General features: G+C 38.8%; 3 protein-coding genes and 1 pseudogene across 5 annotated transcripts; 2 read left to right on the top strand and 2 right to left on the bottom strand.

Moving 5' to 3' along the window:
- Positions 1 to 3,901: 3,901 nt before the first annotated feature.
- On the bottom strand, positions 3,902 to 19,124 carry NDUFB5 (NADH:ubiquinone oxidoreductase subunit B5). Of its 2 annotated transcripts, XM_047786995.1 has the most exons (6): positions 18,952 to 19,119; positions 12,780 to 12,868; positions 11,394 to 11,460; positions 10,242 to 10,303; positions 9,076 to 9,182; positions 3,902 to 4,135 (listed from the first exon to the last, which is right to left on the bottom strand). In XM_047786995.1, exons 1-6 carry the CDS (start codon positions 19,073 to 19,075, stop codon positions 4,015 to 4,017), a joined length of 570 nt encoding a protein of 189 aa, XP_047642951.1. In that variant the 5' UTR covers positions 19,076 to 19,119; the 3' UTR covers positions 3,902 to 4,014. The 2 variants fall into 2 exon arrangements, with proteins under 2 accessions (XP_047642951.1, XP_047642962.1); XM_047787006.1 differs by lacking the exon at positions 9,076 to 9,182 and having other exon boundaries at positions 18,952 to 19,124.
- Positions 19,125 to 19,217: 93 nt separating this feature from the next.
- Positions 19,218 to 49,214, top strand: MRPL47 (mitochondrial ribosomal protein L47). Of its 2 annotated transcripts, none has more exons than XM_047786974.1 (7): positions 19,218 to 19,372; positions 26,488 to 26,639; positions 27,179 to 27,239; positions 32,005 to 32,101; positions 39,177 to 39,307; positions 41,681 to 41,776; positions 48,893 to 49,214. In XM_047786974.1, the coding sequence occupies exons 1-7, from the start codon at positions 19,245 to 19,247 to the stop codon at positions 49,014 to 49,016; spliced, it is 789 nt and encodes a 262-aa protein (XP_047642930.1). In that variant the 5' UTR covers positions 19,218 to 19,244; the 3' UTR covers positions 49,017 to 49,214. The 2 variants fall into 2 exon arrangements, with proteins under 2 accessions (XP_047642930.1, XP_047642939.1); XM_047786983.1 differs by lacking the exon at positions 19,218 to 19,372 and adding an exon at positions 19,390 to 19,525.
- A 244-nt stretch (positions 49,215 to 49,458) lies between these two features.
- ACTL6A (actin like 6A) lies at positions 49,459 to 78,603 on the bottom strand. Its single transcript, XM_047786963.1, has 14 exons — positions 78,408 to 78,603; positions 69,618 to 69,694; positions 69,279 to 69,453; positions 65,704 to 65,804; positions 64,455 to 64,552; positions 59,075 to 59,169; positions 58,678 to 58,784; positions 58,493 to 58,582; positions 56,243 to 56,304; positions 55,733 to 55,847; positions 55,506 to 55,586; positions 53,187 to 53,282; positions 51,347 to 51,433; positions 49,459 to 49,923 (listed from the first exon to the last, which is right to left on the bottom strand). The coding sequence occupies exons 1-14, from the start codon at positions 78,430 to 78,432 to the stop codon at positions 49,843 to 49,845; spliced, it is 1,290 nt and encodes a 429-aa protein (XP_047642919.1). The 5' UTR covers positions 78,433 to 78,603; the 3' UTR covers positions 49,459 to 49,842.
- A 22,042-nt stretch (positions 78,604 to 100,645) lies between these two features.
- LOC125110938 (60S ribosomal protein L11-like) lies at positions 100,646 to 101,115 on the top strand (annotated as a pseudogene).
- The last annotated feature ends 24,131 nt before the right edge of the window (positions 101,116 to 125,246 follow it).

Genomic DNA, 125,246 nt, shown 5'->3' with positions numbered 1-125,246 from the left:
ATATGGAAGTTCCCAGGCTAGGGGTCTAATCGGAGCTGTTGCTGCCAGCCTACGCCAGAGCCACAGCAACGCGGGATCTGAGCCATGTCTGCAACCCACACCACAGCTCACAGCAATGCCAGATCCTTAACCCACTGAGCAAGGCCAGGGATTGAACCCGCAACCTCATGGTTCGTAGTCAGATTCATTAACCACTGAGCCATGACGGGATCTCCACAGCAGTATCTTTTTGAATCTAACTCCTAGAGTAATTAAAATAAAAATAGGAGTTCCCATTGTGGCCCAGCAGGTTAAGAACCTGACTGGTATTCATAAGGATGCGGGTTCAATCCTTGACCTTCCTCAATGGTTAAAGATCTGGTGTTGCCATGAGCTGTGGTGTAGGTTGCAGACATGGCTTGGATTTGGTGCTGCTGTGGCCATGGCATAGGCCAGCAGCTGCAGCTCTGATTCAACTCCTAGCCTGGGAACTTCCATATGCCGAAGATGTGGTCCTAAAAAAATAAAATAAAAATAAAAATAAACAGACGGATCTAATTAAACTTAAAAGCTTTTGCACAGCAAAGGAAACCATAAACAAAATGAAAAGACAACTCACAGAATGGGAGAAAATATTTGCAAACAAAGTGACCAACAAGGGATTAATCTCCAAAATATACAAACAGATCGTGTAGCTCCATATCAAAAAAAAAAAAGACTAACCCAATAAAAAATGTGCAGATCTAAACAGAAACTTCTCCAAAGAAAGCAAATGGCCAAAAAGCACAAGAGAAGATGCTCAACATCACTAATTATTTGAGAAATGCAAATCAAAACTGAGGTATCACCTCACACCAGTCAGAATGACTATCATTAAAAGTCTAAACACAGTAAATGCTGGAGACACTAGGGAGAAAAAGGAACCCTCTTACACTATTGGTGGGAATGTAAATTGGTACATCCCCTGTGAAGAATAGTATGAAGATTCCTTAAAAAACTAAAGATAAAAAAAAAAGATTAAAAAAACCAAAATACAAAACTAAAGACAGAAGTACATTATGATCCAGCAAGCCTACTCCTGGGCACATATCTGGAGAAAACCATAATCTGAAAAGATACATGCACCTCAACTTTTATTGCAGTGGTATTAACAATAGCCAGGACAGGAGTTCCCATTGTGGCTCAGTGGTAACAAACCCAACTAGTTTCCGTGAGGATGTGGGTTTGATCCTTGGCCTCGCTCAGAGGGTTAGGAATCCAGCGTTGCCATGAGCTGTGGTGTAGGCCAGCAGCGACAGCTCCAATTCGACCCCTAGCCTGGGAACTTACATATGCAATGGGTGTGGCCCTTTAAAAAAAAGCAAAAAAAATCCAAGACATGGAAGCAACCTAAATGCCCATCAACAGAGGAATGCACAAAGATATGGGACGATGGAATATTATTCAGCCATAAAAAAGACCAAAAATGCCATCTGCAGAAATATGGATGGACCTAGAGATTATCATACTAACTGAAGTAAGCCAGATAAAGACAAATATTATTATCATTTATATGTGGAACCTTAAAAGAAATGATATAAAAGAACTAATTTACAAAACATAAATAGACTCACAGATTTTGAAAGCAAACCTATGGTTATCAAAGGCATAGGTGGGGGTAGGGATAAATTAAGAGTGTGAGATTAATATATACACACTATTACATATAAAATAGATAATCAACAAAGACCTACTGTATACACAGGGAACTCAGTATTCTGTAATAACCTATACGGGAAAAGAATCTGAAAAAGAATAGATATATGCATATGTATCACTGAATCACTTTGCTGTATGACACTGTAAATCAACTATACTTTAATAAAAAATAGGAGTTCCCATCGTGGCACAGCAGAAAGAACCCGACTAGGAACCATGAGGTTGCAGGTTTGATCCCTGGCCTCGCTCAGTGGGTTAAGGATCCAGCATTGCCCTGAGCTGTGGTGCAGGCCGCAGACACAGCTCGGATTTGGCATTGCTATGGCTGTGGCATAGGCTGGAGCTGTAGCTCCAATTTGACTCCTAGCCTGGGAACCTCCATGTCACAGGTGCGGCCCTAAAAAGCAAATAATAATAATAATAATGATAATAAACCACTTCTCCTTTACATATATATATGTATATATATATATATACATATATATATATATATATATATGATTCCAGCTATGCTATAAAAAAGGTATAAGGAAATCTTCAGATTTCTTTATGCGCGGCGGATGAACAATATTTCTGGAAACACTTTCATATTTTCTAAGTTTTTCTATATAATAAGGGATAAAATAAAGTAAAACCTACCAGTGTCAAAAAAATGAATGAATTCTAAAAATACTGGATGTTGGAGTCCCTGCTGTGACACAACCCAATGAGCAGCATCTCTGCTACATCAGGATGTAGTTTGGATCCTGGCTGTGCAGTGGGTTAAAGGATATGGATGTTGCTGCAGCTGCCATGGAGGTATCTGATCCCTGGTCCCAGAAACTCCACATGCCATGAGGTGGCCAAGAATGAAAAAAACAAACCCAAAGCCTGGATATAAATGTATATAGATGTACCATCATTTACAACTTAACACTGACAAGAACTACCTGCTTCCATTTTCCTTATTCTATCCTATAAAACTGGTTTCTGCAGGGACTCAGGGACAGCATGTCTTTATTGCAAATACTTTGGCAGAATTATGAGGTGGTAATTACACTGCATGGGGAAATCCTCAGAACAAAATCTGGAAGTAGCTGGGTGAGGTAGCCCTCTTCTGGGGAAATAAGAAAATGCAACCACCCCAAAGATGTTGGCGGAATTGTCAAGGACACAAGGACACTCAAAAGATATTTACTGAAAATAATGAATTTTTGAAGCTAAAAGGTCATGTTGGAAGTTGAAGGGTAAATGCTTATTTTTGTAAATACTGTGTATGTGTGTAAAATCTCTGAGCCTCAATTTCTCATCTGTAAAATGGAGAAAGTGATAGTACTTCATAAGGTCATTTTCAAAATAATGTGAAAAAAATGCAGTTATTCAGCACAGTGCTTAATAAATGACCACTATTTACTTTAGCTTTTACTCATTTCATGTTTGCAATAATCATTTTACCTTGTGGAACTTCTCCAGCATTTACAAAGAGGGATTCTAAGGAGTCTTAGGTATTAAACCTAAGAAAAATACACATGTATACACATTTAAAAAGAATGATTATAGCTAAAAAATATGAAAACATTAAACTTTCATATTTGTTCACTGAAAAATTAAGGTATTAATGTTTTGTAGTGTTGGTTCAATATTTGTGTAATTCAAAATTCTGAGTTGCCCCTGAATAATCTAGATGTCTACAATACTCACATGTATGCAAACTACCATATTTCCTGATATTTAACATTAGACTTCTCTAACTTCCATTTACCAAATAACACATTAATCTTTCAAAACTATATCTTTATGAGTTAACAAATTCCTATTTCTCCAAGTTTCTTTCCTAAATATTTTTAACTTATTTATTTATTTATGCATGCTGCGTCTGCAGCATGCAGAAGTTCTAGGGCCAGGGATTGAACTTAGGCTACACCAATGACCCAAGCCACAGCTGTGACAACCCGATTCTTAACCAGTTGAGCCACTAGGGAACTTTCTATATATATATATGTATATATATACTCTATTAACTTTCTTAAAAAAGAAAGTTCAAACCCCCAAATCAAAAGGCTCTGCCTTTCACAATGTATACATATAAACCCCCAAATCAAAAGGCTCTGCCTTTCACAATGTATACATATATAAAATCATCATAATGTACACTTAAAACATCTTACAATTTTGTCAATTATACCTCAATAAGGCTGGGGAAAAAACTCTGAAATCATACACAAAGCCTCAATCTAAACCAAAGTTGAGAAGCAATGAAGAGGATCTTTTATTCATCACACAGAAAAAAATACAGAATACATTTAGTAATTTATTTTTCCTGAAAGAGAATATATTTATATTTAGAGAAATAAAAGATTAGTTGTCAGGAGTTGTTTTTGGAGAATGATCAATAAGTGCCTTATCAATGGTTGGATACTGATACCACGGACCATCGCCTCTTGCACGCATTAATCTTCGAACTTCTAGCTCCTTTAACCTGTAATGAGTGGAATAGTGACATTGTAATGACCGCATTTCCAACTATAAATTTAATGAATTCTATCTATAAAGAATAACCACTTGGGAACTTCCATATGCTGCAGGCGTGGCTCTAAAAACCAAAAAAAAAAAAAAAAAAAAAAAAAAAGAAAAAAAGAAAAACATTCTCTAATTCTAAGACCTATTTATCTGTCCTCATCCTTCTTCCCAAACCGGGTAATTTCTACTCTAGAAAGATAGTTTGCTTCTTCCACAGCCAAGCCTTTGTACAAACTACCATATATTCCTGAAATAGTCCCTCTCTATCAAGACTTTTACTTTCCATTTTTATAGACTACATACTAACCTTTTTTTTGGCTTTTTAGGACCATACCTCTGGCATATGGAAGTTCCCAGGCTAAGGGTGGAATCAGAATTGCAGCTGCCAGCCTATACCACAGCCACAGCAACACAGAATCTGAGCTGCATCTGCAACCTACACCACAGCTCACGGCAATGCTGGATACTTAACCCACTGAGCATCCTCATGGATATTAGTCAGGTTCATTTCTGCTGCACCACAAAGGGAACTCCCATACTAACTTTTCGCATGATTGGAAATATATCGCAGTAAAATTGTTTTTATTAACCCTAACCAGCTTATCAACCCTATCTGTGATAATGTATATAAGATAATATACTTATCTTTTTTTAGGATTAAATATCATCTTTTTTCTTTTGTACTCTTTAGAATGTAATTATCCAAAATCCAAGTAATGAAAATATTCATCAAAGTGCACTAGTTAAGTAAATTATGCTTCATCCATTTAACGAATACCCTACGTACTTGTTAAAAAGAATGAGGGAGGAGTTCCCATTGTGGCTTGTGGATTAGGAACTTGACACAGTATCCATGAGGATGCAGGTTTGATTCCTGGCTTCACTCAGTGGGCTAAGGATCTGTTGTTGCCGTAAGCTGCAGCATAGGTTGCAGATTCAGCTCAAATCTGGCATTGCTGTGGCACAGGCCGGCAGATGCAGTTACAATTCGATCTCTAGCTAGGGAATTTCTATATGCCATGGAACTTTCATATGCTGCAGGTGAGGCTGTAAAAAGAAAAAAAAATTATGGATGTGTTGATTTTGGATTCTTTTTTATCATATAAATCCTCAGTGTACATTATTACAATACTTTTGACAAACTCATCCTATGACCCCAGTTTTAATAACTTCAAGAAATTATTAATCTATGTGTTGTGACTGAGAAATACTATAACAAACCTATAATACTATAACAAACCTATAATAATAAAATAATAAATTTAAGTCAAAAAAAATAGAGGGAATTACAATACTTTTGACAAACTCATCCTATGACCCCAGTTTTAATAACTTCAAGAAATTATTAATCTATGTGTTGTGACTGAGAAATACTATAACAAACCTATAATAATAAAATAATAAATTTAAATAAAAAAAAAATAGAGGGAAACCTCTACAGTAACATGGAAGGACAGGACAGATATACTGTTAGGTTAAAAGTGCAAGGTATAAAACGAGTACATGTAGCATCTTCCCATTTCATTAAAAAACAGAAAAAAATCACCTTCTATATATATACACACACACACATGCAAAGTATTAAAATTCTGGAAGACTAGGAGTTCCTGTCGTAGCTCAGCAGAAATGAATCTGACTAGCATCCAGGAGGACACAGGTTCGATCCCTGGCCCCACTCAGTAGGTTAAGAATCCAGCGTTGCTGTGAGCTGTGGTGTAGGTTGAAGATGCGGCTTGGATCTCACGTTGCTGTGACTGTGGCTGTAGCATAGGCCAGCAGCTGTAACTTCGATTCAACCCCTACTCTGGGAACCTCCATGTGCCACGGGTGCAGCCCTAAGACAAAAAAAGAAAAAATTCTGGAAGACCAAAATAATGGTTATTTCTGTAATAATCAATTATGGAAGATAGTCCCTTTTAATTTTATATTTTTCTTTTAAGCTTCAGTTTTCCAAATACTCAAACATATATATTTTTTTAAAACTGTAGATATTCCCATTCCATGCTCACACTGGCATCTTTTAGAGGTAAAAGTCAGTGTCCTGTTTTTTGTTTTCACTTTCGCTTTGTTTTGAAACTGTTTAGGATCTCTAAATTCCTTGGAAATTTTGGGATCTGGTGTTTTATTTGGAACTTAAAGGTACATGTCTGAAGTTCAAAAATGTCGAAAGTTAACTAAGTATGAGGCATAATGCTATTCCAAGCTTAATGACAGTTCTAGATGGTAACTACATACACATGTAATTACTTATCTAGAAAACAAGCCAATCATATATTCATTTAATCATTTAAATATCTTTAAGTATCACAGTAATTTTTGTAAACTTAAAAATTTAAAACAGGGAGGTCCCGCCGTGGCGCAGCAAAAACGAACCCTACTAGGAAACACGAGCTTGTGGGTTCCATCCCTGGCCTCACTCAGTGGGTTAAGGATCTAGTGTTGTAGTGAGCTGTGGTGTAGGTCACAGATGTGGCTTGGATCTGGCATTGCTGTGGCTGTGGTATAGGCCGGCGGCTATAGCTCCGATTGGACTCCTAGCCTGGGAACCTCCATATGCCGCAGAGTGGCCCTAAAGAAAAAAAAAAAAATTTAAAACAGGAAGAACTGAAAGATCAATGGTAGCCTGAGGCTAAGAGTAGGAGATGGGGACCGACTGAAAGGGACAGGAAAGAGACTCATTAGGTGATCGAAATGACCTTGATTGTGGTGGTTAGATATATATTTTTGTCAAAACTCACTGAACTTACTGGGTACATTTGATTGTATGTCAACCTCACTCCAAATACCAAAATAAATTTCAGATAAGATTGTATTTAAACAATCCTTAGCAAAAGGAAATATGAGGAACAATAAAACAAATAATTTTGGACTTGTATACTTACTTATTTTATTACTACCAGAGACCTATGCATTACACAAAATTCCAAAAGCTAAAGACTGACAAACCTGACAATTCAAGGAGTAAACACATATAAAGTAATTAAACCATCAGTACACAGTAAGTGTTCAAAAACATATTAGCTACTATTGCATTTTAGTTATCTGAAACATAAAAACACTATGTTGCAAAAAAATTCTACACTGTCAGAAGACAAATTGACAATCTAGGAAACATTTTAATTAATGCACAAATTAGCAGAAAAATGAGCAATTTATGAAAAAGAAATACATATGATCAATGGATATGTGAAAAAATACTCAATTTTGCCAAAAAATACAAAATTGAAATAACATTTTTCTATCTTATCAGCAAAAATGTTTAGGTTTTTTTGTTGTTGTTTTGTTGTTTTTTTTGTCTTTTTGCCTTTTCTAGGGCCACTCCTGCGGCATATGGAGGTTCCCAGGCTAGGGGTTGAATTGGAGCTGTAGCTGCCGGCCCACGCCAGAGCCATAGCAACGCCAGATCCAAGCCGAGTCTGTGACCTACACCACAGCTCACGGCTACACCAGATCCTTAAACCACGGAGCAAGTCCAGGGATCGAACCCACGACCTCATGGTTCCTAGTCGGATTCATTAACCCTTGAGCCATGACGGGAACTCTTAAAAATGTTTAGGTTTGATAAATCCCATTACTGGGATAGGTATGGAGAAAGAGAATTATCACATACTGGTGACAGAAAAGACTAGTGCAACTTTTTAAAGAAGAGTTCAACAATAGCTTCCTAGAATTTAAAACAGAATATTTTGTTTACTAGTGTCACTGCTAGGAATTATATTCCAATTACACTGAATAAATATACAAAAATATACATATGAGGATATTCACTGCAGCACAATGTATATCAAATAACTTGGAAAGAGCCTAAGTACCAATAATAACAATAAAAAAATTAAGCACATCCTCCAGTGTAGCCATTAAAAAGAATGAAGTATATGCTATTACAGAAAGATAACCAAGATACAGTTGGTTCTCCTTATCCTTGGATACAAAACCCTCGGACATAGAAAGCCACTGTACTGTGTCATTTAATTAATTAATTAATTATTTCAGGGGAGGGGGGAGAGCATGTCCACAGCATGTGGAAGTTCCCAGGCCAGGGACCAAACCCAAGCCACAACAATGACCCAAGCCACTGCAGGGACAATGCTGGATCCTTAACCTGCTGCATCACATGGGAACTCCTATACTGTGTCATTTTATATATGGGACTTGAACATCCTTGGATTTTGCTATCTGCTGGAGGTATCCTTCTCAGATACCAAGACATAACTGTATATTTAAGAGCAAGGTCAGGACAAGGTACAGAACAGTGTTGATAACGGGACTCCATTTGTATTAATATATTTTTTAATGCATAAAAATTTTTATAGGAACATATATAAGAAATCATTAAATAGTGGTCACCTCTAAGGATGAACTGGGTGTAGAAGAAAAGAAACTTTAGGGGGAGAGAGAGGGAAGGGCTGCCTTGCACTTAAAGAGTCAGAACATTTTAAAATAGCTGATTTTTAGGGCCACAGCTGCAGCATATGGAAGTTCCCAGGCTCTGGGTCGAATTGGAGCTGTAGCTGGTTGGCCTATGCCACAGCCACAGCAATGTGGGATCCGAGCCTCATCTTCGAACTACACCACAGCTCAGGGCAATGCCAGATCCTTAACCCACTGAGCAAGGTCAGGGATCAAACCCTCATGCTCATGGATACTAGTCGGGCTTGTTACTACTGAGCCACAATGGGAACTTCCTAAAAAAGAATTCTTTTTAATCTGACAGATATTATCTCCTAATAGTCACCAATTCATTCTCTACTCTAAACAGGCTAATTCTCCCCCAATCTTCACCCTTTGACATAGAGCATCCTACAGTGTTGAAACAGTTTTATTAAATTTCTTCTTGTGGTTTGCAACTGAAGGAAAGGACTTTGTTCCCTGCACACACACCCCCCTTTTTTCTTTTACCGTAAGTCAGCCTTTTCAGCTTCAATTTGAAGGATGGCCATCGTTTTTTCATAATTCTTTTCAGGACCATCATAGAAAGTTCGAGCAATCCATCTTGATATAGGATGCTACAGAAAAAAATTTGTTTAAAATTAGTGTTTATAAAGTACTTTTGCTTTCCCAGTTTACTATTCTTCTAAAATGACCATCTCAGGTAAATCAGTAACACTTACTATGTGTCAACCACTTTATATACATTTTAAATAATTTTAATTCATTAGGTAGATACTTCCTTTGTCCTCATTTATAGATTAGCAAATTCCACAAGGTTATACAGTTACCAGGTTGCAGCATCTGGACTCAGGCCAGGTCTGTCTGATTCTAAAACCTGTGCTCTTTCCTATTACACTAGGCCCTGAGTATCTTCAACTGCAAATCCAGGATTTGGTGATCCAAAAATGGAGTTCTTTCCATTAGTCAGTGATAAACCAATTGTATGGTTTACCTTAAGACTTAATAATATGGTATTTCTTTTCTTAAATATAATTCATTCAGATAATAAAACATGATTAAGATACACTATAATTAAGGTCATCTCACTAAAACACTTATAAAGACAAATAACAGAATTAATTTGGGGTTTAAGTAGACAGTATGATAAAATGACTAATTAATACTACAGGTTCTGCACTGGTTCTGGAGTCAAGACTGCCTGCTTTCACATACTGGTCCTATCCCTTGGACAGGTTACTTAACATCTTTTAAGCTTCAGCTTCTTCATCTCTAAAGTTGAAATAATAATAGTACCCTTAATGGAATGAGATAATATGTGCAAAACACTTATCATAGTGCCTGCTACAGAGTGCTACAGATGCTCAATAAATAAAAGCTTGCATTAGTATTGATACAATCTTTCCTCTGGTGTTGAACGTAGGATAAATTCTGCTTGTTATTCTGCTAGGTTGAGAATATAGTGTAGAATCAGTCTTTAAAAAAACCATAAAGCTTAAGGCAATAATACAATGCAGAATGTTACCAAAAGAAGTTTCCTGTGAAAAGTGAGCACAAATATATCATTTACATCATGTCAAAAATTGAATACAGATCTGTATCACAATTGCTAAATTAAGACATTAACTAGTACATTGACCAGTACACTGAAATAAATTTTAGTGACCTACACCAACCTTGAAATATTCCCAGTGTTCTGGGACATAGCCTTCTGGAATATCTGCCAACTCAGCTTCACCTAATAAGAGAAAACAATGATGTTCAACTTTAGTATCAGAAATTTATAACATTAATTCTTCACTATTTAAGTAAGAAGCCAACTTTCTGGGATTTTAAAGAAATCTTTTGTTTTGTACCAATGAAGATATCTAATATTTTAAATTCATTTCAATCTGGTGGAAAATTAATTCATTCATTAGATAGTTTTTAGCTGTCTTCCATGTGTAAGGCATTATACATAGGCATTATATGAGAGTTCCCGTTTTGTTTTCATAGTGTAACAAGATACAATAAAAGACACATTATTCCTTCTGAGTTTCCCTAAACCTCCTAGAAAACATTTTAGGATTCAAGAAGCTAGAAGCACAGAACTTTCTCAGGAAAATCTAATATTTACTGTCATTCACAAATCCATTCTTTTTTGGAATATTATCATTTTATATGTTCCAGGATGGATTAAAAAAAACTCGTCCATCCCTCACCTTCTCTTCCACCTCTCTATTTTCCTTATTCAGACTTGTCAAAGCTTGTTTTGAGAAATGAGAAGGAGAAAGAAGAAAAGGTCTTTTATATGGCCTAGAGGGTCAGTGACCTTAAAGGGTTTTGGGGGGGAAAAAACGATTAAAATAAAAAGCCACTGAGCACATTATAAATTTATTTAAAAACAAAACACACTGAACACAACTGACCAAGATCTGGTTATTTTAAAGGGGAGTTCCTATCATGGCTCAGTGGTTAATGAACCCAACTAGTACCATGAGGACGCAGGTTCAATTCCTTGCCTTGCTCAGTGGGTTAAAGATCCAGCATTGCCATGAGCTGTGGTGTAGGTCACAGACACAGCTCAGATCTGGTGTTGTTGTGGTTGTGGTGTAAGCTGGAGGCTACAGCTCCGATTCGACGCCTAGCCTGGGAACTTCCATATGCTGGGGGTACAGACCTAAATAGACAAAAAAAAAAAAAAAAGATTTGGTTACTTTAAGATAAATTCCCATGCTTATGTTTATTATTTAAAGAACTTGTCCTTATAATATCCATAATTTCTTTTTTATATTAATGTACACAGGTTTTAAAAATTTATCAATTTAGTTGGTGGGGGAGATACTTACCAATGAATACATTCACCAGAGTTATGCCAACTGCTACTGGAATTCCAGTCAACAAAATATAGAATCTCTGTTAAGATTGAAAAAAAAAAAGTTTTCACATAAACATTTTCTACCTCTCTTTCCCCACTCTCAAACTGTCCTCATTATGTGATTTACTTATAGTTCTTATAAAATAAACTTGTCAAATTGGAGATGTGATATCAAATTATTTATTTCTGTAATCTTCTTTTCCTCCAGCTTTTAGATGTTTATAGTTAGCATCATTAATGGAAAAAAGGCAAGACTAATTATACAAGTGTAATACAATATATATTTAAATGATTTTTCATTTTTTGGTTAAAACAATGTAATGAAAGAAATTTCTATATTACAAATTAAAGCATAATAACATTACGCTGATTTCTAAAGTTTGAGTTGGTTGTCAAAGGAAAAATGGGGTCTCAACCATGGGGAGGAAGAAGGGCATTAAGCACAATGGGCAGGCAAGAGGGGTTCTAGAGGGGAGCCAGTGCTCAGATGCTGGGCAACAGCCTGAGGACCAGCAGCAAAGAGTCCAGACAATCTTCCACCATCTAAGTCTCTACTTTTCCTTAGAGTCCTGAGATACAAACATATGATCAATACCCTGCTTCACTCTCTGAAATCAAGGTTCTTAAACAACAAAGAAATAAAAAATCATATCCCCAAATAATGGAGTTACTTGTTTAAAGAAGTCCTTCAAAGAGTTCTTCAGTAATTTAAAGAATATTTTAGTAATATGACTAATAATCCCCAATGAATACTTTTTTTTTCAGGGAACACAGATGATATTTCAAAACCCCATGAGAAGAAAGGAATAGTTCAATTTTTACCTCTAATAAGTATGAATTTTTTTTTGAAAAAGGAAAGTTTCACTAATTTAAAAATAAATTCAATAACAAATCAGATCTTACCATACAATCTCAGTATTTTTTGAGAAAAGGAATATAATTTTATAAAATGAAATCTGTTATGAAATGAAAAATGTTTTCTAAATAGGAAAAAATTCCTATTGGTATGTAAAGAGTTTAATTCAACAAAAATTTCAACTCACAAGTGGGTGGGAGAGATGGACTAGTGGTTTGAGATTGACACATGCACACTAAGGTATATGAAATGACTGGCCAGCGGGCACCTGCTGTACAGCACAGAGAACTCTACCCAACATTTTGTGATCATCTATGTAGGAAAGCAATCTCAAAGAGAATGGATGTGTATATTTGTATAAATGAATCATTGTGTTGTATAGCAGAAATTAGAAAAACCTTGTAAATCAATTGTATGTCAATAAAAACTTGAAAAAATGAAAAAAAATTATGCACAAAAAGTAACTAAAAAATAAAAAACTCAAAAAAAATTTCAACTTACCATTAATTTCAAAAACCGCCTGTCATAGAATCCAGAAGGCTTGATGATAAACAGCCTTTTCCCATGGTCTCCACTGTGTCGCACGGGAGCTAGACATATTAAATTACCCTGTTATTTATAAGGTCTAAATGATGTAGTTCAATTTTGAGATAAAAATCAGATTATAAGAAAATGTACATGCATAAATGTTTACTAGGAATTAAGATAAAGCATCCCTGCTCTGCCAAAAACAGATACATATGATAAATATTTTTTAAAAACGCATGCTTCTTTATTTGAGTACTAAAGGCAGGGCAGATAGGATATCTTCAAAAAGAGACTGATGTACTGTTCTAAACTATAGCTCTCCTTATTTTTACTCAGTGTTGAAGAAATATCTAAATAATTATTTCAATTTACTCCAATAGCCCTCCCCTCTTCTGAAATTTATTCTTTAGGTCCAGATGACATCTTATCCTCCAGAAGCCAACATACTTCCCAACCAGATGAGAGCTTGTCTGCCTTTGAACAGCAATAAATTCTACTGATGTACATACTGGCTTTCACTGCCCCCACTGAAACATAAATGTCTTAAAGGCAGAAACAGTCTTTTTAATTTTGATAATAACAGAAATAGCTTGCAATGAATTTAGGAGGTTAATTCACAGAAGGATAGAGGCTGGTATGAATTTACTAAGTATAAATCATACTACTAAGGCTTCTAAAATAACAAGAGAATTTGACAAGGTAAATATATATTTCAGCAAATTATTTGAAAGATATAATAATTTTCCTGGATTAGATTTTTTTAAAAAAAATGGGCTGGATAACAGTACAAACCACTCTTTAATTCAATAAATACTTAAGTGTCTATTATGCACAGCTCTTACACTAGGCCTACAGTATAAGAGGCATATAGATCGTGCTGGGAGGAAAAAAAAAATAGATAACATAACTACAAATCTATAAGGACAAGAAAGAAAGAAACAGGATGCTGTGTCAGAAAAGCACAGGCTCAGAAGTACAGTTCTTCTTTAGACAGGATGGTGGAGTTAGGGATATGAGGAAGCACATTGTAAGCCGACAGAAATAGCTAGTTAGATGAAATCTGTAACACATAGTTGGTTGATTGCTTATACTCAAAAGATGTCAGTTACTTAATGCAGTAACCCGCCAAAGTGCTCTCTCAAGATTTCTATGAATAGCCTGGATGAGGTGGAGACGGCGCTCCTGAAGATACAGAGCTACTGCTATCATCAGTGACTACTTACTGATGAACTGGATTCCCTCTCAAAGTCTTCCTACATATTTACAAAAAGCTGAATCTGAAAGGATTATGTATAAGTGGAAAGGCCCTCCAGAAGTTTAGTTGCTCACAAACTTAAGAAAAGTCATTGGAAAAAAAAAAGTCATTGGTGTCACGTGGTTACCAAAAAATCCCAAAGGTAATCCAATCTTAATCTGATGTACCAGAAATACAGGGTCAAAACAGGAGCCCCTGCCTTCACCTCTTAATACGCCCTGCAGAAGTGTGTCCATCCCATAGCACACTGATTTAGAGGGACAATCTGGAGCACATCTCAAGTTAAGCCACCAGGATGGCCAACAACCTGGAAACTGACCTACAGAAACAGAAAGAACTGAGGCTGACAGGCTGAGAAAAAACAAATCAGGATAGAGACCAGGTAAGTGTCTTTAAATAGCTGAAGGCTGTCCAATGACAAGGGCTTACACTATTCTGTGTTGACCTGAAAGGAAGAACCAGGATCAATAGGCAGAAGAGAATTTTTTTTAGCTTAGTATGGGAAGAAATTTCTAACAATTTAAGTAGTTGAAAATAAAATGGACTGCCTCAATTCCCTTTAAGGAGTTATTCAAGTATCAGTAATAGGCTGTAACAAGGATTAACATACTATAAGGATTGGCCCAGAAGATTTCTCGGGTCCTTTCCCTCAAAGAATCTAAATAGATGGCCTCTCTTAGAGTAAAAAGACATCCCTTTTCTACTCATCCATCTCAAAGATTTCTTTCTGACACCAAGAACTTTTTCCTGCTTTCAGGTTTTTCCACTTACTTTCTCCTTTGCCTGGAAGTTTTTCCTTCAGGCTCTTTTGAACAGCTTCCTGCTCACCCCATCCTTTAGGGCTAAGATCAAATGTCACCTCCTCAAAGAAGTCTTCTCTGACCATCCTACCCAAAGCTGGTCGCCCACCTCTTCTCCTTAATATCATTTGGTTATTTCCTTTAGAACAATAAGCACTAAGCCAAATTATTTTGTTAAAGTCATCAGGTCAGGGTGACTTTTTTTTTACTCAGCACTGTTCCTCCAATGCCTTTAGTGTCTGCTATATGGTAGGAGTTCCATAAATACTGTTGAATTTATTTATTTATTTATTTTTAATCTTATGGCCACACTCACAGCATATGTAAGTTCCCAGGCCAGGGATTGAATCCAAGCCACAGCTGCAATCTGAACCACAGCTGCAGCAACAGCAGATCCTTTAAGCTACTGAGTTGGGTTAGGGAGTGAACTCTGCACCTCTGCAGTGAACCCAGCCACTGCAGTCTATAATCTCAAATTCCCTTTCAATCAGGCAGACACACACACACACACACACAGAAACACATAAGAATTAAACTCTATGTGGGGTTTAAGGACAGTCGATTACAAACGACACTATTAACAGATATGGAAATTGTAACAAACTATGGAAGAAAGTTTGGGCTGGCAGCAGTCTAGCAATATTAAACAGTAATGTAAACTTTCTTTACATATCACTATCCTATTGTTAAACAACAATTACTCAGGTAGTTAAATTTGCTAGATAACTGTTATAAATGTTCTAAAGCTTATTTCATAACACTAACTTTTTTTCAAATATTCTGAGCCTTCATGATTTATTGTTGGAGTAGGGCCATCTGCTTACAATCCAGAAATATTAGGGTGAACATTGCTTACAACTGGGTGGCTGCCAGGATTTCTGGAACTTAGATCTTTTTGTCACAAAAATAGGCATTTTCCATGACTCTCTAAAGCCTGGAATTTCTCAATTAGGTGTTCAGTAATTATGTGGAACTAAGATTCTTCAATGATCAATTCTTTTTAATGCAAATAACCTCAAGAAAGTTATGTTTTGGAAACTGTGGCACATGTGAGGATCAAATAAGACAATACAAGATTTTTTGTATGTCTCCACCAAGAGGTGGTCATTTTCTTTCCCTCATTCTCAGATTATTCCCAGTTCATGGCACTGCCAACTCGATTACCCAGGCTAAAAATCTAGTCACTTTCCTATGTCTCATTTGTCAATTGTCGGGGACTTCTGATTCTAAAATTCAAACTTTCTATTTCTTTCCTTGCCCTCTGCACCTCACCATCTCTGATAAGCAATTCAGTATCCACAAGCATACTACTGATGTTGCTTTTCTGCTGAAACACTCTTGGCTGCCTACAAAATCATTAAGATACTTTAGCTTGGTATTTAGTCTTTCCCCTAATTTGGTCGTAACTTCCCTCTTTTTAGACTTCTCTCTCAATACCTATCTATCCCAAGATCCCCATATTCAGATATATCAGAAAACACATCTTTGTTTTTTCTTTTTATGGCCACACCTACAGCATTTGGAAGTTCCCAGGCTAGGGGTCTAATTGGAGCTGCAGCTGAGGCCTATGCCACAGCCACAGCCACACCAGATCTGAGCCGAATCTGCAACCTACACTGCAGCTTGTGGCAACGCTCAATCCTTAACCCACTGAGCAAGGCCAGGGATTAAATCTGCATCCTCACCAAGACAACGTCGGGTCCTTAACTCAGCCAAAACAGGAACTCCAGAAAACACATCCTTTACTTTTCCGCCAACTTCACCTTTTAAGACTACCCCAGAATCCAATTAACATGCCCCATTCCCCATTTCTCAATTAAGTCCACACTACTTTGTTTATAAAATCATTTTAATACTCTTCAATTTTTAAGCCATAATATGTGCATGTCAGTCTTCAACATAAATTCTCTGCATCTGAGAGAACTTAAGCTCATTTCCAGAATTCCTTGATGTCTGACATTTAATAAATAATTTACTTTTATCTGCTCATTTTCTAAGAAAGTATTTCACTATGACTGATACCATGACAATACTAGATGTTTAAGAAAGGTGTGGCCACAGGGCTCTGCAGAAGGTGCTATAGACTTTTCGCACACACTTTTCACCACTACCGTTGAGGTAAGTTAAAATTATCACCCTTTTTAAAAACAAAAAACAGTTCTTATGGTAAGAAACAAGTTCACTTCAAAACAGCATTTCTAGAAAGATGCAAAATTAGGCAGAAACACATTTTAGGATTATAAACACTTGTCAACACAAAGGAGATTAATTTCCCCATCAAGTCAACAGAATATAAGCATGCTTGTAATAAAATCTTGTTTTTCACACATGAAGATATGCAAGTTCAGGGCAATTAAGTGCCTTCCACTAGCTTCCAGGTTGTGATGACCCAAGCTCACACAGCTACTAAACTTCAGAGCCAGAATTGGAACGTAGGCAGTCTATCTCCAGGGGAAACAAAACCAGACAAGGTTTTCCACTCTGATGGATCTTACATTCTCATAGGGGCAGACATAAATGATAATATAAAGCAGATTACAACCTTTCATTCCACAGTGGCAGAGTAGGCTTCACACATAAAATACCTTTGAAAACAGGTACACAGCTGAAACACAATAACATTCAGCATAACAATCAAATCCTTTCCGGATCCTGCTCCCAGTGGAAAGGTGCAAATTACCTGCAAGGATCATTCCAAAACTCCAAGAAAGGGGAGTAGTGTATATATAAAGAGGATCTAGGGGTGAAATTTTACCTCAGTTTATCTTCAATTAGGCATGATAAGAATTTTTTGGCTTTAAATTTCACCTCCTCTATAACTACGTATTGAATGCTTACAATGTATTTTTTTTTCAAGAGGAATTAAATGAATACCTTTAATATCTTAGAGTGGTGTCCAGCACATAAGTGCTCAATAAATGTTAGCTGATTATTCAATTTAATACAGGAATACACTTTTTTTTTTTTTGGTCTTTTTGCCATTTCTTGGGCTGCTCCTGCAGCATGTGGAGGTTCCCAGGCTAGGGGTCAAACCGGAGCCATAGCCACCGGCCTATGCCAGAGCCACAGCAACACGGGATCCGAGGGGCATCTGCAACCTACACCACAGCTCATAGCAACGCCGGATCCTCAACCCACTGAGCAAGGCCAGGGAGGGAACCAGCAACCTCATGGTTCCTGGTCGGATTCGTTAACCACTAAGCCACCACGGGAACTCCAGGAGTACACTGTTTTTATAAAAATTGAGTCACAGTTTTCTCATCTGTAAAGTGGGGGTAATATTATATACTCCCTTTATAGAATCCAAGAGGAAATAAAATATACTGAATACAAAGTATTTGATGTTTCCCCGCTATGATTATTCATTCTCCTAGAATTCAACTCACAGTGTCCAAGAGGATCTAAATAACCCCATCCCCCCGCAAGAAGGCAATGACTTTTCTAAGACCTAGGAACTTTTTCCTTATGGGTCCCTTCCTAAGATATTAAAAATAATTATTTTATGATTACATTCTATAAAACCATTACGATCCAGGCTGGATTCATCATCACATAATGCATTAACATTCTGGTCCTTTTCTTTCTGATTTTAAAATAAACTTAAGTTAAAACATTTTCGTAGACACCTAAAAATATCATCATGAAGGTACTGTGCCTACCAGATGAGTTAGCCCAGAGCCTCGTCACCTGTCTATATATTATTACTTAGCATGGGTGGGCTCCTCAGCAACGTGATTTCCCACCTTGTGAGACTGAAATCTAGCCCAGGTGGAACATATAAAGAATCTGGTGCCTGAGAAACATGGGTCTCAGCCCTGTGCCTTTCTAACCGCAGCTTCATCCTCAAATTAGCACCAACAGATCAGGTGAATGACAAAGTGTCTCACAAATTCTAATTAATAACTTTGACATGATCGATCTAATTCAGGAAATTCTCAGTCTCCTCACACAGCCCATGCTCCTTCTCTCAAGCCGCAAGTCCTCAATTTCTCCCCGCTCCCTCCGGATTCCACCAAGGTGACCCGGGAAAAGTCCTCTGTCTCTCCTGCCGCATTCCCTGACCGCGCTTTCTCCCAAAGCCAGCACTCACCGCCAGTCTTAGGAAAGCCATGGGTGAGGAAACCCCCGAATCCAAACCGTGTGCCAAGGCGGCTGCGGGACAGAGTGGCCACAGCAGTGACTGAAGCCCGCTGCAACAAACTCATTGCCGCCATGGTTACTATGGGCGAGAGAAGGGCGGGGAGGAGTAACGGGAGCCGAGAGTGTCAATTTCCTAACAAGGGCGAAGCCGGAAAACGGCCATGTTGACTGAGGGCAAAGCCAATTTCAGTGCTCGTTATCAGTCCGCGTGAGACACAGGAAGTGACGCCATTGTTGGCGGAAATGCGGTTTCCTTACCGATACGAAAAAAAAATGGCTGCAGCCGGTTTGGCTGTGTTCTGTAGAAGAGTCTCGGCCGCCCTGAAGGCGTGTAGGTTGTTAATAAGTCCTCAGGCCCCTCCTAGCACAAGGTAAGCGATGTGAGTAGTCTGTCCACATCTCTAACTTTGGATCATGTTTGGTTGCTGAGATGCTGAGAATGCTCAAGGATGGAAAGGCCGTTGGGATGGCTGGGCCCAAACCCACCTCTGTGAAGAGTAAGTGACCTTGGAGAAGTCTCCCACGTAAGATATTGCCGTCTTTCTCACACATTTTGTTCCACTTACTGTGGGGGGGGGGGGTCTGTAAAAACCCAGTATTTTTAAAATTAAACCTAGAGGTACAGAAGCATTCTGTTTGGCTGGGAGAGGTGGGAAAAACTTCACTGAAGAGCTTTTGGTTATGGAACTGAAAGCTCTGTCACGTTCGGGTGGATTTAAAAAAAAAGGCGAGTCGGGATGGTGAGGAGTTTGTACTCCCAGAGTCTGTCATAAAGAGATTATTCAGTAAATATTGAATGAATACATGAAAGTAGCCAAATGAATGGAAAGTCACCCTGCAGGTATTAGAAAAGAATATCCTACATGTGGCGCTCATTTCTAGAAAGACCGCTGTCTTCTGGACAGACCAATCATTTTTAGCGTTAAGGTATATCGTTTCCTCCTTTTTATTAACTTTTTTTTTTTTTGCCTCAACCTCTGCACGTAGAATATCCCTGGCCAGGGATGGTACCCGAGCTGCAGTTGTGGTCTGTTCCCCTGTGATCTTTAACCCCTTGAGCCCAAAGGGAACAACTTTTGTTTTTAATGAATTGAATTTTATAAATAGTTGGGCATGTTATTTTTTTTTTTAAAGGAAGTAATGTATGTGCTTTTTTTTATAGAGAGAGTCTTAAAGTTTATTTGGGTAGACTTGCATTTATAGTCATTGGTTTAAAGTAGTTACTTTTCAGAGACAATTCTTTGAAGAACTAAAGATGCAAAGATTTCACCCTTTATTTTCAAATATGCATAGTAGTGCCCCAGGAATAAGGACTCTCCATCTTTGCCGGAGAGCAAACAGATCTATAGAATGTAAGCCTAAAATGACTCTTTTATGCATTCTGAAACTGCCAGGTGAGGCTGGCTTCTCTCCTGGTTCTCAGACTCAAGGGTGAGGGCTGACCATGTGGTAGTCCTCCGGCATGTATGGGGCAGGGGAGGCTGCAAGCAGCCCCTGTCTGGGCCTTGCACCCACCCCTCCTTGGGCTACTTGATCCCATGTTAGGCGTCAGTGTGCTGCAGCAGCGAACCCCACGGGACACAATTACTTCTGACTTTGCTCCCTGCACTGTACATGCTGCTAGGAAGACGAGCGCCAAGGAGCACTGACCCAGCATGGCACTTAAGGAAGCCCTGCTACTGCTGTGTCCTATTTTAGGGCATTCGTCCTCAAGAATTACTCTGAAATTTGCCACCAGCCCAGAGGGAAGGGTGTCTTGCCTTTTACATAACTTGGTAGATGCTCAATGCACAGCCTCTAAACTCAGGCACAATTCAAATATCCTGAAAGCACAGGCTAGTCCTGAGGTTAAATGCCAATGCTGTGTCTTTAAAGATTAAGAAGAAAATGCAAAGTTCCCGTTAAGACGTTGAAGCTCCTTGAGATCACAGATTACTGGGTGCACCACTGCCCCAAATGGATGAGTGCAGTGTAGCAAGTAGATAAGTTTCCTTAATGCTAAGAGCTACCAGTCAAATGCCTTTATCCAGCTGTTCTTCTATAGGAAGCAGAATTTCAAAAGTCTTTGGTTCATCTGAGGCAAAATCAGGTTTATGTAAAAACACTGCTCCAAGTATTTTCATATCTGTGCCAAGTCTGTTTCGTCTCCCTCAAAACAAATGGGTGTCAACCCAAGCAAGACGAGTCTTAGAAGCACAGAGGCAAAGCGTATATGCCCAGAATGTCTCCATCTGCTCCTATGTGGCCACACTTCATTAGTTTTAATTTACCAAAAGGAAATTAAATGATAACCTTTAAGCAGACTGTCTAGAATAGGACTTCAGCTTAAGGCAAATCATAGCATGTTTTTCATTAAATAATCCCCCAAAGAAATCCAAAAAGTCAAGATGGCAGCTCTGAGAGATGACTGGCCTTATATTACAAAGTTTGAGAAATGAAACTTGCAACATTAGTCTGAGATCTTTGTTCTTGGTGATATTTTGTAGATGTCCTCTCAGGGGTGATTTTGTAATTCTGGGGTGCTGTGGACTTTTCTTTAGACTTGGGCATTTAGGAGAGAGCAGTCTGTTTTTTAAGAAAAATAATTCTAATTGAAGCTTTATTTGTAAAAACTACTCCTGAAGTTAAAGTTACATTTCCGAAACACACATATTGGATTGGTGTACTTAACTAAATGTGTTGTTACTTTCCTTCCTATGGCGGGCTACCTGTGCCTGGCTAAAGGTAGACAGATTTTATACTGCAAACCACAAGTTTCTGGAGTTAGCCTGACTGGGTAAAGATGGTGCTAGGGTACCATAAGGGGATTTTGTTCAAAGCTGAGAGCCTCATCAAATTTTCTTTCCACTAATTTCAGTTGGGATTGGCAGGAAGAGAGAAAAACAGACCCCAAAATGGCCTTTTCAGGCTGAAAAGTAATGCGTATAATTCTCAAGTTCAAGAGAGAGAGGAGTTACATGGAAAAAGCATGGAATACATCTGGAAATAGCAAATGTATATCAAAAGGCTCCATTTCTTTTGATCTTCCATGGAGACTCTTAGGGCATCAGGTTTGGAACATCTTTTAAAGCTACACACACACACACCCCCCTTAAGTGAGGGTACCGCTATTCAGTATCAATAACATTTTCTTTTTGGCAATATAAGAAAAAGGCGGCAAAAAATATGACTTTCAAATGAAAGGCCATGTATTTCTTTTTTTGTTGGTTCTTTTGGGTTGTTTTGTTTTGTCTTTTTGCCATTTCTTGGGCCGGTCCTGCAGCATATGGAGGTTCCCAGGCTAGGGGTTGAATCGGAGCTGTAGCCACCGGCCTACGCCAAAGCACAGCAACGCGGATCCAAGATGCATCTGCGACCTACACCACAGCTCATGGCAGTGCCGGATCCTTAACCCACTGAGTAAGGCCAGGGATCGAACTCACAACCTCATGGTTCCTAGTCGGATTCGTTAACCACTGAACCACGACAGGAACTCCAGAAAGGCTATGTATTTCTATATTCTGTGTACTGCACAGTCCTGCATGAATGCTCCACATTTCAAAGCAAGCCTGAAACAGGCTTAAAAGCTCCAGATCCTCCTTTGAGTGTGGTATGAGAGTAAGACTTCATCTCCAGCTGTTAGAGCCAAATCATCTTCCCTTACAGCCCAGCAATTGCCTAATCAATGTTTTAAGGATCTTCAACTTGATCCCATCACTTCAGAATATGCAATAAATGTAAACTCATGAAAGGAGAGCTCATTAATTGATGTCAAAATAATTGCAAAGTAAAGTTAAAGGTCATTGCAATCATACCAGCTAGATGTGCTTCTATAGCCATTTAGACATCATGACTGGGCCACAAACCCACCAGGCTGAGAGTCACTCTTGGACATCTACCCTCTCTTTTTCTTCATTAACAAAAAACCAAAATGATGACCAAGTGCCAACATATGTTCTGTAGGAAAACACCTCACTTGTAAACTGTTACCATGACTCTAACTCACCAACAGCCTGGGCCCAAATTTGTTTTTAATGGTCTAGGGGTAAAGCTCTCCACTACAGGGAAAACATTTATTCCATTGCTGTTTTCATGTAAAAACTTTTTTTTTTTTTTTTTGGTGAATTAGCATACACCCAATTCCAGGAGGGAAGAACAGTTTCACACCTGTGGCAGGGCTTTCACCTGAACTAAATCTTCACCCAAACATCTTCAAACACCAAATAAGATGACGGGAGAATAAAATTAAAGAAGTCATAGGTTAACCGGAGGGAGAAAAACTTCGCCTACAGCTCAGAGTTAGTTTCGCAATCCATAGGCAAGGACAGGGGCAGAAATCCAGCTGGAAGGCATCTGCAGTGCACTCGTATCGGGCCTGACTCATCAGAGCGGTATGGGGCCCAGCCTCTTCCTTGGGTACTAAGGCCGCTTGGGCACAGTGAGGTTTCTCAGCATGTCGAAGGAGTTGCCATCAGGATGCACAGTGACCGCTTCGCCGTTCTCCTGGTGAACCAGAAGGAACCCAGAATCATCGAGGCCAATTATCCACACCTTTGGTCCCTCGGCGCCTCCCAGGTGGAATTGCTGAGCATTGTGTACCCAATATTTATAATACAGAGGGAGAACGCCATTGCACCCCTCCTCCTGAAGTGTGTCGATCAGTTTCTCCAGCACAGTCACAGTTCAAGCAATGAGATAATCAGCTCTTAAGGGCCTCAGTCCTGCACTGTGTTTCTTCTTGTATCCTGTGATGAGGTCGTTGATGCATATGGTAGGGTTACTGTTAGTCACGTTAAAGCCACAGCCAATAAGTATATAAAATATTTCTCCCATAAGTGTCGAGTTAACCAGAATGCCACTGAGATTCATGAGGTCACTGTAATAAATATCATTGGGCCACTTCACCCATAAGTTGATGTCCTAGTACTGCGCATAATGTATGTGCTTTTAAATCTACCACAATTATTGAGCATGTATTACCTACAGTGTTACTGCTTACTTTAATCTCAGAGATATGCAGTGCCTTTTTTTTTTTTAATTTTGCAGAAGTTCAGGGGTTGTAATTTGATCAAGATGGTAACTTGAATCAGTTATCTCTTCTATCTCATCCTTTTTCCTTAAGTAATTTTAGATTTTTATCATTACTGTTAAGTGAATATCTATTCATTTGCAGACACTTTGGAAAATAGGGTAAAGTATTTTGAAGAAGAAAGAAAAAGTCAGCTATAATTCTACCATTCAGAGATAAACAGATTTCGTTCTATTCTTTATAACTTTGCATATGTACACATACAGGTAATTTAAAAATAAAATCAGTAGTATATTTACATATCTGCATTTTTGTGTTCTACCAGTGTTCTCCCAACTTTTTATTTAAAAAAATTTTAACCCAACAGAAAAGTTGTAAGAGTAGAATGGATAACCATATACTCTTCACCTATATTAAGCAACCCGCAACATTCTGTCACTTCTTTTTAATACTTTTTATATCCATGGCTTTTTTTTTCTGAATTGTTTGGGGCATGCCGGAATTGCAAACATCACGACACTAATATCTCCTAACAACAAGAAAACTGTTTTCTCCCTGATCAGGGATTGAACCCAGGCCACAGCAGGTGAAAAGGGAAGAGTCCTAACCACTAGACCACAGGATACTCCCAAGAACAGTGTCTTTAAAAACCACAGTACTACAATGATCACACGGGAGATTTTTTTTTTCTTTCTTAATTTTAATATTCAGGATCCAATAAGTGATGATTTATTGCATTAATTGTCATGTCTTTTTCTTTCTTTTTTTTTTGTCTTTTGTCTTTTGTCTTTTTAGGGCCGCACCTGCGGTATATGGAGGTTCTCAAGCTAGGGGTCGAATTGGATCTGTTGCTGCCGGCCTACACCACAGCCCCAGCATCACCATATCCGAGCCGCATCTGTGACCTACGCAACAGCTCATGGCAATGCTGGATCCTTAACCCACTGAGCGAGGCCAGGGATGGAACCTGGAATCCCATGGTTCCTAGTCAGAGTTGTTTCCGCTGAGCCACAATGGGAACTCTTGTCATGTCTTTTTAGTTGTCTTTAATCCAAAATGGTTCTTTTTTTTTCTCTTTGATGATGTTGACATTTTTAATTATAAGGTTAACCTTTTTAGAATATCCCTTCTTTTGGATTTGTCTGATTGTTTTCTCATGATTAGATTCTGGTTAAATTTTTTTTGGTAGGAATACAAAACTTTGTAATACACGTCATTATTGTGTTTTAAATTATTTGCCCAGGTCACTAAATATTCTTTATAAACATGACTTTCAGATTACTGTGTAATAGATCATATGGATGCTTGATACAGTTAATTTTTTAAGCTATTCCCTAGCTGAATATTACATTATTATCAGCTTTTTGATATCATATATAATCCTTTAATAGACTTTTTTAGAAAGTATAATTGATTTACAATATTATATTAGTTTCAGGTGCACAGTATAGTGATTCAGTGTTTTTATACATTGCAAAATAGTCACCTCAATAGACATTTTAATTTATTAATTCCCACTATAATATATTTAATTGAAATTTCTAGATGTGGAATTACTGGGTTAAAGGAGGAAGCATTGGGACCTCTGATACTTGTTACAAAATTAACCTTTAGGTTGTTTTTAATCTGCTTATATACCCACTGGTGGCATATGAAAGACCTAAAAATGTTACCTTAAAATAGAAATTGTGTCAATATATTACCTTGAAATTATTTGAATATATTAAGCTCTCCAATTACGGGATAGCAGATATATAATGGAATGTTAAAAAAACAATTTCCTTTTTTATTTTTGGCTAAGGAGAAAAAATAGCTTTATTGCTTTGCCAGCTTTATTTGTAATGCTTTAAAGACTGTGTCCCCCTTAGGAGAGATTAGGAAGTGGCTTTGTAATTTTGAGAGTGAAAATTAAGGCTGCAGATAAGAATCAGGGTAAAGGCCAGTTTGCATTGTTTTCAAAGCTTGTGTTCAGTGGTCTGGTGGTCTTCTTTCCAGAATAAAGAATGCTTCAGTAACATCTTCCATTTGTTGGGGGGCTTACTTCCGGTATCTGGACTCACCGGGGTTCAGGTTCTTCATTCCTCTTCATAGAAGGAATTCAGTGAGAGACAAAGTGATAGGCAAGAAATAGATTTATCAAGATAGGACACTTGTGAGAGATGCAAGCAGGCAGGCAAGGAGGCTCTGCCAAAAAAATAATTTCTAAGAGTTCTTTGGTGGCTTAGTGGGTTAAGAATCCAACATTGTCACTGTGTTTCTGGTTACCTCTGTGGCAAGAGTTTGATCCCTGGCATGGGAACTTCTGCGTGCTGTGGATGCAGCCAAAAAAATTGTTTTTTCTAAAGAATTTTTTGGGCTTATTGTCTCTTATGCAGAAACCTAAGTTGATTTTTTGACATTGTAGATGAAGTGATTCTGTTTATTGCCTATAAAATCCAAATGTTGTAAAATTTTAATCACTTGTTTATATATGTTCAGTTGCAGGTTTTCTCCTAGTCTATTGCCTAAGAATACACCAAATGTCACATCTTTTCACCAATTTAGGATATTTCATACCACATTCTCAAGGAGAGGTCTGGAAGAATTTTTTGATGACCCAAAGAACTGGGGGGAAGAAAAAGTGAAATCTGGTGAGATATTTGACTTAATCAATATTAAATGTATTGAACCCTCTATCATTTTGGTTTTACTTACCCAGTTTGGGAATTATGTAGGTGTTTCCTTTTTTATTCCCTTTGGAAATATCTATTAGAGAAAATTAGGAGGACAATATAATAGAGAGTTAACTCTTCCTTGGCAGATTGGCAAAAGTTTTAGAAGAGTAATAGGTTGAAATTATTAACTAAAGTGAGGTTTGGGCTTGTTTTAGGTTTCATTTTTTTTTTTATTTAGAGAAAATCGAAAATTAACTTATGATATTAAATATTTTGACATTAGATTGTGAAAATACATTCTATACTAATATTCTTTGAATGTTGTTGCCAGTCACTTTACTAATATTTTCATATGTTAACTAATTTAATCACAATTTAATCCTAATTATATATTACAATAAAGCTATTATATATTTTTTATAGATAAGGAAGCAGATTTAGAGAGGTTAATTTGCTAGAGGGCAAGTAGCTAGAAAGTAATTTCATGTTATGAATTTATCATTTTAATTTAAAAGGAGCTTCATGGACCTGTCAGCAATTAAGGAACAAAAGTAATGAAGATTTGCATAAACTTTGGTAAGTATACTGAGCATATTAACATCTAAGTGTTTGAAGCAGTTATAATATAATAATAAGGTATAAAACATATATACCTAGTGTAAGAAATTAAATGATTTATAGTACTGTGGATGATATATAAGATCATTAAAATTTTTATATATGTGACAGGTTAAAGTATATTAAGATAGGTTTATCAGAATTCTCAAAAAGTTGGGAGTTTAGAAATTTTACTGTAACTGCTACCAGTCATACTACCGCCTTTATAGCTAATAATTTCAGGAAACTAATAAAAACAGAATGAGGATGAGTTAGTCACATTTAGGCCTTCTTCCTTTTTATTACTCTTTTCATGATCTGGAAGCTTTAGCTTATTGCTTTGGGGAAGTGTGTTGGAAGGTACCCTTAATTAAAAGATATAACTGGGTTTTTTGACAGCTTCTCCTGATGAATTAGAGAGGGTTGAGAGGATTTAAGACAGGGTGTTACTTTAATTGACTATGTATATAAATTGAGGTATAATTGACATAATTATATTAGTTTCAAGTATACAACATAGTGACAAAATAATGGCTCAATTTGCATATATATTGCAAAATGATCACAGTAAATCCAGTTAGTATTCATCACCATACATAATTACAAAAAAATTTTTGCCTTGTGATGAGAATTTTCAAGATCCATTCTCTGAGGAACTTTCGAGTATGCATTACAGTCTTACTAACTTTAATCACCATGGTGTACATTATATCCCCCTGACTTTCTCCTTTTGTAACTGGGGAATTTGTACATTTTGACCCCCACCCCCTGCATTAATTGACTGTATTTAGCTTAAAGATATGTTTGTTTGAACTGTACTGTTTTTTTTAAAATTTGGTAATTTCACACATAAATAAGCATTTCTGGCTCCTCTTGAATAATCGGACCTGTGATAAGATAACACCTGCATTCCTACATGGTAACAGTTGGCTAGTCTAAATGGAGCAGTGTGCACCACTTCTTACCCATCTTGTTCTTTCACCAAGCCCACTTCACTTATAATTGTTAATTGTCTAGGCACTGTAGTAGGCATTTAGAGTTTTAGACCCTGATTTAAAGGGTTGTTTATCTTTCATAACAGATTAAAGAATTGTAAAATGGTTATAAAACCACTAACATTACAGACTTATTCATGTGATACAGTAAGAAATACATATTTTGTCTTTGTCTCTGATTGCTTAATACACAGCTCCTAAATCCCTTGGAATTGCCTGAGTGATAGGAGTGTCTTTTGTTCTAATTAGGCAACTCTTGGAAGGGGGGTGTTGGTGCACAGTTTCAGGATAAAGGCTGATCACCTAGAAGACCAGAAGTGATTAGACGGTGGAGTGTTCAGCCTCACCACTACCTACCCCTCTGGGGAGGGAGAAGGACTGGAGGTTGAATTCAGTCACCTGTGGCCAGTGATTTAAATCAGTCATGCCTGCATAATGAGACCTCCATGATAAACCTTAAACAACCAAATTTGGAGAGCTTCCAAGTTGGTGAATGCATGGAGTTTCTGGAAGGGTGGTGTGCCTTTAGAAGGCATGGAAGCTCTGCACCCCCTCCTCATACCTAGTCCTTTGCATCTCTTTCATCTAGCTGTTCCTGAGTTGTATTCTTTATGATAAACCAGTGATAAGGAGTAAAGTGCTTCCTGAATTCTGTGAGCGATTCTATTCACTTATCTAACCCAAGGAGAGGGTTGTTGGCACCCCTGATTTATAGTTGGTCAGTCAGATATATGGGAGGCCTGGGAGATGCTGATGGCCTCTAAAGTGGGGAGCAGTCTTATAGGACTAAACCCTTAAATCTGTGGAATCTGGCACTAACTCCAGGTGGTTAGGGTCAGAGAGTTAGAAAAATTGTATTGGAAACAAACCAAAACAAAACACATTATTTGGTGTCAGGAGGGAAGAATCTCTCATTTGTTGTCAGAAGTGTTATGTGTAAAACAGCACAGATTTGGAGTTCCCTTTGTGGCTCAGCGGAAACGAATCTGACTAGGAACCATGAGGTTGCGGGTTCAATCCCTGGCCTCGCTCAATGGGTTCAGGATCCGGTGTTGCCGTGAGCTGTGGTATAGATCGCAGACGCGGCTCAGATCCAGTGTTGGCTGTGGCTGTGGTGTAGGCCCGCAGTTACAGCTTCGATTGTATACCTAGCCTGAGAACCTCCATATGCTGCAGGTGAGGCCCTAAAAAGCAAAAAAAAAAAAAAAATTAAGAAAATTAAAACAGCACAGATTCTCTATAGAAAAATTAGTTGTGTTAAAAGCCCTATTACTGTGGATTATGGGTAATAATCCTAAAGGAATAGCTAAGGCAGTTTCAAAATTCACCCTGGCTAAAACCAAATAATTTATCTTCCTCCACTCCTTTCTCCCCAAGTTATCTTCTTCCATCTCCAAAAATACTCCAGGAGCTTTGTTTCATTTTCAGTGCCATTTTCATATTTATTTCCTTTCCTTTTTTCCAGCTCTAATTCTTAATCAGACATATTCACATAACCTTCCCACTTGAGGTTTGCCACTTAGTGTTTTTATTTCAGTGATTTGATTGTGTTTGCTTTGGTTTCTTTTCTATCCTAATAAATTGCATCTCTACGAAACTTTTCTTGATCATCTTAGCTAGAAGAAATGTCTCATCTCTCACACTTAATTCTCCTGGTTCTTGTCTATATCACTTAGTACATTCACCACATTACAGTTTTGGAGGGAGCACAGTGGACTAAAAATAGAATGGGTTTTAGAGGAAAGTTCGTAGCAATACAAGCCCACCTCAGGAAACAAGAAAAAGCCCAAATAAACAAGCTAACTTTACATCTAAAGCAGCTCGAGAGAGAAGAACAGACAAGACCTAAAGTTAGTAGAAGGAAAGAAATCATAAAGATCAGAGCAAAAATCTGGAGTTCCCGTCGTGGCGCAGTGGTTAATGAATCCGACTAGGAACCATGAGGTTGCGGGTTCGGTCCCTGCCCTTGCTCAGTGGGTTAAAGATCCGGCATTGCCGTGAGCTGTGGTGTAGGTTGCAGACGCGGCTCGGATCCCGCGTTGCTGTGGCTCTGGCGTAGGCCGGCGGCTACAGCTCCTATTCGACCCCTAGCCTGGGAACCTCCATATGCTGCAGGAGCGGCCCAAGAAATAGCAACAGCAACAACAAAAGACAAAAACAAAAAAAAAAGATCAGAGCAAAAATCAATGAAATAGAAACAAAGAAAACCACAGAAAAGATCAATGAAACGAAAAGCTGGTTCTTTGAAAAGATCAACAAAATTGATAAACCCCTAGCCAGACTTATCAAGCAAAAAAGAGAGAGGACTCAAATCAATAAAATTAGAAATGAAAAAGGAGAAGTAACAACAGACATCACAGAAATACAAAGGATCATAAGAGACTACTATATGCAACTATACACCAATAAAATGGAAAACCTAGAAGAAATGGACAAATTCTTAGAAAAGTACAATCTTCCAAGACTAAACCAAGATGAAGTAGAAAAGATGAATGGACCCATCACAAGAACTGAAATTGAAACTGTGATTAAAAAACTTCTGACAAGCAAAAGTCTAGGACCAGATGGCTTCACAGGCGAATTCTATCAAACATTTAGCGAAGAGCTAACACCTCTCCTTCTGTAACTATTTCAAAAAATTGCAGAAGAAGGGATACTCCCAAACTCATTCTATGAGGCCACCCTCACCCTGGTACCAAAACCAGACAAAGACTCCACCAAAAAAGAAAACTACAGGCCAATATCACTGATGAACATCGATGCAAAAATCCTCAACAAAATACTAGCAAACCGCATCCAACAATACATTAAAAGGATTGTACATCATGATCAAGTGGGATTTATCCCAGGGATGCAAGGGTTCTTCAATATCCGGAAATCCATCAGTGTGATACACCACATTAACAAACTGAAGAATCAAAACCATATGATCCTCTCAATAGACGAGGAAAAAGCCTTTGACAAAATCCAACACCCATTTCTGATAAAAACCCTTCAGAAAGTGGGCACAGTGGGAACCTACCTCAACATGATAAAGGCCATAGCCAATCAATAGCAAGTATGTGAACCTTTAAGTATAACACTAGTTTTAGTCCTAGATCCACTTTATGTCTATACATTTGTTTCAATTTTCTCACTCACTTTGTTTTTGAGATACATATACATGTTCTCAAGGTTCATCCATGTTACAGCATCTATCAATAGTTCTATTTTTTGCTGAAAAATATCCCATTGTATGGAAATTTTTATTTCACCAGCTGATGTATATTTGAACAAAAAAAAAAAAGAATGGGTTTTACCCACAGGAAAGTTAGGAATTGAATCTTGAATTATCCATGTGCCTTCAAATACCTTATTTTTCTCAGCCTTAGTTACTTCATTTAGAAAGTGGCAAAGAGAATTGTTGTGAGAATTCAATGAAATAAATGTATATAATGTCATGGCACGTTTCCTTGCATGTAACAGGAACTGAATAAGTGTTATTTTTATCCTGATATGTAGGGACTGTGTTTTATGTTTTTTGTAACTCTTTTGGTATTTAATACAGTACATGACACCTGGGAAATTTATTGAACAAATGAATAGAATTAGATACAGCTCTGTTTAAAGAATTATTCTTTGTCATGCATTCTGTATGGTTGAGATTTCTAAAGAACTTGAGTACAGACCATTAATTTTGATCAAAAATCACAACTTTATTAATACAACCACAGAATAGCATTACAAGCTTTGTGTTTTTTTTTATATAGGTATGTTCTACTGAAAGAAAGAAACATGCTCCTAACTCTAGAACAGGAGGCTAAGCGACAGAGGTTGCCAATGCCAAGTCCAGAGCGGTTAGAAAAGGTGAGATTTGTGAGAGGCTGGAGACTGCTGAGTGGGAAAAAAAGCTGAAAGGTGTAAGTGTATGGTTCCTGTAATTCTTTGCAGGTAGATCCCTTTCTTTCTATTTCTGCTTGATTTTTATGAAGTTTACAGAGTTGTGCAACTATCACTACTATCTAATTTACAGCATTTCCATCACTCCAAAAAGACACCTCATACCCATCTCCAGTCACTCCCATTCCTACCTACAACTCCCAGCATATGCCTGGGCATATGTTTTTATTTATCTTGGGTAGATACCTAGGAGTAAAATTGTTGTGTGGTAAATCTGTGTTTAACATTTTAGGAAGCAGCCTAACCATTTTCTGAAGTACCTACACCATTTTACATTTATAGTTCTGGTTTAGCTACTTTTGCATCAAATAGGTCAAAAAAAAAATGTTAATGCTTTTTTTTTTTTGAGGTTAAAAAAAACACGTAACTGAAAATTTATCATCGTAACCAGTTTTTAACTGTATAGTTTATTGACAAAGATTGCGTATATTTAAGGTGTACAGTGTGCTTTCATGTAAATATACATTGTGAAATGATCACCACAATCAAACTAATTAGCATTCATTACCTCACATAGGTCCCCCTTTTTCCCTTTCATCCCCCAACCCCCTCATTGTGGGGTTTCTTCTTCTTTTCTTTTTTTGTCTTTTTAGGGCCTCACCCACAGCATATGGAGGTTCTCAGACTAGGGGTTGACTTGGAGCTCTAGCCACTGGCCTATGCCACAGCCATAGCCATAGCAACACCAGATCCAAGCAACATCTGTGACCTACACCGAAGCTCACAGCAACACTGGATCCTTAACCCACTGATCGATGCCAGGGATTAAACCTGCATCCTCATGGATACTAGTCAGATTCGTTTCTGCTGAGCCATGATGGAAACCCCTTTTTCTTTTTTCACTTTCAAGTGGCTTTAAAATTTATTTAAAAAATTTTTTAAATTGAAGAATAGTTGAATTACAATGTTGTGTTAATTTTTGCTGTACAGCAAAGTGATTCAGACATATATAGAGACACTTTTTTTTTAATTCTTCTGCATTATGATTTATCACAGGCCACTGAATATGGTTCTCTGTGCTATACAGTTTATCTTCTCTCTGCCATGTATAATAGCTTACATTGCCTCACTCTAAACTCCTACCCATCCCTTCACTAACCTTCTCCCACTTGGCAACCGAAAGTTTCTTCTCCTTGTCCATGAGTCTTTTTCTGTTTTGTAGATAGGTTCATTTGTGTCTTATTTTAGATTCTACTTATCATGTAAGCGATATCATATGGTATCTGTCTTTCTCTTTCTGACTGACTTTGCTTAGTATGAGTCTCTCATTACATCCGTGTTGCTGAGAATGGTATTGTTTTGTTCTTTTTTATGGCTGAGTTGTATTCCGTTGTATATATGTACCACATCTTTATCCACTCATCTATTGATGGACATTTAGGTTGTTTCCATGTCTTGGCTATTGTGAATAGTTCTGCTATGAACATAGGGGTGCATATATCGTTTTGAGTTACGGTTTTGTCTGGATATATGCTCAGGAGTGGGATTTATGGATCATTTGGTAGTTGTATATTTAGTTTTCTGAGGAACCTCCATACTGTTTTGCATAGTGGCTATACCAATTTACATTCCCACCAGAAGTGTACAAGGGTTCCCTTTTCCTCACACCCTCTCCAGCATTTATTATTTGTAGCCTTTATGATGGCCATTCTGACCAGTTTGAGGTGGTACCTCATTGTGGTTTTGATTTGCATTTCTCCAATAATTAGTGATGTTGAGCATCTTTTCATGTGGCTGTTGGCCATATGTATGTCTTCTTTGTAGAAATATCTATTTAGGTCTTCTGCTCATTTTCCAGTTGGGTTGTTTGTTGTTATTTTTTTTTGTCTTTTTTTTTTTGCTATTTCTCGGGCCGCTCCTGCGGGATATGGAGGTTCCCAGGCTAGGGGTCTAATCGGAGCTGTGGCCGCCAGCCTACGCCAGGGCCACAGCAACGCAGGATCTGAGCCGCGTCTGCAACCTACACCACAGCTCACGGCAACGCCGGATCGTTAACCCACTGAGCAAGGGCAGGGACGGAACCCGCAACCTCATGGTTCCTAGTCAGATTCGTTAACCACTGCACCACGACAGGAACTCCATTTGTTGTTATTGAGTTGTAGAGCTGTTTATATATTTTGAAAATTAAGCCCTTGTTGGTTGCATCATTTGCAAATATTTTCTCCCATTTTATGTCCTTTCATTTTGTTGATGGTTTCCTTTGCTATTCAAAAGCTTTTATATTTGATTAGGTCCCATTTGTTTAATTTTGCTTTTATTTCCTTTGTCTTGAGAGACCTATCTAAGAAAATATTGCTATGACTTATGTCTGAGAATATTTTGCCTGTGTTCTCTTCTAAAAGTTTTATGATGTCATGTATTATATTTAGGTCTTTAAACCATTTTGAGTTTATTTTTGTATGTGATTTAAGAGAGTTTTCTAATTTAATTGATTTACATGTAACTGTCCAGCTTTCCCATGTCACTTGCTAAAGAGACCATCTTTTCACCACTGTATATTCTTGCTTCCTTTGCTGTAGATTAATTGGCCATAGGTGTGTGGGTTTATTTCTGGGCTTAGTATTCCGTGCCATTGATCTGTCTGTTTTTGTGCCTATACCAGGCTGTTTTGATTATTGTAGCTCTGTAGTATAGTCTAAAGTCTGGAAGGGTTAGGCCTCCAGCTTGTTCTTTTTTTCCAATTGCTTTGGTGATTCTGGGTCTTGTGTTTTCATATAAATTTTAGGATTATTTATTCTAGTTCTGTGAAAAATGTATTTTGATAGGGATTGCATTAAATCTGTAGGTTGCATTAAATCTTTAGATTGCTTTGAGTAGTATGGCCATCTTAACAGTATTAAGTTTTCCAATCCAAAAGCATAAGATATCACCATTCCTTTGAATCATCTTCAATTTCCTTTATCAGTGTTTTATAGTTTTCACATATAAGTCTTTCAGCTTGGTTAAGTTTTATTCCTAGGTTCGAAGTTTTTTGTTTGTTTGTTTTTGTTTTTTTGTCTTTTGTCTTTTTAGGGCCATACCCGTTACATATGGAGGTTCCCAGGCTAGGGGTCTAATCGGAGCTGTTGCCGCCAGCCCACTCCAGAGCCACAGCAACACCAGATCTAACTTGTGTCTACAACCTATACCATGGCTCACAGTAGTGCTGGATCCTTAACCCACTGAGCAAGGCCACGGACTGAACCTGCAACCTCGTGGTTCCTGGTTGGATTTGTTTCTGCTGCACCATGATGGGAACTCCAAGGTTTGAGGATTTTTTCACAAAATTTTAAACAGGATTTTTTTTTTCTTACTTTCTGATATTTCTTTGTTAATGTAAAGAAATGCAACAGATTCGGTATATTAATCTTGTATCCTGCTACCTTGCTGAATTCATGTATTCTAATAGTTTTTTGTGTGGAGACTTGAGGGTTCTCTATATAGAATATCATGTCATCTGCAAATACTGATAGTTTTTTCCTTCCTCTTTGGATATCTTTCATTTCTTTTTCTTGCCTGATTGCTGACACCTTAACTTCCAATACTATGTTGAATAGAAATGGTGAGAGTGGGCCTCCTTGTCCTGAATTCTTTCAGCTTTTTACCATTGAGTATTACTTGGCTGTGGGTTTGTTGTAAATGGCTTTAATTATGTTGAGATAGGTTCCTTCTTTACCCACTTTGGTGAGAGTTTTTAACATGAATAGATGCTAATTTTGTCAAATGCTTTTTCTGCATCTATTGATATGCTTGTGTGGTTTCTGTCTTTCCTTTTGTAAATGGTGATGTATCACATTGATTGATTTGTGTGTGTTGAACCATCCTTATGATCCTGGAATAAATCCAACTTGGCCATAGTGTATGATCCTTTTTATATAGTTGAATTCAGTTTGATAGTATTTTATTGAGGATTTTTGCATTTATATTAATCAAAAATATTGACCTGTCATTTTCTTTTTTTTTGTAATGTCATTGTCTGATTTTGGTATCCAGATGATGGTAGCTTTATAGAATGAGTTTGGATAGTATGAGAAGGATTGGTGTAAGTACGTAAATTCTTTGTATGTTTGGTGGAATTCTACAGTGGAACAGTCCAGGCCCAGACTCTTATTTACAGGGAGTTTTTAAATTACATAATGTCTCACTTCTAAGGATAAGTCTGTTCAAATAATACATTTCTTCTTGACTCAATTTTGGTAGGCTATATGTTTCTAGAAACTTGTCCATTTCTTCTTTGTTTTCCAATTTTTTGCCATATAGCTATTCATTGTATTTTCATGATTTTTTTAAAAAATTGCTGTGGTTTTTGTTGTTACTTCAATTTCATTTCTTACTCTGTTTATTTTTCTAACTTTTTTTCTTTTAGGTGGTAGTTTAGGTTTATTTAAGATTTTTGTTTGTTTCATGAAGAAGGCCTGTATTGCTTATGAACTTCCCTCTTAGAACTGCTTTTGTTACATCCCGTAGGTTTCTAAGGTTGGTTTTCATTGTCATTTGTCTCAAGGTATTTTCTGGTTTCTTGGATTTTATTGTTGAGTCATTGGGGGTTTTTTTGGTAGTATATTATTTAGTTTCCATGAGTTTGTTCTTTTCCTGTTTTTCTCTCTGTGATTAATTTCTAGTTTCATACCATTGTGGTCAAAAAAGATGTGTGAAATATTTTGGTGCTCCTATATTGAATGCATGTATATTAATGAGTATAATATCCTTTTCTTGTATTGATCCCTTTATCATTATATAATGTCCTTCTTTTTCTTTATGGCTTTTGTTTTAAAGTCTATTTTGTCCAATAGAAGTATTGCTACCCCCACTTTCTTGTTTCCATTTGCGTGAGATATCTTTTCCATCTGTTCATTTTCAGTCTGTGTGTGTCTTTCACCCTGAAGTGAATCTCTTGTGGGCAGCATACTATAGGTTTTTGTTTTGTTTTTCTTTATCCAATCTGCTACTCTTTCTCTTTTGATTGGAGCATTTAGTCAGTTGATCTCCCCTCCCCTTCCCTTCCCTTCCTTCTTGATTTATGCATTCCAGTTTTATTCAGTAAATTATAATCCTTTAATATCATCCCAGATTTGCCCAGTATGGGTTCCTTCAAGCTGGCCCCTGTATCCTAATCATTCTTTGCTGGTTTTATCTTGTTCTGGTTTTATCTCGTACTTTTCCTCCCCAACCCTGAAATCAGAAATTTTACAGAGGAACTCTCGTTCCTTTGAATGGAGCGTGGTATATTTAGAAACTAAGATCTGGATGGTATGTGTTTTCATTACTACAAACATTTGTAAGGTAATGTGATTTAATTTTTAGGTATGCTTGCCAACTCTACTGTTAAGGAAAGTTATGCTTTAGAGACTCCAAGTGGATTAGCTGTTTATAAATAGCACATTGTTTATTTGATGAAAAAGCTTTTGCTTGAATGGTGCTATTCTAAGGCTTTTAAACTTCAATAATAGATTATTCTCTCTCCCTGCTTTAAAAAATATATTTTAGAGGTGAACTTTAGCCCAAGAGATCATATGTACTATACTTTCTGAATTAGAATCCACAATAAGAGTCTTCTCCAGATAAACTGACCATAATTTTTTTAACTTCAAATATGTGTAGGTTTCTCAGTGTGTTGTGACATACTACTAACAAAAATTTATCAAGAAAAAATGTTGAAAGAATTATTCTGAATTTAAGATATAAACAGAAGCTTTGGAACTCTATAAAGACACTTTTGGCTCTATCTTTGTAAGATAACATTAGATTTTAGTTTAAAAGCCTCAGCCCAGAGCAAACTAATGTAGTCAGTCAACAGCCAGGTTTACTGATTCCTAAGGGTCAGAGAGCTTTGGATTGGGCCCTGAACAATGTGGTCCCTTCACTCTTCTAAGTTTGTCTTCAAAATAGAATTTGTCATTCTTACCCATCTTTTATTTCTCACGGATTTTGTAGAAATTCGTAGAGTTGAGAGGAGATAAGTTGGATTTAGCTACTTACTCAGTGTGGCCTTGAGTTCAAGTAGTGGGTAGAAATGCTGAGTGTGAGCTGCATATTCAGGTTATGAAATAGTTAGAAGTGTGTGGCTTTCACCTTTCAGGTTCCACAGCTACCTGGGGGATATCTTTATAGTCAAATCTATATTCCCCACCCCCACCTTAAGGGTTCTAATAAGGAAAAGTGTGTATATGCAGGGCTTCCTGTCTGTTATGTTGCTTAGGATGATAGGCAGAATCACAAAAAAAAACCTGTTAGTATTTAGAACTACGAAAATATTTAGCTCATTTGTCATTAAATCCCCAATGTATGAATATTTATTTATGAATAAATACATTGCTCAGCCAGTATATTATTATGTACATTGTAAAATAGAGCAGAAATGTTCAAAAAAGGAGATAAAAAGAAATAGAAGTTCTAATATTCTTCATGTATCTTGACGGACCTTTGGGAATTAGTATCAGGATAGATTGATATTCCATTCCCTATAATAGCAACAGCTGCCAAGCAGGTCAAAATATCAGCATCTGAGTGTTAGGGACACACTGATTTATTAAGGCTAAAATACGGATTTTAATATTAAAAAGTAGCAGATTGTTACCACTTTTTTTTTCTTATGGCTAAACACACAGCATAAGGAAGTTCCTGGGCCAGAGATTGAATCTGAGCTTCAGATGCACCACACAGGAACTACTGCTATCACTTCTTAATAGCTCACTGAGTTTTGAAATTGGGTCTCCAGAAGGAATTTATGTAAGCGTATCATACTCCAAACAAAAGTAATAAATGGAAATTTGAGCTAAATAGATTTTCATGTAAACTAAACTTTAGAAAAGTTACAAAAAATATTACAGACACCTATGTATATGCATAGCCACACCAAAAAGACTTTTAGGAAATATTTGACAGAATGGTTCTTTGACAGAAATATTTATCATAGGTTTTCTGTAACATAGTCGTTATATGTTCTCTTTCTTTGGAATTCTGTCATAGGTGATTGTTGAAATTATTTCTATTTTCTTCTCAGGTAGTAGATTCCATGGATGCATTAGATAAAGTTGTCCAAGAAAGGGAAGATGCCCTTAGACTTCTTCAGACTGGTCAAGAAAAAGCTAGACCTGGTGCTTGGAGAAGAGATATCTTTGGAAGAATCATCTGGTAGGTGGCTCTTCTAAGATGAGAGTGGAAGTCCCATGCCTCATTGCCCTTTTCAGTATCTTTTAAGAATATGAGATGTATTAGAGATGTGTCTAATATAAACAGAGGTCCCCAAAACTCCAGGATATGAATGAAGATTGCTTTATCTGGTAGCCCAGACATCTCATTCCTGTGATTCAATTATTTATAGGTTCTTTATAACAGTGGTTCTTAATCTTATGTGGATCATATGACCTTTTGAGAATTGGATGAGAGTTATAGATCTGTTTGCCAGAGAAATGTACATGTGCACATGTAATTTCTGAGGGCTATAAACCCACAAAGCTAATTTTAGGACATGCCTATCTTTGCCCATTAAGAACCTGGAACTATTAAAAAAAAGAAGTTCTTGAAGATGAAGGCCACAAAACCAGTCTCAGCTTGCTTCCATTGCCATTAAAATAAGCCCTAGTCCAAATTTTGAAACAATTTCATTGTATTTTTCCACTTTTTGTGACATCTTGGCCTCCATGTCCAGTTCCAAAGTCCTGTCAGGTGTTGGGAAAGGATCTGATAATAAACATACTCAATTACATATTCTGAGGTATCAGTAACTGAGAGGGTCCAATCTCTTCCAGGGCATTTGGGTTAAGCTGCCAAAAGGAAGCATCGTTAGTAGAATTTTAAACACTGGTCAGCAAGATCAAGAAGGCATTTTGAATGGTTGGAGAACTTCCCTATGCTCTTGAAATTATACCACATAATGGTGCTTACCCATTTGATAGATTCTTTTCATGGAGTTTGTGGTAATGGGGCTGCTTGGAGCCAAATTTAGGGGAGTGGCTATAACCGTGTAATCCAATACAGAGAAGAGAGGAATTGCCAAAACATCTGCGTAAGAACTTTGATGTGTTTTATTTTCTACTAAAATTTATTAGGATTAATCCAGTTGAGGTCAGTCTCTGTCAGTTTTAGAATCCATTAGAGTGCTGTTCTCATTAAGGATTTTAAATTTCTGCTTTTTGGGGGGCTGTGGCTTGATACAGGAATCTGTTTCCAGACCAGAGATTGAACCCAGGCCACAGTGGTGAAAGCACCAAATCCTAACCACTAGGCCACCAGGGAACTCCCTAAAATTTTACTTTTTAACTTTCTTAGAGTTAAAGTAGTGAACAAAGCAGTTATATCATCTTTCAGTGCCTTTTCCCTAATTTTCTATTGCATGTTAAAGATATTTAAAGTAGCCTTTTAAATGCAGAGCTCTTTCTTAAAAACATTGCATCTACTTTTTAATTTTTTTCTGACCAAAAAATTATGTGGCAGTAATGTCAGAAACTACTTTTTGGATATGTCTTGCCCTTGGCTGTTGAGAAATAATGATAGACTATCATCCTGATGAACTGATGGAATTCAGTATCATCTATTCTGCTTAAAGCAGTGTGGTCCAGTGTTGCCATTGTACTGCCTGTCAAATTGTACACTAAATGCCAAAACTGCAAAGAGATTAGAACTTAAACTTCTAATATTACAGATTAATTCTGGATTTTTAATAAAGATTGGTTAAAAACCCTGAAATTAATCCCTCTGTAAAAATCCTACTTTTTAAATTGAAATACTTTAAAATAAAATGTGTGAATAGTATGAATTCACAGTTTCATTTTTCCCACTGAACATTATGTTTTTTTAGGTTTTGTTATATTGAGGTATAGATATAGATAGATATCTATACCAGTTAGTGCAGCTTATTTACATTTTAAAAACATAAAACATATGTATGTAAATATCCATGTTTCAAATGATACATGTGTATGTATACATATATAAAATTAGTTCATACATATATATGTGTGTAGTAAAAGTACAAAATATATTTGGTAATGATATACTTCAGTTGATGGCTCAGCTCTTGCCAAAGTAAAGAACTTAAGCTGTACCTTTACACTTTTAAATACATATATATTTTAAAAGAGTGATCTGAAGCAAACATTGCAAAATATTAACGTCTGCAGTTTTTCAGTGAGTTCATGAGTGTCTTATTATATTATCTATAATTCTCTGGAAGTTTAGAATACTTCATTGTTTAAACCATGGAATTTTTAAATGTTTATAAGTCAATTACATCTCATTTTATTGAAAATAGTTGAAAGAAGGCTAAAACTATAAAGTGAAAAATATATATTAAATGTTTTCCTTTTTAAATTTAATTGTATTGGAGTATAGTTGACTTAAAATGTTGTATTAGTTTCATATGTAGAGCAAAGTGAATCAATCTAAATATATCCATTCTTTTTTCCCATATAGGTTATTACAAACTATTGAGTAGATTTTCCAAAATAGAGGATCTACTGTATTAAATGTTTTCTGCAATGTGATACCTTTTTGTTTTCTTGGCAGGCACAAGTTCAAGCAGTGGCCTATACCTTGGTACCTAAATAAAAAATACAATAGAAAACGGTTCTTTGCAATGCCCTACGTGGAACGTTTTGTCCGGTGAGCATAAGTGCCCCTAGTAATAAAACATCTTTACATAAGATGACGTATATTAAAATAGCTTTGCATAACTATTACATGTTCACTGTGGGAAAACTAAAAAACTCAGGTTAAAAAAGAAATTAAAGTCTTGTGTAATCTCACCATCCAGAAATAGTTACTGTTAGCATTTTAGTGTATATCCTTTCAAAACTTTTCTTGCCTCTCTGTTCATTAATCTATATGTAGGTAGATGGCCAGATTTTTCTGTGATGTTGAAAGAAAGGCCCGGACTCTTCAGCTGCATAGAACGTGAGCTTGAGCTTGTATAATTGTAGGGCTGATGAAATGAACAGGGGGTAAGGTGAGGAGAGGAGCCTGTTGCATAATATCTGAATTCATGTTATCCTGTGGAATGGTGATTTCCAGATATTTTCTGTGACAACTTTTTTTTTTCCTGCACTATTAATAAATAGAACACAGGGCTTCTATTATAGTAGAGAAGTGGTCACATGAACCCCCAAGCTAATAATTACAAGAACAAAAAACGTTTTTTAGAAACAGCTATTTTAAAAGCACTGAATTCACATCCAAAGGCAGACAGAAGAGCCCAACGAGAATTTAGTCCCCCAAACTACAATTGAAATGGAAAAAAAAAAAAAATTTGCTATTTTGTAGTTACTGGGGCAGGAGTGATGCTCAATTCCCAAGACTGGCTACAGAAACAAGGTGAGGGAACTGCCTGGTTCCTGGCTAAAGATGCTGCAGATCAGAATTCAAGGCAGGAAAGCATGCTGGAAATTTAAAGGGGACATCCCGGCAGCAGAAGAACCACAGCTTTTAACAACTGCCTTAGATAGTATGACCACCTTTCAGCAAGAGTTCTTTAAAACTGATTTCCTCCTGTAAAAGCTTATTTCCATATCAAAAAACCAAAACCTTTTTCTTTTTAGGGCAGCACTCATAGCATATGGAAGTTCCCAACGCTAGGGGCCAAATCAGAGCTACAGCTGCTGACCTGCCACAGCCAGCAACGCCGATCTGAGCCTTGTCTGTGACCTACATACACCACAGCTCACGGCAATGCCTGATCTTTAATCCACTGAGTGAGGTCAGGGATCATACCTGAATCCACATCTTGATCCATTCATCTATCATGTTTCCATGTCTTGGCTATTGTGAATAGTGTTGCAAGGTGCATGTACGTAGGGGTGCATTTATCTGTTTCAATGAAAGTGTTGTCTGGGTATATGCCCAGGAGTGGGATTGCTGGGTCATATGGTAGTTCTATATTTAGTTTTCTGAGTTACCTCCATACTGTTTTCCATAGTGGGTTGTATCAGTTTACATTCCCACAACAGTGTAGGAGAGTTCCCTTTTCTCTACACCCTCTCCAGCATTTATTTGTAGACTTACTAATGATGGCCATTCTGACCGGTGTGAGGTGGTACTTCATTGTAATTTTGATTTGCATTTCTCTAATCATCAGTGATGTTGAGCACTTTCTCATGTGCTTATTGGCCATCTGTATATCTTCCTTGGAGAAATGTCTACTCAGGTCTTCTGACCATTTTTCAACTGGGTTTTTTTGTTTGTTTGTTTGTTGCTGTTGAGTTGTATGAGTTGTTTGTAATATTTAGAGATTAAGCCCTTGTTAGTTGCATCATTTGAAATTATTTTCTCCCATTCCATGGGTTGTCTTTTTGTTATTTTTATGGTTTCCTTTGCTGTGCAAAAGCTTGTCAGTTTGATTAGGTCCCATTGGTTTGTTTTTGTTTTTATTTCTGTTGCTTTGGGAGATTGACTTAAGAAAACATTTGTATGGTTGAGGTCAGAGAATGTTGTGCCTCTCTTCTCTTCCACGAGTTTTATGGTATCTTGTCTTAAGTCTTTAAGCCATTTTTTTTTAATTTTATAATTTTTATTTTTTCCATTATAGCTGGTTTACAGTGTTCTGTCAATTTCCTACTGTACAGGGTGACCTAGTTACATATACATGTATACATTCTTTTTTCTCACATTATCATGCTCCATCATAAGTGATTAGATGTAGTTGCCAGTGGCATACAGCAGGATCTCATTGCTTATCCACTCCAAAGGCAGTAGTTTGCATCTGTTAACCCCAAATTCCCAATCCATCCCACTCCCTCCACCTCCCGCCTGGCAATCACAAGTCTGTTCTCCAAGTCCATGATTTTCTTTTCTGTGGAAAGGTTCATTTGTGCCATATTTTAGATTCCAGATATAATTGAAATCATACGGTATTTGTCTTTCTCTTTCTGACTTACATTACTCAGTATGAGAGTCTCTAGTTCCATCCATGTTGTTGCAAATGGCATTATTTTGTGGGTTTTTTTATGGCTCAGTAGTATTCCATTGTGTATATATATCACATCTTCCTAATCCAATCATCTGTCAATGGACATTTAGGTTGTTTCCGTGTCTTGGCTCTTGTGAATAGTGCTGCAGTGAACATGCAAGTGCGTGTCTTTTTCAAGGAAAGTTTTGTCTGGATATATGCCCAAGAGTAGGATTGCTGGGTCATGTGGTAGTTCTATATTTAGTTTTCTAAGGTACCTCAATACTGTTTTCCATAGTGGTTGTACCAGCTTACATTCCCACCACCAGTGCAGGAGGGTTCCCTTTTCTCCACACCCTCTCCAGCATTTGTTATCTGTGGACTTAGGGTTGATGGCCATTCTGACTGGTGTGAGGTGGTACCTTGCATTTCTCTAATAATCAGTGATGTTGAGCATATTTACATGTTCTTGTTGGCCATCTGTATATCTTCTTTAGAGAACTGTCTATTCAGGTCTTTTGCCCATTTTTCCACTGGGTTGTTGGCTTCTTTGCTGTTGAGTTGTATAAGTTGTTTGTATATTTTAGAGGCTAAGCCCTTGTTAGTTGCATCATTTGAAACTATTTTCTCCCATTCTGTAAGTTGTATTTTTGTTATTTTTATGGTTTCCTTTGCTGTGCAAAAGCTTGTCAATTTGATTAGGTCCCATTGGTTTATTTTTGCTTCTATTTCTGTTGCTTTGGGAGACTGACCTAAGAAAACATTTGTATGGTTAATGTCAGAAAATGTTTTGCCTAAGTTCTCTTCCAGGAGTTTTATGGTATCTTGTCTTACATTTAAGTCTTTAAGCCATTTTGAGTTTATTTTTGTGCATGGCGTGAGGGTGCGTTCCCATTTCATTAATTTACATACTGTTGTCCAGTTTTCCCCAGCACTACTTGCTGAAAAGACTGTATTTTTCACATTTTATATTCTTGCCTTCTTTGTCGAAGATTAATTGACCATAGGTATCTGGGTTTATTTCTGGGTTCTCTGTTCTGTTCCATTGATCTGTTTTTGTACCATTACCACACTCTCTTGATTACTGTAGCTTTGTAATATTGTCTGAGGTCTGGGAGAGTTATGCCTCCTGCTTGGTTTTGGTTCCTCAGGATTGCTCTGGCAATTCTGGGTCTTTTATGGTTCCATATAAATTTTGGGGTGGATTGTTGTAGTTCTGTGAAAAATATCATGGGAATTTGATAGGAATCACATTGAATCAATCTGTAGATTACTTTGGGTAGTATGGCCATTTTAATGATATTAATTCTTCCAGTCCAGGAGTATGGAATATCTTTCCATTTCTTTGAATTCTCTTAAATTTCCTTGATTAATGTTTTATAGTTCTCAGTATGTAAGTCTTCCACCTCTTTGGTCAGGTTTATTCCTAAGTATTTAATTTTTAGGGGTGTGATTTTATTTTAGTCTTTTTGCCTTCTCTAGGGCCACTCCCACATTTGGAGGTTCCCAGGCTAGGGGTCTAATCAGAGCTATAGCTGCCGGCCACAGCCACAGCCACAGCAATGCCAGATCCAAGCTGCGTCTGCAGCCTACACCACAGCTCACGGTAATGCCAAATCCTTAACCCACTAAGCAAAGCCAGGGATTAAACCCACAACCTCATGGTTCCTAGTCGGATTCGTTAACCACTGAGCCATGACGGGAACTCCAGGGGTGTGATTTCAAAAGGTATTATATTTTTGTATTCCTTTTCTAATATTTCATTGTCAGTATACAAAGATGCAACCGATTTTTGAATATTAATCTTTTTTTTTGTCTTTTTGCCATTTTTTTCTTGGGCCGCTCCCATGGCATATGGAGGTTCCCAGGCTAGGGGTCTAATCCGAGCTGTAGCTGTCAGCCTATGCCAGAGCCACAGCAACTCGGGATCCAAGCGCATCTTTGACTTACATCACAGCCCACGGCAACACCGGATCCTTAACCCACTGAGCAAGGCCAGGGATCGAACCCACAAGCTCATGGTTCCTAGTTGGATTTGTTAGCCACTGAGCCACCACGGGAACTCCTGCATATTAATCTTATATCCTGCTACTTTGCTGAATTCGTTGATCAGTTGTAGTAGTTTTTGTGTGGAGTCCTTAGTGCTTCTTATATATAGTATCATGTCATCTACATAGAGTAACAGTTTTACCTCTTCTATTCCAATTTGGATACCTGTTATTTTTTTGTTTGTCTGCTGTGGCTAGGACTTCCAATTCTATGTTGAATAAAGTGGTGAGAGTAGGTATCCTTGTCTTGTTATAGATTTTAGCGGGAAGGCTTTCAGGTTCTCTTGAGTATTATATTGGCTCTGGGTTTGGGAACTAACTTTAAATGGCCTGTTGGAACTTTCAGCCCCATCCCTGATTTTTGGGGAGAGGAGTTTGGGTCAGTTGCCAGTGGCCAATAATTCAATCAGTTGTGTCTTTGTAACAAAGCCTCCATAAAACTCTAAGAAGGTGTTTGGCAAGTTCATGAACATATGGCAATTTGGGGAGATTGATGGGTCTGAGAGAGCATGGAAGCTTCTTATCCTTTCCCCATGCCTTTCCCTCTTTCCTCTGGTTGTTCCTGAGTTATATTCTTTTATAATAAACTGGTCATCTAATGAGTAAACAGGTTTCCGGAGTTTTGTAAGCTGCTCTAGCAAATTAAACCCAAGGGGTCATGGGAACCTCTGATTTATACCGAGCCATTCAGAAGTACAGTTAATAACCTGGACTTGTGATTAGCATCTGAAGTCCAAGGAGAGGTTGTGGGAATCTCCGGTCAGTAGCAGGTCAGTCAAAAACACAGGTGACAAGCTCTCATGCTATATATAGACCATGTGAAAAATTTAGTTGAATTCTTGAACACCTTCTTGGTGTCTTAATTGCTTGATGGTCATGTAGGAACACCCCCACCCCCAGTGGAATTGGGTCTAGAACCCCTTTCTCTATAATATATCCATTCTATGTGGGCACCAGAATGTTCGTCTTTTTCATCATTAGTGCTGTATATTGTCAGTCCTTGATTTAATTCTTCCTGCAAAATGTCTCCAGGATCTGTCCTTCCTACTCCCATTGTTTCTGCCAAGTGCAATCCCTCTTCACCAAATTGAACTATTGAACATCTTCCTCATGCCACTCATTCAAATGTTGCTTCCTGGCTAATTTTCCTCAAACTTTTTAATCATATCAGTATTGTTCAAAAACAGTTAGCCATCTACAACTGGAAGGACAAAATCCAAACTCCTTCCCACCCAGTGTTATCACAGTTTCGACTTAGCTACTTCATCAAAGTCAGACCTGTTTCCCAAACCTAATTTGATCATTTTCCCTTTTTGCTACTCCTGTTCCTACAGCTTTGAACTTTTTCTAAATTCACATTTTATTTATTTATTTTGTTTTTTCTAGGGGCCACTCCCATGGCATATGGAGTTCCCAAGGCTAGGAGTCGAATCTGAGCTGTAGCCGCTGGCCTACACCAGAGCCTCAGCAACGCCAGATCCAGCTGCGTCTGCGACCTACACCACAGCTCACGGCAACACCGGATCCTTAACCCACTGAGCAAAGCCAGTGACCAAACCCGAAACCTCATGGTTCCTAGTCGTATTCGTTAACCACTGTGCCACAACAGGAACTCCTGAATTCACATTTTAAGGCCCAGTGCAGATGCTAAGCAATCAAAGAAATTAACTGCATTGGCTTTCCCTCCTCACTTTTTCCAAACCTAATGTGTAATTTGATCCCTTGTCCCCTAATCATAATAGGTGAAGCTATAAATAACATGACTTTAAAGTGTGAGAATTTATGAATCCAGTGTCACTTTTAAGGCTTAAACATACTTAGTTTTTAAAACTACCCTTTTTAGCCTTATCTTCAGAGCATGCAGCATTATCTTTTGATTTTTGTTTTTTTCTGCCCCACCTGTGGGCAAATGGAAATTCCTAGGCCAGGAATAGAATTTGAGCAGGAGCTGTGACCCACACCATAGCTGTGGCAATACTGGATCCTTAACCCATTGCACCAGGCCAGGAATCCAACCACAGAGACAAGCTAGATCATTAACCCACTGTGCCCCAGTGGGAACTCCTGACTATTCTCAAAAACAGCCAACTTTTATTCTTTCACATGGGCTTATTTTTTTATAAATGGCCAAAATTTGGTCGAAGCAAAGACTGATGAAAAGAATAGGTAATCTGATTTCAACTTTGTTTAGTCTTACTTTATACTTAATTTACAAAGTAGTTTATATATTTTGTATATATACATATTTTTGTCTTTATACAAATATAACCCTTATCTCAGATTTTGTGACCACCATAGCACTAGCATATTGTAATTATTCAGTACCTATCTCTTTATTGTTGCATTTTATATAAACATATGACTAATTAACAAACTATCCTGTAAAATATCAATTTAAGTACAGTAGCAGCTTTCCCAAAAGTCTCAGGTTTTATCTCAGGATGTAAAAAATCTAATGTAGTAGGTACAATTACAGTGTTTGTGAAACAAAGGAGAAAGCCCAGTCTGTTACAGGCTCGCAAGATCTGTTTTTTTTTTTTTTTTTTTTACAAGATCTGTTCTTTCTTTCAAGTCAAGAAATAGAAAAGAGAATCCATGTAGGGTTACAGATGCTTTTGATTTTGTGTTTATCATTGATTTGTTCACAGTGATTATTAAGTTTAATAATATACACAACAATACAGATACTGGCATGATTGGAGCCTTTAAGTAATTGATTTGGATACATGTTGGTAGTACTAATGTGAAAATAATTTTGTGTAAATTGCTGTTATGCTTTTATTATTCTAGAATGAGAATTGAGAAACAAGCCCGCATCAAAGCAAGGAAGAGAAGTTTGGAAAGAAAGAAAGAAAAATTCCTTCAGGAAAAGTTCCCACATCTTTCTGAAACTCAGAAGTCAAGTCATGTCTAAGCTATGTGAACTCTTAATTTACCATTTTGTTTTTGTTGGATTACAGTCTATATACAGAAGTAAACACATATTGAGTGGTTTATAAATAGTATTTTTAGTCAAATAACTATCAGCTATTTCAAGTGTTACAGTACACGTTAATTTTGGAAGCTGTCAAAATCAGGTATAAAGTTCAAATTAAATTCCCATTTTTGTAAATTCTGACATCTAAGCAGACTTTCATTAATCACTTGTGTCTTGGAGTAGGAAAGTGATATCAACTGCTATAGCAAAGGCAATAACATATCATCTTTGGAATTCGGGTAACATTTTTACTACTATTGTTAATAGATATGAAGAGGCTGTGGATTCTCCTGTTAATAAACAGTGAGTACTTTCATTCAAAATAATGATAAACACATTTAGTACTTAAAGTAGCAAGTTACAACACAGAGTCAAAAAATTATTTCTGGAATGGCTAGTAATTTTTATTTAATTTTGCAAGCCTAAGGTAAAAAGCATAGGCATCAATAAAAAGCAATTCTACCAATCCACTGGTAATATACTAAACAGAGTTGGAAAGCATTTTACTGAAAGCAAAATATTTAGAGAAAATAGACATTTATACAAAATTATAAAATGCTTGTAATAAGAATAAGTGCATTTCAAGGAAAGCACAAACTTATTTTAATTTATAGAGCCAGTTAAAGCCTTAAAAAATTTAAGTGGAAATTGAAATATGCAAAAATGTATAAACATTCTACAAAAGATGGTTGTTCTTTTCCTGAGTATACTAAAGCTATGAAACTTAAGGTGACACAAAGGTGTAGACGTTTGGGAACTCTTCTCAAGGGCATTTCCTTTCTACACACTGCTTCCCTCCTTCTTCATATTCTTGTTTAGAAATCCACATCTGCTGAAAGGTACCCTGTGAAATGGAAAGAGAAAAAGGTAAGTTACTATATATTAAGTACCTTTTCTCTTTTTTTTCCTTTTTTTTTTCTTTTTTCTTTTTTTGCCATGCCTGTGGTATGTGGAAGTTCCTGGGCCAGGGATCAAATCTGCACCACAGAAGGGACCCAAACCACTACAGTAACACCACTAGATCCTTAATCCACTGAGCCACAAGGGAACTCCTATGTGCCTTTTTATTAGAAAGACTTTTCTTTCAGTATTTTCATTTTCACACCTTTTTATCTTTGAAGAACTCTTAAACCCCCTCCCCAAACAGTACTCAAATTATACCTTTTTCAGTTCTGCCCTACAGAACACCCAGAGACACTGTTTAGTTTTGCCTAAGGTTATAGGGAATATTAAATCTTTCTATATCTGTTACACTGTTATGAAGATTTAGAAAATGCTGGAAAAAGAAGATGGAGGGTTTAGCTGTGATGGCTTAGTTAAGGCAATAATAGGAATTGTTGGAAGGCTACGTACGTCCTAGTACAGCACTGATGAAATATACTAGCATTTGATTAATGGTAAACAATTAAAACTCAAACTAGGATAAAGTTTTGCAGATACACAGACAGTAGTCACACGCACTATACAATATAAATAGAAGCTGAAAGAAGGAAAACAACCAAAGGAGGAAGGAACCTGGACTCTGTTACTATTTCTCCTGCTTAAGACATGTAAGCAGGAGAAATCCATTCTCTGTGATACACGTGGATTCATCTATCTACCCAGTTCTGAACTAAATTCTATTAAAAAACTAGAAACAGAACATTGGCAAGAAATACATAAATGTACAGTTACAGACATTTAGTAACTTTAAAATGTTCTGCATAATTACCTAGTGACATTTACTTTTGGCTCTCTGAGGTGAAGGGGAAATTCTCCAAACCTAGGGTTCAGGTAAGTACAAGGACTTCTTCCTGATTCAAGGTAGCACCAATCCAAGCAACATGCAAAACCAACAAGACTTCACCATTTGTCTCAAGAACCAATTCCTGACTTCCTCTACCTCAGCAATAGATACAAGGAGCAATCAGAACCACAGAAGGAATGATGTAATTTTAAATGTGCTGCAGATAAGTCCCAACCAGTGGCAATGGGAGTACTATTAGAAGAGGCATGGATAAGTTAACATTCCCACCTCTGTTTGAGTGAGGGGGGATATTGAAATTAAGCCGACAATACCCACCAACAAAACAATGAAGCATCCTGTGTCATATTACAACATGTAGACCTGCTATCAGGTCTGCCACTCATTTGATAGTTGTAAAATGCAAAGATAAATGATGCCCTGGAATTATTTTTAGTCTTTTTATGAAATTTAGCATCTTTAGCAATACATTTAAGTTAAACAAAAATCTTAAACTACTTTGCAAAGTAGTTTATCTACCAACCAAAGAAGCTAGAATGGAGCCACCGATCCATGAGCTAAACCTCCGTTCCACTGTCGTGTTATTTGCAATCAGTTTCAACCGCATACTCTTAAAAAAAAAAAAAAAAGGAAAAATATTAGTATGTACAAATAAAACAGGTGACTCAAATTAGGAAATTTAATTTTGATGACTTAGTGGCTCTGGTTCAAACTCGAATTATATATGATTATTCTGCAAAAGCTAGGCTAAGAGTAGACATAGGTTGAACTACTGCATAGAAAAATATTTTAAATTTTGATTATTATGTCTTATAATGGGTAATTTAATAATTATGTAAACCTTAGAAAACTGCATACTAGAGAGTATAGCATTCACAGTTTAATCCCACAACAGCAAATATGTACTTAATGCTTACTATAAATCAGGTATGATGCTAAGGGCTTCATGCTAATATTCATTTCCTCCAATATCAACTATAATTATTATGCCAACCTTCTGTCCTTTCTGCAGTCCTCATCAACTTTCTAACTTACTTTTTAGGTTTTCATCCTATCCTAATCCCTATTATTAGTTCACCTCTCCCCATTCCTCCCTGCCCCTATCCAAATCAAGATGCAGACATCAGGTCTCAGGAAAGTTCATTGGTACTGCTTTCTTCCCAATGAGTGTTTCTGTTCTGCTTGAGCACTCTCTCAATAAACATGGTTTTCCTAGCTCAGCACTATCCCTATCTCACTTTCTATATCCAGATTCCACCCCCGCCCCCAGTAAGTTGCTTCCGAGGATAGTTCTCAATTGTTGATACTTACCAGTTATTCTATACAAGAACACACAGTTTGAGTCTTTTTGACAGTGAACTAAATGTGTGTGTAGCAGGGATGGAGTAAGTGGAATAGGTGGGAGAGGGTGCTGGGAGCAGGAGGGATGAACACAACTGGGTGACAGCTATTACAATGGATTTTTTCCCGTTATTGCATTAAACTTTAATTGCCTCCTAATATATAAGGATAGTATCTAAATGGTCTTGACAATACCTTGGATAGCCCATGTCTATATTCATTATTCTGGAACTTTCTGTGAAATTGATGATCAGCACTATAATTAAGGTATATTTCATATTAGACTATATATCTCCAAGAATGTAAGTCAATCTTGTGCCTATATCAGTACTTAAATTAACAATTATAAAAATGGCACATGTAAAACATTCATTATGAGAAACCAAAGGCTATCAAATACACAAATCCTATAAGTACTATTACAGCCTATGTACCCTTAATAAGTTAGTTTTTTTGTTGTTGTTTTGCTCTTTTTGTCTTTTTAAGGCCGCACCTGTGGCATATGGAGGTTCCCAGGCTAGGAGTCTAATCAGAGCTACAGCTGCCGGTCTATGCCACAGCCACAGCAACACCAGACCCAAGCCTACATCACAGCTCACGGCAATGCCAGATCCTAAACCCACTGAGCAAGGCCAGGGATCGAACCCACAACCTCATGGTTCCTAGCTGGATTAGTTTACGCCGTAACACCACAGGAACTTCTGGCCTCACTCAGTGGGTCAGGAATCTGGCATTGCTGTGAGCTCTGGTGTAGGTCACAGATGGGGCTCAGGGCTCAGATCCTACATTGCTGTGGCTGTGGTATAAGCCAGCAGCTGTAGCTCTGATTTGACCCTAGCCTGGGAATTTCTGTATGCCATGGGTGTGGCCCTAAAATGCAAAAAAATGGGGGAGGGGAGGTATTATACCAGGCACACATGAAATATATCAATCTATTGAAAAATGAACTATAAAGTTCCAGTTCCATCAGCAATGTGGCTACAAATGACTGAAACCACTACTAAAGAACAAACAAAACTTACTGGTGGAGTTTTCTGAGAGAGTTCTCTGTTCAACCTGTCAGTAAAGCTCTGTATTAGGGTGTTTCCTCCTGCCACTATAACGCTGCCATAGAGACCCTGGGATGAAAACAAAAATAAATTAGTTCCAAATGTTGCCAACAGTTTTTTAAAAAAACTACAAACAGAACCATGTATTCCACTACAATCTTCCCTTTTTAAGTTTTTTACTTGTATGTTGACCTAGCGGCTTAATCACGTGGTTCTCAATCCTGGCTGCACAGTCAACTTACTTAGGAAGTTTTTAGAACACCAATGCCTAGCGGCCATTAAATAAAAATCTCTGGTGATGGGGTCCAGGCAATGCTTTTATTAGTTTTTTGTTTTTTGGTTTTTTTAAGGACCGCACCCACAGCATATGGAGTTTCCCAGGCTAGAGGTCCAATTGGAGCTATAGCCACCAGCCACCAGACACAGCCATAGCAACTCGGGATCCGAACCGTGTGCTGCAACCTACACCACAGCTCACGGCAACACCAGATCCTTAACCCACTGAGCAAGGCCAGAGATCAGACTTTCATAATCATGGGTACTAGCTGGGTTTGTTAACCACTGAGCCACGACGGGAACTGCAAGTTTTTGTTAGTTTGTTTAAAACTCTCCAAATGATTCTACTGTGTATTAACGTTTAAGAATCAATCATTTAAAGCAATTATTCTAAAACTCAATCATAATTTTTTGGCAGATAGCTACCAGTATTTAGAGGTATATTTCATAATTTTATGATTTTAGAAGGCTCATCTAGAAGTTGTGATATTTAAAATTAGTTAAGATTTAATGATTATGATGGACAATACATACAACAGTGCTGGCCAAAATAACTACTACCTTTCTCTTCTGCAGGGATGAGCTTTTTCTTTTTCAAAATCCTCCTGCTGAGGCCTCCCCAAATAAAAATAAATTCCTAATAATAAGGAGTATATTTACCTCTAATTTGCATGTATGCATCAGAAAGTTAAATATCAGTTTGCTTTTTTAGTGGCTAAGTTCATATTTGAAAAATTCATTCCAAATGTCTAAATGATCTAACTTTTGAAAGAGAAAATGGAATGTAGAAGCATTTCCTCTACAATCGACACTGGTTAAAAGGAGAAATTTCACTAAAAAACAGAGTTATCAATCTTTTACATTAAATCTACTTTAAATCAATTGCCTTCCCCTTGAGTTTATATTAAACTTATAACCCTGTTGTCCTAGAAGTAGCACAACTGGCTAATTAAGTAGTTGAAATAAGGAATATTTTTCATAACTACCCAAGTTTTTTTTTGAACATGACTTTTTATACACCCTTAGTTTTAGCACTACGCTCCATGCAAATAAATTAACTCAAAAAGAATTCTGAGGCAGTACACTGGCTAAAAATTAAATCTAGGGTTTAAGTAATATGTAATCTAATAATTATATGGTATAAAATATGGAATTTGTCCTTAAAATTTGTCAAAGCACAAAAAATACGAAGGTAAGAAGATCTAAACTAAACTCCATGTCGGAAGTTCCCTTGTGGCACAGTGCAGCCAAAAACAAACAAACAAAACCCCACTAAACTCCATGTAAAAGTTACAGAATTTAAACCACACCTTCCTGAAAAATAAAACTGAACTACACACATGAAAAATCACCAATAACATATATTTTGGCTTGCCACATTTTAGGAAGTCTCTGGAACAGCACTGTCCAAAAGAATTTTCTGTGATGAGAGAAACGTTCTCTAGCAAGTAGCTATACTTATGACGTGGCTAGTGCAACTAAAGAAGTGAAACTTAAACTATTTATTTTATTTGAACTTGCTACATGTGTCCAATAGTTACCACACTGGACACCACAGCTTTAAAATTACACATTTTTGGGACTTCCTGTCATGGCTCAGTGGTAACGAACTCAACTAGTATCCATGAGGATGCAGGGTTGATCCCTGACCCTACACAGTGGTTTAAGGATCCAGTGTTGCCATGAGCTATGGTGTAAGTCACAGATGTGGTTCAGGTCCCGAGTTGCTGTGGCTATGGTGTAGGCTGGTGGCTACAGCTCCAGTTCAACCCCTAGCCTGGGAACTTTCACATGCTGCGTGTGCAGCCCTAAAAAGACAAAAAAAAAGAAAAGAAAAAAAGAAAATTACACATTTTTCCTTTGCTAGGGACTTCATTTTTTTACATATTCTATTATAAAATGGACTTCAAAGTCAATGGCCAAAGTTGCCAACTTAAATGATGGCAATTAGAAATAACGGGGACACTGGTTTGCCCTGAAAGACAGCTTTATGCCATAAATAAAACTGGCACTTACTGGTCTGATATCAATATCGCACATTCCAACACTTGTAGTGACCACATGACTGACACCCAGCATTGTATTTCCTGATAATCCCTATGACAAAACAGAAACGAATAGTCACAAAGAAGAACTTCAAACAATAAAGCACATCCAAAAAAATTTAGCCTTATTTAGGATTTATAATTACATAGAGATTTTTACAGGAAAAACCAAGCTAATTATGAAATAAGCTTTTATACCTTTACATTGGAAGGGTCAAATAATCCTTCAGGAATCTTTAACCTTTCTGCTCCAAAATCACAGTTGTAGCCATTGGGGAATTCATAATGAACAGTTGGCATCTGTGCAGCTACTCTAAAACATCAAACAATATTAAACAAAAGACAAAAGCAATCCTCTTAAGAATTATAAACTACTAAGGAATCAACAACTTGTAAGAAAGCAGAGTGAGAATCTTCTTTTAAAATGTTATTTAGTACTTCTTAACTTTTTACCTTTAGACCAGTTAAGCATACTCTACAATTTTTTAACTAAACGAATCAATTTCTGTCCTAATTTATAAAGTATGCAGTTTTTTTTTTAATTGGAGTATAGCTGATTTACAATGCTGTGTTAATTTCTGGTGTATTAGAAAAGTAATTCAATTATATATACACACAAACATATTATACAATTTTTAAAAAGATTAGTATGAAGGTTTTAATGAGCTCTTAAATTATAAGCCTCATAGAAAAAATAAGAAAACATACTGTTCATCATAAGTTGAATCTGATACTTGAAGTACTGAGGCTTGAAAATCTTGGATAACACACTAAGGATTAAACAAAAAAAAGAGTTAAGACACAAGGTTATTGAAATTTGTCTTTGCAATCTATATTTTTATAAACTTTTTTTTTTCTGCTCATGTCTGCAGAATGCAGAAGTTCCCAAGTCAGGAATTGAACCTATGCCACAGCAGCAACTCAAGCCACAGAAGTGACAACACCAGATCTTTAAGCCACTGAGCCACCAGGGAACTCTGAAAAATATTATTTAAAAAAATACTTTTCTTAATGAAACTGAACCACATACCTGGATGGCTAAATCATTTTGAGGGTATAAATCTACCCAGCAAGGACTCTGAGCCTCAAGAAACCCAATTCTAAACACTCACATTACAAGCTATATTGTATAACATTTAAATTGTAACCATCATCAGAGTTCCCGTTGTGGCACAGCGGAAACGAAATCCAACTAGTATCCATGAGGATATGGGTTCGATCCCTGGTCCTGGCTCAGTGGTAGGCAATCCAGCACTGCCATGAGCTGTCATGTAGGTTGCAGACGGGGCTTGAAACCTGCATTGCTGTGGCTCTGGTGTAGGCCAGCAGCTGTAGCTCTGATTTGACCCCTAGCCTGGGAACTTCCTTATGCTGCGGGTGTGGCGCTAAAAAGCAAAAATAAATAACCATCAGGGAAAAATGATGAGATAAAAACAAGTGGGAATACTTGTACCATAGTCCTACATAACAACATTGGCTTTAGAACAGTTTTATCCTTTAAAATAAGCTTAGGGAGTTCCCATCGTGGCTCAGTGGCTAAGGAACCCGACTAATATCCATGAGGATGTGGGTTCAATCCCCAGCCTCTCTCAGTGGGTTAAGGATTCAGCATTGCTGTGAGCTGTGGTGTAGGTTACAGATGCGGCTGGGATCCGGCGTTGCTGTGGCTGTGGCGTAGACCAGCAAGCTACAACTCCAATTCAACCCCTAGCCTGGGAACCTCCAAATGCTGAGGATGCGGCCCTAAAAAGCAAAAATAAATAAATTAATTAAATTAAATAAGCTTAGACTTAGCAAGATTTCATTAGCTGAATATATTTTAAAATGTATATATATATATATATATTGCATCTTCCGTAATTTTTTGACTGACATAGTATAAAACAGTTTAAAAGTTGTGAAATACATATGACCTCTGAGTTGCTAAGGAAAAATCTCGTTGATATTTAGGTAAAATTATTATTATTTTTTTTCTTCTTTTTAGGGCCGCATCTTGCAGTATACAGAGGTTCCTGGGCTAGGGGTCAAATAGGAGCTGCAGCTGCCATCTGCAACCTACATCACAGCTTATGGCAACACCGGATCCTTTGACCCACTGAGTGAGGCTAGGGATCAAACCCACATCCTCATGGATACTAACTGGGTTCTTAACCCACTGAGCCATGATGGGAACTCCTAGGGAAATTATTAATAAGCTTCAAAATTTTTCCTTGTACCAACCCCCCCCCCAAAAAAATACTTATCCTTAGGTGTAAAAAACTGTCAAATAGGATACATCCCTGCCATAGAAAATTATGACTTTCATCTTTTACTGTTAGAAATGAATATATAGGAGTTCCTGCTGTGGTGCAGCAGGTTTTAAGGATCCAGCATTGCCACATCTAGTGTAGGTTGCAGCTGCAAAGAGGATTCAATCCCTGACCTGAGAACTTCCATACGCTGCAGGTGCAGCCCCCACAAAAGAAAATAAATTAAAAAAAAGAAATTAATACATATTGTGATGTGAGAGTCCAATTTACTAACATGACTCCCCTATCAGTAAGTCATGATCAGAGATGGATTTTCAGTAAAGAAAGTCTCCCATTGAGAAACTTGCTATGAACAATAGCACATTTTTTAATATTGCTGACTCATGTTAGGAAAGAGAACATAACTAAGCCACACTAGCAGAGCAGCTCTACACACTAAAAACATTGCCTTAGCCAAAAAATGTACAGAATAGCGTATTTGTTTTTAACCCCCAAAACAATGCTCCTTTCAGGTCTCACAATAGTAATTCAAATGAATATAGAGTTGTTTGTTGAGATATTGACAAGTATGAAAAAACCCACCCCCAAAAGCTATTAATTTTGTTTGTAAAACATCATCAGAGATATAAAGTTTGAAAATATAAAGTACTCATAGTCTGTTCAAACTCACAGCCTATAATGCTTTCATAAAGAGAAAAGGGTTACTTACATTACACATGTAATTGTGCCAAGACCTGGTAACCTGTGGCAACTTCTCTTTTCTTTTCCAGTTTGCTGGAGATCCTTCTCGAACAGGTTCCTGAGTGCCAAGAGCACGTGCTTGGTTAAGAGTTCAAAATATGGACGTAGGGAGTTGGAGATAAATCCCAGAAATAAAATTCAATTATCACTTACTTTTGATGCAATCATATATGGAGGAATCAGTTCTATATTCATTTCTTGGAAGAGTTCTCTGCACTGCATTGTAATAAAGTCTCCAGCAAGAGGGGATTTCACAATGCCTATGAAACAGATTAAACAAGGCTAAGAAAGCATTAAATCCAAATTCCTTGGGACAAATTTCCCCTGTGTATTTATAAATGAGTAATTTCTTTCAAGTAGAATTAACACAACTACCCCTCAAAGCATGAATGAAGCAGTGCTGTCAGTTTTCAATATACACTATACACTAGAGGTTTTTTTAAAAAACACTCTTAAAAAAGATATTTGGAAACTGATAAACTTTGATAGTCCAATTCATTGCTTTATTTCATGACCTGCGTCCTCAGTGCACCCTGTTAAATACAGTTACCTTGCTGAAGGACATAGCCATCGTGAACTGGAATCGCAGTGGTATGAGTGGCTCCACTGTCCAAAATAAGCCCAGTAGAACGACCATTGGCAAATCTGGTTTACAGAATTAAGGAAATGAAAGTATCAAGTTTCTAAAATAATGTTTATTGTAAAGGGAAGGTTTTGTTAAGGCATTTTAAAAACATGTGCATTGTGACTTAAAATGTGTTAAAATATAGGGATGAAAGTTGGTATCTAATAACAACTCTGGTTTAAAAACATGACAACAGCAGGCTGGACTTCCAGAATGGTGGTGTGAGGAAGTCAGAGAAACATTTATTCCAGAGATGTCTATTAAGCTGGTCAAAATTAGCACAGTTATTCAAAGTACCTGGCATAGATCAAAGGGCTTACAACAAACTTAACTGAGAAGCATTTAACAAAATCTAAAAGAACGTGGTAAGAACAGTGGAAGGCTGACACTTGAGCTAAGAACCAAAACCATTCTCACATAGGATTAATTAGAACCATTTCAGCAGAATGGCAGCTGAGTGGCAGCTATCCTCTCCCCCAACTCAATAGGAAGAGCACTTCCAGAAAGATTCAACAGCCAATGAATACAGCAGATTTCATTTATCCAATTTTCCACAGCTGCAGAGGCCTACATCACATGAACATTGTAAACCTACATTGAGAAGTAGAGCCATTCACTGCGTCATCAAATGTTTACTGAGCATCTATTATGTGCCTAGTGATGAGTCCAGTGCTCACTAAAGAAGGGAAGGAAAAAGGAGGTCAGTCTCTCACTGTCATTCCTTAAGCACAGAAGATACACAGAGCTGAACCAAAACTGTCTCTGCCCTGAAGGATATCCTCTTTAGTGAAGTAGAGATCAATAAAGCTATAAAAAGAACAGCTATAAAAGATGCCCTAGAGAGTATAATGGAGACCACCTAACCAATCCCTGGGAAATCCAAATGTAAACTGGGGCAGGGGACATGGAGAAGAGTAGGAACACGTGGTTAGACCAGGAGGCAAGACAGCATGGTGAGGTCAGGGAAGTGCAAAGTAGTTCAGGAGACTGAAAGATGGAAGGAAGGAAGGGAACGATGTGGAAGATAATTCTGGCTCAAAATAGCAGGCTGGCAATTAAAGATTATTAGAACTGCAGTGTAAAGAATGGGCAAGATAGGAAAGGCTGTGATAATTGGGAAATAGCTTGCACCTTATGCAGTGGCGGCTGACAGAAATAAATGAATTTGAGAGTTTGGACTTGGGTGGGATGGCTTGGAGAATACACAGGTTTTGATAACTACTAAATTTAAAGGGCTAATGAGAAGGATTTCTGATCTGGATAACTGAGAGTAAGATGACACATGAAGGAGAAGGAATAAATTTCAGGGGAGGGAAGATAAATTCAACTTTGGACATAATGAATTTAAAGTGCTTAAACCAGATAACCAATAGAAAAAATTACAGTAGGCAGCTGGACATGGGCCTGGAGCTCACAAGAAAAATCTGGGATATGTACATGGATTGGGAATTTGTCAGTGTATAACTAGTATCTGAAGCCAAGGAAATGGATAGTTAAACCAGAAAGAACATATAGGGGTGGGGGGCAGTGGGGGTGGCTAAGAGCAGAAAATGAAGCAGGAGCAGGAATGATCAGAGGAAAGAGATCTGAGAATAAATGGCCAGAAAGGTAATTTTATCTTAACTCATGGTTACCAAAATAGACAGGTAGGGGGATGAGAGGGAGATGGACTTGGGGTTTGGGATTGGCATATGCACAATGAGGTTGATGGAATGACTGGCCAATGGAAACCTGCTGTACAGCACTGAAAACTCTACCCAATATTCTGTGATAATCTATGAGGGAACAGAATCTGAAAGAGAGTAGATGTGTGTACATGTATAACTGAATCACTATGTTGTACAGCAGAAATTACCAGAACATTGTAAATCAACTATAATTAAACTTAAAAAATGACAAAACAAGATAATTTATCTTCGCTATTAGTGGTACACTACTGATCTCTGGTCAACTATATACATAAACACTAATTTTATCTCTATTAGTACAAAGTGATACAGCTAATGCCGGACTAAAAAGCAGCAAAATGGTATGTAAGCCCTCCTATAGATAACAGTTATAAAATCTGGACAAATTATTTTAAGTGATCATTTAAAGATACTTGAAAATATTCAAAAGTACCCAAAATTCAGCCAAAACTTATTCTCATGAAAATGCAACTGGAAGGGGTAATAAGAACTGCAAGTTTGCAGTTTCCTTGCCTGAAAGTGCTTCCCAGCTCCATAGCTCAGGAAAGCACTGGTTTAAAATCACAACTATACCACCCTGAGTGAACAGAAAGAAAGGAGTTCAGGGCTAGAAAAAAGCTGGACATTTAAGGTAGAAACTCTGAAAGCAAGAGACACACAGAAGGGGTAAAATCCAAAATCTGATTATAAAATCTACCCACATCTCTGGCTGATGACTCAACTATTCAAGATCAGGACTTCAGGGTAACCAGAAGAGTTAATGCGCTCTGAAAAAATGAAGGGGCACCAGTGAGTTCACACAATTTTCTACCTTTTTAACTAAATGAGTTCTCCAACAGTATACAACTTGAAAAGCAGAAAGCTGAGGCCTGCCAACTTGAGGTGACAAGACGACAGAGCCTGAGGCTGGCAGATATAAGAGCCTGGCTATCACTTAAGTCATAAAAAGACACTACTCTTCTCACTAATATTTTTGTTTTGGAAACAGAGTTATCTTTTTCATAAAACTTATTTTTATTGACATTAATGTGTCTATTTTTGCTATTTTTAAGTAAATGTCAAAAGTCTTAGTTTTATATTCTCAAACAGTAATTGACAGTTGTAACTCACATAAACAAAAGCTCTGTGGCATCCTCAGTAATTTTTGAAAGTGTAAAGGAATCCAAGGCCACATTTGAGAAATTAAAACAGTTTTTAGAATAATACTAGGATGTTATTTGCCTTTTTCACTGTCATTCTCTCCCAAATGTACAGGAGAGTTTTCTAGAGGCTATGTCATGTGTGATAGACACACAAAAGACTGAAAAAGCTAGATATGAGCATCCAACTTCTGCTATTAAGCCCAATGTTAAAGAAATTTGAAAAACTGTAAAATGAAGCCACTCATTAATATTTTTGGTTTCAGAAAAGTTATTTTTTATTAAAATACTTTATGCTGGGGGGTGGGGGAGATGCACTGAGGGTTTGGGATGAAAATGCTATAAAATCTGATGGTGACGATCATTGTACAACTATAAATGTAATAAAATTCACTGAATAATAAATAAAATAAATACTTTATGCTTATTATTAATTTACTTAAAATAATAAGCAAATATAATTTTTAACTTTCTGTTTTAATTTCTTTCTCTTTTTTTTTTGGCCTTGACACAGTATATGGAATTCCCTGGCCAGGGATGATCAGATCCAAGCCTCAGCTGTGACTTATGTCACAACTATGGCAACGTGGGACCCTTAACCCACTGTGCAGGGCTGGGAATTGAACCTGCATCCCAGCGCTCCAGAGATGCCGCCAAGCCTGTTATGTCACAGTGGGAACTCCCCTGTTTTAATTTCTAATATGGCAAATACTGCCTGATATGATCCATGTAAATAAAAGCTGGAGGAATTAAAAGTTTGAGAACTGCTGGGCTAGAAGAATGCAGTAAAAATCGCCAGCCAGAGCCAGAAATGTTACAAATTGTACAGGATAAACCATCTACTGCCCTAAAATAAATTACAAGAGAAAAAAAGGAGGGGTAGAATCTACAGAACACAAGACCTAAGAGACATACTGAACAAATACAATACATGATCTTTTTTGTTTGGATCCTGATTCAAATACACTACACTGTTTTATTTTGTTAAGAAAATAAATTCTGGTTATATCCTTATTTTTTGAGAGAGAGAGACTTATATGGTAAAATCTTTTAGAAATACATGCTTAATATCTGGGATTTACTTCAAAACCATGGTGGGAGGGGAAAGAAGGTAAGGTTTTAACTAATACAACTTAGTTCTGTGCTAAAAACTATTGAACCCTGGGTGATGGGCCCATGAAGGTTCAATATACACTTCTATCTTCTTTTGTGTTAGAAAATTTCTCTAATAATTTAAAGTTAAAAAATAAAACAATGCCAATTCTGTTTATATACCCTTGTAAGGAAACAGCCAAACAGAACCTACATTCAAATTCAGAACTGCCATTTTCAAGTTGTGGCCTGGGACCAGTTTGCTTACTTTGACTCCAATTCCTGACAGGGTTATTATGAAAATGATAATGCCCATGATGAATCCGCTGGTAGTCTTTCTCCTCTACTCAAAACTTGCAATGGTTCTCTAGAGTCTAAAGTTCACATTTTTTAATATCTAACATGCAAGGCCTCTACAGTCTGATCTAAACCTATTTTTACAACCCCTTTTGAAGCCAAACATAAATCTTCAACTATAAATTAAGTAACTGTTCAGAATGCTTACACTTTCCACCTCCATACTTTTGCTAAAGTCATCTCCAAGGCACAGCATGACAGATAAATGTTAGACTGCAGTTACAGTCTAACATATACATAAAATGATTCTCACATATACATAAAATGTACTTGAATATCACAGCAATCCAGAGAGGTACCCAGGGTAAATGAGCAAAAAGCAAAGCTCAGGTTTTAGGTACTTAATTCCAGATCAGTTTATAAGCACTGAAACTTGAATTCTAAATATACAGCTCTTTCCCCCACATTATACAACTAAATTCTCTTTTCTTTAAAAAGGTTTGTCAGGCTACAATATTCCTCCACTGAACTACAACTGCTATTTGAAAAATTCAAATTAATCATGGACTTCTTTATGACTTTGGCCACTAATAAAAGTACTATCTAAATCTGCTATTTAGCTTTCAACAAAAATATTACATATTTTTTGAGATTAGGATTAATTATTCCCTTCTCTGTCCCTTAATATGCTTGTAAAAAATATTAGTGATTAAGTTTCAAATGAATTTATAGCCAATTTCCACTTTTCTACAGTATGGGAGAAGAGAAAGGAAATGGAAGTCCTTGAACTTACCTAGGCCAACTGACTTAAACACTGCCCTCTATTTATATTCTCGTTCTAAAAAAAAAATTTTTTTTAAACTTTGTTAACAAGAAGGATTTGAGTGTTTCTTTCCTATCTCCTTCTCACACTTTCATGCACATCAGTTTCAGTAAGAAATACTAAAAGATATCTAAAAAGCAAGAGAGAAAAACTCCTTAACTTCTGGACCAGCAAGAATTGGCCTCTGCCTTCCTGCTGTGGCATCACCTTTAGCAGTACCAAAATTACTCCTAAAGAAAAGCTAAGTATCACTCTTTCAAGGATACGCTGTCAAAACTGCAGTTTTACAAAGGAAGAATGCAGGGATGTTGTAGTGTTCAAACATTAATTCTGTCAGCTTCTCTCTCTTGGCTCTGGTATTCCACTACAGAAGAGGGAAAAAGAAATGCAAGTTATTTATTGTTTATAAAAACTAAAATGATTTATCTTGAGACTCATTATAGCACTATATTAAAGATATGACATTAAAAACAGAGTAATGTACTATGGAAAATTTTCCTCATAATAACATCTTTATAACATTTATTTCTATACATTTGTAACTAAATATAAAATAAATGTAAAGTTTATTAATTAGTAAAATTGTCTGCTGCTGTGAATTCTAGAAATTAGAGTTTTCAAAGTATAGGGAAATCAGAATTCTTATAAACATGAAATATTATTAAATCTTAAAATCAGACTTAGTCAACAAAATCTTAAATATGTATTGTAAACCATCAAATCCTTCCACTTATACCCAGTACTCATAAAAGAAACAAGGTTAGAAAACAATAACAAAATATTGATAATTTATAGTAATTATGCTAGTCTTCTGGGCCCTTTTGACTCTGTACCAAATGTCTTTCACAAGAGACTTTGGTCTATCGACTTCTTTTTTTTTTTGTCTTTTTGCCATTTCTTGGGCTGCTCCCGCAGCATATGGAGGTTCCTGGGCTAGGGTCGGATCAGAGCTGTAGCCGCCAGCCTATGCCAGAGCCAAGGCAATGCGAGATCCGAGCCACGTCTGCGACCTACACCACAGCTCAAGGCAATTCTGGATCCTTAACCCACTGAGCAAGGCCAGGGACCGAACTCCGAACCCGCAACCTCATGGTTCCTAGTCGGATTCGTTAACCACTGAACCATGACGGGAACTCCGGTCTAACAACTTCTAACCCTAGTTTAACACTGACCTCTCTCCTGGAGACTGGAGTACAAAAGCAGATATACACTGCCCTTGAGCGATAAGGGATAATTCATGAACCAAAATGGGAAGCAGCGCAAGGAAATCATATGTTAAATTCACAGAAAAAAAACAGATAAATAACCCTACTAGGGTACTTCATAATTCTTTTTCAAGTATTTTAGTTAGTGAAATAATAAAAGTTATATAAGAGTATTTAGAAATTAATCCCCCTTTCCCTAATTTCCAAAATTTAAAATATGGACGTCTCCATCTCTTTAAAGAAAAAGGAAACAGTCTTCAAATGAGTAGAAAACAACCCAGAGAAACTTGAGAAAGAGTCTTTGTCTTACCGGTGCTTCTGACATTAGAACAGGATGCAGGCTGGCTTCTGACTTGACATGCATTTTGTAGGTATGATCCAAAATAGCCTGGAAACTATCCCAATCTTCAACTAGAATATAAGAGTAATACCTTGAAAACAATGCTAGTTGAAGAATACAGCATATTTTGAGAGATTGTTTCTAATGATTTAGCTTCTAATACTTTTAATATACAGAACCTACTTATTTTACAGATCTTCTTCATAGAACAGTACTTTATATTGACATTATCTTTGTTTTCTAGATATGGTTTCTCCAGCCCCCAAAGTATTACAATCCCCAGACTTGTCCCAGATGTAATTAATGTATTAAATAGACATAAAATACCAGATAAATATTACTCAGTAAGTACTTATTAGAAGCCCAATATGCAATTGGAATGGTAAGGGAAACAAAGAACTGTTATGATCTAGACCTGACATTCAAAAAGTATACTCTACAAAAAAAAAAGATGAAAAGACATTTTAAAAATTTAGAAAATAGTATGTTTTCAATTTGGACTCCACTTAAACATTCCATTGAAACTGCTTGCGTAAACTGCTAATAAACTGCTAATAAGCTTCTAACGGCAAATCCAGTGGATTCTTCACATTTGTAATCTCATCTGACCTCTTTAAATTAACTGACACTATTGATTCCAGAGTTTACACTTTTCTTGCCACAGAACATTGAAGAAATGTCATTACTTGTACAACATACTTCTACAAGTCTATCAGGATGGGGTTTTTTGGTAAATGGAATTCCTTAGTAGTTTTAACTTCTCTTTCCCTTTAGTGTAAAACTCAACGGCATAGCAGAGAACAATGAGAATCACTGCACTTCTTTCTATACTTCTAGAACATTTTCTTCTCTTGGCCTTCTCCTGAATTTTTTCCTACTTCACTAACCGATCCTTTTCATTCTCCTTCACAGGCAGCTCTATTGGTTAAATATATAATAAGTTTTCAGAAAGAATCCCACCCTTAATTCTCTTCTCATATCCCAAACTCTTTTCTGGATAACACAATCCATGTCTTAAAATCTTTCTCACCTGCTTACTAGAATAGCACTTATGTTCAAACACTTGGAACTAACAACAAACTCATTTACTTGCTGTTAACTTAGCAGACCTGAGTAAGGCCTGCTTGCAAGGCTGACCCTTGGCTGCCCCCTAGGAATTTGGCTGGTAAACAGTTCCCTACATTGATATAAATGTTCCCTAAATAAGAGTAGCTCACTCTGCCTAAACTATTTATACAAACAATATGAACACCTTATTTCCTTCTGGGAGTCTGGGATTTTGGTACATGTTAGGTACAGACAGATACCTATATGACCAAACCCAAATAAAAACCATAGATACTGAGTCTTTTATTTTTAATAGAAAAGAATCATTTATTCCAAGTATCAAGATGATATAAGAAAAAGTATTTGCAACAATGTCCTTACACCTTTTTTTTTAAACAGCCCTATAGAAGTATAATTTACCATGACATGGATACATTATAAGCTTTACAATTAAATGATTTTCTTTTGTAAATCTACAAAGTTGTGTGAATATTACTACCATCCAATATTAGAATATTTCCATCCCTCCCAAACTTCATGCCCTTTTGCAGTCACTTCCCACTCTATCCACAGCCCCAAGCAACCACTACTCTGTCTATAGAGATTAGCTTTTTCTGATTTTTTTTTTGTCTTTTTGCCATTTCTTGGGCCGCTCCTGAGGCATATGGAGGTTCCCAGGCTGGGGGTCCAATCGGAGCTATAGCCACGGGCCTATGCCAGAGCCATAACAACGCGGGATCCGAGCCGCATCTGCAACCTACACCACAGCTCACGGCAACGCCGGATGCTTAACCCACTGAGCAAGGTCAGGGATCGAACCTGCAACCTCATGGTTCCTAGTCAGATCGTTAACCACTGAGCCACGACGGGAACTCCTCTGATCATTTCTTATTACATTACATTATTTCATTCTGATCATTTATTACATTACATTATTTCATTATGTGGAGTTTTATTTTAGCTTACATCAGTTATTTCATTTTTTTTTATTGCCAAACAGTACTTCATCTTATGGATATACCACATCTTACATATTTGGGCTATTTTCACTTTTTGTCTGCTGATATGGATAATGCTGTATGAACATTTGCATACAAGTATTGGTACAGAGATATGTTTTAATTTCTCTTGTATTGGTACCTAGGAGTGGAACTGTTTAACCCATTAAGAAACTGTCAAAATTATTTTCCAAAGCCACAGCCACTACACCATTTTATGTTTTCTCTTGGAAACAGATACGGAGTTTTAGTTTCTCTATAACTTCATCACACTTGCTATTGTCTGTCTTTATAATATGGCCATCTTTGTGAGTGTGAAATAGGGTACTGAGCCTTTTTTTAAGCTCCTCTAATAGACCACACACACACGTTTCTGGTAGCTGAAGGAATTAAGCACATCCTTTATGACTTCACTGTAAGCTCCTGGAAGCCTGCACTAGTTTCTTCTGGACTTCACTACATGCCTCTTTTTTTTCCCTTTGTCAATTTTGCTTTGTATCCTTTCAGCATAATAAACCTTAGCCATGAATACAATTATATGCTGAGTTCTGTGAGTCCTTCTCGTGAATAAGGAACCTGAGAGTGATCTTGAGTCTTTTTAAGACCATAAACTTGTTCCTTTCCCTTCTATTCCTATCTCAATGCATGATACCCTCTATTTAGTCACTCCAATAACAAATTTAGGAAAATTTCTCAACTCTTCTCTTTTCACCCCTTCAATCACTTAGTACCATGTATCCTTGCTATCTCTGAGAGCCACCTCAAGATCTCTGCCACCAGTGTTAAAATTTAAACCTTCTTCATTTCTCATCTGGACTCACTTCCCTAACTGATTTTCCTGTCTCTAGTTCTCCCTCCAATTTAGCCTACTTACTGCTGTTAGAATCTTTCCAGCTGGCATATATGAGCATTTCACATCTCTAGTTAAAATTCCTTTGGGGTTACCTTTAAGTTACCAGCTTAATACACTCCTGGCATTCTAAGCCCTTTTATGATTGCTCTCTGCCTACCCTTCCTAAAATTGGCCCCTATACACCCAATGTTACAGCCATACTTAATTGATGACATTTCTAAACACACCATCTCTTCACATATGCTGGTTGCTCTGCTTTACCAGTCTTGTCAGTCAGGCTAATTCTTATTCGGTGATCAAGATTCAGTATAAAAGTTACTTCCTCTGTGAAAATCATCACTGATGCCCAAAGACAGAGTTAAATACTTCCCCTCTCTAGTCCCACAGCTGATCAAACATACTTATACCATAGCTCTTATCCCACATATAAGTGCTATTTGTGTGTGAGCAGTCCTACCTGTGAGTTTCTTGAGGAAAAGGAGCGTATTTTATGCATCTTTGTATTCGCAGAGCTTGGGACATCAGTTTGTGGAATAAAAACAACAACAACAACAAACTGCAAATATTCAACTTATAAGAAACCATTGCTTTACATCCAAAATATACTATGTATACTCTAATAAAATCCATAGCAAAAAGCATCATACCCATCCCATTTTTCAGTGGTGAAATGGCCTCTGTATTCTCCCTCGGAACACGCAAAGCATTCGTATCTATGTAGTAGGTGGGACCGCCTTGTTTGCCTTTATCCCCATCTATTTCCATCAATGTACTTCCATCATCTCTTTCTACCACCATACCAATTGCAGTAGGGAAATCCACCTGTAAGAGTCAAAAACATGATTTACAAATTTTACCTGCTTTGACCAAGGAGTCATTTTCCCCGAACTAATATCTTTTACCATATTTGAGTAAGAATTTCTGTATGAATTTCACTCTACAAGAATGGCCCTTGTATATCCAATTAACTCTAACATCACACTTACCTTGGGACAGTCCTCACCAGCATAACCAGCTCTCACAGTATAGGATCCAATGTCAAAAACAAGGGCTCCAACTTCATCTGAAAAGATGAAAAGATAATTAACATTAACAACTTTCTAGTATCATATAAAAATTAAAGAGTTCTTATGCTTAAAATGAGAACATATGTGAAAGCTCTATTAAAATCAAAGCAGGCATTACATTCATATTACCAGCTTGAACCTAGTTTTAAATATATCTTAAGCTAAAGATTTCACTTAATTAAAATATAAAAAGTCAAACACGGTATATCAGTAGCGATTCAATCAGGAAAGAGATGGCACACTAGAATTAGATAATTTAAGGCGAGTTTACTTATTAAAGGGATTATTTACAAAGATATAGGCACAATATAGAAAAACGTGAAAGGACACTATGGTCCCCTAGGACTAGTAATAACAGAAATCTGTTGATACCCTTAGAATTGAAGAAACACAGAAAAGGAACTGTTACCAGAACCCAGAAAGAGTTGTGTCATGAGGGCACCTGATGAGCTGTGACCTCTTGACCCCAAGAGAAAGGAATCAGACTAGTACATATGCTGACTTCTCTCCCTACTGGCCAGGGTGATCTTGCTATTTCTCATCTGAACTGACCCACTTCTGAATGTGATAGGAGTCCCTATTAACAATTATACCAAGACAAGAGGCACAAAGCAGGAAGTACAGTTACCCTACTAATGGCCAAACCAGAGGTCAAGAGAGTCCTCTGATGTAGTCTATAAGGGTCAGCCTTTAAGGGCACAGAGTAAAAATGAGTAGAAAGTGGATCTGCAAGTTCCCATCATGGCTCAGCAGAAACGAATCTGACTAGCATCCCTAAGGACACAGGTTCGATCCCTGGCCTCACTCAGTGGATTAAGGATCCAGCATTGCCATTTAGCTGTGTAGGTTGCAGCCACATAGGATCCTGAGTTGCTGTGGCTGTGGTGTAGGCCAGTGGCTACAGCTCTGATTCAACCCCTAGCCTAGGAACCTCCATATGCCGCTGGTGTGGCCCTGAAAAAAAAAAGACCAAAAAAAAAAAAAAAAGAAAAGAAAAAAGTAGATTTGGGGGTAAAGGAAAGGTATTCAGTACACTTAAGCATACTTTTTTTTCATACATTAAAGAAAACTGTATTTCATCCACTTAGAGAAGAAACTTAGCAAAACCTCAAGAAAAATAGGGAATCTGAAGAATAAGAGCATAAGGTATAATAACACAGGCCAGGTAAAAATCATTATAATGAAGGCATTATCAAAGTTTGCACATTTCACAGATTTCTGAGATAAATGTTCAATGTTGACAGAGAAAGCTGGTATTTTTTTTGATATTCAAATTCAAAGAAAAGCCTCTAATTATACTTTAAAAATACTTCATTCACCTAAAATAGTATACCTCATAAAACAAAGCACTTCGGTTTTCTAAGGCACTGATTTTTCAAAGGATTTTCTTCAGTTAATCATTAAAAACAATAAGGAATTACTACTTAGCTCTGTCAAATTGACAAAAATTAGTCTGATAAGACCAAGTGTTCTCAAAGATGTAGAAAAAAAGGAGCTCTTACTCATTTGCTAGTAAAAGTTGTAAACTGCTACAATTACTATGGGCAATCAGTCATATCTACTAAAGTTGAAAATGTGCATACACAGAACTTAACTCTTACATCTTCTCTAGAGAAACTCTCATATATATCACAAGGACAGATGTACAAGAATATTCACTAGCTTTATGACCTCAGGTGATTTACTAACCTCTCTGCTTTGGTTTCCTCTTGTGAATACTAGTTCCTATCTCAAAGAGCTATAAGTATATAAGCACTCGGAACAGTACCTGGCATATAATAAGCACTGGAAGTGCTAGCTGCCATTATAATTATTATCATTATACTGCTTGCCACAGGAAAAGGCAGATTAGATGGTTTCTCAGGATGGAAATAGATAAACTATGGTTTATTCATACAGTGAAATACTACTCAGAAGTTAAAAATGAATTGTCTAGGAGCTCCTTTTATGGCACAACGGGATCCACAGTGTCTCAGGAGTGCCGGGACATGAGTTCGATCCCTGGCCCAGCACAGTAGGTAACAGATCCAGCATTGCTGTAGCTGTGGCTTAGTTTGTGGCTTGGCTTGGATCTGGATCTAATCCCTGTCCCAGGCCATATGCCAAAGGGTGGACCAAAAAAAAAAAAAAAAGAATGGTCTAGATCTACATTTATCAACATGGATAAGTCTCCAAATAATTAGTTTAAAAGGTTACTATGCATATATATTTTAATACTATTTAATTCATTATGGATCCACACACACTTAATGAAAGTATAAAAACATGCATAGGGTTGGGGAATATTACATACCAACTTCAGCTAATTAGTTACCTCTAAGGAGGCAGAGAGAAGGAATCTGTATTAACATTTTATTTCATAAAATATGTGAAGCAAATATGACAAACATTAATTTAATTTCGACAGTAGAGAAATATCACAAACTTACATTTTATTTTTTAATGTTTTAAGTATTTCAAAAACAAAAAAAATTTTTTTTGTCTTTTTTTGTTGTTGTTGTTGCTATTTCTTGGGCCGCTCCCGCAGCATATGGAGGTTCCCAGGCTAGGGGTTGAATCGGAGCTGTAGCCACCGGCCTACGCCAGAGCCACAGCAACTCGGGATCCGAGCCGCGTCTGCAACCTACACCACAGCTCACGGCAACGCCGAATCGTTAACCCACTGAGCAAGGGCAGGGACCGAACCCACAACCTCATGGTTCCTAGTCGGATTCGTTAACCACTGCGCCACGACGGGAACTCCACAAAAAATTTTTAAATAAAGAAAAATCAATTATTACAACTAAGAGATAGTGTCTTTACAGAATAGTGATCTCAGTTTTATTTAAATAAAATGAAAAACCACCTATGTTTATTTCTAATTTGAGAGGAATTTTCTGTATGTGTTATATTTCCCAAAGCAACCAACCTTTCTCTGTATAATTTCTGATTCAAATTATTTTATCCGAAAGGAGGGGTCCTTAAAGCAAAACACTTCACTTGTTTAAACCATAGCATGTAAACTCAAGTATAAACAGTAAGTCTTTTTTTTTTTTTTTGGAGGGGGGGCTGTATTTGCGGCATATGGAGGTTCCCAGGCTAGGATTCTAATCAGAGGTACAGCTGATGGCCTACACCACAGCCACAGCAATGCTAGATCTGAGCTGTGTCTGTGACCCACACTGCAACTCATGGCAATGCCGGATCCTTAGCCCACTGAGCAAGACCAGGGATCGAACTGGCAACCTCATGGTTCCTAGTTGGATTCGTTTCTGCTACACCAGTACAGGAACTCCTAAACTGCAAGTTTTAAAGTAGTATACCAATGAACATGTATTAGTAAAATCTAACACTTTGATTAACTAGAATGCTGGGTGAAGAATATCCTAACCCAAATAAATTAACTGCCTGGTTAACCAAAATTTTCAAATCCTATTCGCAAGGATTACTAAGTTACCATCGTGGTTCAGCGGTTAAGAAACTAACTAGTATCCATGAGGATGAGGTTCAATCCCTGGCCTCGCTCAGTGGGTTCAGAATCCAGTGTTGTCATGAGCTGTGGTGTACGTTGAAGATGCGGCTTGGATCTGGCATTGCTGTGGCTATGGTGTAGGCTGGCAGCTGCAGCTTCGATTTGACCCCTAGCCCGAGAACTGCGATATGCCACAGGTGCAGCCCTAAAAGACAAACAAAACAAAACAAAACAAACTTTTGCCCTGCACCAGGGCTTTTAACCTTTTCTGTGTCATGGATCTCTGTGACAATGTTTAAGGCTGAATTATTTCCTCCTAAAATTCTTATATTGAAGTCCTTAACCCCTAGTAACTTCAAATGTGATTGTATTTAGAGATCAGGTCTTTAGAGTGATGATTAAATTAAAATGAGATCATTAGGGTGGGCCCTAATCCAATATGACTGATGTCCTTACGTGAAAGAAATCTGGACACAAATATGTACAGAGGGAAGGCCATGTGTCACAAAGGGAGAGAAGACGGCCACTGAAAGCCAAGGAGAAAGGCCTCTGAAGAAAACAACCCTGCCAACACCTGATCTCAGACTTCTAGCCACCAAAATTGTGAGAACATTAATTTCTGTTGTTTAAGCCACCCAGTCTGTGGTACTTTGTTATGATAGCCTGGGCAAACTAATACAGACAGCTTAGGACACTCATGAATGCCTTCTTATAATATTTTCAAGTAGACTATAAAAGAAACCAATTGGAATAAAATATTTATATCCATGGACTCTTTGAGGAAGCCAAGGACCCCATGTCAGGAGCCCCTCCTCTAACTTAGCCTTTCTTGTGTAATCTGCTCCATTCCTACAACTCAACTTCTACCTAAACAGTGTTACTTCCAATCTGAAACCTCTCTCTCACGCCCTCACCTTCATCTACATCCATATCTTAAATTTCTATCACTTCCACCTGATGTCCCATGGGTACCTCAAATTCAATGAACTCAAATTCAAATTCAAATTTTCCCATCCTGCCTAATCCAATCTCAGCAGTGCTTATCACAGTTAGTGGCCTCATCATCAGAGACAAAAACCTTTGGAACACTTTCAAATTTGATACCCCTCAAGTTCTAGCAAATATTTCTGCTAAAAAAATTTTGAATCCCTTCCTCTTTAATGCTGCTGCCACTGTCTTGGGTCTGAGTTCTTATCTCAACCAGGAAATACCACAATTCCCTATAGGTATTGTGCTTCCATCTTCGCCTTCTTAATCCACCTTTAAAACTGCTGCACTGTGACCTTTCAAGACTAACTCTCAACATTTTGGTACATAAATCCTTCAATGAAAAGAAAGGGGAGGATTATAAGGTGGTTTTTCATCATCTGCATGATAAAATTCAAATCACTCTACCCAGATGATACTCAGACCTAACATAATCTGCAGCAGTCTCACCTCCCACCTCACACACTAGCATTATTGAATATCATGTTGTCTGCATATGCAGTCCCTCTTTTCCTCTCTCATTATCCCCATAACCTCTCTTGTAAAGTCCCTGTACTCCCTCACGCTGACTTAATTTTTTTGTCTGTGCTACCTTTGTACCTTCCATATATTGTCATTACTGAACATACTTCACTGAATTAGTCAATACCCTTTATCATCAATATAAGATACTACATGAGATGCACCACTATTTTACATACCACTAAGAAAAAAACATGCTGTCAATTAAACTCTGCCATGCCATCAATAGTATTCCAACTTCAGTTCTTTAAATGTGGGCGAAAAATGTACAACTAAAAATAAGTTTTTTTGTGCAGGTTAGGGACCCAGAGTTGTCACTGCAGCAGCTTGGGTCATTGCTGTGGCTTGGGTTCTATTCCTGGCCCACGAACTTCCACATGCTGCTGCTGTGGGAAAGAGAGAGAGGAGGAGGAGGGAGAGAGGGAGAGAGGGAGAGAGGGAGAGAGGGAGAGAGGGAGAGAGGGAGGGAGGGAGGAAGGAAGGGAGGAAGGGAGGAAGGGAGGAATATTATGTCTACTTATTTAATTGACTCACCTGAAAGACTGTGAGCTTTTTTTTTTTTTTTTGTCTTTTTAGGGCCACACCAGCAGCATATGGAGGTTCCCAGGCTAGGGGTCAAATCGCAGCTGTAGCTGCTGGCCTACACCACAGCCACAGCAATACAGGATCCAAGCCCAGTCTGCAACCCACACCACAGCTAATGGCAACGCCAGATTCTTAACCCACTGAGCGAGGCCAGGGATCAAAGCTGCAACCTCATGGTTCCTAGATGGATTCGTTTCCTCTGGGCCACAATGGGAAATCCCCAATATGCAATTTCTAATGGATAAAAATCCTTAAGGGTTGAATCCCTTTTCCACTAAAAATGTTATTTTCACTTTTTTGAAGATTTTGATACTTTCCCCAGAATAAATGACTTCCAAGTTTAGAGGTGATGTGATTTTCCTGAGAAAACACAGAACAATGAGGGCAATTTACTAACCTGGTCTTAAAACATTCCGATACAGAAAGCTAAAGACTCTGTGAGGAGATGGAAAGACTGTTTTGTTGTTGTTGTTGTTGTTTGTTTGTTTGTTTGTTTGTTTGGATGAGAGAGCTCCAATTCATGGGGAAGATGATTTTGAGAAACTTTTAAGATTAGAGATTGGGGGTGAGGGGAGCCCAAGAGTGATAAAATTTATCAAAGATGGGCTGGTAGTATACCTATTTATTTTTGACACACAAAGGAGTATGAAGCAAAAGAGTACCATAAAAGGTGATCACAGGAGCAATGAGGAGGCCCAAAAACGAATTACAGAAAGTATGGCAATCCAGATGAATTACGCATTATACCTAAAGCTAAAGATTAAGTGTCAGTCCTGATTGGAAATAACTACTGGAATAAGACAACTACAAAACTTAAAACAAACTACAAATATCTTTTTAATAAGCAAGCTAAGTTAAAAAATACAGTTTACTGGAGTTCTTGTTGTGGTTCAGCAGGTTAAGATTCAGACTACTATCCATGAGGATGTGGGTTCAATCCCTGGCCTTGCTCAGTGGGTTAAGATTCGGCATTGCTGCAAGCTGCAAAGCAGGTCACGGATATGGCTCAGATCTGACATTGCTGTGGCTGTAGAGCAGGCTGGCAGCTGCAGCTTAGATTCATCCCCTAGGGAACTTCCATATATCATAGATGTGGCCCTAGAAAGACCAAAAAAAAAAAAATATATATATATATACACTTTATTAAGTTAATTACATAAAACTTGGGTGGGAGGTTTGGTTGCCTTTCAGAGTAAACCCTTTGGAAAATGTGACTGACTATAAATACTCGCCATACAGTAGCAGCTCAAACACAAAACCATGCACTTTTGTGAGTTTTAAATACTTTATAACCATGCATTTTTGTGAGTTTTAAATACTTTATATATGAAGTAGGCTTTAAGATATATTCCTCTACATAAGCAAATGAGACATAGGATATTTATTGTGAATATCTAAATCATATATGAATATGCTGTGGTTATATACTTGAAGAACGGCTTATGGAGAAACAACCAAAAACCTTTTTTTTTTTTTTTAAGTGGGAAAAGGTTTTACTGTAATGCCTTTTCTTTATCCCAGAGGTTCCTATTTCCCATTTACTAGAAAGTTAGGTAACTCTAGGCTAGCTACTTAATCTTTCCTAAACCTCATTTTCCTCTTTAATAATACAGGGATAAGCAGTACCATCCCCCACGGTTGTTGTTGATTAACTGAGTTCATGCATGTGTTAAATGCAACAGCAAGCCTCTGGAACAGTTCTTGGTACACAGCACGCACTCAATAAATGTTAACGTTCACATTATTGGTATCTATTTCTACCTTAATCACATTAAACAATGCCTTGTAAGGAATTACTCAGTGGGTAGCCTTTAGGTCCTTGGATCAGTGAACCTGAAAGTCAATACAGTCAGTAGCCTTCATGAGGCAAAGGCACATAGATCCAGTTTTTCTGTCAGGACTGCATCTTCAGATGGGAGAGAAGTAAATCATGAAGATCCACTAGGCTTTCTTCAAAGTAAAAATGGGAAACTACTAACTCTCACATTTGAGAAATTAAAACTAAGAACATATACAGGGAAGGAGGGGGTGAGGGTCAGTGTGTCACCTGAGACTCAAGCTTCATTTCAAAACTACTAAGAACTTTAAAAACCTTATTTTCATATCCTACCTATAAAATGCCAACCTCTTCAGAAACAATATCCTTACTAAACACAATAACAAGACCAACATTTTGGGTTAGGAAATCATATAACTCAGTGCTTCACCTAGGTATCTTGCAAAAAAACGAGGCTCTGATTCAGTATTTTCTAAAGAGCTTACAAGTGAAGCTGATGCTATTGATCCTTGGCTCATACTTTGAGTAGCAAGTGTAGCATTACCCCCACTTAACCTTCACAATCATCCCAATGGGTAGGCATTTTCATTCCACAAACGAATCGTCTGAAGTTGGGAAAAGTTAAACAACTTGCCCAAGGCAAAGAGTTTAATAAAAAGTGAGGCTGATATTACAACCCAGGTGGATGTAAGCCCCAGCCCGCGGAAATCTTTCACTATACCGCGCACCCCACTCATTCTTAAATTACCCATGTCTCTATACTAACCCTGAGCAGACCCGCCCACGAATAACTCTGGAGAATCCACAGTCAACAAATATGCAGGAGTTACTGAAAGGTGAGGCAGCATGAGTGCGGAGCGCGGACGGAGAGGAGGCTGCGTCCGGAGTGGCCGCCACTCCTCCAATCAGTTCCAACCCTCGCGGCTCGCTTTGCCATCCCCCCGACGCCGCGAAAACCCGCGGTCCACACTAGCGAACTGCCGGGACCTCCCAAGTTTAAACACGCGAGCACGCACACCCCAACAGAGCCGACTGCCGGAGAGGAGCCCCTGAGCCGCCCAATCCAGTCGCGGCTCGCCGGGCCGGGCCCCCGAGGGGAGCTGTCCGCCCAGCCCCGGGGCGGCGTGCACCCCCAAAAACCGGTTCCCCGGCGGGCGGAAACTGGAAGAGGCCCCAGGGGGCGGCGACTCCCGGCGCCGGGGGCGATCGTGGAGCCGGGTGGGCTCCGGGGGCGGGCAAAGCGCGGGGCGGGGATGGGGCGGGGAGGCCGGGGTCCCGATAGGGGGAGACCGGAAGGGCCGCCGGGGAGGGGAGGGGAGGGCTGGGGGAGGCGGTTACGAACCCCACACGCTAAAAAGGCGCGCTCTCGAGAGCCGCACTCACTCACCTCCCCCGTACACTCCGCCGCTCATGGCTGCTGTTGACGCGACTCCTACGCTAAAGGACACCAGGCGAAGTGACCGCAACCGCCGCGACTACAGATCCGGAGACGCTCTAGCCCCCGACCCTCTTAACTTCCACCGCCACCCCCCTCAGGCAACAAAGCGGCGTCCACACACCCCGGAGCGCAGTCACACTTGCTGGCTCCCCTTAGCAGCCAATCAAAAGAGGCCCGGCTATACTTCAACCAATCAGAACGAGGCCCTGCCGCAGCTCCCCGTCGCGGCACAGCCAGTTTAGCCAATTGAAAACAGCCATGGGGGCGGGGAGAATGGAAAGCGACGGAAGGAGAGGAGTTGAGTTGCGGAACTGGGGGGGGCGGAGCTTCCCGAATGGGCCCGAGAGTGGGGCGGAGGGAGCGGGAGAGGGCGGAGGCAGGCTGTCGGCAACAGTATGGGGCGGGCCCAGGGGGTTAGGCTGCGCGTGGAGGAGCGGTGGGAATCCGGCAAATCCAGATAACCCTCTAGAAAGGGGTCTGGAATCCTCTCCATGCGATAGTTCCGACGGCTTTGGATATTGGTGAATGAAGAATTTTTTTAAAGCTATTTTCAACGAATTTATGTTGAAAATATTAACGTGCCATGCGCCAGTTTGGGGTAGGGAGAATCAGTAAATCGGACAAACCGATAGGATCGTGAAGTTTTTTTAAATGGTTATGAATAGTTGAAAGAAGGGAATGATACAGTATCCCGCTAAATTTAGGTAGCACTTTACAAGTTGTTTTTCAAAGTGTCATAAATTTCGTTTATCCTCTGAGCCTGGTGTAAAGCAATATAGTCAATCCTCCTCCAAGCGATCACCTAATCCTAAATACATCTCCAACCTGTCTATTTCTACTGGTCCAGATCACCGTTGTCGCTCCTCTGGATTACTACAATAACTTGTCGCCTTGCCCTTTGGTCATTTTGCAGGCGGCTTGATTTATGAAAATACCCAAAGCATGGTCATGTCGCTCCATTCTTAAGATCAGTTGTATGTCTTCATGGTTCTTAAGTTGGTCTGCCTAGAGTCTAGACATATAGGTACCTCTTATCTTAAGAACAGTTGAATAAAGCCGCATCAGTCTCAGTGCCAGCAGCAAGGCTGAAAGTGATAGTAGGGTGGGGAACAAGGTTAGGGAGAAAACCCTTGCCTATTTACTTAGTGTAATGGCAGTATACCTGATCACTTAGAAACTCCCGTTTACCCAATGAGACAATGCAGAAGTCAGCAAACTATGGCCCCAGGGCCAAATCCAGACTACTTTGTTTTTGTGTGGCTGTTGAGCTAATTAATGACTGTTCCTGTTTAAAAAAAAAATTAATAATTTTAAGAAAAATATTTCGTGACGTGAAAATTATGTAAAATTCACATTTATCTAATGATAAGCTGTTTTACTGGAATACGTTTGTGGCTGCTTTTTTGTCTGTAAGGGCAGTGTTGAGTTTTAGTACAGAGGCCATAGCTGGAGGCTATATTTGCTATTGGATCCCTTATAGGGAGAGTTTCCTGACCCCAGTGACAATGCATGTAACACATCTAACACATCTAGTACCATGCACAAAGTACTCTGGATTAACTGTGGCCCCATGATTACAGTTCTCACTGCAGATACATACATACACACTGTAAATAAAATTCTGTCTCCACTCTGTTTTTATGTTGTGTTTAATAAAGCCGATGAGTTATAAAATAAGATATATGGAATTCTCGTCGTGGCTCAGCAGAAATGAACCTGACTAGTATTCATGAGGATGCAGGTTTGAACCCTGGCTTCACTCAGTGGGTTAAGGATCTGGCGTTGCCATGAGCTATAGTGTAGGTCACTGACACAGCTCTGATCTGGTGTTGCTGTGGCTGTGGCATGGGCCAGAAGCTACAGCTCGGATTCAACCTCTAGCCTGGGAACCTCCATATGCCCTGGATGTGACCCTAAAAAGACCAATAAATAAATATCAAAATATTTGGTAATAGCTAAATATTGAAGAGAAAACTAGTTGTGTGTATAATACACAATAATCCATTTCTATCAATTTCCCATTTAAATTCCATGTAATTCTTATATAGGAATTTAAATTGATTATATATAATGATATCTCTTGTCAGTACTCTCACTAATATCTTCCGTGGAAATAAGATACCATCTGGGTTGAATCAAAGAGTGAGGTATTTTGTCCCACTAGTTCAGTTTATCAGAAAACAAAACAGGTTAGATGGGCTATGAAGGAGGACCACACCCCTAGCCCCCAGAGTGGTCTGAGATGCTGTGACTGTCTCCTTCCACCAAGAACAAACTGGAGGGGAGGGACTCATCAATCTGAAAGCACAAAGGGACAGCTTGAGAAAAAGAGGAAAGTCACACTTAGATGTTTTTACCTAAAGTAAGGTTTCTTCATTTGCTAATTTGGAAAGATATTAGAAAATAGATCAACACATCAACATTTTAATTTGATAATAACTTTAAATGGACTATAAGCTATAAATTTTGAATCACTATGTTGTACACCTGAAATTATTATAATATTGTAAATCAACTATACCTCAATTAAAATAAAAAACAGATAATTTGTAATTTCAGGTCAGCTTGTTTTCTTGATGTATCATTGGGCACATTGCTTTATAAACCACTGAAATACACTTCAAATGAGATGAGCTTCAGAGTACATTTGATATGTTGGGACTAATCACGTGTTAATGAAGATAACAGGGTACACATAAAGACTTTCACAAATTTTAATCAGCAAAAAAAGTAATAGGGCAATAAAATTATTGGCCCCAGTGTATTAAATTGCTGGAAGGGACTGTTGAGAAAGGAAACACTCCTTATCCTAAGAGAACAATTTGGGGGGACTGTGCATCCTTAGTAATAATGACATTGTTTCCTTTGAGGCAAGACTTATTCTACCGCAGCTTGTTTTCTTCTATTCTTCTTATTAGGAAACCTGGTAGAAAATACATTAAAAGAAAAATACTGATCCAGCAGAATCTACTTTACAAAATATAAAATCTCTGAGTGTTTTTTAATTACTATCACTCCTCTACAGCCTAACATTTTCTCTAAAGTCTTCTTATTGTTATTGATAGCTAGTCAGATTAAACAACAACATCAACTCAAGGTTATTGTCTGTGTGTCAGTTCTTAAGGGCATAAGATACCAATACAATCAATGCTTGCAATTTTCCTGCCTGAGCCAGCATATTCTGTGTGTCAGCCTAAAAGCTATAGAAGTAACATATATGTAAACTTATCTAGCTCACAGTAGATGCACAGTGGTTGACTCTGAACACAGATCTATAAAAATAAGTGCCCTTTCAGAAATTTTTTGTAATCTCCAACCATCAAGTTTCCTGTGTCTTTGGTGTAACACTTGGTTTTGCCTCACTGGGTCGCTGGTCTTCCATTATTGTAATGCTGCACCAGAACGTGTCGGATATTGCATCCTGGTTCCTTTTTTTTCCCCCAAGAGCTCTGTTAGAATTCAAAGTGTGGAATCACAGCAATCATTACAAAATGTTACTGATCTTGTCCTCTGTCTCAGCCTTTATCTAATTCAGAGTTGAAAAACAGAATTTCAACTGTTATTCATGCAAGCTAGGAAACACATTCAAGGGATTATCATCTGTTAAGAATAACACAAAAATGTGTGTATATTTAGAATTATTTCATGCTGGAAAATATATGACATTTAGCAATTTTCAAAAACAAATTTCAGTGTAAACATTTTTGTGTAGCTATGTGCATGTATAAAAGAGTCATAAGTACCCTCCTCTCTTTATGGAAATTCTAAAAATAAAATACTCATGCAAGCACTACTGAGATAAAGGATAAATATCTGGAGTCTGGAATTTTTTACCAATAGACACATGATCAGTCAGATTCATACATGTTTGCCGTTAGAATAGTAAGAGATCTGCTAACCATTTCAAATACTATGAGCTAGATATACAAAGAAGCAACTGAAATTATACTTGATCATGAGTGATAACTTTATAACACACCAATAGGTTTGTTATAGTATTAGCAATGTGATCCTGAAAAGACAAAAAAGGATAGCAGATGAAATGCTAGATGCTTTGGATTTTATAAGTCCTCACTATTTCATTATTACCCTAAAAATCTCTTTGTTCATTGATATTGCTCTTGTGAGTAAACGATGTCAGCATTTAATTGGTGCCATAAAGGGGTACTATACCTCCTTGTGTTGCTTTGGGGCAAGTCATGGGCGTCCCATTGACCTAGGTCAGTGTCAGCATTGTGTTATGGGACTGATACACAGCCCAAGGAGCAACACTGAACCGAATACAAAGTCTATGCTCTTGTGTTGCCTCTTTAGGACAATTGAAAACATTTTCGAACAGGCAGAATTTCACCTGCCATATGATAATAATGACTACAAGTAACTGACCTCCTAACAGGTGCTATCATAGGACATGTTCTTTATATATAATACTTGCCATGTATTCCACAAACACCCGCATGAGGGTTTTATATAAGAGGCTCACAGATTCAGCAAGTTGCCCAACATCAGACAGCTATTTAAAGAGTCAGGATTTGAAACTACTGAATATGCTGTTCCTACTTCCTAAGATACCTTTTCCTTTCTATTTCCTCTACACTTTCATTAAACTTTAAAAACAATGTTAATTTTATTATATATACATGTATTTTTTAACCAAAAGATTCAAAAAGAAATGTCTCCCTCCTACCTATGTCCCCAGCTGCCAATTCTCCTCTTCAAAGATGTTCTATGCTTCTACAAGTAATTATGTAGATAAATCCCCGCCACCACCATTTTTCTGATATAAATGGTAATTCACACACTAGTGAGTTTTTCCACATTCATAGCAAGTGGAAGCTCAAAGGCGAGGGATCAAACCCACGCCACAGCAGTGACAACGTCGGATCCTTAACCCATTGAGCCGCACAGTAACTCCAGAAAGTAATTTTAATGTTTACCTTTGAACTTTTTTTTTTTTTTTTTAAGGCTGCACTGCGGCCTATAGAAGTTCCCAGACTAGGGGTCAGATCAGAGTTGCAGCTGTTGGCCTACATCACAGCCACAGCAACGCAGGATCTAAGCGATATCTGTGACCTACACTACACATAGCTCAAGGCAGCACCAGATCCTTAACCTGCTGAGCCACAACGGAAATTCCTTAAATATTTTTATTTTAAAAAATTTACTAGATAGTCAACACACATGGTTAGAAACAGGAACAATACAAAAGAGTGAAAAGCAAATCCAGCCAGTCTGAAACATTGTTAACAGTTTCTTTTGTAACCTTCCAGAGATTATCTTTTCAAGTAAAAGCATATATTTGTATCCCTTCCCCTCACTATATTTTATTTACATAAGCAATAGCATTCTGAACACACTGTTTTGCACTTATCTTCTCCCACCAAACTATAATATCTTGAAGATCATTCCATGTTAGTTTGTCTAATTCTATCTTATTCATTTGCAACATCAGACAAAATTCCATTCTATGTATACCCCGTACTTTATTTCACCAGTTCTCTACACATGGACATTTAGGTTATTTCTAGTTTTTGCTAGTATAAATACTATAGTGACTATCCTTTCCTGTCAGCACTTGTGAGAGCGTTTTTATGCAGGATGAATTCTCCGAAGGGAAACTGTTGAGTCTAAATGTATATGGATTTATTTCAATGGTCACTGACAAATTACAGAAGTTGTACAATTTACATTTCCTTCCCACACTAATGTATTTGGAATTTTCATCCAAACCCTAACAACATAGAAGCCTATCAAACCTCTATCAAGACAAAGTTTTTATAAAAGATGTTCCATTCCGGAGTTCCTGTTGTGGCACAGTGGAAACGAATCTGACTAGAAACCATGAGGTTGAGTATTTGATCCCTGGCTTCGCTCAGTGGGTTAAGGATCCAGCTTTGCTGTGAGCTATGGTGTAGGTCCCAGACATAGCTCAGATCTCGAGTTGCTATGGCTGAGGCATAGGCCAGCAGCTGCAGCTCCAATTGGACCCCTAGCCTGGGAGCCTCCATATGCTCCAAGTGCGGCCCTAAAAAGCAAAAAAAAAAAAAAAAAAGATGTTCCATTCATTCATCAGCTGTTTAGGTAGAGCCCTGGTTTTATTGATTGTACCATTGGTGGCGTACCAGACCCAGGAGTACATTCTGGGGGCTCTAACCTCTGGATGACAAAAGCAAGGTGAACGTTTGATCTAATTTAATACAACATTTGAACTAACTTATGGAATACCTTCTCCAGGCCAGGCACCAGGAATACAAGGAGAAATGAGTTCTGGTTCCACTCAGGGACAATAACCATGCCCATGTTTGGTGAAAAGTGCTGCTAACACATTCCAGTTGCTACTTGCAGAATGGATCCCAAATGTTCACTTAGACTTCCATCAAAGCTTGAGAAGATGTGGGTGGTAGTTGTGCAATCCTTCCACTTAAAGTCTTTTGTCTTCACTCTGGCATATGAATAAGACAGTTGTAAACAAAAGAGAAGGCATTTTGGCATACCTAATAGGTGGTACTTACATTTTAATTACAGTGTGCTCTGTATCTCTAGCCAGGGAAAAGGATATAAGGTTTGTCTTATTTTGTTGGTAGGTGGGCGAAGGTGTTTCATTCTTTTGGGGGGAGTAGGGGGAGGATATCAAAACTTTTTAATATATAAGAAACAGGAATTATTAATTATAAAGCCGTAAGTATTTGCAGATGATTTGAATAACAGCCATCTTCCAGCTCTACCTAAACTGACTACAAGAGAGCCTGCATTTATTTATTTATTTATTTATTTATTTACTTAATTTTTAAAGATTTTTTTTTCTATTATAGTTGATTTACAATGTTCTGTCAATTTCTATTGTAAGGAGAGATTATATTTAAACTTACCATTATGTTTGTCAGAGTTCCCATTGTGGCTTAGTGGGTTAGGAACCCAACTAATATCCATGAGGATGCAGGTTCGATCCCTGGCCTTGCTCAATGGGTTCAGGATCCAGCCTTGCCCCAAGCTGTGATTTAGGTTGCAGACACGACTCAGATCTGCCATTGCTGTGGCTGTGGCATAGGTTGGATATGTGGCTCTGATTCAACCCCTAGCCTGGGAACTTCCATATGCTGTGGATGTAGCCCTAAAAAGACAAAATAAATAAATCAACTTACCATTATGTTTGTTGATATCTGATAGAAACATCAAAAAGTGCCCATAATCCAGATGGAAACACCCAATCACTGAAGAATTTGAATATTAAATTACCGTCATAATTACCTATTATACATCATCGATAATATGAAGTATGATTTTTGAGTCCAGCCTCTCTTTCCTAGCCTTCCTATTACCTCATACAGCTTATATAGAATCACATTATGCTACTCTAAGATAACTCGTCTTGGTCATCAACTGTCAGACTTTGATAAACTCACACAGGGATTAAAAAGCCTCTGATTTTACTGCTTGTACCTTTGGTATTGCACCAAATCCACAAATATGTTTTTGGGGCTCTAGACTGGGTGACAAAAGCAAGCAGAATGATTTACAAGCTGAAACTTTGATCACTTCATAATTTTTCTGTCAGCTGTTAGGAGCATCCAAGGGATTCCCACTGTGCCAGCCAGGCTATAGTAAGAACCAAGACAGCAGTGCTCCCAGAATTTTTTTGGTATTTATCGCCTGAAATGCATGAACAAAGAGATTTTGAAGGGTTCAACACAATATCCCCTCTGAAATGTTCTTGAGTAACATTTTACAGTAAGAGTTTTGATCGCAATTGCTAGTTTGAAGCCTTATTTTAAAAACTTTAGCAAAAATGATTCTACTTTGTGTCATTAGCACTATGATCATAATCACAACTATTAACTAATATTTACTGAGCTGTGTTTATTGTAAACTGCCAACCCTGAGGGTACAATAGGGATAAGGCAAGGGAAATCAGGAAAATATATATACCTTGACAAACATATGGTACAGATAAGGATTGAATGGGAACACAGAAAAATAAAAATGGTTGTACATAACTAGCAGAGCTATGTGTATTGTTGTTGTTGGCCATGCCCACAACATGTGGAAGTTCTCCTGCCAGAAGTTGCACCCTTGCCAGAGCAGTGACCCACTGCAGTGACAATGCTAGATCCTGAACTTGCTACACCACAAGAGAACTTCATGTATAATTTTTTTTTTCTTTTTATGTTGAATCAGAGCTGCAGCTGCAAACCTATGCCATAGCCATGGTAACACCAGATCTAAGCTGCATCTGAGACCCATGCCACAGCTTGTAGCAATGCTGGATACCTGTGAGGCCAGGGATTGAACCTCATCCTCACAGACACAAGTTCTTAACCTGCTGAGCTGCAACAAAAACTCCTATGTGTACATTTTAAAATATAGGATTGTAAAATTATTTTCTGTGTGTTAAATTTTAAATGTTTTCAAATGTTTTATGTTATAAATTTGTTTTAAACATCATTGCTTTTTTAAAAACACATTTTTGTTTCTTTTTTGGCCACCCCACAGAGATACCACCCCCATTGTGCCATAGGAAGAACTCCTGAAAACACATTTAAAATTAAAAAAAAATTTTTTAGGCCCATACTTGCTTGAGGAATATGGAAGTTCCTGGGCTAGGGGTCGAATTGGAGCTGCAGCTGCAGCTGCCAGCCTACACCACAGTCACAGCAATATCGTATCCGAGCCATATCTGCAAACTATGCCGCAGTTTTTGGCAATGCCACATCCTTAACCCAATGAGCAAGACCAGAGATTGAATCTACATCATCATGGATACTAGTCGGGTTCTTAATCTGTTGAGCTATAATGGGAATTCCAACATATTTAAAATTTAACACTAGGAAAATTATTTTATAATCCTAAATTGAGGTTTTAATCTCCAGGTTAATACTTTGGTGCATATTATTTCAGGCTTTTTCCTTTGCTTATACTATCTCCTTATCTATATAAAGACATAGATATAATTGCAATATTTTAGTATAATTATATAGTTACCCAACTTTATATAATTTGACATATATATAATATTTAATAAAGAAAAAACATACTAGATAAGTTACACATTCTGTTGTGAAAGATACATTTTTCACTTAATATAAATATTTGGGTAGGTTTCCACAATATTACATATAGACGTACACATAATTTTAAAAAATTATTAGTTAGAACAAGGGTCAGCAAACTATGACATGCAGGCCACCCACCTATTATTTTTTTTTTGTCCTTTTTTTTGCCTTTTCTAGGGCCACTCCCATGGCATATGGAGGTTCCCAGGCTAGCGGTCTAATCGGAGCTGTAGCCACCGGCCTATGACAGAGCCACGGCAACTCAGGATCCGAGCCGCATCTGCGACCTACACCACAGCTCATGGCAACGCCGGATCCTTAACCCACTGAGCAAGGCCATGGATCGAACCTGCAATCTCATGGTTCCTAGTCAGATTCGTTAACCACTGTGCCACTACAGGAACTCCCACCCACCTATTCTTAAAAATAAAGTTTTACTAGAACACTCCATGTTTTTTTGTTTCTGTATTTTCTATGGATGTTTTTGTGCCACAATTACAGACTGAATAGCTGCAAAAGAGACATTATAGCCCACAGCCCTAACTATTTATTACCTGGAATTTTACAAAAGAAGAAATCCTTCAAATTGCACTGTAGGGATATTCTATAATTTCTTTGAGTAATTGTCTATTGACTGACATTTCAATCATTTCTAATGCTCTGCTGTTTATATAGATTAAACTATCATTTAAACTATTAAATGATAGTTTTGTTTTGTTTTGTTTTTGTCTTTTTGTCATTTCTAGGGCCCCTCCTGTGGCCTATGGAGATTCCCAAGCTAGGGGTCCAATCGGAGCTGTAGCTGCCAGGCTATGCCACAGCCACAGCAACGCCAGATCCGAGCCACATCTGTGACCTACACCACAGTTCACGGCAACACTGGATCCTTAACCCACTGAGCAAGGCCAGGGATCTAACTCGCAACCTCATGGTTCCTAGTCGGATTCATTATCCACTGAGCCACGACGGGAACTCCTTAAATGATAGTTTTATCTTGTATTCTAAATATCTTGTATGTCTATCTGCATATTTAGGAATATCGATTATACAAGTTCAAAATTTTTTTACGTTAACATCAATATTAACACATCAATACTTTTTTTTAGATAATTTGTGTCTTTAGTATTAGGCATAGAAAGGTGGGTTGCTACTTTTGTTAAAATATCCAACCCAGAGGTACCTGGGGTTTTGTGGTTGTTTTGTTTGTTTTCTCAGAGAATCTAGTCCTTAGCTAAATTCTCCAATATGTATTTGAATGGCCCTGATCATCCTTTTTCCATTTATATCAGGAATACTGCTCAAAACCAACCAGGCAGGGAATAGCAGCTGCCCAGGACCCAGCCACTCTGCCCTGATCAAGCTCCATTGCTGGAGATCCAGTTGATCTTCCCAGGCTCTGGCTGAACTCTGTCTCCTCTGGTTCACTCCAGATTCTGACTGGCTCCCCAACTCTGCCTTCCCATGACTCTGCCTGTGCCCGGGCTAGCTAGGCACAGCTGAACTCTCAAAGAGCCCACCCCACCAGGCTTCCTGGACTCCATACCTGTTCCCACCTTTCAAACTAGTCTCATACCCCTGGCTGCAACTTTTCAGCTCTGAGCTTGCCTTGTTTGCTGTGTGGTCACCATCTCTTAAAGGCTAACAGAACTAATGCCAAATGAAAATCCCCTTCAAAAAGTTCTCTGTGTATGGAGTTTGTAATAATGTGTATTTGTTACTCAAGGGGAAAAAAAAATCCATTAAGAAAAACCCAATTAGTCCTCTGAAGATAATGCCTCATATATATTTTCAAATGTCTGAATTAAATCACAGCCTCCTTCTTATGACCATAAGAAGAGATTTGGGGAGGGCAAGGCAAGGGAGAGAGGTGAGGAGGACTTGTCTATATTAATGAAGTCAACTCTAACAATTAGCTTTTTTAAAAAAATAAAATAAACTGAGTCAGAAGACTTAGAGAATAACTATAGCATAATAACATAGAAAAGTATGGAGCTTTCAATAAATGTTAAAAAAAATACTCTTTCTTAGAGTTTATGAGAATTTATTGTCACAATTTATTTTCTTGTTCTCCTAAGAATTCATTTTCTCATAAACTGTACAGAATATTTTGTAAAAAATACATACATGGAATAGTATTTCAAAAATGCAATATTTCTTTTCTTTGATCCTCTATCTCTTGTCATTTATGACTCTTTGAATCTTTCAGAGAATTTCTGATTTTCCTTGTAGATGACAACAATAACTTCAAAACACCCTGGAATCTGTGTATTAGCCAGAGTCATTGCATTTCTTTTTTTTTTTTTTTTTTTTTTTTGCTTTTTAGGGCCGCACCCACGGCATATGGAGGTTCCCAGGCTAGGGGTCCAATCACAGCTGTAGCTGCTATCCACAGCAATGCCAGATCCGAGCCATGTCTGTGACCTACACCACAACTCAGGGCAACACCTGAGTTGGGATCCTTAACCCACTGAGCAAGGGCAGGGATCGAACCTGTGTGCTCCTGGATACTAGCCGGGTTCCTTAACCACTGAGCACAAGGGGAACTCCCGAGTCATGGCATTCCTTTCTGAAAATATTTGCCTACTACTTCTATTAAATTTTCAAGATGAGGGGAGCTTTCTGGAAGTCTACTGGTTAGAACTCAGTGCTTTCATCACTGTGGCCAGGGTTCAATCCCTGGTCTTTGAACTGAGATCCCACATTAAGCTACATCAAAACAAAATGTTAAAGATGAAGAAAAGATAATGATAATCCCTCAAGATTTTGCCACCTAGCTCCAGCCCTTGTTTTCTTGCTTTTTCCTGACATTGGGATTTCAGAGTCTGGATTCCCCCTAATTGCATCTTTAAGTGGTGAATTAGTTTTCTCCCTTCCTTCCTTCTTTCCTTCCTTGCTTCCTTCCCTCATTCCTTTTCTTCCTTCACTCCCTCCCTTCCTTCCTTTCTTTCTTTTGCCACACCTGTGGCATGCAAAAATTCCTGGGCTATGGATTGAATCCACACCATAGCAGTGACCCAAGCTGCTGCAGTGACAACACTGGATCTTTAACCCTCTGTGCCATAGGAGAGCTCCAGTGTATTAATTTTCTATTCCTGCAATAACAAAGTATCACAAAACTAATGGCTTAAAACAACACAGACTTATTCTTTTACACTTCTAAAGGTCAGAAGTCCAAAACTGAGTCTTGTCCTTTTCAGCTTCTAGAGGTTAACTGCAGTCCTTGACTCATGGCCCACATCACTGTCTTCTGCTGTCAACACATCCCCTCTGACTCTGACTCTCCTATTCTGTTTTATAAGGACCCTTGTGATTGTGTTGTACTCTCCGAGATAATCCAGGGCAATCTCCCAATCTCAAGGTCCTAACCTTAATCACATCTACAAAGTCCCTTTTACTGTGGAAGGTAACATATCCAAAGGCTCCAGGAATTAGAATGTGGGGGACCACTATTCTGTCCTAATCCATTCACATACATGACCTACTTTATAATTTGGCCTAGATAAGTCACTAACAGGAAAATACCATTATTATTTTTTTTTTTGCTTTTAAAAATAAAGTATAAAGACAATAGCTGTGCCCATGAAAAGAGGCAAAAGAGGATATTAGGGCATATACAATTCTGTAACCATTCATCTATGTAATTATACAACCACGTGGTCTCTCTGCAGCTCCATCCTTTCATACTTTGGTTCCATCCATTCTCACATCTCCCACTCCTGGCCTTTAACTAGGATCTCCTTTTGGGCATTAGGAACTCACAGGCTAGGGCCAACAAGCTCCCCTAGATCCTTGAAGAGAGTTTGTCTTAAATATAGTTCATGACTCACTATGATTAAAATTTGGTTTTCCACCAATACCACTGTCATCTCCAACACAGGCCACTTCCCATCCTATTATTGTACTGCTCACAGGGTAAGGAGGCACTGGTACATTTTATTTCATTGCTACTTCCCTACTTTTTCTCCACCACTCCTCTCAATACCACACATGTTTTGGAAGGAAGCCCGATGCATTCACTTATACGTCCCTTCACCCAACTTCCCTCTTATTATCTACAGAAATTCAAGATACTCTCCACTTTCCATGAACATTTCAGGATTTTAGTCTTTCTTTCTACCCTATCCACCACTATCAACCTTAGCAGCCGTGTACACATTTTCCAATCTGACCTCACAATTCCTATTAGGACCAACATCATTCCTTAACCTTCATTTGCCTCCTCTCCTTGCCAAGCATTACTTGACCCATTACTTGATTCTTCCCTGTTCTTCCATGATCAGAAGGCTTTGAGATGCTCTACATCACCATTTGGAAAGCTCAAAAGAAATAGACATTCTTACAGTTGAACTCTTACCTTATTTTTCAGTTCTAAAAACTGGGCTTCAACCTGATATCAAGAATTTACAAAGGAATTAAAATGGTTTTCATCTTGCTTCCTTGTGTTTAAGGACTGTGACAGCCTTCTGTCCCCATAGGCCTCCATGGGTCCTAAATTCTCTCCTCTAAACCTTCAGTCCAAGGCTGGGGCTTCATCTGTGGCACACTTTCCCGGCACCTAAAACCTGCCTCTTTTCATCATCTCAACTCTGAACATTACTTGTGCCTAGATTCCAGCAGCCACATCCATCCTGGGGCTGAACCGTTCACTCAGACCCTGAATTTTCTCTGTTCACTTATTTCATGATTACTATGCTCTGCCTGCTTGACTGGACAGTCTCCCAGAAGCAACAGCTGGGTGTTTATCCTTGCTAATCCAAGTAGCCTGGCTCAGCTTCACTTCAGTCAATCCCAACAAGACACAATGAACTTTTCTGTGACCAGCTATGAAATGAGATATAAAAATAGACTCTATCGAGTTCCTGTCGTGGCACAACAGAAACGAATCCAACTAGGAACCATGAGGTTGCAAGTTCTATCCCTGGTCTCACTCAGTGGGTTAAGGATCCAGCATTGCCATGAGCTGTGGTGTAGGTCACAGATGCAGCTTGGATCTGGCATCACTCTGGCTGTGGTGTAGGCTGGCGGCTATAGCTCTGATTCGACCCCTAGCCAAGGAACCTCCATATGCAGGCAGGTAAGGCCCTAAAAAGCAATAAATAAATAAATAAATAAAAATAGACCCCTTGCTTTCTACCACTTTTTCGCTGCTACCAAACTAGATTTTCCTTCTCCCTTTGGTCTCGAAATTGCTTAATATCTACCTTTCCCCACAGCCTCTCTGTTGGTTTTTTTGTTGTTGTTTTTGTTTTCTTGCATCATTTGCTTCCCCACTGATCTAAGACATTCCAAATATTTTAGATTCTTTCATGTCTTGTTTTCTCTGCCATCTTCTCTCTACCAATATTCCAAACTTGGTTAGTCCCTAGGGTCATTATTAGGACCATCTATAAAACTTCCAATTCTCTCCCTCCAGGTAATTGGTAGACTCTTACCACACTCTCTGCCTTGGCCAACGAAATTTGAGAAATCATGAAGAGTCTCAATTTCAGGCAGAAACTTTAAGAGATAATGCTTCCTTTGCCATATTCTCTTTCCTTTTGCCTTCACGACAAACAACACACAATGAGTTAGGAAAGCGGCCCCAACCAACCTACAATGGACATGTAATGATAGAAGAAATAAATCTTTGTTGTTTTAAGCATTTGAGATTAGAGAGCTGTTAGGAGTTCCCTGGTGGCTCGGAGGGTTAAGGATCTGGCATTGTCACTGCTGTAGAGTGGTTTGATCCCTGACCCAGGAATTTCTGCAAGCTGCAGGCACAGCCAAAAAAGATAGAGGGGAGAGGGGAGAGAGAAGATTAGAGGGTTGTTATTGTATATAACTTAACCTGACAGATACTGATCCCACCATCTATTTTCTCCACTCATATTCTCAGTCTGTAGTAGACTTGGTTGTTTTGCCTGACCAGCATTCCTTTCAAAACCACCCCTTTCCCACTTTAGCTTTATGTAATTCATGGCTTCAGGGGTATGACTCAGACCCTGGCAATCAAACTATCCCACCCTCTCGGCCCCAGTGATTAGTCCAGCAGTGGTCACATTACCCAAGTTGGGCCATCTATAGTTTATACTAGGGTTTGGCTGGAAAATTGAGAGAGAAATGCTCTTTTCTTGTGGGCTTGCCTAAGCAGGTAGACTGGATTCTTGGAGCTGCCAGTGTCTACCTAGGAAAGCAGAGCCAAACAATAGAGAAAAACATCATTTTGAAGACATTGCTTGAGGCCCTGAATTTAGCTATGCCATAAGTCAATATACTCTTTAGACTTTCCTGTCATGTAAGCCAATAAATTTTCTTTTTTCTTCTTCTAAATGGAGATTTCTGTCACTTGCAATAGAAAATGTGATTTAAACAGCTGCAAAGCATTAGCGGAAACATGAGAAAATATATTTTTTTCTCGTACTTTTTTTTCATCAACTAAATTCTCACTGGGATTAGCAGTCCTTTTGCTCAGCTTTATTTACTCCCTTTTGTAGTCCTCATGGTTTGGAATCAAACACTCTCTATTCTCCACAATTCCTTTCCCCCTTCCTAAGATAAGCTAGCCTTTCACTTCTCTGAAATCAAATCCATCTGCCTTGAGCTTCCTCCACTTTAACCCCATTCTTATGTATTCTCATCCATCCATCTCTTTCCAGACTTAACCACATTACTTGCTCCTCTGCCCACTGGCTTTTGTGTCCTGGTTTTCCTCTTATATCTCTGACCAGTCCTGTGTCTCCACTTCTTTCCATGGAAGCCTGGGAACAGCTATTCAAAGCCTCTACCTGTATTTTCTTCCAGTGTGGATCCCTGATATCTCATCCATTACTTTGGCTTTATCTTTCACCCATAGGCAAATAGCTTGAAAATCTATACATTCCAGTCTTGGCCTGCTAGATTTTTGCATTCACATGCCCCAGTTGAAAAGGCACCTCAAATGCAATATGTCCGAAAGTCAAATTATTCTGCTCTTTCAAAATTCAAACTCCAGAAGTTCCTGTCTTGGCACAGTGGAAACGAATCCGACTAGGAACCATGAGGTTGCAGGTTCGATTCCTGGCCTTGCTCAGTGGGTTAAGGATCCGGCGTTGCCATGAGCTATGGTGTAGATCACAGATGCAGCTCAGATCTGGCATTGCTGTGGCTCTGGCATAAGCCAGCAGCAACAGCTCCAATTAGACCCCTAGCCTGAGAACCTCCATGTGCTGCTTGTGTGACTCTAAAAAGACCAAAAAAAAAAAATTTTTTCAAACTATGAGTTATTCTGGGAAATATCAATTTCTCTCCTCTGTGCCATCAGATGCAGTTAGTTATTATGTCTGATCAATATTATCCTATGAGACTTCCTCCAGACTATACCCTCCTTAATACAAACACAGCTATTAGTTCTAGCTTTTATTACCTGCTTGCAGACTCATGCAATCATTGCCTCAATTTCCCTAGGATAATCAGACTTCAGAAGGCCAAAACCAAAAAGACGTAAACAGACACTAATTGAAGTAAGTTTTCGGTTGCTACTTCTTGTCCCGGTGCTCAGTCAGCTCAGGACTCTCGGTTGAATGCCTGGGAGAGAAGTGTTATTCACGAACTGGATCTCAGTATTTCACATCCCCAACAATATCCTCAGCACACTTGGAAACAGTACATCTTATGCTCAGCGGCCATTGCTGCAAAATTCTTTTGCAGTTAATGGCCCGACTGAAAATTTCAAACATGCAATTGCAAAAGGTTTCCAGAACTCATGCACTATCACTGTTTTGTTAGAGAATGTTCATCTGGCTTTGTCCCAGACTCTTTGACCCTCTTGTCCCACTTTTATCCTGAACAGGTTTTTATAACAGGGCCTAACTATATTATAAAATCTCAAATAAAGATGTATCACCTGTAAGAATCACTCTAACAGAGATAATCTATCCAGCCTCCTACCTCTCCCCTTTTTAGCTCATCCTCTTCAGAAAATGGTTCCAGGGAGTTCCTGTCATGGCACAGTGGAAACAAATCTGACTAATACCCACGAGGATGCGGGTTCGATCTCTGGCCTCACTCAGGGGGTTAGGATCTGGCATTGCCGTGAGCTGTGGTGTAGGTCACAGACAGGCTCAGATCCCATGTTGCTGTGGCTGTGGCATAGACCAGCAGCTGGAGCTCATATTAGACTCCTAGCCTGGGAACTTCCCTATGCCACACATGCCCTAAAAAGCAAAACAAAACGAAAGAAAGAAAAGAAAGAAAGAGAGAGAGAGAGAGAGAGAGAGAGAGAGAGAGAGAGAGATAGATAGAGAGATAGGAGAGAGATAAGAAAGAAAGAAAGAAAGAAAGAAAGAAAGAAAGAAAGAAAGAAAGAAAGAAAGAAAGAAAGAAAGAAAGAAAGAAAGAAAAGAAAATAGTTCTAGTTCCTTTCCTGAAACACAGCATGGGTCACTCTTTTTAAAAATTCAGTTGCTTTCACTACCTACAGAATCCAACCCAAACTCCTTTGCCAGGTGTCTTTGTCCATTTAGGCTGCTACAACGAAATACATTTACCGAGTATCTTATAGAGTTTACCCTCGAGCAATGCAGGGATTAGGGGTGCCCACCCCCCGTGAAGCGGAAAATCCAAGTGTAATTTATAGTTGGTCCTCTCTGTACACGGTTCATCCATACATGTGATTCTGTATCTGGGATTCAACCAACCAGGGATGGTGTAGTACTGTAGAATTTACTGTTGAAGGAAATCCACATGTATGTGGACACATGCTGTTCAATCTGTTGCTCAAGGGTCAATTGTAAACAACAGTTCTCACAGCTCTGGGAGACAGAGAAGTCCAAGATCAAGGTGCTGGTCTCTCTCCTTGGCTCTTAGATGGCCACCTTCTATCTCTGTCTTCACTTGGTTCTTCTTCCATGAAGGCATCCATGTCTGTGTCCACATTTTCTTATCAACCATATTAGATTAGGACCCACCTTAAAAAACCTCATTTTAACTTAATTACCTCCTTAAGGAACACGTGTCAATAATCTGGGTTTTGAAAAGTAGATTTGATTTAGACATGCAAAGATAGGGGATGCTGTAAGGACACATTATTATGAGTAAAGCCCAGAATCCTAGTAAAAAAATCTCAGGGAAGGATAAGTGGTCTGTTTGTCTGGCTAGAGAATCAGGTGTGGAAAATGAGAGTGGATAGATGGAACTGCCCCCCCCCCACTTACATATTGATGTCTTAATCTCTAGGACCTCAGAATGTAACTATTTGAAGAGACACTCTTTAAGAGGTAATTAAGTTAAAATGAGGTCCTATGGTGCACCCTATTTTTTTTTTCTTTTTAGGGCCCCACATGTGGCATATGGATATTCCCAGGCTCGGAGTTAAATTGGAGCTGCAGCTGCCAACTAACGCCACAGCCACAGCAATGCCAGATCCAAGCTGCATCTGCAACCTGCACCACAGGTCATGGCAATGCCAGATCCTTAACCCACTGAGTGAGGCCAAGGATTGAACCTGCATTCTCATGGATACTAGTTGGTTTTGTTACTGCTGAGCCACAACATGAACTCCAGGTGCGCCCTAATCTTAATCCTAACTATTTTTTATAAAGTCTTTGCAAAGGCTGAATTAACCAATATAGTGAGTCATTTCTCCTAAGGGAATTACAGGGTTTGGTTCCTGTGAGCCTCTGATCACAACATTTTCGTCAACCTAACAACTCATAACCTTCTTCCATGTGTGTTTCTGTTTAAAGACACTTTATTCAATACATATTGCTGATTCACTAACATTGAACTAACAGCCAACCACACACCATAACTCATGCCTGAACAAGGCTTATCTAACACCTATATTTTCTCCATAGGGCACATCACAGCTTTATTGTGCTTAGAACACTAAAGAACACTTCAGCACCATGCTTGGGATCATTTCAAATAGCAAAACCATGGAGAAAAAACACAAAAATGCAAAAACATGGCACCAAATAGACCATAAAAAGGTTACCTGTTTAAAGTATAACCTAAAACAAGAAGGCAAAACATCACTTTGTTTGAACTCAGCTGGGGAACATGCATGTTGGGCGACTCAGATTTTTCATTGCACTATATGTGTTTCCAAATGACTGCAGCAGTGCTTCAAGTATTGATTTTGCAGTTTCAGATAAATTCTAGCAAGTAGCTGAATTCGCAGATATGGAATCCGTAAGTAATAAGGGTCAATTGTACTGTTAATCCTGTTTTATAGATAAGGAAACTAAGACTCAAAACCTTTTAAGATCTTTCACAAGTTTACCGCTTGTGAAATTGGCACAGCCAGGATTTAAACTCCAGTTTGTAGAAGAGGAGATTTTTTTCATCTGTACTGAGTCAGGATAGGATAAAGAGAGTTGAGGAAATCAGTCAAGCACACTCATACAGAGACTGCAAAGAGCCAATAGTCTTTGCAAAAACTTGCCAAGTACGAGAAGCATGCATTCTGGGAATGGCACCAAGATATTAGTGAATAGCAGTTTCACACTTTAAACAATGAGAATTGTTCTTAGAAGTACAGTACTAATACATTTATCTGATGGCCCTAGAACCCAAGTGACCAAAATCCACAGCCTTTGTTTCTGCAGAGTTTATGTTGTCATCTTCTCAATACAATTCTCTTCTGTTTGTTGGTTTTTTTTTTTTTTTTCAAGTACATTCACACCCAGGCATTACGTAGTATACAGAAGCATAATCAGGGACATATGATAATAGGGCAGTTCAAGGAATTAGTTGTCAAGTCTGTAAAGGGGCCTTCATGCACCAAAAGCATAGTATATCACAATAAGCCATTTAAAAAAAAAGCATTAATTCATCCCAAGAAATCAATGGAGCTGCCACTGTGCACTGAGTGTTACGTCAGGCAATCAATCCACTTCAGTGGTGAATATGAACTAGTTCCTGCCTTGGCCATAGTCACAGTGTTGTGCCTGAGGCAGGTAGAAGTATGCACGCCTGTGTGCAGTCCCTTGGCAGTTTCTCTCCAATTCTCCCCCTCCCAAACCTAATGCATTTGTACATTTTCACAGCTGCCTCCAAGGAGAACACAAACCATCTCCCTTATGGTTGAGTCATGTAAAGCATATTGGCTGATCTGGGGAGGTCAGGAGCCAAGTTCTTATAAAGCAATTTCAAGACCCATGAGAGAATTCACCTGAGGCAAGAAGGAGTAGAGAATGATAAATGAGGGCAACAGGACGTTCCTTGAGTCCCAGGGCAGCGGTTTCTTGGGGCCCTTTAGGAGAGCTCAGGCCCTGCAAATGTCTTCAATGGGACACCACTTAGAACACCATATGTTCCTGATTTTCTTCCTGTCTCACTGACCTCCCTTTCATGGAACCCACTGCCTCTTTAGACCTCTACATAAGATGGTCCTAGGAGTCAGTCTGCAAATCTCTTCTCTTTTCTGTTTCTTCTCACTCCCTAAGTGCTCTTATCCAACCTTGGGGTTTTAAATTTCATCAAGGCCCCAACAAGAAACAGCACACTCAAATTAAGGTAATTCAAGGAGGGCTCAGTACAGGTACTGTGTGTAAAGGTGTAAGGACAGCAGTACTTTGAGGCTAGTAAAGAGATGAAGGGGTGAAGGGAGGGGGCAATTATTGCATCTGGAGAGAGCTCTCTGGAGGCCTGTTTAGCCGAGCTATACATTTTCATGGAGGGGCTTGGGCCACTGAGGAGAACTTCAGGGATGGGTGGGGGAAGGTCTGGGGAATAAACCATCTCACCTTGTTCTCCTCTTATCTGCTGCCAGCAGGCTGAATTCAGATGGAAACCAGAAGGTTGGAGGCCACTGTCTTAATCCCTACAGATTAGTTTGTATGGAGGCAGGGTGGAGGGGCATGGAGAAAAAATTCTGAAAGCCTATAAAGATTTTCACACACTATTGTACATTGAAGGGTTCCATATTTGCATAGCTCCAACTAACCTTTTTTTTTTTTTCATTTTTTAAAGTTGTATTAAGGAGTTTCTGATGTGGCACAGTGGGTTAAGAATCTGACTGCAGGAGCACTGTTTCCTGCAGAGGCACAAGTTCAATCCCCAGCCAGGTGCAATGGGTTAAAGGATAGGGCATTGCTGCTGCTACACAGCTGTGGTTCGGATTCAATCCCTAGCCCAGGAACTTCCACATCCCCTGGGTGCAGCCATTAAAAAAAAAGTTTTATTGAAGTATAGTTGATTTATAGCTTTGCCATAATTTCTATTGTATAACAACATGATTCAGTTATACATATACACACATCCTTTCTTTTTCAGATTTTTTCTCATATGGATTTTCACAGTTACCCCCAACCTTTCCAGTTGAATCACAATGTCCTGCTTGGACATCTACACCTGAAGTTTCACTTGAGTGTCCCATGCTCAGGGCTCGTCCCTGCTTATCCTGTCTATTCCACACCTCCCCTCACAGTTTTACCCACATTCACTTTCTTAGGCCCAAACCTAGCTTTCATCCCTGAATCATTTATTTCTCATATATTCAATCCATGAGTAAGTATGTCAGCTCTATCTTTTCCAACAGAGACATCAATGGTTTAAGGGATAGTGGTCAGTTCCACGTTTGACAAGCATCCAGAATCTGGATACTTCTCATTACCTCCACTGTTTCCAACCCATCCATATACACACATCCCTTGTTTGTATGACTGCATAGGCTACTGCCTGGTTCTCTCACTCCTGCTCTTGCTTCCACTGTGGTTGATTCTACTTTTGGCTGCATAGCAGCCGGAGTGATCTTTCTCTAGTCACTCTCTAACCCCTTACCCTGTTTATATTTTCTCCCCAGCAACTATCTCCACCAATGCCTGTCATGTGTTTAGTTATTTATTTGCTTATGGTCATTTTCTCCATTTAAGTGTGGGCTTTAGGAAGTCAGGGATCTTCTTGTCTACTGAGTCATCCCTCAGTTGAAAAGACCACTTCTTGAATGAAAAAATGAGTAGTGCCTCTGATAAAGACAGTGTTGAGTGTCTGAGAAGACTAGCTATAGACAGGAAGAAAATGTTTGCAAAAGACATATGTGATAAAGGACTGTTGGCCAAAATATATAAAGAACCCTTAAAAGTTAACAATAAAAAACAACTTGATTAAAACATGGACAAAAGTCCTGACCAGACAACTCCACAAGAAGATGCACAGAGACTCTTGCCATTCTCCATCATGGCTTGGGATCAGGGTGGAAAGGAGAGCCCCATTCAGGAACTTTGCACCTGTAAGCTCTGCCTCAACATCGGTGTGGGCGAGTGGAGACCAACTAACCCAGGCAGCCTCAGGGCTGGAGCAACTCATAGGCCAGACCCCTGTGTTCTCCAAAGCTGGAGCCACCATCAGGTCTTTTGGCATCGGGGGAAGTGAAAAGATTGCCACTCATTGAACAGTCTGTGGGGCCAAAGCAGGGAAAATCCTGAAGAGAGGTCTAAATGCATGGAAGTATGAGCTAAGAAAAAAAAAATTGCTCAGATACTGAAAATTTGGGTTTGGGGATCCAGGAACACATCGATCTGGGGATCAAATGTGACTCAAGCATTGGTATCTATGGTCTGGACTTCTGTGTGGTGCTAAGTAGGCCAGGTTTCAGCATCACAGATAAGATGTGCAGAACAGGCTTCACTGGGGCCAAACAGAATTAGCATATAGGGGCCCAGACGTGTAGGGGCAAATAAATTCCTGTTTCTACCCAAGAGGCCAATAAAGTACACCCAAAAGTAATATAATATATTCAGATAGCATTTATTTAAAAAGCCAATTATAAGTTTTCAATTAAAAAAACAGATAACAGATGGAAAATAATCATATGAAAAGATGCTCAACATCCTAGATCATTAGGGAATTGCAAATTAAAATGAGATATCACCACAGCTCCACTAAAATGGCCAAAATCTAAAACACTGGCAACACCAAATATTAGTAGGGATGTAGAGCAACAGAAACTCTCATTCACTGTGGTGGGAATGCAAAATGGTAAAGCCACTTTGGGAGATGGTTTGGCAGTTTCCTATAAATTAAACATATGATCTAGCAATTGTGCTCCTTAGTGTTTACCCAGATGTGCTGAAACTTATGTCCACACAAAACTTGCACTCAGATGTTTACTACAGCTTTACGCCAAAACTTGGAAGCAAGCAAGATGTTCTTCATTAGGTAAAGGCATAAATACACTGTAGTACATCTAGACAATGGAATATTGTTCAGCACTAAAAGAAAAATGAGCTGCAAGCCGTGAAAAGATGTGGAAGAACTTTAAATGCATATTACTAAGTGAAAGAATCCAATCTAAAATAACATACTATATGACTCCAACTATATTACATTTTGGAAAAGGCTAAACTATGGAGATAGCAAAAGGATCACTGATTGCCAGGGAAGAGGGGAGATGGAGAGATGAATAGGTAGAACACGAAGGATTTTTAGGATAGTGAAACTCTTCTGTTTTATACTATGATGGTGATACACATCATTACATATTTGTCACGGAATATAAAATACCAAGAGTGGGAGTTTCCATTGTGGCTCAGTGGTAAAGAACCCAACTACTATCCATGAGGATGTGGGTTTGATCCCTGGCCTCTCTCAGTGCGTTAGGGACCTGGCATTGCCATGAGCTGTGGTGTAGGTCACAGATGCAGCTTGGATCCCTCATTGCTATGGCTGTGGCATAGGCCAGCAGCTTCAACTCCAATTTGACCCCAGCCTGAAAACTTCCATATGCTGAAAGTGTGGCCCTAAAAAGCAAAAACAAACAACCAAACAAAAAAACCAAGCGTGAATCCTAATGCAAGCTATGGACTTTGGGTGATAAGTAAGTTTATTGATGATAAGTTTACCACTCTAGTTGATGATGCTGAAAGTGGAGGTGGGGAGTCTATGCATTTGTTGGGGCAGGGGGAAGATGGGAAATATCTGTATTTGTTGCTCAATTTTGCTAGCAAACTAAAACTGCTCTAAAAATCTATTTTAAAAAATAATAGTATGTGTGGAGACCCTGGAGAAAAATGAACAATAAATCTAGAAAACATGCCACTAAACTCTGAAAGTAATTAGAACCCTGAAAAATCCTAGATTAGTTCTCTTATAAAAATGCAATACAGGAGTTCTCTTGTGGCACAGCAGGTTGGGGAGCCATTGTTGTCACTACAGCTGCTCAGGTTGCTGATGTGGCACAGGTTCAATCCCTGGCCCAGGAACTTTCATATGCCATGGTTCAGTCAAAAATAAAGAAAAAATGGAGTTCCCGTTGTGGCTCAGTGGTTAACAAATCTGACTAGGAACCATGAGGTTGCGGGTTCGATCCCTGGCCTTGCTCAGTGGGTTGAGGATCCTGTGTTGCCATGAGCTGTGGTGTAGGTCGCAGACGCAGCTCAGATCCTGTGTTCCTGTGGCTCTGGCGTAGGCCATCGGCTACAGCTCTGATTCAATCCCTAGCCTGGGAACCTCCACATGCCACTGGAGCGGCCTGAGAAATGGCAAAAAAAAAAAAAAAAAAAAAAAAAATGACCAAAAAAGAAAGAAAGAAAAAAAGAAAAAGAAAGTTACACAGCCTGTTCTGATTTTACCCTTCACCTCTGGAGGGTTGGTGTTGTGATTACATCGTTGAAGTGAGGGAAACGCTTTAACAGAGGAAAAGTAAATGCTGGCCACAATAATATTACATGTCATTGAATAAGTGCATTTGTCACTTGAAGGATGAAGGAAGTTCTAGAGACAGTTCGAGGGAGGAGGCTCTTAGAAGTAATAAGCCCTCATACAAGGCTCTTAAAAACATTTCAAGAAATTAGAAGAATAGTTGCCTATGGAGAGTGGATGGGGGTGGGGATTGAATGGGAACTGTCTGTGGTGATAGCAATGTTTTACTTCTTGTTTGTTTTATCTTTTTAGGGCTGAACTTGTGGCATATGGAGATTTCCAGGCTAGAAGTAAAATCGGAGTTACAGCTGAGGCCTATGCCACAGCGACAGCAATGCCGCATCCAAGCCACCTCTGAGATCTACACTGCAGTTTGCGGCAACGCAGAATCCTTAACCTAGTAAGCGAGGCCAGGGATCAAACATGCATCCTCACGGACAGTGTATTGGGTTCTTTCTTTACCCACTGAGTGACAACGGGAACGCTGTAATGTTTTCTATCTTGATAGGAGTTTGTATGCACTTTTCAAACCTCAGCAAGTGCACATGTAAAATGTATGCATTTCATTGTTTGTAAATGTTATATCAAAAGAATATCTAAAAGCAAATATTGAATTCTAGTTAACGATATGCATGCCAAAATATTTAGGGAAATGATACTTATGTCTGCAATTTTGATGCTGGAAAGTCTTCAAAAACTAGATAAAGTATGGATAAAGCATTAGATGGGTGACGGATGGATGGACAGACAGATAGATAGATAGATAGATAGATAGATAGGCAGACAGATAGGTATGTCACAAGGCCCCACAGAATAAAATGGTAATGGAAGACTCTGGGCATATGGGTGTTCACTGTAAAATTCTTCAATTTCCTATGTTTGAACTTTTTCATAATGAAATTTGGGAAAAATGGAGTTCCCGTCATGGTGCAGTGGAAACGAATCCGACTAGGAACCATGAGGTTGCGGGTTCAATCCCTGGCCTCGCTCAGTGGGTTAAGGATCTGGTGTTGCAGTGAGCTGTGGTATACGTCACAGATGCAGCTCAGATCTGGCATTGCTGTGGCTGTGGTGTAGGCCGGCAGCTACAGCTCCGATTGGACTCCTGGCCTGGGAAGCTCCAGATGCCGAGGGTGTGGCCCTAAAAGGACAAAAAGAAAAGAAAATAAATTTGGGAAAAATAATTTCAGAAGAAAAGGGCAGCTTCCATTTGCTTTTAAGATTTATTAGTGCCAAACACTTTAATGGGTTTTCCTGTCATTGTGAGACAGAACACCTCAACTAATAGCTGACTTGTACTTTGATTAAATTAAAAACTTGAGTTCCCGTTGTGGCTCAGTGGTTAATGAATCCGACTAGGAACGATGAGGTTTCGGGTTTAATCCCTGGCCTTGCTCAGTGGGTTAAGAATCTGGCATTGCTGTGAGCTGTGGTGTAGGTTGCAGACGTGGCTCGGATCCCGCATTACTGTGGCTCTAGCGTAGCGTAGGGTGCTCCGATTCGATCCCTAGCCGGGGAACCTCCATATGCCGAGGGAGCAGCCCAAGATATGGCAAAAAGACCAAAAAAAAAAAAAAAAAAAAGCAAAAACAAAACAAAACAAAAAAAATGAAAAACTTGAAGATGCTCTTTCCAGATCTCCAACTCCTTAAAAGTTTATGAAGAATGTTTATAAAGTGGAAGACTGCTTGTGCTCATCTTAAAGCCATTTAGTGTCTAGCTGAGCCTGAGAATTCTAAGTCATCAAGATGATCTATAATGCATGGAGTGTATGCTCTCAGCAGTGTTTTTCCTCTTTTCTTGACGTCAATTGCCATTTGTAAGGGTTGCCAAGGTAATGACCAGACACATCTAAAGACAGACCTACAAGAAAGGACAGCATACTTATTTTTTTCTCTTTTAGCATAAATGTATTTAAAATTCATAACACATTCTGTTTGATGAAATTCTACTTCACAGAGGACTAAACTTCACAGTACAGAAAAGCAGAAAAGAACTCCCCCATTCCCTCCAGCCCTTATCTTCGCAGCTCTGTTTTTTTGTTTTGTTTTGTTTTGTTTTGTTTTGCTTTTTAGGGCCACACCCAAGGCATATGGAAGTTGCCAGGCTAGGGATTGGTAGAATTGGAGCTGTAGCTGAGGGCCTGCACCACAGCCACAGCAACCTAGAATCCGAGCCACGCCTGCAATCCACACCACAGCCCACCATGCCACCAGATTCTTCATCCACTGAGTGAGGCCAGGGATTGAACCCACATCTTCATGGATCCTAGTCGGGGTTTGTTACTGGTGAACCACAATGGGAACCCTCTGCAGCTCTGTTTTTAATGACTGGAGTTATTTAAAAACTGCATACAAAAGGACCTACTTACAGCACAGGGAAATCTCATTATTCCGTAATAACCTACTTGGAAAAAGAATCTGAAAAAGGGAGTTCCCATGGTGGCGCAGCAGAAACAAATCCGACTAGGAACCATGAGGTTGTTGGTTTGATCCCTGGCCTTGCTCAGTGGGTTAACGATCCAGCTTTGCCGTGAGCTGTGGTGTAGGTTGCTGACATATCTCGGACCTGGTGTTGCTGTGGCTGTGGTGTAGGCCTGTAGCTGTAGCTCCAATTAGACCCCTGGCCTGGGAACCTCCATATGCTGCAGGTGCAGCCCTAAAAAAAAAAAGAAAGGAAAAAAAAAAGAAAAGAAAAGGCTGCACACACACACAAAAAAAGAATCTGAAAAAGAATGGATATATGTATATGTAAAACCAATTCACTTTGTTTTAAACTTGAAATTAACATATTGTAAGTCAACTATACTCCAATAAAACTTAAAAAAAAACTTAAAAACCTACAAAATACCTGGACTTCCCACTGTGGTGCAGTGGGTTAAGAATCCCAACTGCAGCAGCTTGGATTGCTGTGGAGGCATAGGTTTGGTCCCCAGCCCAGCACAGTGGGTTAAAGGATTTGGCATTGCCACAGCTGTGGTTTAGGTAGCAGCTGCAGCTAAGAGTCAACCCTTGGCCAGGAGTTTCCATATGCTATGGTTGCAGCCATAAAAGCAAAACAAAACAAACTGCAGACAGACTTTTATATATACCACATTTTTTTTCCCCTGGGGGAAAATGTAAGGAGGTACAGGCTGTATTTTATGAAATTGCTTCTGATAAAGTCAATAGAAAGACCTAGCTCACCTCAAAGACAGGCATGGGAAAAACTGGGATATTTTTTAAAAAGGAATATTTCAGGTTCCTTGGAAAGTATGTGATTTTTAAAAATCAAGAAATAGTACTTAGGGTTATCAGTCAACATGGTTAATACATGTTTCTAATGAGCCAGATTTGTCACATCACACTAAGTTTTATATCAATAGAAGTGTAAGTTTTACAACTTACACATTGACAAATATATTTTTACTTTGTGGCAACAATAAATAAACCATTGTCAGTTGAGGAGGATGTTATCATAGTTAAATTTCAATCTGTTTTGAAATTAACTCAACCTAATATTAGAAAATTACTTTCTGACATGCATTTCAGTATCCTATTTCTGTTGGTGGCTCTTTCACTTCAAAATAAGTTCTTACTATTGTATAATTTTAAATGTATATGTTTGGCTTATTGAAATTTATGTATTTACAACTTTTCTTTTTTCCTTTTTTTTTAGGACCCCACCCACAGCGTATGGAAGTTCCCTGGCTAGGGGTCGAATCGGAGCTATAGCCACTGGCCTACACCACAGCCACAGCAACGAAGGATCTGAGCCACATCGGTGACCTACACCACAGCTCACTGGCACCACCAGATCCTTAACCCACTGAGTGAGGCCGGGGATCAAACTCGCATCCTCATGGTTACTAATCAGATTCATTTACACTCAGCAACGACGGGAACTCCGGTTTTGTTGTTTGTTTGTTTTACTTTTCAAATGAAATTCAAAAATTTTTAAATGTTGTTTTCTAAGGAAATCCTTTGCAAGATGCAGAAATCTTTTTACATTTGAACAAGCATTTAAAAATATTTTATATAAGAGGAGTTCACACTGTAGCGTAGTAGGTTAATGATCCAGCTTGTCTCTGTGAGGTACTGATTTGATCCCTGTCCCGACACGTCAGGTTAAGGATCCAGCACTGCTGAAGCTGTGGCGTAGTTTGCAGTTGCAGCTTGGAGTCAATCTCTGGCCCAAGAACTTCCATGTGCTGTGGAAAAGAAAAAAATTTTTTTTTTTTTTTTTTGTCATTTCTTGGGCCGCTCCCGTGGCAGGCATATGGAGGTTCCCAAGCTAGGGGTCGAATCGGAACTGTAGCTGCCAACCTACACCACAGCCACAGCAACACGGGATCCAAGCCACATCTGCAACCTACACCACAGCTCACGGCAACACCGGATCCTTAACCCACTGAGCAAGGCCAGGGGTCGAACCTGCAACCTCATGGTTCCTAGTTGGATTCGTTAACCACTGCGCCACGAGAGGAACTCCCCTTTTTCTCTTTTTCTTTTGAAAAAGAAAAAAAAAATTATATGAGATACAGGGACTTTTAGTTTTTGAGAGCATACTTGCCCTCTGGGATGCCAATGATAGAGGGTCAGAAATACACCTGCCTTCAAACACCTTTAGATACCCTTAACAACCCATTGTGAATTTGATGATCAAACACATTTACCTTTTTTAAAGAAAATTTCTATTTTCAGTCTGAACCATTTCTTAGGCAAAAGATTCCATAACCTTAGTACCAAGTGTGTAAGATGGTAACCTATGTCTTTTTTTGTATCTTAGAATTGTAAGATTCCAGCTTCAACTCATGTGCCTTTCTGCTGTGGACTCTGATGGCAAATTCTGTGTCCACTCACTCAGCCCCCTCCTCTTCTCACATCATGGGGCATGATCATACACTTTCCTGAGTCTCCACCAGAGACCTAGGGCTCAGTCCAAACCCCTGGAGGTCATTCTTTATCCTTTAGTTTTTATTTTATCCTATTTAATTTTTACTTTTATTTTACTTTATTTTATTTTAATGGCCGCACCTATAGCATATTGAAGTTCCTGGGCCAGGGATTGAATCTGAGCCACAGCCACAACCCACACTACAGCTGTAGCAAAACTGGATCCTTCAACCCACTGTGTTGGTCAGGGACCGAACCCACACCTCCACAAAGACCTGAGCTGCTATAGTCAGGTTCTTAACCTACTGTGCCATAGTAGAAACTCTTCCTTTGGTTATCTTAGAAATTTCCCAGCTGTTATGTCTTCCTTGAGAGTAATCAGCATTTCATGTGAATGTGCAAATGGATTTCAGCTTGATCCTTAAAACAAATGTTAATAGATTAACATAAGCTAAATGGTAATGTTTTCATGGAGTGGAAAGTTGCTGGTGTGGAAAACAAACGGGGTGGGGGAAGAAAATTATGATGCAAAAAACCCATTGGGAAGTTCCCATCATGGCTCAGCGGTTAACGAACCAACTAGTATCCATGGGGACGCTGTTTTGGTCCCTGGACTCACTCAGTGGGTTAAGGATCTGGAATTGCCATGAGCTGTGGTGTAGGTCAAAGACTCGGCTCAGTTCCTGTGTTGCTATGGCTGCAGTGTAGGCTGGCAGCTACAGCTCCAATTGGACCCCTAGCCTGGGAACCTCCATATGCCGCACCTGAGGCCCTAAAAAAAGGCAAAAGACAAAAAAAAAAATTCCCTGGGTTGTATTAGCTTCCTCAAATTTTCTGAACCTCTGTTTTGGTTGGAATTTTAAGGGTAAAAGACATCTATTGGTGAATCCCTTTTGGGCAAACTTATGAGAGCTAATCAGTCATTGGGTATGACTGAGCCTCTGCTTTGGTGACTGGAATATTACAGAATTTGTGAATTCCCCAAGTAGCAAGATTCGAAGACCATTTAAAGAAAACCAGTATGACCCTTTGATGCAGGCACAGTCTGTCCCTCCCTAAGCTCTTATTTCTCACAGATTTTCCAGCTCTGGGTTCTTTTTCTGGCTTTCCTTCTTCCAGTGATATTCTTAGACCTCCTATAGGTCTTCACCTACACCAGCTTGGCATTGCCTGCTTTGCTTAATTCTGGCAGACTGCACCCACTGAGAGAGATTTGCCCCACTCCCCCTAGCCTCGGGGACCCGCCCTGGCTCATCTTCTTCCATTCACACCTTCCCACAAAGGAAAGAATTAGACATATTAACTTCTTCCCAATGATTTTCAGTGTACAGGGGGAGTTGCTGAGCAGAGTTCATAGAGCCCTTAATACTGGGAAGCTAGAGTTGAGAGCTGTGTGACCTTGGGCAAATTACCTAAAGATTCTGAATCTGTTTGCTCTTCAATAATATAGAAATGATAATGATAAGCTTTATGGACAAACAACAAGTTCCTACCATATAGCCCAGTGAACTATATTCAATATCCTGAATTGGAGGGATTAAATAAAGTAATATACGGAAAGAAACCTTTACACATAGCAGGCTTTTTGAAAGATAGTAGCCACTATTACTCTGTGATTATTTCTGAATTATTGTGTGTAATATCTCTGCGAAGTCTGAGCCTAGGTTTAAAAATAACAACAACAACATACAAGGAAATAAATCGGTTTGACCCATAGAAATATAAGGTGAAAATGAAAAAATGACCCATGCTGCCCTATTTATTTGAGCTTATAATTTTTCCTTTTTTTAATTTCAAGATAAGTGTCTTACTCATCGCTATTATATTTGCATGTTTCTTTTTCTTTTTTAATTGAAATATAGTTGATTTACAATGTGTTAATTTCTGCTGTACAGCAAAGTGATTCAATTATACATATATTTGTGCGTGTGTGTGTATATTCTTTAAAAAAAAATTCTTTTCCATTATGGTTTACCACAGGATATTGAATATAGTCACTGGGCTATACGGTAGGAACTTGTTTGTCCATTAAGCTTCTAATTTTTTTTTTTGTCTTTTTGCCTTTTCTAGGGCCACCCCCACAACATATGGAGGTTCCCAGGCTCGGGGTCTAATCAGAGCTGTAGCTGCTGGCCTACACCACAGCCACAGCAACTCAGAATCTAAGCTGCATCTTCGACCTACACCACAGCTCACGGCAACACCAGATTCTCAACCCACCGAGTGAGGCCAGGGATGGAACCCTCAACCTCATGGTTCCTAGTCAGAATCATTAACCACTGAGCCATGACGGGAACTCCTAAGCTTCTAATTTTTATGCATGCCCGTTCAATGTATTAAATACTTTCTGTTTGCCAGGTGGTATGCAGGCCATAGATAGCTGGTTAGATGTGCCTCTCCTTCAGAGACTTGCAATCTAATTGAGAAGACAAACAGGTAAACAACCATTTAGCGATATGAGATAAATGTTGAAAGGGTCACTGCTGTGAAAAGTCCTGGACTCTGCCTGGAAAGGTCTGGAAAGGCCACATCCCTGTTCTCAGTTCCCTGTAGAGGCAACTGGGCAAAGAAGAAAGCTTTAACACTGTTGAGTTAGCCAGGGTTGAAAACCGGCGGCCTGTGCTCTGTATTAGGACTGCAAAGTTGTTTTGTTTGGTCTATACAGGGTCTTAAAAATCAAGACTATCTTATGTAAAAGTCCAGAATTATGGCTTTTCCTGAAAAAATTACTAGATGTGATCTGGCAATTCTCGACTGTAATCAAACAGATCTAGACTGGCTGCTTTTACTTTGTTTTATAACCAAAGTGCTTGACTCATCTGTCTGCCCTATCTGGCCTCCATAGGCATTTGAGAGTGCATGCAACCTTTCAACCAGACACACCTGACTCCAAACCCTACTTTTACCACTAATCATATTGCCTTCAGCAGCTGACCCGTAGTTACTTGTCTGTTCAAAGGGATCAAAAATACTACCTTTACCTTTTTTAGAAAGTGTATTCTAGGAGAGCATGGGTTGCAGCAGCACTTTTCAAAACATAAAACAACGAACTCTATGCTGTACATCGGAAACTAACACAATATTGTAAATCAACTATGCTTCAGTTTTTAAAAAAGAGAACTTTCGTCAGTATCACCTAAAAAGTGCCTCTCAATATTAACTGTGCATCTGAACCATCGGTGAATTCTGCACACTGCACTCTTTCAAGTCAAAGAATTGTGTCATTCAACACAGTCAAATACAGCAGACACTAGGCAGGGGTGACTATTTATTTATTTTTAATAGTTATTTCTGCCTGGAGTTCCCATCGTGGCACAGTGGTTAACGAATCCAACTAGGAACCATGAGGTTGCAGGTTTGATCCCTGACCTTGCTCAGTGGGTTAAGGATCCGGCGTTGCCGTGAGCTGTGATGTAGGTCACAGACACAGCTCGGATCCCCTGTTGCTGTGGCTCTGGTGTAGGCCGGCAGCTACAGCTCCTATTAGACCCCTAGCCTGGGAACCTCCATATGCCTCGGGAATTGGCCCTAGAAAAGGCAAAAAAAAGACCAAAAAAAATAGTTATTTCCCCAATAATATTGTAATTGTAATAAAATTTTTTTTATTTTTTATTTTTTCTACTGTACAGCATGGTGACCCAGTTACACATACATGTACACATTCTATTTTCGCACATTATCATGCTCCATCATAAGTGAGCGGTGACTAAGTTTGCTAAAATTCAGTTTCTCAATCACACTGATCACATTTCAAGTGCTCTGTAGCTGTACATGGCCTGTGGTTACCTTACTGTCAGTGCAGTTGTAGAACCGTTCCAGCATCATGGAAATTTCGTTAGTGCAATAGACAATGTTGAAGAGTAAGTCCACTTGAGCATACTTGACTGTCTGGGGGATATAATTTTGTTTGATCTACTATGGGTTTTCTTGGTTTGTCTTTTGTTTTGTTTGTTTGGCTGCACCTGTGGCATATGGAAGTTCCCAGGCTAGGGATAAAATCTGAGCAGCTGAGGCAATGCAGGATCCTTAACCCACTATGCTGGGCTAGCGATCAGACACATGCCACCTCAGAGATAAAGCCAAAATCTTAACCCACTGTACCACAGTGGGGCCTCCTGACCTACTATGTTTTATTGATTAGGGTTCCAATCTTTAAAACTAGATGTTAATGTCTAAAAGATTATTAAGCTGCACATTTTTTTTTTTTTGTCCTACAGAGATAAGCAAATAATTGGTGTCCACTAGAATAAAACCCTAGGAGTTTCTGCTGTGTAGAACTCCACACAGGATCCGTGGTATCTCTGCAGTTCCAGGATACAGGTTTGATCCCTGGCCTGTGCTGCAGCTTGGATCTGATCCCTGGCTGGTGAACTCCATATGCCACAGGGCAACCAAAAAAGGAGAAAAAAATACCCTAAAAGTTTTTATTTTATTGCTCTGTTAGACATTAGTCTTCTCTATCTTACTTTGCAATCTTATATAGGATTCTTAATTTCCACTGGTGAGGTGCATGCACACACATACACAATCTCCTATCCTCCCTTCTGAACCAGCTAGTTCCCTCATAAATAAAGTAAGCAAACCTTGAACATTATATATTCATGTAACTATCATGTTCCTAACTTGTAAAACTTTGTACTCTTTATTTATTTATATGGATTGTGGGTTTTTTTTTTACTGTTTTGTTTTTTGCTTTTTAGAGCCGCGCATGTAGCATATGGAAGTTTCCAGGGTAGGGGTCGAATTGGAGCCGCAGTTGCAGGCCTACACCACAGCCACAGCAATGTGGAGTCCGAGCCTCATCTGCAATCTACACCACAGCTCACAGCAATGCTGGATCCTTAACCCACTGAGTGAGGCCAGGGATTAAACCCACATCCTCATGGTTACTAGTTGGGTTCATTACTACTGAGCCACAACAGGAATTTCAAACTTTGTATTAATTAAATTTACAGTTTTGGCAAATTATTTAACCTACAGAGCCTAACTGAGGAATAATTTTTTTTTTTTTTTGTCTTTTGTCTTTTTAGGGCTGCACCTATGGCATATGGAGGTTCCCAGGCTAGGGGTCGAACTGGAGCTGTAGCTGCTGGCCTACACCACAGGCAGAGCAATGCCAGATCCAAGCCAAGTCTGCAACCTACACCACAGCTCACGGCAAAGCTGGATCCTTAACCCACTGAGCAAGGCCAGGGATTGAACCTGCAACCTCATGGTTCCTAGTCAAATTCGTTTCCATTGTGCCACAAGAACTCCAAGAATAATTTCTAAAGCAGGGATTTTCCTCATAGGTTTCTTAAGAATTAAGTTGGATAATAAATACATAAGTTTGGAGTTCCCATCGTGGTGCAGTAGAAATGAATCCGACTAGGAACCATGAGGTTGCGGGTTTGATCCCTGGCTTGGCTCAGTGGGTTAAGGATCCAGTGTTGCCATCGGCTGTGGTGTGGGTCACAGATGAGGCTCGGATTTGGTGTTGCTATGGCTGTGAGGTAGGCCATAAGCTGTAGCTCCAATTCAGCCCCTAGCCTGGGAACACCCATGTGCTGGCAGGTGTGACCCTTAAAAAAGCAAATAAATAAATAAATAAATAAATAAATAAATTTTAATGCAGCTGCTGGCATGTAAAAATTACTAAGTTTTTTTATGATTTTCATTTTTTCCATTATAGTTGATTTACTGTGTTCTTAAATACAGCAAAGTGATCTAGTCATACATAAATATATACATTCTTTTTCTCACATTATCCTCCATCATGTTCCATCAGAAGTGACTAGATATAGTTCTCTGTGCTATACAGCAGGATCTTATTGCTTATCCAATCCAAATGTAATAGTTTGCATCTATTAACCCCAGACTCCCAGTCCATCTCATTCCCTCCTGGCTCGTTGGCAAGCACAAGTCTGTTCTCCAAGTCCATGAGTTTCTTTTCTGTGGAAAGGTTCATTTGTGCCAAATATTAGATTCCAGATACAAGTGATATCATATGGTATTTGTCTTTCTCTCTCTGACTTTACTTAGTATGAGTCCCTAGTTCCATCCGTGTTGCTGCAAATGGCATTATTTTGTTGTTTTTTTGTTGTTCATTATTTTTTTTTGGCTGAGTAGTATTCCATTGTGTATATGTACCACATCTTAATCCATTCATCTGTCAATGAACATTTAGGTTTTTTCCATGTCTTGGCTATTGTGAATAGTGCTGCAATGAATATACAGGTGCATGTGTCTTTTTCAATGAAAGTTTTATCCAGACATATGCCCAAGAGTGGGGTTGTCAAAGCAATCTACAGATTTATTCCAATCCCCATCAAATTATCCATGACATTTGTCACAGAACTACAACAATCCAAAAATTTATATGGAACCATAAAAGACCCAGAATTGCCAAAGCAATCCTGAAGAATAAAAACCAAACAGGAGGCATCACTCTCCCAGACTTCAGGCAATATTACAAAGCCATAGTAATCAAGACAGTGTGGTACTGGCACCAAAACTGATATACAGATCACTGGAACAGAATAGAGAACCCAGAAATAAACCCAGACACCTTCAGTCGATTAATCTTTGACAAAGGAGGCAAGAATATAAAATGAGAAAAAGACAGTCTTTTCAGCAAATGGTCCTGCAAAAACTGGACAGCCACATGTAAATCAATGAAACTGGAATGAACCCTCACATCATGAGCAAAAATAAACTCAAAATGGCTTAAAGACTTAAATGTAAGATAAGACACCATCAAACTCCTAGAAGAAACACAGGCAAAACATTCTCTGACATCAACCTTAGAAATGTCTTCTCAGGTTAGTCTCCCAAACCGACAGAAATAAAACCAAAAATAAACCAATGGAACCTAATCAAACCGAGCTTTTGCACAGCAAAGGAAACCATAAAAAAAACAAAAAGACAACCTATGGAATGGGAGAAAATAGTTTTAAATGATGCAACTGACAAGGGCTTGATCTCTAAAACATACAACTTATACAACTCGACAGCAAAAAAACCAACAACCCAATTGAAAAATGGGCAAAAGACCTAAATAGACATTTCCCCAAAGAAGATACACAGATGGCCAACAAGCACATGAAAAAATGCTCAACATCACTGATTATTAGAGAAATGCAAATCAAAACTACTATGAGGTACCACCTCACACATGTCAGAATGGTTATCATTAACAAGTCAACACATAACAAATGTTTGAGAGGATGTGGAGAAAAGGGAACCTTCCTTCACTGCTGGTGGGAATGTAAATTGGTACAACCACTATGGAAAACAGTATGGAGGTACCTCAGAAAACTAAAAACAGAACTACCACATGACCCATTTTTGGGTATATATCCTAAATAAATGTTAGGTGTTATGATTATTACTTAAGAAGCCTTTTTTTTTTTTTTCTTTTGGTCTTTTTAGGGCTGCACTTGAGGCATATGGAAGTTCCCTGGCTAGGGGTTCAATCAGAGCTGCAGCTCCTGGCCTACACCACAGCCACAGCAGACCCACACCCTCATGGATACTAGTCGGATTTTTAACCCACTGTGCCACAATGGGAACTCCTATTTAAGAAGTCTTGATCAATGTCTTTCTAGATGTTTAAGCATCTCAATTCCTACTTTCAGGTAGCTCCATTCAAGTGCTGGCAGTTCCAAATGTACGCTTGGCACAAGGCCCGTACCTCCCCAACTCTGGCTTCACTCTACCTACCCTCAGTACCTTTTCATCCTTTCTAGCAAAGAGAGAAGTTTTCTGGCCAGTATCTGGCTTCAAATTGTGAAAGAATGTCTTCCAGACTGAGAACAATCTAAAGATCCTCCCCTTCAGGCTCCCTGCTCTCTTCTCCCTCCCCCCTCTCTACCCCTTGCAGCCAGCAGCAGTCCTATACTCCAACTTCCTGCCTCTTGCCATAAACACTCCCTCCAGCTGCTGACTGCCCTGCACTCCAGGTTTAACTCTTTAATCACTAAAGACCCTTCTCCCTGAACAATGTACAAACATACAACATTCTTATCCTCTGCAATGGAGAATTGTTCACAGAATTCCCCTCCCCTTTCCTTTAAGCCTTCTTATGCATTCTACAATATCCATTTGTAGCATTCATATATAAAATTAAATGTTTGTTGTTAATATGGGGAATGGTGCCAAAAATAACTTATCTATATCTCAGAGCAGTTTATTGAGGATCTTCTATATGTGAAACACTGTGACCCTTTTATCATCTAAGAGATGATGATCAGAAAAAAGATAGGTAGGTTTTTGTTTGTTTGTTTGTTTGGTCTTTTTGCATTTCTAGGGCTGCTCCCGTGGCATATGGAGGTTCCCAGGCTAGGGGTCTAATCAGAGCTGTAGCCTCCGGCCTACGCTAGAGCCACAGCAACTCGGGATCTGAGCCGCATCTGCAACCTACACCACAGCTCACAGCAACGCCGGATCGTTAACCCACTGAGCGAGGCCAGGGATCAAACCCGCAACCTCATGGTTCCTGGTCGGATTCGTTACCCACTGAGCCACGACGGGAACTCCAAGATAGGTAGGTTTTGTTCTCTGTTTTTTCAAAATGTATGCAACCAGACTAAGAAAACTCAATCCAGAGTATAACTTGACAGGGTCTTAGCACAGAAGCACAGTTCAGATTTGTGTAATAAAGATAGTAGAGGGAGTACTGAGTTAGAAAAAAATGAAATAGAGATATCTGGAGAGAGATAGGCAGACCACTCTGAGCTTTGGAGAAAGGCCCTCTAGGGTCCAAAGTATTGCCCTCAGCACTACGGGCCCAGAAACTCCATTTTTGGTTTAGATATTAGAATCCTGTGAGGAATGTCTGGTCAGATATCTGCAAACTGGATTGTAATATGGGGGGTTTTTTTTGGCTATACTCACAGCATGAAAAAGTTCCTGAGCCAGGGATCAAACCCTCACCTCAGCAGCAACCAGAGCTGCTGCAGTAACAATGCTGGATCCTTAACCCTGTTGCACCACAAAGGAACTCCTGGATTGTAGTATGTCTTATCTTCAGTGACACTGGGGTGGAGAGAGGCAAAAAAGATTGAACTATTGAAGCTAAATATTCACATCCTGCCTTAGACTCACAACATCACCATAACACCTAGTTTCATCACAGAACTTATATTCTATTTAAATTTTGAGTTGCATCTGAAAATAAACAAATCATCATTAAGACATTGCCAAATAGTAATACTTCCTATTAGGATGTTAATTACATGGAGAAATGTCCAGGTAAGTTGGGTCAATCCCAGTTGTATCAATCTCAGTTTGCATTTTCTAAATAAAACCTGGGTTGAGTTAGTTAACTTCCCTGTCCTTGGTTACCTCATCTGTGAAATGAGGATAATAATAGTAACTACCTGGAGTTCCCTTCATGGCTCATCAATTAAGGAACCTGACTAGGATCCATGAGGATGCAGGTTTGATCCCTGGCCTTGCTTGGTGGGTTAAGGACCTGGCGTTTAGGTGAGCTATGATGCAGGTCGAAGACGTGGCTCAGATCTGGTGTTGCTGAGATTGTGGTGTAAGCCGGCAGCTACATCTCTGATTCAACCCTTAGCCTGGGAACCTACATATGCTGCAGGTGTGGCCCTAAAAAGCAAAAAAAAAAAAAAAAATAGTGTCTGCTACATTGTAAACACTCAATGTTAACAGCTAAGTTAATTTTATTGTTATTATTTTTATCATTAAGCCATTTTACCTAAAATTACTCAGGGTGCTAAGATTGCGGTTTTTGGGTTTTTTTTTTTCGGCCACAGCATGCAGCAGCTTGATGTGGGATCTCAGTTCCCAGACCAGGGTTTGAACCTAGGCTGTAGCAGTGCAAGTGCCAAATCCTAACCACTAGGCCACCAGGGGACTCCCTGTGACATTTGAATATGTGTATAGAACTTAGCATACTGTAAATATGAATGGGTATTCAATATCTGGCTTGTAATACTAAATAACAAACAGCAATGGAGCCAATGTAATTTGTTTAAATGGAGAAGCAAAGCACAAAGTAGTAAGAATAATTGCATCACTTTAAGATGTGAGCATTCTAAGGTTTATTTTTTAGTAAGAACGAAGAAATATTCTAAACCAAAGGCTAACCTCATTTATTAGTCTGTTAGTGCTTCCTTAAGAGAATGCCACAGACCAGAGTGGCTTAAACAACAGAAATTCTGGGTTTGTTTTTTTCCACAGTTCTGGAGGCTGGAATTCCAAGATCAAGGTGCTAGTGGGGTTGGTTTCTGGTGAGGCCTGTCTCTTTGGCTTGCAGGTGGCCACCTCCTCACTGTGTCTTCACCTGGTCTTTTTCCCTGTGAACACACAGCCCTGGTGTCTCTCTCTTCTTATAAGGACACCAGTCTTACTTGATTATGGTTCACTCTTGTGACCTCGTTTAACCTTACTTTCTTAAAAATCACATTGGGGGTTGGGGCTTCAATATATGAATTGGGTGGGATGGGGAAGGACAGCACCATAATTCAGTCCATAACACGCTGCCTCATGCCTTTGCCTTAAAATAAATTTCTTGGGAGTTCCTTCATGGCTCAGTGGTAATGATCCCGACTAGTACCCATGAGGACATAAGTTCGATCCCTGGTCTCACTCAGTGGGTTAAGGATCCAGTGTTCCTGTGGCTGTGGCATAGGCCAGCAGCTACAGATCCAATTGGATCCCTAGCCTGGAAATTTCCGTATGCTACACGTGTAGCCCTAAAAAGCAAAAAAAAAAAAAAAAAAAAAATTCTTGGAGTTCCCATTGTGACTCAGCAGGTTAAGAATCCAGCTAGTATCCATGAGGATGCAGTTCCATCCACCTTTGCTGTGAGCTGTGGTATAGGTTGCAGATGAGGCTCAGATCCAGTGTTGCTGTGACTGTGGCATAGGCTAGCAGCTGCAGCTCTGATTCAATCCCTAGCCTGGGAACTTCCATATGTGCAGGTGAAGTCCTAAAAAGAAAAAAAATTCTTTTTTTTTGGTCACAGAAGTTCCCAAGCCAGGGATGGAACCATGCCACAGCACTAGCTAGAGCCACAGCAGTGACAACACTGGATCCTTAACCCACTGAGCCACCAGAGAATTCTCTTAAAATTTTTTCAATACTATAGGAAGTGAGTATAAGGCATTTATCGTGCACAGTTTTTTTTCTCAAGTTTTTATTTTCATCAGGTATTCATGCATGTATCTTAAATAATCAAATATTCTTAACATGTTTATTCTCCTCCCTGGCTTGAGAGTAGGTCCAATCTAAGTCATGACGACTAAGAGGGTTATTTCCCACCACATTCTCCATAGGTTTCTATGCCTGAGGCAAAATTGATCAGATATTGTTTTGCTTGAGTTATGGTCTTCTTTGTACTCATTCTGTTCCCTGCTCTTACAATGCCTTTCCCCATCTCTACATGTCCACATTATATCTCTCTCTCAGAATCCAGCCCAGATGCAGCTTCCTCCAGGAAGCTTGGCCCAATCCTCCTTGATGGAAATCCTCTCTTCTCAGCTGAGCTCCCAAAGTGTCTCCCTTTCAGAACTTTTCATTTTCTCCATTTTACATCAGTCCCTGCTTCATCTCCTCCACAAGTTCCTTGGATGCCAACTAGTTCTGACTCATCTGCCATAATCCATCCCCTACATAGAGCCTTATTCTACATAGATGTTAAAAAAAATGAGTTGAATGAAATGTCGATTGCACACCAATGAAACCAGGTAGGAGCAGACAGAGTAAGGAGGGATCTGAAAGAAAAAATACCAAACTTTAACTGTGGTTATTCATAGAGGAGAGCGATTTCAGCAATCTTTGATTTTATATTTTGTATATTTCTGAATTATTCGAATTTTTTGATATATGTGCTTTTTGTTCATTTGTTTGTTTTTGGCCATGCCCACAGCACGTGAAAGTTTCCAGGCCAGGGATCAAACCCACACTATAGCAGTCACCTGAGCCACAATAGTGACAAGGCAAGATCCTTAACCCACTGTGCCACAAGGGAATGCCCTACTTTACATTTTTTTATTTAAAAAAGTATTGAAAATTTCAAACATCTTTAAAAAGAGGTAGGTGGGAGGAAGAAGATAGATGTGAGGAAGCATGACTGTTATACCTAAAATGCATTGTCTGTGTGGCCAAGACATTGAAGGAGGAGGGCTTTAGAGGTACCTGGCTGAGGTGTGTTCATAGGAAGAGGTGCTCATCCTCAAAGATAAATTTACAAGGGTTTTAGAATTATTTGATTATTTAAGATACATGCATGAATACCTGATGAAAATTAAAACTTGGAAAAAAGTACTGTGCATGATAAATGCCTTATACTCACTTCCTATAGTATTGAAAAAATGTCAAGTGTATGTAATACAATCCATTTTGAAATACAATTTTTATCACATATTGAGTCTGCAGTTTATCATTTCTTTTCCTCTTCTGGTCTTCACCACTACATGGAAAGCTATCCCAGAGTTCCAGAGACAAAACAGAGATTGTTTTTTGAAATTAAAAAGCACAAAGTCTTTCAGTGATAATTAGGAGGAGACAGATTTGAGTACAGTATATGATAACATTGTTGGGGGAAAAAAAAGTGAAATCTATTTTACAATGTACCTTCAGGCTTTTATGCACACCTTTAGGATTATTGACACAAAACTGAATTACACACACACACACACACACACACACACACACACCTCCTACTAAGAGAAGTTACGGATATTTATGCTTATTACACTTAACAACGCATGTGTGCAGAACCTAAAACTACGGTCAGTTACTTTCCACTTAGAACACGAAGTAGAAATGAGTCCAGAGAAAACATGCAGTGTGCTTTCCCAGAGTCCAATCCTGCCATAGAACACAGTGAATGTTGTCCTCTGGGAGAGAGGCAAGCCATTTAAATTCAGAGAACAGATTCTCAACACTGGCAAGCTATTTTTAGCTCAAGCTGTAGCTTAATTTGGAATCCAACCAGTTGAGGTCTTCTTGCCTTTTCCTTGGATTGTTTTTTTTTTTTTTTTTAAATGGCAGTAGATATCTATACATATGGAAAAGAACTTCTCCGAAAGCAGTATTTTAAATGTTCCTGAAGAATATATACTCTAAAATCAGTTGGAAAAAAAAGGTTGTTACAGCTTTAAAAGTTTTTCTTTATCCATAGATTGCTGTTTTAAAATTCACAGGATATGGCCCTAAAATTGGAAAGAAGCTTTTAATGGGTTTATTCAACCACAGTTCTGGGGAAAAGCCAACATGTACAGCTACCTGATACAACAGTAACTTGGCCTTAATGCCAGGTGCCTGGCCTTGGAGGCCTGACCGAAATAAAGATGTGAAGGATTTCTTGGTTTCCAAGAGACTGAGCTGCTCATGGTCAAAAGGATCTCCCCGGGTATCCAGACACATATTCCACCAGCCATGATGACTTGGCTGCTGTGAGGATCCTGCTCCTGACTGTCCCTCGTGGAGTCTAAATTCAAATTCCAGTTAACTAGAAGAAAACTGAAAATTAATTTCCTTCGTCACACTAGCCACACTGCAAGTGTTCAGCAGCCACTCATGGCTACTGGGCTACCAGAGCAGTGTAGAGCTTTCCACCATGACAGAAAATTCTGTTGGACAGCACTGGTCTATACCAATGATAAAATAACATTATGCAGTTTTGTTAAAAAAACAACAACAACAACACAGAGTTCCCGTCGTGGCGCAAAAGAAAAGGCAAAAAGACAAAAAAAAACCCCAAAAAAAATGAAAACAAAAACAAAAACAAAAAACCAACAACAAAATGACCAGATGGGGAGTCAAGAGACTGAGAATTTGGTCTTATTCCAGCTTTTTTTTTTTTTTTTTTGACAAGTCTTTATATAGTGCTTACTATGTACCAGGCACAATTTTTTTTTTTTTAAATCTTTTGTCTTTATAGGGCTGCACCCACGGCATATGGAGGTTCCCAGGCTAGGGGTCTAATAGGAGCTGTAGCTGCCGGCCTACGCCAGAGCCACAGCAACGCAGGATCCGAGCCACGTCTTCAACCTACACCACAGCTCACGGCAACACCAGATCCTCAACCCACTGAGCAAGGCCAGGGATTGAACCCACAACCTCATGGTTCCTAGTCAGATTCGTTTCTGCTGCGCCACAATGGGAACTCCCAGTACAAGGTACAATTTTAAGCACTTTATAAAAATCATTTAATCTTCATAACTACCTCTATTTTCAAAATAAGGAGACTGAGGTACAAAGACACTCACTGAGCCAGGAAGTGGTAGGATCTAGATACGACCCCAGGTATTCTGTCTTCAGATTTTGTGGTCTTAATCCCTACTGAATACTGCCTTTCTGAGAATCCACAGGACCTGGGGAAATTGCTTCACCTCACTCATCTGATGAGAAAAGCAGACTGAACGCCACTTGAGGTCCTTTGCACTGGCATGGTCTAGGATTCATTTACTTATGTGGTGGTTGTGGAGTGTCTGCTCTGGAAAGAGTATATTAGATGCTGGATATACAGTGACAAAGCACTCCCTCATAGTGGGAGAAGCAGATATTAAATATATAAAAACATGAACAATTGTCTCAGGGAGCAGTGTGAGGAAGAATTGGCCTTTATCACCAGGAGTGTTGAATGAGATCTGACCCAGGCAGAGAGGCCAGATGTGGCTCTTCTGAGCTGGTAAAACTTGAGCAGTGCAACCAGCACCCAGAGTAGGGGAGACCAGGGGGGCCTCCACTGTCCTGGCTGCTGCCACCCAGTGAGGGTCAGCTGTGCCCCCTGTGATGTGTTCATGGGTCCCTGTGGGAGGGGGTGGGAGGGAGAGGATGAGGTTGGAGGCTTGGGTGAGCAGGACCACAGAGAACAAAAGTTGCCCTCCCTCAGGGAGCTCTTCTTCTGGGTTTGCCCAGATTCATGTCTCCTGGGCAACCAGTGCACGTGTCTACGTCAGAGTTAAAAATGGAACGCAGACTAACATCTGTATTGTGGACCAGAAATAATTTGGGTTTCAGCCTGTGCACAACTTAAACACAGGGGCTACCTGATCACACGCCTGTGTCAGTAATGTCAGTGGTGATGCAGCATGTGTGTGCAAAGCTCAGCTAGGAAACTTGGAGGTTTGCTCCAGGGCTTCTGACTACAGAGATTTTGCTCCAGAAAGAGCACTGATTCGTAACCCTGTAAGTGGGAAGTTTTGTTTAAAGAAAAAAAAATATTTAAAAGAAATAAAAGAGCAAATAGGAACCTTGTTCTGAAGAGGGTTTTTCTCTTTCTCTCACTTTTCTGCTGTGAGTTTTCCCCAAGGCTCAGGTCTCAATTTCTATCTCTTCAGCAAAAGCTTTCTCTTTCATGGTTTTCATCAGTGCATCAGTAGATGGTGCAAAAACAGGAGGCCAAACAGGGAGATATTCCACTCTGGCCTTGAACCTGCATACCAGGAAGAAAGATTACCTTCTGAGGATTAACTGCAGAACTAGGGCAGTGGCTCGGATCAGTGACTAATTCTATAGAGGCACCTTAAAATGAGGGCTGCAAACTCAGTGCCTCCAGTGGCAGACAAGTGGAGGGTGAGCTGAGAATTTTATGCTGCTTCTATTACTCCAGCTAATTGTTGCCCAATTCCTTTTCTCTGTTTTTCTTTCTAAAAAAGAGAAGTGAGAAATCTAAACTTTCATGTAAAATGTGTGCAGCTAACATTGTACGTTAAAAGGCACAATCCACATCTGCAGGATAGATAGGGGTCTTTTACTCCTATGATAGAGATTTGATAATGTCATCCTATCTAAAGAAAGTCACTGCCTGTGGGGAAGGGAGTGGCCAGAAAATAATAAAGGGAGGATGAGTAGAGAGTGAACAGAGGTCAAGGGTCTGTAATACTGCAGTAAGCAGAGCACAATAATCCCTTCCATGGAGCAGGTATGTATTGAGTCACCTGGAACTAGAGATACATGCCTCGAATGATTATGGCTTGAAAACATCAGCTGCTAGAATTATCCAGCTAACTCTAGCCACTCAGGTTTGGTCCATACCATGCTACTGATGCTTATAATTTGGTTTCCTAAGATCTGTCTACAGGCAGAGAATGAAAATATGACTATTTAGTTTATTTGTTATTTTTACTTCACCTCCTAAAATAACTAGGCATTCTGATTGTACAAATTCATCTCTTTTGGTTAAACCCAAGACCTTATCATATAAGACGTGCCTGATACTCAAATTTCTTTGTGATGATAATATATACATGATTTGTATATATAATGCATAGACATATCTCAGGTCTCGGATCTGGTATCACTCATTCCTCCAAGGAGCCTTGTCTTCTTAAGTGGGAAATGGTATTTAAAGGCCACAATCTGTGCTGTCATTACATCTAGGCCTTTTCAGTGGTCAGAGCTAGGAAATACATATTTCTGTAACTTAAAAAAAAATCACAGGCACATACTGATATTTCCAATTCAAATTTAACATTACAGGGGTTATATATATATACATATAGCATATCACTGTGGAAAATCTTGATTCCTAACAACATTAACACAGTTATTTGCTTTACCCTGTAGTATAAAAAATAGTTGCAAGATAATATTACTGTTAACAATAAAACTATTTAATGCATGAAGTTTATGATTTCTTTGCAGCTCTGAGCTTAGAATATATTCCACTGATGATATACTGAGTTAATACTTTGAAGTAATTATTTTCTCTATATAGTTATATCACCAATTTGATAAGTAGTTGAAAATGATGAAACACTCATTTTAATTCTTTCCTAGTTTTTAGGGATTACTTTTCCTTTGTGAGTTATCTTTTGGAAATGTAAAATATTAACATGATTCTAAAATTACATAATAAAGTATACTCTGGGAAGAATTATTTCCATCTACATTTTTATTAGTTTTGGTTGATCTTTGCAATGTAACTTTTTGCAGATACAAAGGTATCTTGTAACCCTATCCCCTTCTTTTTAGGGCTGCCACACCCAAGGCATATGGAAGTTCCCAGGCTAGGGGTCTCTCAGACCTGTATTGGAGCTGTAGCTGCTGGCCTACACCACACCAATTCCAGATCCAAGCAGCGTCTGTAACCTGCACCACAGCCCAGGGCAACCGCCAAATCCTTAACCCACTGAGCGAGGCCAGGGATCAAACCCACATCCTCATGGATGCTAGTCAGGTTTGTTACTGCTAAGCCACAACAGAAACTCCCCTATCCCCTTCTTACATGATACTGTGAGCAAGAGTGAGTGTGGGAGACTCACGCCTTAGATGCTCCCACTCCAGTGAGGGGTCAGCTGTCCCAC

The sequence above is a fragment of the Phacochoerus africanus genome, chromosome 1 (genome assembly GCF_016906955.1).
Source record: "Phacochoerus africanus isolate WHEZ1 chromosome 1, ROS_Pafr_v1, whole genome shotgun sequence".
Taxonomy (NCBI): Eukaryota; Metazoa; Chordata; class Mammalia; order Artiodactyla; family Suidae; genus Phacochoerus; species Phacochoerus africanus.
This window is presented reverse-complemented; position numbering and strand designations above follow the sequence as displayed.

Bases quoted from the DNA above. Each gene is read 5' to 3' on its own strand.
- MRPL47 (XM_047786974.1), top strand. From the start codon at position 19,245: ATGCGGTTTCCTTACCGATACGAAAAAAAAATGGCTGCAGCCGGTTTG. The intron at 27,240-32,004 runs GTAAGTATACTG...TTTTTTATATAG, and splicing joins GAAGATTTGCATAAACTTTG to GTATGTTCTACTGAAAGAAA. The intron at 32,102-39,176 runs GTGAGATTTGTG...TTTTCTTCTCAG, and splicing joins GTCCAGAGCGGTTAGAAAAG to GTAGTAGATTCCATGGATGC.
- NDUFB5 (XM_047786995.1), bottom strand. From the start codon at position 19,075: ATGGCGGCAATGAGTTTGTTGCAGCGGGCTTCAGTCACTGCTGTGGCC. The intron at 11,461-12,779 runs GTAAGTTGAAAT...CAATCTTAACAG, and splicing joins GGCGGTTTTTGAAATTAATG to AGATTCTATATTTTGTTGAC. The intron at 9,183-10,241 runs GTTGGTGTAGGT...TTTTTTCTGTAG, and splicing joins AACACTGGGAATATTTCAAG to CATCCTATATCAAGATGGAT.
- ACTL6A (XM_047786963.1), bottom strand. From the start codon at position 78,432: ATGAGCGGCGGAGTGTACGGGGGAG. The intron at 59,170-64,454 runs GTATCCTTGAAA...TCTGTAAACCAG, and splicing joins AAAACTGCAGTTTTGACAGC to ATTTGCCAATGGTCGTTCTA. The intron at 55,848-56,242 runs GTATGTTTTCTT...TTGATGTTTTAG, and splicing joins GATTCAACTTATGATGAACA to AGTAGCTGCACAGATGCCAA.